Below are 142628 nucleotides of genomic sequence, written 5' to 3'. Positions count from 1 at the left end.
CCAAAGGAAACAAAGTCAGCTTGTGGAAAGGGGGAATCCCCTTCCTCCACCTCTGAGCTGCCAGAGCCAAGAAAGCACAACCAGTGGGCTCCACTGGCGTGGGCCCCTATTGCCTCCCCCCACCCAAGAGGTCAGGGCCTTCCCCTCCCCCCACAAGAGGTCAGGGCCTTCCCCTCCCTCCCCAAGAGGTCAGGGCCTTCCCCTTCCCCCCCCCCAAGAGGTCAGGGCCTTCCCCTCCCTCCCCAAGAGGTCAGGGCCTTCCCCTTCCCCCCCCAAGAGGTCAGGGCCTTCCCCTCCCCCCAACAAGAGGTCAGGGCCTTCCCCTCCCCCCACCAAGAGGTCAGGGTCTTCTCCCCAACCAAGACACCCCCAGGGTTCTCTGCTTTCTCTGTTCCTGGTCTGAGATAAAAGTCGGGGGAAAGAAGATGAGAGAGGTGGGGGGTGGGGACCCCAGGATAAAGGTACATCTCCCAGGAAACCAAGCAGCGCCTGAACCCAGGGCTAGGGCCTTATCAGGCAGGGCTTGCAGGCAGCCCTGGGGCCTGCGGTGCAGGTACCTAACCACCAATACATAGAGCTGCCTCTGTGGCCCCTCCCCCCCAAGCCGCTCTTCCTCTGTGCAGGTGGGAGCCTCTTCTCGCTGGGGCCACGAGGCTGCACACCCTCTCCCCGCCCCCAGCTCACACTCATGGAGAGCCTGGGCTGTTCTCATGAGCCCATTCCACAGATCTGGGAGCTGGAGCCCAAAGAGGGATGTTCAGAGAATCCGAGAAGGAGGCTGAGGCAGGGCCAGAGGGCAGAACAAGGCCCTCCCAGCTCTGTCCTGTCTACGCCTCTCCCAAGTGGTCAGTCCCCTCCCTAGGGCCCTTTCAGAGAAGACCCTCCCCTCCTCCAGAAGGATCTGCCCCACTCCCAGGCATGCACCTACATGCAGCTTAAAGGTCTGCCTAGCCCCTAACACCCCCTAAACTCACTGGCGTCTCTGGGCAACCCTGAAATCAGTCAAGCAATAGGCATTTATTAGGCACCTACTGTGTGCTAGGCACTGGCCGATGAGTATTACTGTCTCCTTTTACATATGAGGACACTGAGGTTCATGAAGTGCACAGCACTGTGGGGTTCTGGGGCTCCCGAGATGACCAGTTTTGCCCCGAAGGGCCTCTGAGGTCATCCTGTCTAACTTCATCCTGATCTGAGAGAACGAAGACAAGCAGAGAGGCAAATGACTTGGCCAGGCTGTATGCGAAGGACCGGCACCATTTCCCAAAATGCTGCGAGATTTGCAAAGCCTTTTGTCATCCCCCCAGCTATACGTTCAGATGGTACAAATAACCCTCAGAGGAGGAGGGAGCCAGGAAGGAGGCTAAGCTGTGCTTGCCTTCCCAGGTAGGCAGCCCTCTAGAGGCTGACAGGGCTGGGGCCCATTGCCCAGAGACTGAGCACTTTCAGTAAGTCCTGTTTAATTAGAGAGAAATCCTGAGAGCTGAGCATCCATTGAAGGCAAAGGGAACTCAGGCCCCCACCATTCAGCTCACCTCCAGAGCTGAGGTTTATAGAGCACTAGTGGACATGGTTACCTTTGAGCTTCATAATCGCCCTGAGCAGGTGGCTGCTAATGTCACTCCCATTTTATAGATGGGAAAACTGAGTCTCAGGAAGGTGAACTACATGTCTTGAATTGGCCCATTCTTGACTATGGTTCAAGAACTGTGCTTGGGGGCAGCTAGGTGGTGCAGTGGATAGAGCACCGACCCTGGAGTCAGGAGTACCTGAGTTCAAATCTGGCCTCAGACACTTAATACACACTTACTAGCTGTGTGACCCTGGGCAAGTCACTTAACCCCAATTGCCTCACTAAAAAAAACAAAAAAGAACTGTGCTCACGGGGCCACACTACCCTCCCCAGCAGGCAGAGGGACAGCTGGCTCCTCATATACCTTTCCAGAGCAAAGGGCTCTGTAAGCCCATCACCCACCCTTCCTGTAGTCTGATGGCCCCTGGAAAATCGAGACCATTAACAAAAAATTCACCAGAAGGCCTAGGAAAACAGTGGAGTTTGTCAGGAGACCTGGGTTTGGATCACTCACCAGCTCGGTGGGCATGGACGGGTACATCACAGCTTAAGGCCTGGGCTTTCTTACCTGTAGGGTCTGCGGGACCCTCCTTGGATGCCCCCCCCAAGAGCTGCTGTGATAGAAGCGCTTTGTGAACATTCGTCTGCTGTATAAATGGGGACAACAGTCACCCGGGGGTTGTAGCATATCCTAGGGGTTATTAACAGGACAGTGATAGATGCCCAGGCTCAGTGGCTTTAAGAGTATGATTCCTGCCAGATGGCTGCTACGGAATGACTCGGAGCTCCCGGTAGGCAGCGCAGAGAGCCAGGCCTGGAGTCAGGAAGACCTGAGTTCAAATCTAACCTCAGAAACATACTAGCCATGTGACCCTGGACAAGTCACTTCACCTCTGCCTGCCTCAGTTTCCTCAGCTGTAAGATGGGAATAATATTGACACCTAGCTCCAATAAGATCCTATGTGTAAAGAGTTTTGAAAGCCAAGTTATTACTATTTACTGTGCCCAGACCCCCTTGACAAAACTCCCAAGCTGAGGGAGCTCAGCGGCCAGCTTTTTCTTCTTTCCAAGTTGGCTCAGAGACCCCTAGATCTAATAGGGACCTTGGGGGGCACTGACTCTGAACCCCTTTACAGCTGAGGAAACTGAGGCCCGCAGACCACACGGGCAGTAAGTGGCGGTGGAGCACAGTGCCTCAGTGAGACTGGACTGGTTTCTTCTGTCAAAGCCTCCATCCTCCACCCCCAGCCTCTTACCCTGCAGGCCCCTTGGTAACTAGGGGAATGAGCCTCAGGATAGACATTCCAGGAACTCCTCTGAGAAGCTGACCTTCCCACCCTTGCAGAGATCTCTCCCAAGGACCCGAGCCAAGGCAAAGGGAGGAGGTCAGAGGGCCTGGGACAGGGGTTGCATTTGCCTTCTGAGATAAAGGCGCCCCCCTGGGGTATGGGGGGCGGAGGGGGAGGGGAGAGCACAGCGAAGTCTCCATGGGGCACAGACTAGACTTCCTCTCTGCGAATGTGTGGAGATTACAGTCGGTAGAGGCTGCAGTGGCAGTCTGAGGCCCAGGGGCCCGGAGATAAGAGGTGTTTAGGGTTTGCTTTGGGGGGGGGGGTCCTCTGTCCTTTCTGCCCTTCCCTTCCTTGCTGTGGATCAGGTGATGGGCCGGGCAGCTGGGACCTGATTGCCCATGAAAACACCATCTCCTCACCTGAGAGCTCCTTCATGGGTCTGGGCCAGTCCAAGGTCCTGACCACCAAGTATCTTAGGGAAGCTTTAAAAGGACCCTTCAGAGCCCAGATGGCTGCATCTCTGTTGGCCAAAGTCTCCTTTTTTTTTTTTTTTTGGTTTGTTTTTTTGGTAAGGCAATTGGGGTTAAGTGACTTGCCCAGGGTCACTCAGCTAGTAAGTGTTAAGTGTCTGAGGCCAGACTTGAACTCAGGTCCTCCTGAATCCAGGGCCAGTGCTCTATCCACTGCACCACCTAGCTGCCCCCAAAGTCTCCTTTCTTAAGGCCACTCTCATGCTTTCTGGGCTCCCAGTCAATGGAAAGCAGAAACCTCGCAGCTACTTCATATCCTGTTCTTGAAGCCCCCGGGGCTGGGGGTCTCACTCATACAACAGGCCTTGGGCTGTCGGCAGGTAGACCTAGACAGGGTTTCCAAACACTGTCGACCTGACCTTTGCTGCCTCAGATCTGCACGGTGGGAGGTCTTCTTGACCCGCCTCAGTCCTGTCCATTGCCAGCCACAGAAATCCCAAACAGAAGCTGGTACAAAGCAGGTAGGCGGCTCCCAGGTGAAGCCAGAAAGCGACAACTGGGAACAAGCAAGGGGCCTTGCAGAGACCCATGGGGTAAACTGAGGAAGAAGAAGGTGGCAGCTTAAAAAGAAAAAGGCCATCCCTGGAGGGGCCCTGGGGTCTCCCTCAAGGAGAGCTGGACCCAGACCGAAGGGCTGAGGAAGCAGCCTCCACGCCCCAGGGCCCAGCAGGCAGCAGCGGCCATTTCTTGGGAGGAGACAGCTTGGAGAGCTGAGCCTCAGGTCCTGGAGTAGGAGGGTAAAGCCCCCCAGAATGTGAGGAGCTCTCTTTGAGATACCCAAGAAGAGCCGGGCCTTGGAACAGGATGGGGGAGGACCAGGCCATCCACAGGGACTCTTCCCTGGGACGCAGGCCAGCCTCTGAGCAGGTTCGGCTCTGTCAGAGGTCAGCTTAAAGGCCGCTCAACCCAACGGAGACAGGCCTTCCCTTTGGCCCCTCCAGGCCCCACAGCCTCTGTGGCCAGGGAACGCTTCCAGAAGACTCGAGGTCCCACACAGGACATTCCAACCTGAACGACCTGCTGGCTGGTTCCCAGGCCCCAGGCTCTGTCCCTTTTGCACAGGCCTGGAAGCCACACTCCCTTTTCCCTCTGAGCCAGCTGGAAGGTTCAGCTCAGGTGCTGCCGCCTCCAGAAAGGCTTCCCGGATCCCCTCGGCATGACTTCTCTTCTTGGCTCCAGTTAGCTCCAGAATGTCCCACATTCCCCTTAACCCTGCCCTGAGGCGGGGCTGCTTTGAACCTCCTGCACCAGGCCCAGCGCCTTGGACACTGGGGGTGCATCCACATGCACGTTGTCTATCCTTAAACACTGCCCCCCCAGACTGGCAGTGAAGCCACCATGCCCGCTCTTGTAGGGGCAGATAGCTCCCTGGAGGCCTCTGGGCCAGGCGCAGGCAGCCAGGGTGCACCCAACCTTTTCATCCTCAGTCCTAGCCTCCAGCCAGGCTGTCTGGTCTGGCGTTCTCAGAATAAGGCCTTGCCCCTAGTCCCCCCAGGAATCCCTTTGCGGAGGCCCCTTCCCTTGAGAGATGTCGAGGGTGGAGTCCCGGGTTGCCTCGAGGGCTTGACTTGGGGTGGGTTTGACCCCTCCCCCCACTTTGTGACCCTCTCTAAATCTAGGCTCCCTCATCTCTAAAACACCCCCATATCAGAGGGCTGCTTGGCGGTTGGGGCGGGGTGGGGGGTAGAAGGGACAGTGGAGCAGAGCCAAGCTTTGGATTCAGAGGACCCAGGTTTAAATTCTGACCTCCGGCCACGGTGTCCTCTGTCAAATGAGGCAGCTGGACTCATTGTCCCCCAGGCCTCTGAAGGTCTAGAAACGTGTCATCTCTAGTTATTTCTCCGGCCTGTTTCTTGGGGGGGGGGCTCGATTCTCAGAAGTAGCTTCCTCCTCCTCTCCCCTGCCCCCACAGAAGTCAGCAGTCCAACCACATGAACGGCCAGTCAGACACCCACGCTGTCAATTAATTTTAAAAACTGTGATGGACCTTAAAGAAAAAACAAATTCCGGCACCCCCCTCCGAACCCCATCTCGATGTCTCCAAATTCTCTTCCGGTGTTATGTAAAAAATGTTTTCATGCAGAGAGAACTGGTGGGAACTCTGGAGTTATTTTTAAAACTAGAACACTCTCTCTGACTGTAATTCGGCATCACAGTATGTCAGAAGAAGTGTATGAACAGGAAATGGGAAGCCGTGCTCGGAGCCTGATAACGTTTTCTAATGTAAGACATATGGTGCTGCTTCTTGGCTGAGGAGAGCAAAAATGCCTATATTTGTCTTTACCCAACTCCCACTAGAAGAACTTAGGAGGCTTCTGGAGCGTTGGCTCATTTGGCTCATTGGAGAGGCCTGGTTCTGAGGGAGATGGCCCAGGGGCAGCTCTGAACACAGAGATGGGGCTCATGTCTGGGGCTGGGATCTGGCTGGCCCTGAGAGTCTGTGCTGGGGGTCCATACAACAGGCCTGCCCCACTCTGCGCTGGCTGGCTGGGAGGACCCCTCGTTCCATCACAAGGCATTCCTTCAGAGGGAAGGTTAATCTTTGAGGTCTGGGACAGTCCAGAGACACTAAGAATTCTGCCCTTTCAGAAAGCTCAGCGGTGCCAGTATTGAAGTCCTCATTTCTGTTGTGAAAAATAGGGGCTCTGGAAGGGGGCAGGTCTTTTAGGGAAAGGCCTGATTTGTGTGGTCCGGATGCTACTGACCCGAAAAGGGAAAGTGTCCGGTTCGCTCAAAGAGAAGGGGATGATGCTTAATTTCCACGAAGTGGCTGCTTTCTGAGGGCCACTGAATTGAAGTGACAGCCAGCAGTCCGTCCACTGGGGGGAAGGGCAGCAAGGTTTCTATCTCTCCTCTTGCTAAGAAAACCTGAGACTTCCGGAAAGCAAGGACCTAACACCCCGAGCTTCTGGCTCTTTCAAACCGAATGCCCTGAGCATAGGTAAGCAAATACAAAGGACTTGGGAAGCCTATCAGCATCAGGCCTCACCCGACTTGCAGGGCCATGGGCTACTTACTCATCTTTGTCTCCCCCCCTGCAGCTCTGGGGAGGGACTCAAAGATGGCTGGCAGCCGGCCCTTAAGTCTCCTGGGCCTCCCTCTTTTGCTCAGGCATGCTCAGGTCTCTTCTAGATCTCAAACTGTGATTCTTTAGTTCCTATCAACTGCTTCCTTAAGTTCCCTACCATTGTATGGACCTGTAAGAGATAAGGCTATCAGAATGAGTCCCGACATTGAGTCCTTCCCCAGGGAAAGTTCTTCAGCTAATCATTCATGGAATTTAGGGAATTTGATAATAGCCATCCCCGCCCTGGGTCAAAGAGCTGGAGACCTCAACTATGACTCCCCCCAACCTCTCAGTAAGGCATTCTTATTTCCAGAACTTTCATGGACATTTCTCTAGATGAGTCTCAGAAGTTGGGCACTGGCCTAATATTTCACTCAGTCAATAACCACTCTGGACAATAGCTCTGGACCGTGGAGAAATAGACAAGAAGGCCAGCTTGAATTTGAGAAGGAAGGTGCAATTATCTTTGGAGAAGATGAGCTTTGAAAATGCCTGGGCCACTGATGTAGAGCGAAGTGAGCAGAAGCAAGAGGACTTTGTGCACACAGACAACCATATTGTTGGATGAAGAGCTGGGAATGACTTAGCTCTTCTCAGCCATACAATACAATGATCCAAGACAATCCCAAAGGACTCATGATGAAGCAGACTATCCACCTCCAGAGAAAGAACTGATATTGATTGAACTGACTGAAGCCTGCTACTTTTCACTTTCTTTCATTTTTTTCTTGTCTTCAAGTTTTCTTGTACAAATTGTTTTCCATAATTGCACATGTATAACCTATATCAGATTGCTTACTGCCTCAGGGATGGGGAAGAGAGCTAGGAAAGGAGGGATAGAATTTGGAACTCAAAACTATATATAAAAATGCTTATTATTTTTAAAAAATTAATAAATAAAATTATACATAAAACCTCAAAAAGAAAGAAAGAAAGAAAGAAAATGCCTTTGCTAATGGTAGCTCTGCTCAGTGGTCTCAGAGAATCTGGCTTTAACAGTGGCATCCCTTCCCCTCATTGTTCTAAATAGATTAATTGGAGTCTGGTCTTAAATCAGGCAGAACCAGGAAGGAATAAAAACAAAAAGCATTGCTTTAAAGTGCTGACTATGTGCTAAGCACTGTGCTAAGTGCCAGAGACAAATAGAAAAAAACTCATCTTTTTGCTTGCCCTCTAACTGGGGGTCACCACATGTGTTGCACAACAAGGGGGCACAGTAGTAGAGGAGGGATCCTTCAGTGCACCAGTAGGTCAGACCAATAGCACTAGGAGTCGGGAGGGCATGGGGCAGGGCAGGCAGTAAGGCCTGGTGGTCTTCCTTCTCACCAGAAGGCTGATATGATAGGTGGTGACTCCTAGTTGTCTGACTCCTGCAAACAGCCTGCCAGTGGGGTCTGGGCTGGGAGGGGGAGTGACTGTGGGAGGGCAAAGGAGAGGCTGCCGCTCTTGACACGTCTTCCTACCCGACTTTGCCTTGGGATCTAAGAGGCCCCAGATGCTCCCAGTGAGGTCCTAGTATTTGGAAACCTTTTTAGGTCAAAAAGCTTGTCCTAGAGCATTTCAGAAGATCGTTTTCTCTTTCTGGGGATGTTCTCTGAGAACTCAAAAATAGAACCAGTATTTCAGAGTCAAATGGGGCCTCAGTGGGCAGCTGATCCTACCCACCACCCACGGCTCCTCCAGTGGCCCCTTCCCCCTTGCAGTTTTCTTTTGCAGTTTGTGTCCCCCCATTTATAGTGGAAGTTCTGTGAGGGCAGGGACTGTCTTTCTGCTGGTATTAGAGTCCCCAGCACAGTGCCAGGCACAAAGCAAGCACTGACTGACTGATGCCTGAAGCTCTCCGGTAAGGGCATCTCACTGGTTCTCACAACCACCTATCACACTGGAGGGCAGCTCTCAGGGTTAGGGCATTTTTCCTGCTCTCAAGCCTACATTTTCCTTTCTGAGGCTCTCCTTCATGGCTCCTGGCTCTGTCCTCTGAGCCCAAGGGGCCACGAGGTAAATGTGTCTTCCACTTGATAGACCGTTAAGGATTCTGGAGACGGTTCATGAATCTTTTCTTCCCTGGGCTATAGGTCCCTGGTTCTTTGTTGTTGTTGTTGTTGTTTTTCAGGGCAATGAGGGTTAAGTGATTTTCCCAGGGTCACACAGCTAGTAAGTGTCAATTGTCTAAGGTCGAATTTGAACTCAGGTCCTCCTGAATCCAAGGCCGGTGCTTTATCCACTCACTGTGTCACCTAGCTGCCCTGTCCCTGGTTCTTTTAAGCCATCATCCTATGACATTCACATGAGGCAGCCCATTGGTCTTCCTCATAAGCCTCCTGTGGATGTCTGCCAGATCATGGGGGCCTTCCCCTCCAGGTAGGATGGGGCCAGCCCTGGGTGTGATGTCACCTCCTTCCTCCCAGCAGCTCTGTTGAGACCACGTGGGAAGTTTGGGGGCCTACCCAACCACCCTCCCATTTCCTACTGAGCCTTCTGATCACTAAACCCTTTCTTCGAGCTGTCTGAGTCAGACACCTGCTTCCTCTTATTTTCATGAAGCTGATTCCTTGAATCCAAGTGTAAGCCTTTACATTTGTCCCTCATGAATTTAATCTTATTGGATTTAGCTCAATGTTCCAGCCTCTTGAGATGTCCTCAGATCCTGTCGGCCACCTGCTGAGCTGGCATAATAATAATAATAATAATAATAATAATAATAACAACAACAAAAACAACAACAACAATGGTTAACATTTGTGTAGCACCTACTGTGTGCCCAGCACTGCGCCAAGAACTGGGAATGCAGTGATCACAGGAAGAGCCAGTCTCTGCACTCAAGGAACTTGGGGGAAGACAGCCCATATGGGAGAAAGGGAGCTTTAGTTTGGGGGGTACCAGGGATGGTGAATTGACACACCTTTGCAATGGTGCTATCCATTCCATTACTGCCCCCAACCCAGAGCAAGAGGTGGTAAAGGGAAGGAATGGGGCATAGGGAGGATGAGATGAGATGGAGGGCGGAGCATGGAGTCAGCAGTGCCTACCTGAAGTAAGCATAAAGTGGACTGAAATATCCCAGAGCCGTCAGTTCCAAGGACCCTTGGGAGTGCACATGCCTGCAGCCCCTCCCCCAGTCCCCCTAATGGATGCCCTTCCCAAGGTCACCAGGTGGGACTCACTCTCTTGCCCACTTAAAAAGGCACAGCTTCGTGCATACCCTTTGACCCAGCAATACCACTATTAGGTGTTTTCTCCAAAGAGATCATAAAAGAGGGAAAAGGACCCACACATATAAAAATATTTATAGCTGCTCTTTTTGTGGTGGAGAGGAATTGGAAATGGAGGGGTTGCCCATCAACTGGGGAATGGCTGGACAAGTTGTGGTATTTGAATGTAATGGAATTCTATTGTGCTGTAAGAAATGATGAGCGGGCAGATTTCAGAGAAACCTTGAAGGACTTGAATGAACTGATGATAATGAGTGAGATGAGCAGAACCAGGAGAACATTGTACACAGTATCAATAACATTGTGTGTTGACCAACTGTGATAGACTTGACTCTTCTCAGCAATACAATGATGGTCTAAAATAGTTCCAAAGGACTCATGATGGAAAATGCTCTCCAAATCCAGAAAAAAAAAAGAACTGTTGAATCTGTTTTGTTTTGTTTTTTGGTGAGGCAATTGGGGTTAAGTGACTTGCCCAGGGTCACACAGCTAGTAAGTGTCAAGTGGCTGAGGTCGGATTTGAACTCAGGTCCTCCTGAATCTAGGGCCCGTGCTCTATCCACTGTGCCACCTAGCTGCCCCAAGAACTGTTGAATCTGGATGCAGATCAAACCATACTATTTCTATTGTTTTTGGTGTTGTTCTTTTCTTTTTTGAGCTTTTTCCTTTTTGCTCTAATTCTTCTCTCATACCATGACTAATGCAGAAATATGTTTAATGTGATTGTGCATATATAACCTATATCAGATTACTTGCTGCCTTGGGGAGGGGGAGGGAGGGGAGAGAGGGAGAAAAATTTGAAAATAGAAATCTTATAAAAACAAATGTTGAAAATTATCTCTACATGTAACTGGAAAATAATAAAATATTTATATGGGAAAAAAAGGCGCACCTTCTCCCACCTTTGCAGATCTTACCTGCTTCCCTGTGGCCCTGCCCACACAGACAGTGGGACTCCTGCCCTCCTCCTCAGAAAGTCAGTCTTAGGAGGCATTCATTCCTAGGGAAAGGTTCATGTCCCTGCCTCCTTGCTTTCTTCATTTGCTCACAGTTCTTTGGACTTTCATGCTCTCTTCCAACTTTAAAATGCCATAATCCAAAAAAGAAATCTCACTCAAGGATAGTGAGCAGAGCCTGAAAGATTGGACAAGCTGGGGGGCGGGGCGGGGGGGGGGGGGGGGAAGGACCACATGCTGGATGAAGAGGTTGGAACTGAAGCTCTGTCTTTTGGCAGCTCGACCTGGCTACCCAATGCAAGGAAACGGTGACCCAATTAATACTCTGGAATTAACATCCCTCTTTGGATATTTTAACAATACACTGGGAGAACAGGCCAATTCTAAACTTAGAATGTTAGATGTGCAGCTAACCATTGAACTGAGGGCTCCCAAGACTCTGGGCCCATCAAAGCCAGGTTTAATCCTGAGAGAGGGAGCAGGAGGGTGGGGGGAGAAGGGGAGAAAGGGAGAGGGGGAAGAGAAGATAAGGAAGAAGGGGAGAGCAACAGAAAGGGGGTAATGGAGAGAAGGCAAGGAAGAGAGGGAGGCCGAAAGGATTTTCTAGCTGCTTCTACTCTTATTGACCCTCCTTCCTTCTCCAAGAAGACCCAGGACATCAAGAGGGGGCGGCTTGACTTGTGAGTGAATTAGATTTCAGTGAGGCAGAGCTACACAAAACCACCAGCCTCACCCTCTCCTCCTGGGTCATCAGTGGGGGAACCTTGGCCTCTGGTCTTTGCCAGGACTCAGTTTGTCTGAGGCAACACCCATTCAATGATTAAGGGCTGGGTGACTATTGAGACCAAACCATGGGCCAGAGAGGCTTGGGCTGGCACCTATTATTGGCCATTTAATGAAAGCCATAAAGTTAACTGGATGCCTCATGCCCCAGTCATTCTGGCTCTCACTGATCATCTGACCCAAGGGCTGCCGGTCCAGTGGCTGGCATCCTCTGTGGACCCATTGTCTCCCTGCAGTACCGGGCAGTTCAATTTCCTGTTATGATCCTGGGGGGGGGCAGGCTCCTCTAAGACTTGATGTTCCCAGCCCAGGAAGGAGGCTCCGGAAGGCCTCCATCTTCCTGGGGGGCCCTTTTCCATATGCAGCCTCTGTGATGGTGGTCTGGCTCAATTATTCCACAAAGGTGTCAGCTCAGTCACTGATAAGGGCCTCACATGGAGAAGACCAACAACTAAATAACATTCACATCAGGGCAGCAGTGAATTGGAAGCTGGAGTCAGGAGCCTTGGGTTCAAATCCTGCCTCAGACACTGACTTCTCTCCTGTTTCCTCTGTGTCAAACAAGAATGATGACACCTTCCCCTCTACCTTTGGGAGCTGGTATGAGGAAAGCCTGGGAGACTCTGCTGGAGCTGCTCTTTGCCCCTCTTCATCAGAACCATGATTTCTGCACAGGGAAGAGTGAACCTGCTGAGTCTCATTATTCCTTTTCAGCCCTTCGGAGTCTCAGGAAACAGCTGGAGGTTCCGTGACCTGTCCAGGGTCCTACAGGCAGCTCAGCAGGGGGCCAGTCTTCCTGGCTTTCTATCCACCAGTACAGAGAAGGCTGTCATCCCAGGCCCTGGGCTCAGTCCCTGCCACCATTAGCATAGAAAAAAAGGCAGATCAGAGAGGGGCAGGCCCCAGGCCGCAGCAGTTCTGCTCCTTTGAATTCATGGCTGGTTCTGTGGTTGCCCTGGCCCAAAACTTCAGCCCTGAGGCTGGTGCTGGCAGGCCATGGCTAGGGCTTCCGGCCTGGCAGAGCCTGGGTTCAGGAGGTAGCCCAGGCCAGGATGTGGCACCAGAGAAAGCCTCTCTGAAGCCCTTTCATTAATCATCACAGTGATCTACCACCAGTCTCCCCATTTCTTTCCAAGAGGCTGCAGGATGCAAGTTTGGATGGGAATGTGATGAGAGTGTAAGAGGCAAAATGGTGCATTGGTATGGCTTTCATCATGAAATTATCTTTAAAATGATTCTAAGCGATCCATTAATTAGTTGTGGGTAAGTAGAGCTGGCATTTGTAGGAGTTCTTGGGAGGGAGTCGCTTCGAACCCAAGGCACGATGAGGGATGAGGGTGGAGGGAGTCCCATGAGCTTTCCAGACAGGAGGCTGGTGAGGCACACACCTGGGGAGCCCAGAGGTGGCATCTGGAAGGGGGGCTCTCCCTGCCTGAGCCCTACAGGGTCCCCCCACCCTCCCTCCTTGGCCAGGTAGTGCCCTCCCAGTTGTATCTGTCATTTCTATTTTCATTCCTTCTGTTTTCCCAGTTCCATGACTTGCCTTCTCCATCCTGGTTCCCCAGCTTATCGGGCAATAACATGCCAGCTCTGAAGTGCAGAAACAGTTGCTTTTTGTTGCCTTCCCCACCCCCAGCCCCAGCTCCGAGCCTGGCACAGGGTAAGAGCTTCACTGGCATTTGGTGAATGGAATTTTCCTATTCTTCCCAATCCTCCCTGTCCCTCAAGCCCAAGGGATCCACACTCCATTCCTCCCCCCCCTCCCCCAGGCAATCCTCAGGCTGGGCTGGCTGCTTCACAGGATGCAGGGACAGTGAAGGGATGAATTCGTGGCAGCCACTCTGAGATTCAAAGCCACCTCTGCTCTCCCCTCTTTTCCTGCCCGCTCTGTCACCACCTAAGTGGAAAGAGGATGCACAAGGCTGGGGCTCTGAGCCCATAGCATCACCATCCTGGCCAGCACTACTTAGTAGGACAGCACAGGGCAGGGGTGGGGAATACAAGTATCTGCCCCGAAGGACTAGACCAGAGACAGCTAGGTGGTTCAGTGATTAGAGTGCTACACCTGCAATCAGGAAGACCTGAGCTCAAATCTGACCTCAGGGATTTGTTAACTGTGGGACCCTGGGCAAGTCACCTTAGTGTTGCCTGCCTCAGTTTCTTCCTCTGTAAAAAATGAAGATAATAATACCTAACTCTCCCGCCCCCAGGGTTGTGAGGATCAAATGAGTTTTATTTGTAAAGTGCCTAGCACATAGTAGGTACTTCCTTCCATTCTAGCAACTGGTTTTCCATCTTCTTCTTTTGTTTGTTTTTTTTAGCATTTAAATACATTTTTAATTGGCTAAGCATCTTACACATATTACCTTATTTCATCCTCACAAGGTAGGTACCATGATTATTCCCATTTTAGAGATGTGGAAAAGGAGGCATAGAGGGCTCAAGTGACTCCTCCAGAGTCACATAGTTAAGTGAGCAGGATTAGAACTTAGGTCTTAGGGGTGGCTAGGTGGCTCGGTGGATAAAGCACCAGCCCTAGATTCAGGAGGACCTGAGTTCAAATCCGACCTCAGACACTTGACACTTACCAGCTGTGTAACCCTGGGCAAGTCAGTTAACCCCCATTGCCCTGCCAAAAAAAAAAAAAAAGAACTCAGGTCTTCCTTACTTTGGGTCTAGTAATCTATCCAATACACCACCTGGCTGACCTGCAATTTCCTGAGACTGGTTTTCCTTCTTAATTGGTCCTCACCAGAGCCCTGGGAGGGAAGCACTGTGATCTTCAAACCCTTTCAGGGATGAGGAGCCTGAGATTAAAAGAGTGGTTTGGGGTCATTTCGCCAACAAGCGCCTGAAGCAAGATTCAACTCCAGCTCTTACTGGCCCCACAGTGAGGGACTAGGTTGCTGCCCACTGCACTGCCCTGCCCTTGTGGGAAGACATGCCCAGAGAAGGAGGAGGCACAGAAGGAAGGCCCACAGCCGGGAAAACCCCAGAGAGCCTCACTCAGCTTCTCCCTAGGAGCCTCAGGTCTGCTCCTGGTCTGCAGGAGGAGCCAGCAGCACCTTTTCCTTGGTCCAGGATGGAGCCTGCAGTGTTCCTGTCATGCCCAGCTCAGCTCACCCTCCAGCCTGCGACACCTCCTCTGCTGCCTGGGCCATCTCCAGCCATCTAGACTTTGGTCCCATCAAGACATCCTCCTCTTCCTCTTGCTGCTGCTGCTCCTCTTCCTCCTCCCCCTCTTCCTCCTCTTCCTCTTCTTCCTCCTCCCCCTCTTCCTCTTCTTCTCCTCTTCCCCCTCCTCCTCCATCCTTCTGTTCACATGGGGAGTCCTACCCTTACATGTGGGTGCTCTGTCCAAAGGAATATATTTTTTTCATTTCTTATATTTTTGGTTGCTTATATTTTATAAGATATCTTGGGGCTTAGAAGCTAATTTCCTTTTTATTTTATTATTTTCTCAAAAAGTTGGGACAATTGCCTTTTTGCCTTCTGCAGTTTTCATTTATGATTCCTTGAAATATAAGCCTGAAATAAAAGGCTTTGAGAAAGCCCATTGTGATTCAAATGGAGCTACTTGACTAGTCTTTAAACCCAAATCACTCAGGCTCTCACTGATTGGCCAGTAATAGGTGCCAACCCAAGCCTCTTTGGCTCATGGTTTGGGTTTGAGTGGCTCAGAGTGAGTTTAAGTAGCAATGGTTTCTTGTTCTGGTCAGAGACTCTGGGGTTCTTCCCCTCCCCGACTGATTCTCTTGTGATGCAAACTAGGCCATCTTTGGTCTCAATTCTTACCCAGCCATTGGGTAAGAATTGAATGGGTGTTGCCTCAGACAAACTGAGTCCTGGGAAAGCCCTGAGTGTAAAAAGGCCAAGGTCCCCCACTGCATCCTGGGCCATGGCCAGTCATCTGGACTTTTTTCTTGCTACTCAACACTGGACTCTGATGACCCTGGAGGACAGTGAGACTGATGACTTTGTGTAGCTCTGCCTCACTTAAATCTAATTCACTCACAAGTCAAGACATCACTCTTTTTGAGAAACAAAGAGGAACAACAACAATCTTCCCTCCCCCTTCCTTTCTCCCCTTCTCCCCCTTCCCCTCTCTCTCCCCTCCTTTCTCCCTTCTCTCTTCTCTCCCTTGCCCTCCTCCTCCTTCTCCCTTCCCTCTCCCTCTTCCATTCCCTAATGGGTCCTAGAACATTTGATCCTGGGCCATGCAGCTCCTCCTCGGACAAGGCAAACTCTCACAGGTTCTCCCTTTTTAGGCTCATTTCTTCTGGGCCAGATGAGGGGCCCTCCCTTGTTGGACAGGTGCTGCCTTTGTCCCTTCCTCCTTTCAGTCAGTATGGAGTCCCTGCCCCACCCCCACCCACCTGGCAGATCAAGGAAGGCAGAATCCCTCTCATGTCCTGCCCAGGTCAGACCCTGCCTAGGACCTCAGTTTCCATGTTTGGACTTGATGTCAGGAAAAACTTCCTAACCAAGAGAACCATCCCAAAGAGCATGGGGACACGTGGGGAGGTAGTGGGACCCCCTTCACTGGGAGTCTTGAGCAAAGACAAAATAATGTGGAGCATGGGAATAAAGTGCTGGACCTGGATTCAAATCCTACCTTCCTTACATCCTAGCTATGTGACCCTGGGCCAGTCACTCTTATGTCTCAGTTCCTGCATGGGTAAAATGGAGATCACCTCCTCAAAGGGCTGTCGTTGTTGTTAGTTTTTCTTTGTCCTTCATTCTCAAAGAGGACAACATCAGGAGGTGATGTCATGACTTGCAATGAATTGGATTTAGGTGAGCAGGGCTGTGCAGTCATGGGCCTCACTCTCTCTTCCAACCTCTAGGGCCATCCAGTGACAAGATATAGATCAGGACGACTGGAGATGGTCCTGGATGTTTGAGGCAATCAGGGTCAAGTGACTTGTCCAGGGTCACGCAGCTGGTACATGTCAAGTGTCTGAGGCTGGATTTGAACTTAGGTCCTCCTGACTCCAGGGCTGGTGCTTTGTTCACTTAGCTGGAAGAATAAAGAATAATCTCACGGGGCTGTCATGAAGATCAAGCACAAAACATGGGTTATTATTAGCGTAATTATGCTGCTGGGGGTGGATTTGATGACCTTCTCAGCAGTTCCTTTCAAGTCTGAGAGTCTGAGTCTTCTGTTCTGGGGCTTCTCTAATTCTCCTGAGTCACTGTGGGAGGAGGGTAAAGCAAGGATATCCCAGGCAAAGCTGGTGAAGAAGAGCCAGATTTGATCTTGTTCTGTAGGCTCAGTCAAGGGGCCCCTTGGGGCAGATGAGGTCTTGGGCCATCCATGCTATTTTCTGTGTGTGTGTGTGTGTGTGTGTGTGTGTGTGTGTGTGTGTGAGTGTGACACAAATAGGGTTAAGTGACTTGCCCGGGGTCACACAGCTAGTAACTGTCAAGTGTCTAAGGCTGGATTTGAACTCAGGTACTCCTGACTCCAGGGCTGGTGCTCTATCCACTGTGTCACCTAGCTGGCCCCATCCATGCTAACTAAAGAAGGCCCAGAGACAAGGGCACGTAGCCCTATCCGTCACAGGGGAGCTGAGGTCCTCATGTTCATTAGGGCCATATTGTCAAAGAGCTTCTCTCCCCAGGGGTCATTTCACCAGGGGCCAGGGCCCAGGGCCCAGGGCCCAGGGCTCCTGTGGAGTCTGTCTATGGAGCCAAGAATCCAGTAGTGAGAGCTACACAAAGTCATCAGCCAACAAGTGAGTCTTGATTGAGAGCCTACTATGCACCAGGTGCGGTGCATGAAACACACCCTACAGGCAGAGTTTGTTCTAATGGAGGAGCTGGCCACACATAGACTGACATCTACAGCAGGGATGTCAAGAGAATGAATAATAGATATATGCATACAGGCCTACACAAAGTATCAGTCAATAAGCATGAAATGAACCAAACTTAATTAAGCACCTTCTATGTGCCAGGCCTTGTGCTAAGCCTGGGGAGATGGTTCCAGCTATTAACCAGAAGGTGTAGGGTGGGAGAGAGGCAGGGGCAAGAAAGAGATGCTTTGCAGGGGGTGGCCCAGCCAGCAAAAAGTTGCAGAGACTGGAGATGAGCCTTGCTCCTGAGAGACAGAGGCAAGGCCACCCTAGAGTGAGAGGGGGCAAGGCTGGCAAGATAGACTGGGGCCATGTCAGGAGGGATTGAAAAGCGGGAGGGTTTTACATTTTATCCTAGAGACAACAGTCACATGGCTGACTGGACCAGCCTGGGCAGAGACAATGCACACACTCACAGCTGCCAGACAGACCCAGGCCCACCATGATTGGGCCTCACAGCCACAGTGACCAAAGGTCAGGAGAGAAGCAGGAAAGCCAAGGGGCAGAGAAAAAGGCCATGAATCTAGGGTCGTCCCCTTTACCCCCCCCCAATCCTCTCAAGCCAGGCAGAGCCACCGACACGAGCACCCAACTGAACCATTGAGTGGCCAAGCAGCTGTTGAAGCTGGAAGGTCATGATGTCTCCTAATCTCTAGGAATGCAGTCCCAAAGGATTTATTTGCAGGCTCTTTTCAGAGTGGCAGAGAAGCTAACACAGAGGATCCCCCTTCAAAAGTGTGCAATCAGCTTCCAAACTAGTCCTCAGTGGGGTGAGCTGGGAGTCCTGAGCCTCTCTGGCAGAGCAATTTGGAACCATGCCCAGAGGACAGTCAAACCGTGTGCACCCTTTGATCCAGCAATATCACGGCTAGGTCTGTATCCCAAAGAGATGTGAAAAAAGGGAAAAGGACCCACATGGACAAAAATACTTACAGCAGCCCTTTTTGTGGTGGCAAAGCATTGGAAACTGAGGGGATGCCCATCAACTGGGGAATGAATGGCTGAACAAGTTGTGGAATAGGAATGTAACAGGATACTATTGCACTACAAGAAATGACAAGGGGGTGGATTTCAGAAAAACCTGGAAAGACCTAAGTGGACTGATGCTGAGTGAAGTGAGCAGAACCAGGAGAACATTGGACACAGTAACAGCAACATTGTGCTACGCTCAGCTGGAATGACTTAGCTCTTCTCAGCAATACAATGACTCATGACAATTCCAAAAGACTCATAATGGAAAATGCCCTCTACCTCCAGAGAAAGAACTAATGGGCTCTGAATGCAGATCGAGGCATGTTATTTTCTCTTTATTTTGGGGGGGTCTCAGGTAAAAGGTAAAAGGCCCTGAAGCTGGGAAGACCTGGATTCAAATCCTGCTTCTGGCACAGAGGGCAAGTCACTTAGTCCCACCCTGGGCCTGAAGGGTTTGAACTTGAGAGCCTCTGAGGTCCCTTCTAGCTCCAGGTCCATGAGGCTGGATGCCCATTATCCTCTTGTTAGCCACCTGTCACAGGCCCTGAACCTTTGCAACAGCCTCAGGTTTGATCCCCACCAGCTTTGCTTCCTTCTCAGAATTCAGGGTCATTTGGAGGCCTGGCCTTAGTGGGGGTAGACACCTTATGGGAGTACCTTGCCCCCCCCCCTCCAGGCAGGGAAGAAGTGAATGGGATTCAGATGCTCTAAGACAGCCAGGAGTGAGGGCTGGGGATCATAATTGGAAATTATAAGATACTATTTAAAGAAATCAAAGAAAGTCTCTCCTCTTACTGCTCCACAAAGAGCAGCTTCAGGTAAAAGGCTTGTTAAGGGCTAAAATTCTAGCTAGTCTGTCTAAAATATCTAATGAGTGGTCGCCAATCAATTACAAGCTTTAGCAAGAGTTAGACTTTTAAGCATTTATTAAGGAGAATAAGAATTTGGTAAAGAGAGAAAGGCCTAGATTCCTATCTATTAAAGGGAGAGCACATTTCTAGCTCCCTTCTCCGCCAGCGTCCTCAGGAAAGAGCCCTAGAGTCAGCGCCAGTCTCTTCCTTCCTCCTCCCACTAGTCTGCGTCACTTCCTCCCCGCCAAAGAAAAGACTCCTGGTCTTGCCCTCAAAGACCTTCGCTTCATGGGCAGAACTCTTCTACAGTAAGTATCCAGCAGGTGGCGTCATTCCAATCGTTACAGGCTCAAGCTTCATTCCCTCCAGGGGAGCAAAGATTGTCTGGAGAGTGCATAAGGCTTTCTATAACATGTAAAGATATTTTTGAGTTCCAAGTTTTTCTCCCCCACTCCCTTCTCTCTTCCTCCCAAAGCCAGCCAGCAATCTGATAGAGGTTATACGTTACAATCATGCTAAACATATTTCCACATGAGTCACGTTGTAACAGAAGAATCAGAACAAAAGGGGAAACCCCTGCAAGACAGGATAAACACCCACAACAACAAAAGTGACCATCGTCTGCTTCGGCCTGCATTCGGCCTGCATTCGGCCTGCATTCGGTCTGCATTCGGTCTGCATTCGGTCTGCATTCGGCGTTCATAGTTCTTTCTCTGAATGTGGACGGCATTTTCCACCATGAGTCTTTTGGCATTATCTTGGATCATTGGATTACTGAGAAGAGCCAAGTCTGTCACAGTTGATCATCACACAATGTTGCTGTTACTGTGTACAATGTGCTCCTGGTTCTGCTCCCTTCACTCAGCATCAGTCCACTTAAGTCTTTCCAGGTTTTTCTGAAATCTGTCTGCTCATCATTTCTTAAAGCACAATAGTATTCCATTGCATAATGAGCATTTATTAAATGTCTACTATGTGCTAGGTACTGTGCTAAGTACTTAGAACCTTCTCACACAAAGGTGGAAATAATCGATAACAGAAACCAGCTACGAAAGCCAGAAGCCTGTGTTTGAATTTTTATGAGGATCAAAGGTTTAAGGGGGAGAAGGTTTCCAACCTGGGTGGGGGAGGGAAGACCTTTGGGCAGATTGCCTGTCTGTTTACAGAAAGCCCTCTGAGAAAGCTTAGCAGGGGGCCATGATTAATTCAATCCAATCTCATTCAACCGAGATTCCTTAAGGGCTATTCTACACAAGGCATTGTGCTAGACTGGGGATAACTTTGTGATCTGTCCATGTGAGCAGACCCTTTGTATATGCTCCCCAGTCCCATTCCTCTTGTCCATGGCCACCCATGTATCCTGCATAAGGGGTCCACCCAATGCACTGGAGGCCTCTCCTCTCTGAGTTTTGTTCAGTCCATTTTACTCATTCTTTTGTTCTTGATAACACAGTCATTTCCTGCCACACTTCTCCCACATTCCCAGGGAGCTTTTCCTTGTGACAGGCAGACTTAATTAAGCCAGACCCTCACCAGTCCCCCAGGGACTTTGCCTGACCACATGGGCAGCATTCCAGCTCTGAGGCCCCTAACTTTTCCAAGGAAAGGAGGGATGGACATTTCTCTTCTTGTCTCCTTGGGCAAGGGAGGCTATTCTACTCTTTTTTTTTTTTTTTTGCGGGGCAAGGGGGGTTAAGTGACTTGCCCAGGGTCACACAGCTAGTAAGTGTCAAGTGTCTGAGGCCGAATTTGAACTCAGGTCCTCCTGAATCCAGGGCCAGTGCTTTATGCACTGTGCCACCTAGCTGCCCCAAGGCTATTCTATTCTAACGACTGGAGAGGGCTTTGGTTTTCTGGTTTTCCTTGTGTGTGTCATTCTCCCTGGGACTGCATTGGTCACTGCATCCCTTTGCAGATGTCTCACCTTGCCATGTCTCAAAGTGCCCCTCAGAGCTCTCTTGACATCGGATGAGCACTGAGTGAGCACACATCCTCAGCATTCACCACTTCTCCAGAAGGCCTCAGTTGGCATGTGCCAGCACCCTTCAGCTGACCTGTGACTTTATTTTGTTGGGAAATTGGTGCTCTGTGCTTCCCGGCCATATAAGCTAGGCATAAAAAGAAGGAAAATGATTGACCTCCCCATATGCTCCTAGGAAATTTATCACCCAGCAGGTGAGAAATGAGGAGGAGGCAGAAAATGACCTCTCTCTCTCTCTGGCTCTAGTTACTAACCATCTCCAAAGTTTTGGGCGGGCATGGAGCTTCTAGATTCTCGTGAAGTGCTTTCTGTGAGCCTGGATGAGCTGAGCTGGACAGAGTCTTCATTTTCCTCAGCAAACAGTGAGTGAGTGTGCAGTGTGCGTGTGTGTGTGCCTCTCACAGAGATGGGATCTTGGGACCAGCTCCTCAAAGCCCCTTTCTTTGCACAGCTGCATTACACCCCAGTACACTGCAGTGTCAGTACTCCACGGTGCCCGTAAGGATGCCACAACAATGCACAGAAACAAGAGAGCCTTCTTCCCTGGCACAGTCACTAGGCTGTCAGTGGCTGCTGGTGGTGCTCATGGATTTTTCCCCTAATCTCAAAATCACTTGTTGACAAGTGCTCTGAATGGTTCTGACAGAGACGCTGGGGTAGTGGTGGGAGGGCAAACAATACTATTTGTGAGAAATGGTTTGGTTTTCTGGGAGGCATAAATTCAGTCCAGCCTCCCAGAGGAACAAGGACTTCCATAGGTACGGGGACCTCCTGGAGGAGATGATCATGACCCATCAGCATCAGTGTCCCCTTCTCTCAGTGAGACGAGTCTCAGGGATTCAAGGGGTTATGTGACATGTGGAAGTAATGTGTCAAGGGCAGCGCTTGAAACCCAGGACTTATTGAGTCCAATGCCATCCACAATGTCATGAAGCCTCTCATCAATAGGTCAATGAATATGACTGTGCCCTGTGGTTGTGCCCCGACTGATGACATTCTCGGGGTTCTATATATGGGTGAAAGCTCTAATGTGTACTGTGATCAAAGTGGGGGAAGGGAACAGTCATCTCGTTGTCTACACTCTATGGGGCAGTTGTGCTGGGACACACACACACACACACAGAGGACTTATATTGTCTCCCCCATTAGACTGAGCTCCCCAGGACCCTTCCTTTTCTGCAGCCTCCCCTACCTGAGCAGTCAGAATCAGATTTCTGACCTGTTTAGTTGCCCAGAGTTTTAGTAATACAGATCCCTAATAGGGTAATCAAAGCTCCCAGTAAGCAGGAAAATCACCAATTCCTTGAGGCTGGGCAGGAGCCCCAAGAGAACTGGAGCATGCAGAGGGAACACCAACAGAAAAGCCTTCAGCGTCTTCTGAAAGTCTGGGATCCAGAAGCAGCCATTGTTAGAGATGGAAAGGACTAGCCTACCTCTGCTACAAGGTGGCCTAGGACTCTGGAGGGTTATTGGAGAACCCTTTTGATTGATAAGGAAGAATTTGTCACCTACTGTAGGTTAGTGGAAAGAGCCCTGCACTAGAAATCAGCAGGGTCTACACCATGTCACAGTCTGGGCTTTGCCAGTTCTCTCAGCTGTAGGACAAGTAGCCTCCTTGCTCTTCTTGAAATGTCTGTGGGAGTGTGGCAATCCCCAGGGAGGGCGAGATACACATCTGCCCAGAGTTCTCATGCTCCTTATAACTATAATATTCCATTCCATTCCCATACCGTGGGTTGTTTCTTTAAAATGCATTACCTTGCTAAAGGGTAGTTCCTTTGTTTCCTGTTCTTTGTTAGCCCAAAGAAGGATCTCCTGGTATCCACCAGACCTTCCAGGCTGGCTTTGTCTTCCCATGGTTGGTTCAATCGAACACTAGGCTCCCATTTTTATTTGCTTTTGGTTCTTTTTATTTAGTCTGCTCCTCTGTTCTACTTTTCTATTTTATTTTATTTTATTTTTTTTTTAGGCAATTGGGGTTAAGTGACTTGCCCAGGGTCACACAGCTAGTGTCAACTGTCTAAGGCCAAATTTGAACTCAGGTCCTCCTGAATCCAGGGCCGGTGCTCTACCCACTGTGCCACCCAGCTGTCCCCTATTTTATTTTTTTTAGCCAACCAGCACTACATGGGGTTGATGGCTACTATTTGATAAGGTCATTTGATGTCCCGTAGCAATGCATTTTTAGAATGACATCTTTTACTCCATTTTTCCTTTTAATTCGTTGTTGTTGCAACCTACCTCCCCACCCCCATGTGCTTCTTCATTGCCCTTGGGGGGTACTTCATCATTATTTTTGTTTGAAATCTTGAAAACCCCCCAACGGGAAGAGAAGCTCAGTGATAAGCAACCCTCTGACTGAGTGGGTCATGGTCATTAGGAGACTCTCAGACCAAAGGGCTAAAAGCCTGTGTGGGACGGTCACATCCAAGATGTCCTTTCTTAAACTTGCTCTGGTGTTTAAGGACCTGCCTGAATCAGGTGCTCTCCATAGAGAACAGTCTAAGGGCAGACTCCAGCCAGGCTTCTCTTGGTCATCGATCCCCAGTGAGGACAGGAACACGAGCTACTCTGTTAATGGCCACTCAGTATCTGGCTGGGCCAGGCTCCATAGCCTTGGGGCAACCGTCTCTCATAAACCAAAGATTTTTGCACGCAGGTTCAGTCTGGATGCATCTGTTTCCTGTCTGAGCTCCCTGCTTTCCTGGGCATGGATGCTCCGTAGACGGGGTTAGGAAAAGGCCCCTATGGGTCATGGGCCTGTTGAAGGCAGGTTGGCACATGGTAGTCAGGCAGAGCGTCTGCTGTTAGAAATGTGCCAGGCTGAAGTCAGCTCGTTTGGTTTGGTTCGTCAATACATCCTCTCTGACTTAAGCTCGGTTCGATTTCCTTGCAATTGGTTTTTGGGCTGGAGGCAGGGAGAATTGCTGCCAAGATCAATATATTGCCTGGTTAATGAAGGCTGATGACTCCACCCTAAACCCTGTTCCCATTTCCCATCCTGCCCATTTCTGATTCAGCTCTGGTAGCGCTCCAAAGCGTTGGCAGCTGTGGCCTTGTTACCTCATCCTCAATACTCCCCCGCACACGGCAGGGTTTTTTCCTACCAGGGCATAAAGAGGTGTTTGTCCTGACCATGAGGTCGTGACAGAGAGTGGCTGATTTTAGGCTGAGGGAATCTTTAGGTGTGGACCTCAAGGCCAGTGATGGACTGACCCATTGCTCTCCCTACCCACCCTACACCCCCTAGAGGATGAGAGCAGAGTGTTCACCAAAGGCCATTCATTCATTCATTCATTCATTCATTCATTCATTCATTCTTCATGGCTTTGGTGCCGATTGTTATTTTGGTCTGTGTCTTTCAGAAATTAGCCTTTGCTGGTCAAAATTCCGGCACTTCAGAAGCAGGGTGTTATTGATTAGGGGCCTATCTCCCCACTTGCTTTGACCCCCTGGAGTCATTCAACCTTCAGGGCATCTCTCTGTCTCTTTGGAGCTCAGGCCACATTGACCTTCCTAGAGCCTGTCTCATTCAAAAAGCTTCAGTGGACTCTCAATGTCTCTGCAATAGATACTTCTCAATTTCATGTTGAAGGCCCTATACTTTTGGCTCTTAGCTCTCTTTCAAGACTGATTTAATCACTTTTCTTCCCCTAACCTATTCTATATTCCGGCACAACTGTTTTACTTGTTGTCTGTAGCTGGTGTTGAATCTCCTGCCTCCAGGCCTGTGATCAAGCTGTTCCCCATGCCTGATAGTCCTTACCTCTGTCTCTCAGGATCCTTGCCTTCTCCTTTAAGGTTTAATTCTACGGCCATTTCCTAGTTGGATCCTTTCCTGATTCCCCCCCCCCCCCCCCAGCCCTTACACCTCTGCCTACCCTTTTATTTTTGCCCTTATATGGTAAATACTTGGTTCTCTTTTTGCTGTGGTTGAGTACTTAGAAAACTGCAAGGCCCTTGAGGGCAGGGACTGTTTTCCTCTTGTCTTTGTCTTCCCAGAACCACGCCTAGGACCTGGGCACAGCTGAGGGAAAGGAGAAGAGGTCAGGTGCTAGGACAGAGGTGAGGGCCCATGATTAGCTGGTTAATCAGGAGCAGGGCTAGCCTGGACAAAGGCTCCCTCCTCAGCCCTCTGGGGGAGGGGGCAGATGCCTCATGTCGCTTAGAATTAAGCACCATTGTGGCACCCCCTGACTCAGTCTGCAGGGCCCTCCTCACAGCCCCTTAGGCTTTGTAAACCAGGGGCTGCAGGGGGGTCAATGAGCTGACGCTTTCTCTTGACCTTCTGCTGCAGCATGGGAGACGATGTGAGCCACGGCTTCTCAGGGCTGGCACCGCCCCAAGGAGGCAGAGGGGGAGGTCACTGGCAGGTTGGGTAGGTCTTGGAAGCTGTGGTTTTATCTATGGGGATAACGTGAGCCCCGCTGTGCAGGGCAGAGGCCGGGACGGCTTCTGTCGATGCTCCCTCACCCCCGGTGGGTCAGGAGGGACAGGCCCTGGGCCTCTTGGTCCCCCTATTGGTGTAGCCCAAAGGCTTACTGAGAGTTTCCCCTTACCTCCGAGTCCTGGGGCAGCATGGACTTCTGCAAGGTTCCTGCCGTGTTTGGGGAGGAAGGCAGTTTTCTTCCACTCAGGTCTTAGTGGGGTTCCCTCAGCAGCCTAAGCTTGACTGGAGGAGGGACAAGCCAACCTCCAGGGCTGTGAAAGTGAGCCGGGCCTCAGTTTGGTTCAGACCTCAGAATAAATGACACTTTCAAGTGTCATGGGGAAAACTGGCTGCCCCTACGCCTGTGGTCCCGGCAGCTTGCCTCCAAGGGCAGCAATGGAAAGAGCTGGCTCTTCCCAAAAGCATAAAGTTTAGGGGCAGCTAGGGGGAGCAGTGGATAGAGCACTGGCCCTGGAGTCAGGAGGACCTGAGTTCAAATTTGGCCTCAGACACTTGACACTTATTATCTGTGTGACCCTAGGCAAGTCCCTTAACCCTCACAAAAAACCCACAAAAAACCAAAACAAACTCTCTCAGGAGGCATGTCACAGAGCAGGCTTCCTCTATATGTCTGCGGATTCTAGAAGCATAAAGTTTAGAGCTGTGAGGGGCCTTAGAACCTGCCAGCCCATCCCTTTCATTGCACTGACAAGGAAGCTGAGGCTCAGAGTGGCTTGGGCCGATGTTGCTCAGCTAGGACCTTTTGGAGACAGGATTTGAACCCAGGCCCATTGAGACAAAAAGTCCCTGCAGCCTCAGGTCCAGACAGGCCTTTCTGGGCTCATGGCCATCCCCTTTCCAGATCCTAATGGATGCTTGATGTGACCAGACATACCTGTTTGCAAAGAAGACATTTCCCTCTTAGTTCTTGGGGTCCTTGGCCTGGCCTTATGGCTCAGAGTTCTCATGACTGCTAAAATGACCTTCCTGGAGGTCTTTGTGGGTCCTGCTTCCTTCCCCTTCTTTACCCAAGTTCATTCAGGGCTTCCAAGTTCCTCTGGATCCCTCATATTCTTTGTCTCTTGTGGTACACTAATATTCCTTCCTATTTCTAATTAGTTTGGCCACTCCCCAGCAGGAGGCCATCCGTTTGGGTTCCGGGTTTTCTTTGTATGAGCTCTTTTCCCCTCTCTTTCTTCTGTCTTCTTCCATCACCGGCTATGAGCCCAGTAGTGGTAACTCTGGGCCAAAGGGTCCACACAGTTTAGTGGCTTGTCTTTGAGAAGCTGAATGAGTGCTTTTTCATTCATTTAACTCAGAATGCCTGGGCCAGTGCAGAGCTCTTGGGGAAAATCACCCAAGAAAGCAGAATGCATCTGCTGGGCTCTAGCAGTCTGGTAGGGGTCTGTGGCTAGTGACTCTGTGTGTGTGTGCATGTGTGTATGTGAGTGTGTGTACATGTGTGAGAAGTGTGTGGGAGAAAGTGGCTCAGGGTCCTGAGGCTGTCCTAGTGGGCACGCTCAGCCAGGATGCTGGTTTAGTTGCCTTTCCCTGAACTTGACTTTGCAAGTGCTCCTTCTGCCCACCCTCCATGTCTTCGATCTGCCCCCTTCTTGCCTTTGTCTCTCGAGGATCAATTCAAGCGCCACTGCCAGTGGGACAATGGGAAGTCTTCTCAGAGCTCTCCTTCCTCCCTACACCTGTCTGTCTCAACAACATACTGCTCCAGTAGAATGGAAAATCCTCCAGGGCGGGGCTGTTTGCCATCTGGTCTTTGCATCCCCAGCATCTAGCCCCGTGCTGCTGCTGCTGCTCCTCCAGATTTCTAGTTCCAAATTTTTCTTCCATCTTCCCTCCCTTCCCTCCCCCCTCTCCAAGACAGAAAGCAATCCGAAAGAGGTTCTATATGTACAATCACATTAAACATATTTCTGCATTAGTCATGTTGTAAAAGAAGAATCAGAGCACAAGGGAAAAACCTCAAAAACCAAAACCAAAACAACAAAAGTAGAAACAGTCCAGTTCAATCTGCATTCAGAATCCACAGTTCTTTTTCTGGATGTGGAGAGCGTTTTCCATCAGGAGTCCCTTGGAAGTATCTTGGGTCATTGCATTGCTGAGAAGAGCCAAGTCCATCAGTTGATCATCACACAATGTTGTTGATACTGTGGACAATGTTCTCCTGGTTCTTCTCATCACAGGAAGTACTTCTTGATGCCTGTTGGCCTGCTTTGTGTTGGGAGATACATGCTGGACACATGTCACCAGAGAGGGGGGTATCTGGAGGTGGAAGAAGCCAGGATGGGAAGGCAAGATTCCTGCCCTTAGGGGCCAATTTGGACCTTGCTCTTACAGCCCACCTTTGGCCCAGGCTGGATCTGCTATAAGATGGACATGGGGTTGTGATTTCCTAAGGATGGCAGAAAAATCCTTCTACCAAAGCAGAGGGGCACCTTCTGTGGAACTTATTCCCTGCCTCCCCCAAGCTTTTACAAGGGGATATTTACTGCAAAGACAGAGACAAATACAAACATTTTCTCCAATCCTGGGGGCAGTGGGCTCCACCTTCACATGGCTGCTCCAAGGCATTCACCTCACCTGTTCTCTGATTCATGTGGCATACCTGGGATCAAGCTACCCTCACGCCCTCTTGGCTGCCTTTGATCCACTTCTCTGCTGGGTTGAGCCGGTGCTTAAGGACTTTTATCCTTACTGGGCTCAGTTGTCTGCAAAATCTGGCAAAGCCTCCTACTCCCAGACCTCTGGAGGTTTGTCCTCCTAACCTTTCAAAACTCTAAAGGTCACAGCTTAGTCCCATACCTAAAGGTAGGAAGCAATGGATACAAGAGACAAAAAACAGCCATGCCAGGGATGTGGCCACATGCCAACAGCTTGGGTAGGGAGATAAAAGCCCAAGGCCTTTTTCTCCCTCCTGCCAGGAGGCTCATAGCATTCTTCACTCAAGCAGAAGGGAAGGTGCTGCTGCTAGAGTGTGCAGAGTGAAACCCTATGCTCAGGGGGCATCAGAGTTGGGACTGGAACCCAGGCCCTCCTGGCTTTTTCTACTCTACCCACCTGCCCCGATTATGACTTATTTATACCCAACAGGAGGAAGAAGTGGGCTGGATTATGGTCAGGACATGGGGCAGGGGCTTCCCTGGCACCCAACCTCATCTGTTTTCCTGTGGATGCTATAGGTGATGGCAGACCATGGCCCCCAAAGGACCAAACCTGTGGGCATTGGAGAGAGGCCCAGTGGCCTACAGAAGACATTCTCCCAAGAAGACACCATCAGTGGCATGGATGACGGGGAAAGGAAGTGAGGGCTGATGCCCCTGTGTCCAGGAAATATGAACACACCTGAAGGAAGGCCTTTAGTCTGTCTGCTTGGCAGAGTAGGGCAAGAACTAGAAGTCCTCAGGAAGAGGCAGAGGTGGAAGTCTGACCTGCCCAGGGTGGTGGTGGAGGGAGGGCCCCTTGGAGGAGGAGGAGGGTGGCTCAGCCAAGGTGGGCTTCAGAGGCATTTCCAGCATTCTCTAAGAATATTCCACAGCAATGGGATTGGGGATAACATGACAATAAGCTGTTATCTGCTCCCACCCATAACTCCCTTCTCTTGGACCAGATGCACAAAGGGGGAAATCAATCAGAGGATCGCCCCAGGGAAAGAATGTCCTCACTGTGGCAGACCAGCTAAACCCTTTCCCACCCACCCTGAGTTTCTGTATCCATGGCAACTTCAGAGCTGACGTCTTTGGACACAGCAGCAAACCAAGGAGGGACTTAACAAGAACATGCCAAGTTTTTCTTTTTGTATTGGAATCCTCAGGGCTCAGCACATAGGAGACGCCTATCATAAATACCTGGAACCGAATATCCTGTGATTCAATCTTGGTTTCGTTTCAGCCAATTTATTTATTTAAAAAAACCCCATAAACTTAAGAAGCTCAATTAATATGAATACTCCAATAAAGACTAAATTCCAAGTAAGACCATCACATGGAAGCCATTTGCATTTTAGTGAAAGGATCAAACTCCAACAATTCGATTGCCCGCACCTGCAACCGGAGTTTTTTTCCAAACATGTCCTCAGCTTTGTTGCTAGAGGTCTGTGCCCTGTTCACCTCACTCTTGACCCTGGAGCATCATCTTTCGCAGCTATTTTCTTTGTCGATCCAATCACTTATTTCATACATTCATTTGAAAAAAGTCCGAGTTCCACTTCTCTGCCTCCTTCTCGACCCTCGCCCGGCACAACTGGGTCCCCATATCTGTGAGATGTCATCTGCACGCCTTGGGTCCTCTTCCCTTCGTGTTTAAGGCCCCAGAGTAGTTAAGGACGTTTAGAAAAGGAAGCCGTGATCCCAAAGACCCCGGGGGCTTCAGCAAGAGCAGGTCGACAGGACCCTGCATGGAGCTGGCAGGGGCCTCCGCTCCCCTTACAGATGAGGACACTGAGGCCCCCAGGAGGCTCATTTCCCTTTGTAGGAGAATGCCGAGAAAGGGCATTTTTGTGGGAAAGGTCAATAGGGACGACCGTCGGGACGCGACCCTTGGGATACAAAGACAATCAGATGACAAGTCCTGCACAGGAGCCTTGGGCAGCCTGGGGGTCAATGCTGGGAAGGCCACGGACGCGCTGGACCCGCTGGCGTGGGCAGAGGGGCAGAAGCATGGGCAGATAATGTGTGTGGAGGGCACGGGTTTAGGGGGCACACGCCCAGAGGCTCGTCTGGTGCCAGGGCAGCACCGGGGGCAGCAGGAGGCGGGGGGGAGTCACAGAGAGGTAGACGGAGGCTGCGCGTCCGGGGGCGCTTCCCCAGCCCGAGGGAGGCCCCTCACGGGGGGTGGGGGGCTGAGGAGCCTTGTTCATGCATGGGTCGGTGCAGCTGGACCTCCCAACTCTGAGATTTGGGGGTTGTGTCCGGACGAGGGCTCGGAGGCAGGGGACCCGGTTCCCCAATCTGTAAGATGGCTGGTGACCTCGGCGGTGTCCAGCGCGGACACTGAGCCAGCCACGGGGCGGGGGTCCGAGGAGGAAGCCCCCGGGCACAGGCTGGAGCACGCCGCGGCTCAGGGACAAGCCGGCCTCGGCGCCCTCTCCCCAGTCCGGGGAGCAGCGCCCTCCGCGGTCCCAGGCTCGACGCCAGAGCTTGCGCCAATGGCGTAAGGAGCCCCAACCGCAGGCTGGGCCCTGCGCCGCCTCCCCTTACGCCAAGTGCGTGCCGGGGCGCTCACGCCCTCTGGCTCCGCCCCGTTACACCAAGATCGAAGGGAGGCACTTACGTAGTGCCTGCCCTGCGCCGCCTCCCCTTACGCCAAGTGCGTGCGCGGCCTCTGCCGCCCTTCACTACGCTCGTTGCGTAGGAAGCCACTGGTCTAGTCTCAGCCCCGCATTCCCTTCCCTTCCGCCAATTGCGTACCCAGGCTCTAAAGCTGTTGGAGACGTTCAAGCCGTGGACCGGACGTGCCTTTTAGGCGGCCATCTTTGGTATGGGCAGGAACCGCACCCTCTCGCCTTCCCTGACCAGGCCGTGAACTCCAGGAGGAATCCCAAGAACTTCAGCCGCTTCAGAAGAGCTCAGTAGTTATGATCAGCGTGCACTGAGGAAGCTCTCCGGGAGGTTCGGGTCATGAGGGACCCCCGAGGCCTCCCGTCTGCCAGGCTGCAAGATGGCCGCCGAGGGCCGGTTGCGCCTCGGCCGGGTCGACTCCGGGGGCGGGGGCGTTGTCTGATACTCTCGCGAGAGCGGTCCGGGCGCCCCGCTTCGAGGGCGGGGGCGCCTGCGTCGCGGGCGGGGCGGGGCGCGGGAGGCGGAGGGGTTGGAACGGCGTACGTAGGCGCCGTGGCGCGGCGCGAGACTACGCTGCGTCAGCGGCGCAGGCGGCGTTGGAGAATCGGCGGGCGGGCGGGCGGCCTCGCCGGGGGAGGGGATGTCGGTCAGTGAGCGAGCTGCTGAGGAGAGGAGCGGCGGCGGCTGCGGCGGCGGCGCCATGGGTGAGTCTCTGCCCCGGCCCGGCCCGGCGGGGCCTCCGGGGCTCGGGGGCGGCGGGGGCGGCGGCCGTGGGGGCGGCTGCGGGGCCGGGGGCGGGGGGCGGGCGGGCGGGCCGGGGGCGGGGGCGGCCGTGACAGTTTGAAGGGAGTCCGAGGAGGCGGCGGCGGCGGCAGGCCCGGGCTGGGCCGGGCCGGGCCGGGCCGGGGCCGGGGAGCGCGACGGGGCTCGGCCGGGCCTGCAGGAAATGGGGCGGGGGCCGGGCCTCCGCGGCTCGCTCCCGCTCGCATCCACCCGCAGGCCCCCGCGCGGGCCCTGCCCCGCTCCGCGCCTCAGTTTCCTTCTCCGCCCCGCAGCGGGGCGCCTCCCGGGGGCGGCCGCGGCGGCCCAGGCTGGGGGCGACGGGCGCCCTCGCAGCTCTTGAACCCTCGGTCGGCCGCTGTTGGCCCCGCGCTCCCCAGTCGGGGCCCACGGGAGTTCGGGGGGGCAGACCCCCACCCCCTCCGGGGGCCAGACCAGGCCTGGGTCCCAGATAGAAGAGAAGGGGGTGGGGTGAGTGGGGGTGGGGAGGGGAGGGCAGGAAACCGGCTTTGATCCCACCCAGCTGTTGCCCGGCTGGGGAGGGAGGGGGCCGTGAGGTCCATGTGGGAGGAAGCCCCGGCCCCGGGGTGGGGGGGGGGTGGGAGGGGGCTGCCCCGTGCAGATCCGATGGAAAATGGATCTCAAATAATGGGAGCTCGGGGTCAGCCCTGACCTAGTTTGGGCGCTTGGGAAGCGGGTTTTGGAAATCAAAACATGCTTGTCGTTTTTCTGATAAAAAAACCCAAAGTGCTTGTGGGCAGATGGAGCAGGTAATGGTGGCCAGGCGTATTTTACGACCAGATAAGGCAGATCCCAGTTTTACAAAGGGCTTTTTGTCCCGTGTTGTTTCTGACTTTAAAATGCACGTGTCGTGAATGATAGGTTCCTGGGTCGAGATACAAATCTCTTTGAAGCCCTGTGGAAGTTTGCCTCCAACAAAGTCCTTTCGCAGTAATGTCAGTAATTTCATTATGGTGGACCAATAGTTGTTCCTTGTTCCTGTTTTAGATCATTCCATTCACGAATACAAAGTTTACATGAGGGAGTGTTCTTCCAGGAGTTGGGGGTAGGTGGGATGGGTGGGGAACAGAATAGGAGAAGAGAGGAAGCATTTCTTTCCCTTTTTTTTTTTTTGTGAGGCAATTGGGGTTAAGTGACTTGCCCAGGGTCACACAGCTAGTAAGTGTCAAGTGTCTGAAGCAGGATTTGAACTTGGGTCCTCCTGAATCCAGGGCCGGTGCTTTATCTACTGCACCACCTAGCTGCCCCCGGAAGCATTTCTACAGTGCCTATGTGCCAGGCATTGTGCTAGAATTAATTACAAAGATTAACTTACTTGGTCCTCACAACAACATTGTGAGGTAGGTGCTCTTATGATCCTTTTTTTGCAGTTGAGGAAACTGAGGCAAATGATAGTTAAGTGATTTCCCCAAGGTCACACAGCTAGTAAGTGTCAGATTTGAACTTCTTGACTCCAGGCCCCAGCTCTCTCTGTCCACTGTTCCAAGAGCTGCTTTACTGGCCTTTAATTTGCTATGTGAGTTTGGATGAGGTAGGGTCTTTGGGAGGGAATCAGGAAAAGCATGCGGTATAACTGGGCTTTAAAGGATACATGGAAATTCAGTGGAGAAGGGCAGTCCTAGAGTACCTCAGACATTAAAGCAGAACAGTCAGAGATACAAGGCATGTCCAAGCAGTGGTGAATAATAGAACAGTGTCACAGCCGCTTGGGGGGGGTGTCTCAAAATCTAATACAGACCCTAATTGAACTGTAAGTGATCATCCTAGCAGGGGCAAACCATTGACCTCCTAAGACGGCACAGTTCTACTTGTTTTTCCTTACACTGAGCCTAGATTTGTCTCTACAACTTTCTCTTGGACCTGATTCTTCCCTCAGGAACCAAGCAGGAAAAAACCCTTCCCTGTGACAGCTCTTAAAACTAGAGCTGTGTCCTCCCCGTGTCTTTTTCCAGCTAAATGAGCCTTGTTCTTTCACCTAATTCTGCAGACCATCTCTTCTTGCTGTCCTGATGAGCAGAGGTTCTTCATGGACCCCTTGGGCATTCATTCTGGGGAAGCCCCGAGATCCTTTCTCAGAACAGTTATTTTTTAATGTGTTAAATTCATAATATTACAAAAGAAACCAATACAGGCTTCAGAATATTTACAAAGCACATTGAGGGGACCCCAGCTTAAGAGCCCCTGTTGTAGGTGGTGTTCTCGGTTCAAAAATTTCCTTCCATTTCCTTTCATTTATTGAGCACGTACCCATGTGCTGGGAACTCAGGAAAAAACCACACTCCTCTTCAAAGAGCTTACCCTCTCCATCCCTCTTCCTGAAATGTACACGGTCAAGCACCAAACACATTTTCTAACAACTTTCTATTTTAAAGGACAATGTTCATAAATATAACCTACACGGTGACGTGGAAAATTTAAATTGTTTTTGGTTGAATATTGGGATAGTAAAATGTTTCGTTTGTAGTTATGTGTATGGTTTGCCATTTCCATGAAAGAAAAGCCCATCTTTTTAACATCCTTCCTTTTCCTGGGGCATTGCATGGCCCACAAGTCATGGAATACCACGGTCTGAAGAATTAATTAGGGTTGTTCAGAGGACCAAGAAAAGAGGTATGTGGTGGGCACATGCAGGCTATGCAGTCTTGGTAACAAAAAAGGGAGCAGATTAGCTTGTATATCCTGGTGTGGAGATCTGGTGGAAAGTGCCTTGTGAAAGGATTGATGGATAGGAAGGCCCAGAGGAGAATCGGATGTGCTAGCAGGCATCTATCTGCAGGATGCCAGGGAGGACTCATCCCACGGCCAAGTACTGATTTGCCAGAGAATAAGCACATTGATATGTTGGGAAACAGTTGAGATGTTTACCTTGAGGCGCTTGGACTCTTGGTTCCAGCAGAGATAGGCTTCCCCATTGCATGTTGGGGATTGGATCGGATGGATCCTCCTTCTGGAGATGTCATGTCTCATTTCTGTTTCAGATAACCCATGGGGAGCCTCTCTCCCTCTGGCTATCACCAGCCAGCCCTTGTTAAACACCTATGAGCCAGGCACTGTGCTGAGCCCTGGATGGGAAGGAAGGCATAAGGAAGGGCCCTGCCTTAAGGTAGCTTGCAGTCTAATGGGGGAGACAAGCCTGCAGCTCTGTGTAAAAGAGTTACAGAAACACTCTGCTAATGTCTCATTGGCTCCTCAAGGCAACTCGAGGAGATAGGTGCTATTGTGGAGGAAAGTGAGGAAGACAGGTTAAATGACTCGTCTGAGGCAGGATCTGAACCTGTGTCTTCCTACTTCAGGCCTAACTGTCTTATCTACTGTGCTGCCTCAGTGAGGGGTGGGGTTTGGAAGGAACTGGAGGGAGGACTGGGGAGGCCTCTTGCTTTGGGGCTGAGTTAAGCTTTACAGGAAACCAGGAGGCCAAAGGGGAGGGAGGGAGGGAGTGGCAGTGGCAGTGAAAATGGCCCATCTTGGGGGAGGGACAGCCAGAAGGACAATGTCCCCAGATTGCAGGGTGTGGAGAAGGGAACAAGTGCAGAGGAGATTGGGAGGGTAGGGAGGGCCTGAAAAGCCAGAGGATTTTGTGTTTGATCCTCCACTTAATAGGGAGCCCCTGGAGTTTACTGACTCGTGCCCGGGTACACTAGTCTTCCTGCCTCTAGCTTTGACTCTCATTCAACACCAGCTGCCAGAGATGCCTTTTGCTTCAAATTGCCCATAAAGTCCAAGCACTTTATTTGTCATGCCAGGCCCTCCCTGCTCTGTCCGTGACCTTTATGTTGTCTTCTTGCCTTAGAAGACCTAGACCAGGCCAAATACTGCACCCCTCCCCAGACTGTATGTGTGTGTGTCCCCCCCACCCCCCATGCCTTTTGTGGAGCTGTCAGTGCCATTCTCTGCCTTGAAGTGCTCTCCCCATTAGACAGAACCTGTTCATCCTTCACAGCCCAGTGCCAGGCTCTTCCTGTTCCTTCCGGGGTGCCCATCTGTTGGACACTTAGAGCACCTGATGTTGCTTCACTTTTCTTCCTGACTGGGCTGTGCCATTTTTGTACAGCCCCGTGCATGTACCGGGCTCCAGATCAACATTTGTCCACTGACAGAGTGTTTGCGGTGCTGGTGGACAGCCAGTTGTCTGTCTTAGTACATGCTGCCTTGAATTCAGCCCACGAGCTATTGTCAATAGCACTTCCCTTGGATCATGATGCCTATTCCTTAGTTTTGCTGATTTTTAGATTATTTCAATCTTGTTATATCTACCCCCCCTCCCCTGGCAATGAGGGTTAAGTGACTTGGCCAGGGTCACACAGCTAGTAAGTGTCAAGTGTGTGAGACCAGATTAGAACTCAGGTCCTCCTGACTCCAGGGCCGGTGCTCTATCCACTGCGCCACCTAGCTGCCCCCCCAATATCTTTTAACGTGTTCAATAGTATATGACGATCTCTGGAGTTCTCATTTGTTCTATCTTTAATCAACTGTAGTTTTGTTTGTTTTTTTCTCTTTACCAGATTCTCAAAATGATCATATCCTTTATTCAACAGGAAAAAAAAATCGGCAAAGGTTTCTTCTACCTCATTTCTAGTCGTATGTGAACAGACTCTTCCACTGAAATGCTGCTTTATTTGCTAGGAAGCTGAGTTCTCTTGAAGGCTTTGTCAGGAGGGCACAAGTGCTGGCTGGTCCTCCCAAGTTTGAACCCATTTACGTCTGGAGAGAAGGTGTCATTTTGTGTGTGTAGTCTGAAGCTCAGCTAGCTGAGAAGTCAAGAGAGGCATTGTACTTAACCTGGTTGCCTGCATGCATTTTGGTGGATTTTTCAGGCACACTAACTCTTGAAGACATAGATAGGCTAGTAGAAGGGCTGTGGGATCTGTTATTGGAGGAAGTAGCCACAGTAACAACATTAGAGATGATTAAAATGCAGCCACATGGTGTAGTGCCTTGAGAGCCCGCCTCAGACAAGGCCCCTCTCTGACCTAGATCAGTCCCAGGCACATCCGTGTAGCTCTTCCTGTTAGAATATGAACAGCACCTGCCTGAGTTTTAAAGTAGGTGTTTCACAACCACTTTTCCATTTATTTCATTTCTTCTCTAAAGTTCTAAGGTATGGAGAATGTGCTTGTTTTTCAAATGAACTGACTAGTGGAGTCCCTATCCCTAAAGCACTGAAGAATGAACCAAAGCCTGTTGGCTGTCATCCTGGTTTTGAGGTCTCATTTAAATCCCTTTCTTTACATTTTGGGTTTTGAAACAGTAAGGGTAGTTTGTGTGAGGCAGCCAGTCAGTGTGGGGGAATAGATAGGAAGCTGTGCTCATAGGCAGGAAGGCTTGAGTGCGACTCCTACTGCTAGCACCTGTTGGCTTTGGGACCCTGGGCCAGATTAGGTTCCTGCTTTTCTGAAGAGGTCGGTGATTTGCATTGGTATAAGGAATTTCCCCGTTAGGAATTCTGTATACCAATGAAATCATAGGTCTGGAGAAGAGAAATGTTAATATTTTAAAAGAAAGTTAAGGTTTATATGGAATATTTATATATTAGCATTTAAAAATAATAGCTAATTTAACTAGCTATTTAAAATAAAGTGGTTATTACTAAGCCATCATGAATTTGTCAAAGACTAGGTCATGAATTTCATTTCCATTTTTGATATCTCTTAGGCTTGTAGATTGGGGAATACTGAAGAGAGTGACCTGGGCTTTAACCAGACTTATTGGCAGTACTGTGATCCTTTTGGGGTTAGACCAGAGGTATCAAAATATATGGCCTGCCAGCCACAACGCTCCTAAGTGCAGCAGGACCATATTAAAATATAATTAAGGGGGGCAGCTAGGTGGCGCAGTGGGCAGAGCACTGGCCCTGGAGTCGGGAGGACCTGAGTTCAAATGTGAACTCAGACACTTGACATTTACTAGCTGTGTGACCCTGAGCAAGTCACTTAACCCCAATTGCCTCACCAAAAAAACAAAAAATAGAAAATTAAAAAAAAAGAAAAAAATATAATTAGGAAATATTTGACAGGATTAATACAAATAAAATAGAATGTAGATAATGTTAATATGTGTTTTTCTAAGCATGCAGCCTATCCTTATGTATTGTTTCTATTAGAGTTTGACTCCACTGGGTTAGATGATAGCAGCATTCATCAGCCAGATTGGAGCTGTCCAGGGGAGCATCTCAAGGACCATCATCTGCTGCTGCTGTTCAGTACTTGATATCAATGACTGAAGGCATAGAGGACAGATCGATTACGTTTTCAGATGACAGCAAGCTGGAAAGGGGGGTGGTGGTGGCCAGCACATCAGATGGCAGGATCCCCAGATTTCTTCAGGTTAGAAAGATGAGTCCAGTAGGATGACATGTACAGGAGGAAGGGGTTATGTCTAGACCACATTTCAGTATGAGTCAGTGAAGGTCTAATGGCACCACGAAAGCTGACCCAGAATCTCTATTTGTTGTAGAGGAAGAGGCACCCAGAATGAAGGAAGCGTTAGTCTTGTTATCCTCTGCCTGGCTCTTTCACTTCTGGACCCCATATTTATGGGGGACACTCAACTAGATTCCTTCAAAGAAGGCCATGCAGGGTGGGGAGAGGACTGGAGAAGTGCCACATGAGCATGAGCTGAGGGAGCTACCTCAGCAGGTATTTCTTCTTTTAACTGTTCTCTCTTTTTTCAATTAACAAGCATTTCTGGGGCAGCTAGGTGGTGCAGTGGATAAAGTGCTGGCCTTGGATTCAGGAGTACCTGAGTTCAAATCCAGCCTCAGACACTTGACAGTTACTAGCTGTGTGACCCTGGGCAAGTCACTTAACCCTCATTGCCCTCCAGAAAAAACAAAAAACAAAACCAAAAAAACCCCAAGCATTTCTTTTCTCTCCTACTTCCCTCACCAGACTGGTAAAACGATGCAAAACAAAACCCTTGAAGGGACTGAATGGGTGAAGGAATAAAGCATTGGTGAAGTGCTTTCTTTGTGCAAAGTCCTGGTCTAACAGGTAGCAAAGCCACACAGTCCCTCTCTCCAGGAGCTCCTATTCTAATGGGGACCAAAATGTGTGCAAGGTTTCAGCTGCAAGTCCAGTGGAAAGGTCCCATGGTTCTTTTGAGTGCAGGGGGAGAACAGATGGCCAAGCCTCTTCTTTCATGTCATTTCCACTGGTAAAGCCATGCCAGGATCTGTTGTGGAACTATTTGACACGACCAAGGACTTAGTGACTTTAATTTCTGGGGCTTCATAGATCTGACTGCTTACATGTCTTGCATTAGCAGTCCCCAGACTACATCTCTACAGATGGTAGCTTCCTTTGAAGATAGCTGTGGGCACTTGGCCTGGAAACCTAGCTATTCCCAAGGCTCTTGGGTCTAGGCTCCTGGGTTGTTTCCATCAGGGTCTGAGGAGAGGGGGAGGTGATGGTCAAGATGGTGCTGGTGGTTTGAGTGGGCTGGCACATGCTGCTTCCTGTCAGCCTCAGCTTGCTTTGCTGTTTAGCTGGGCTGGCCTGCCTATCCTGTGAGTGGTATTGTTGGATCAAAGGGTGTGTACAGTGGTGACTTTGGGGGGAGGGGAGGGCATAGTTTTCAATTGTTTTCCATAATAGTTAGACTAATTCACATTTCCACCAACATTACAGTAGTAGTGTGCCCATTTTCCTTCCATTTGTATCCTCTTACAGTTGTCTAGTGGGTGTGAAGTGGAACCTTAAACTTGTTTTAATATGCATTTCTCTAATCATTAGTGATTTGGAACACTTTTTTCACGTGGCTGTCTATAGCTTGGATTTTTGAAAATCGCTTGTTCATGCCCTTTGACCATTTATCAATTGGAGAATGGCTCTTATTATACATTTGAATTAATTCCTTACAGAAATATGCACAGACACACAAATTTGTGTATATAAAATGAGATCTTTATCAGAGAAATTTGCCATAGGCATTCCCTGCTCCCCCCATACCAACAGTTTCTCTGTTTAAGCTGTATTGATTTTGTTTTTGAAAAAACTTTTTAATTCTATTCAGTCAGAATTTCCCATCTTCTCTAATCCTTTGGTCATGAACTCATCCCCATCTACAAGTGCTGCAAAAGGAAATGTATATGATCTTTTATCTGTAACATCTATTTGGATTTTATCTTGATAAATGATATGAGCTGTGGCTCTAAACCTAATTTCTCTCAGACTTCTTTCTAGTTTTCTATTGGTGGATATTTGACCTTGGTGATGGTAAGTTTTAAAAGGCTGTTGTGTAGAAGAGGGATTAAGTTTGTTCTGTTTTGTCCTAGAAGATAGAACTAGGAGCAACATATGCAAGTTTTGAGGCAGATTATAGCTTGATGTTAGTGAAGAAAAACTGCTTAGCGATTTAATGCCATCCAGAGGCTGGGATGAGTTGGCTTGGGAAGTAAGCTCTTGGTCACTGGAGGAAGGATTTAATAACAACAACCGCAACTAGAAAACATTTACTGAGCCCCGTCTGAAGCATTGACAGAAGCAAGGTCTTTGCTTAACAGGGATATTAAAAGGGTGATTCTCTTGAGGTTCCTTCCTTTAGTGATTTTTGGAGTAATATAAAATATATTTCCTGTAATCTTCAGAGAACATCAAAAGTTATACTTTGAATTTAGCCTGAAACTTAAAATATTCATATTTTAATTCAAATCACTTCATTCCCATTGTTATATATTGTGGCTTTGGCAAAATCAAACGAAAGCCTATCAGTTAATTTTTTTTTTTTGAGGGGGCAATGAGGGTTAAGTGACTTGCCCAGGGTCACACAGCTAGTGTCAAAGTGTCTGAGGCCGGATTTGAACTCAGGTCCTCCTGACTCCAGGGCCGGTGCTCTATCCACTGCGCCACCTTGCTGCCCCCCTCAGTTAGTTTTTTTGTTTGTTTTTTTGTTTTTTTAGTGAGGCAATTGGGGTTAAGTGACTTGCCCAGGGTCACACAGCTAGTAAGTGTTAAGTGTCTGAGGCCGGATTTGAACTCAGGTCCTCCTGACTCCAGGGCTGGTGCTCTATCCACTGCGCCACCTTGCTGCTCCCCTCAGTTAGTTTTTAAAAGTATAAACTTAACAACCCATCAAAAACAAGAGTCAGAACCTTAGCTAAACCACTACCTTTTAACAAGGGGGAGCTAAAGGAATGAACAAATGCTGGCAAATAAATGAGCCTGTCAAAATTAGGTGCCTTCTAACTCTTATCTCTGATCCTTTGAATTTTGAATGTCTTGTATAAGTCTTTGGATAAGTCCACAATTGGAAAAGGGCTAGACATGTGGTCAGGCTATGGTATTTAACAGCAAGTATTCATCAGACATTGGGTGCATGCTAGGCACTGTGCTAGGCCTTGGGCATACAGAGATCCAATGAATTTGCTCCTACTCTACCCAAATTCATTATCTGCTGTAATTCAAATGCCTTCATGCTGTTCTCTTTAGTTTGCCCTGTATGTAGCATGTTCACATGTGGTTGTTTGCTTGTTGTCTCCCCCATTAAACTTAAATGTGAGCTCCTTGGGAATGGGAACTGGTTTTGCTTTGTATCTCTAGCACTTTTTGTATCATCGCACCATAAGACTGACCTACCCTCTAGGGACTTACATTTTGTTGGGAAGAAACAACATGTACACAGGTAAGTAACCAGAAAATATGTGTATGCTAAGTAATTTGTGGGGGGGAAGAACTAAATCTTACATGAAGGGTAGTTTAACGATAGACCGGAGATTCTTGAGGACACATTGGAAGGGTAAGTAAGAGTGGAATTGGAACTGTTATTTGGATAGATGTGAGGCAGTGCATGGCATGGTCAGGTGGTTAGGGAAGGGAGCTTTGACATCGGTAGCTCACAGTTCACCTGCAGGGATTTCTTTTTTTTAAATATTAAAAGTGAGTATGGGGGGCAGCTAGGTGGCGCAGTGGATAGAGCACCGGCCCTGGAGTCAGGAGGACCTGAGTTCAAATCCGACCTCAGATACTTAACACTTACTGGCTGTGTGACCCTGGGCAAGTCACTTAACCCCAATTGCCTCACTTAAAAAAAATTTTTTAAAAAGTGAGTATGTATTCTCTGCTTTAAGAAAAGCAAAAGCTGGGGGGCAGCTAGGTGGCGCAGTGGATAGAGCACCGGCCCTGGAGTCAGGAGTACCTGAGTTCAAATCCGGCCTCAGATACTTAACACTTACTGGCTGTGTGACCCTGGGCAAGTCACTTAACCCCAATTGCCTCACTTAAAAAAAATTTTAAAAAAAGTGAGTATGTATTCTCTGCTTTAAGAAAAGCAAAAGCTGGGGGGCAGCTAGGTGGCACAGTGGATAGAGCACTGGCCCTGGATTCAGGAGGACCTGAGTTCAAATCCAGCCTCAGACACTTAACACTTACTAGTTGTGTGACCCTGGGCAAGTCACTTAACCCTGTTTGCTTTAGTTTGCTCATCTGTAAAATGAGCTGGAAAAGGAAATGGCAAACCATGCCAGTATCTTTGCCCAGGAAACCCCAAATGGGGTCATGAAGAGTTGGTCAGGAATGAATGAAAACAACATTGGGTGAGGGCCCCTCCCCAGGTCTAGCCTTTGTAATGACTGTGTTGCCCCTGGCCTTATTTCTTCTTCCTCCTCCTTCCCTGTGTGTCTGTCATCTCAGAAGGACAGACTGTGAGCTCCTGGGGCCATCCTGAAGGAATTTGGAACCAGAGAAGCTGGCTGGGGTCATCCCAGCTCTGCTACTTGGACCACCCTGGGCCTCAGCTGCTTAAAATGAGGGAGCTGACCAGGCTGCCTTCTGTCTTCAGAAGGCCCCTGCATGTCTAAATCTTGGGTCTGTGACTTTCAGGTGGCATGATAACTAATGCTCAGGACTGAGAGGCAGCAGGACTCTTGTCTGACATCTACTGGCTGTGTCACCCTGGGTGAATCTCTATTCCAATCCTAGATCATGTCTGACAGGCACTGAAAAATTGTGAAGTGCAATGTAAGCAGAGTGTTTCACTTTCACCTAAACCACCAGCTAGTTCAGGAAATGAATGCTTCATCATGAATGAAAATGGCATTCTGCTCTAAGTAAACTGTAGTGTAAATCTGCCTTGGGGGGGGGGGGGCTGGATGTGCAGCTTGGAGAAACTGGGGGGAAAAGTGAGGGAAGCCTGGTAAACCAGAGTGAAAAGAGGAATACTGCTGCTCTGGAGAGGCGCGGCAATCATACAGAGGGAAGGGACTTTGGAAGCCATATGGTGAGAGCTGAGCTCTACCTCCCCTCAAACTATGTAGTATCAGCATTGCTAGAATGTTGCTTTTGGAAAATTTCTTCCGTTTGCATTTCAAAGCAGTAACTGTCAAAGGAATTTTTATTTTAAACTTAAACATTTAAAATGGAGTTGGGCTGAAAAACCAAGAATAAATGTGGCCCTTTGGCCCTTTCTTAACTTCCGTCTATCACTTGGCTTCGTTCCAGAAGACTTTGCATTCCTATACAGCTTGCCTCCCATGTCCATTGTGGTGTGAGGTGTAACAATGTATCCAACTGTTCTTGGCACCTGTGACTGATATCCTATGACTGGGCATTATAAAGTAACAATATTTGCCTAGGCCCTTCCTCCACTTACTCTACTCTTCAGTCTCAGTAGTGGAATCGTTGGGTCAAATGATGGAGGACTTGGTTTTGTAACAACTTGTAGCACTAGCTGTTTTAGACTAAGAAGCACCTTTGCGGGCCCTCTTTGCTTGCATAATCACTTATATAATGGGAGGCTCCTAAGCCTTTTCTTTCCAACAACTCCTGAAATAAGTGATACAGATGATTCAGACAGATAGCTCACACGTTTAAAATTTGAGAAGAAATTCTTCATTTGGTGGCTTGGTTTCTTCTATTACAGATCGGTTTGGGGCATATTTAGCATTTTAAGCTCAGGAAATAGTTGAAGCAGCACCATAATAACCATTTAAAATAAAACTGATGGGGAGGGGGAAATTGCAGCCTTCGTCCTTGCTCTTCACAGAACGGAAGTCTAGAGAGCTCAAAATACATCAGTTCATTTAGTCACGAGTGCTTTGTAGACAAGGACTGTGCCTAGCATAGTGAGAAAACTGATACCCAGAAAGATCGGTTCATTTTTTAAATTGATTTTTGTATAATGAAATATTTATAATTATATGTAAAATATTTTAAATCTGAATTTATTTGTTATAAAAAGTGTTTTATAAGTATGTTCATGTAATTCCTGGGTTTGCCTAGACAGGTATACTGTCTCCAGTTATTTTAAATAGGATACCTCTATTATCTCTTCTTGCAGGGATCTTGGTGGTATTCGAAATGCTTATGATTTATGTGAGTTTATTTTATATCCTGTTACTTTGGTAAAATTATTTTTTCAACTAACTTTTTGGATGAATCTCTAGGATTTCCAAGTATATCAACATATCATCTGCAAAAAGATTTATTACCTCATTGCCCATTCTGATTCCTTCTATTTCTTTTCTTTTCTTTTTCTTTTTTTTGAGGCAATTGGGATTAAGTGACTTGCCCAGGGTCACACAGCTAGTAAGTGTTAAGTGTCTGAGGTCAGATTTGAACTCAGGTCCTCCTGACTCCAGGGCCGGTGCTCTATCCACTGCACCACCTAGCTGCCCCCTTCTATTTCTTTTTCTTTTCTTTTCTTTTCTTTTTTTTTTTAGTGAGGCAATTGTGGTTAAGTGACTTGCCCAGGGTCACACAGCTAGTAAGTGTTAAGTGTCTGAGGCCGGATTTGAACTCAGGTACTCCTGACTCCAGGGCCGGTGCTTTATCCACTGCGCCACCTAGCTGCCCCCCCCCTTCTATTTCTTTTTATTCTCTTACTGCCACTGCTAGCATTTCTAGGACAGTGTTGGATAATAGGACGGACATCCTTGTTTCACTCCTGATCTTATTGTGAAGGCTTCTACCTTATCCCCCTTATAAGTCAAGCTTGATGATGGTTTTGGGGAAATGCTTCTTTTTCATTTAAAGGAAAATCCATTTGTGGATCCATGTTTTCAAGTGTTTTTTAATAGGAATTAGTGTATTTTTTCAAAAGTTTTTTTTCTGCATCCACTGATAGAACCATGATTTTTGTTACTTTTGTCCTTAATATAATCAATTCCCTTGATAGTTTCCTTATGTTAAACCAGCTCTGCATTCCGTGGTCACAATGTATAATCTTTGCGGTGTGTTGTCATATGGTCTCTCAGATAATATTTATGACAACTTTTCGTATTCTAGCAAAGTTTGAACTGTATATAGCATTTGACTCAGCAATGCCACTATTAGGTCTGTTTCCCAAGGTGATCGGGGAAAAAAGGACAAGAACCTATATGTTCTAAACTATGTATAGCAGCTTTCTTTGTGGTGACAAAGACCCGGAAATTGAGGGGATGCTCCTCATTTGGGGAACAGCTAAACAAGTTGTGGCATATGATGGTGACGAAATCCAGCTGTGCTGTAAGATGAACAGGCTGATTTCGGAAAAACGTGGAATGACTTGCATGAAATAATGAAGAGTGAAATGAGCAGAATTAAGAGAACGTCGTATACAGTCACTCAATATGTTCAAAGAACAACTGTGAACGACTAAGTTATTTTGATTATTATAAATACTCAAACCAACAACATAGGACCTATGAGGGAAAATGCTATCCACCTCCAGAGAAAGACCTGATAAATAGTCCTTCAGTCAGTCATCTGTCTGTTCGTCTGTCCATCCATCCAGTCTGTCTGTCTCTCTCAAATGGTGCCTTTCTCTAGGGAAGGAGGAAGACAGTTCAGAACTTAAAAAAATATTACTGCATAGAAATCTTGAAATTCCTATATCTGCTCAAGGAGTCCTGATTCCATTCCTCCTGTATGCTGTGAGATGAGATGGGCCTGTGATTTCATTGGTATAGAAAATTCCTAACAAAGAAGCCCCTTCTCTGTAACGTAAAGTCTTAGAGAGTTAGGGTTAGGGTGGAATTGGATTGGGGCACCAAGATGATGTGATTTGCCCATAGTCACTTAGCCAGTGTGTAGACAGAGCAGGTCTTTAGCCCGAGTAGCCTCATTCTCTAGCCTTTCCTAATCCTGTTGTTCTCTCTCTCTTCATAACTTGCTTGCTGAAACTAGTCTCCAGTGTTACCATTGATCTTTTAGTTGCCATATCTAATGGCCTTTTCTCCTCCTTTGGCTTTCTTGACCTCTGCAGCCTTTGACACTATTGGTCACCCTCTTCTTGATCTTCTTCTTCTTCTTTTTTTTTTGCAGGGCAATAGGGCTTATGTGACTTGCCCAGGGTCACACAGCTAGTAAGTGTCAAGTGTCTGAGGCCGGATTTGAACTCAGGTACACCTGAATCCAGGACCGGTGCTTTATCCACTCTACCACCTAGCTGCCCCCTTGATGATATTCTTCTTCTTTTTTTGTGGGGCAGTTAGGGTTAAGTGACTTGCCCAAGGTCACATAGCTAGTGTCAAGTGTCTGAGGCCGGATCTGAACTCAGGTTTTCCTGAATCCAGGGCCGGTGCTTTATCCTGTGCCACCTAGCTGCCCGATATCCTTCTAAGGTTTCCTAATACTGTTCTCTTCTGGTTCTCCTGCTTTCTCTTCTGAATTTTCTTTCTCAATCCCCTTTGTTGTATCTTCATCCATATCTTCAGTCTGTGGTAGGTGGTGCCCAACCCTCAGTACTGGGCACTCTTTTTAATCTCTGTATTGTCTTACCTATGCACTCTAAACTCTTAATCTAGCAGGAACCTCTCTCCTGACTTCCAGTCTTGCTTCTCCAACCCAGACTGGGTGTCCCATAGGTGTCCAAAGCCAAACTTTCTCCTCCAAACTTCTGTATTACTATCAAGGGCATCACTGCCCTCCCAGTCAGCCAGGCTTGGAGTGTAGGAGCCATGCTTGACTTTCATCTTTCCCTACAACTTCTCTCCTCACCCCATAACTAATCAGTTGCTAAGTCCTGTTGATTCTACCCTTGAAATCTTTCATTTGGCCGTCTCCCCTCTGGCACAGGTGCTGGTACAGGCCTGCATCACCACACACCCCAGCTATTGGAATAGCCTGTTGGTTGGTGTACCTGCATCAGTTCTCTCCCCACACCAAGCTGTCTTCCATTTACCTTTCATATTGATCTTCTTAAAATGCTGGCTTAGCCATTTTGTGGTTGTTGAGTTGTTTTAGTCCTGTCCGTGACCCCATGTGGGGTTTTCCTGACAAAGATACTAAAATAGTTTACCATTTCCTTCTCCAGTTCATTTTGCTGATGAGAAACTGAAGAAAACAGGGTTAAGTGACTTCCTCAGGGTCACACAGCTAGTAAGCACCTGAGGTCAGATCTGAACTCAGGAAGGTAAGACTTCTTGACTCTAGGCCTGGCACTCTATCCACTGTGCCACTTGGCTGCCCTAGGTCTAACCAGATCAGCTACCTATTCAGTACTCTCCAGTAATTCCTTGTTAACCTCCAGGATCAAATACAGAATTGTATTTGGTTTTTAAACCCTTTATAACTTGGCCTCTCCCTACCTTTCCAAAGTTCTCACTCCTGATCCCATTCCACATACTCTGAAATCAAGTGACAATGGCTTCCTTGCTGTTCCTCGCACAAGAAACTCCGTCTTCCGACTCCCCAGCATTTTTGCTAGCTGATCCTCATGCCTGAAATGCTATCCCTCCTCCTCTCTGTCCCTGCCTTCCTCCAATTCCTAGATAAAACCTCACCTTTTACAGCTTTGCCCAAGCTTTAATTCTAGCACTTTCCTTCAGTTGATGTCTTGTTTGTATGCATGTAGTTGTTTGCGTTTTGTTTCCCTCTTTAGATTATGAACTTCTTGAGGGTAGTGACTTTTTTTTGGTATTCCCAGCACTTAGCACAACGCCTAGTACATAGTAGGTGCTTAATACATTTTTTTTTATTTTATTGTTTGTTTTTTTGGTTAGGCAATTGGGGTTAAGTGACTTGCCCAGGGTCACACAGCCAGTAAGTGTTAAGTGTCTGAGGCCGGATCCGAACTCAGGTACTCCTGACTCCAGGGCCGGTGCTCTATCCACTGCGCCATCTAGCTGCCCCTGCTTAATACATTTTTGTTGACTTTGAGACCTTTATCCCTTCTGACTTCCCTTTCTCCCTCCTCCTCTCATCTTGACTCTACTGTAGTTAGTCATTTTGGCCCCCCACTGCCTTCTGCTCTGGACCCTTTGGTCCTGGCCTGTCCCAGTTCCTCCTTCGCCAAAACCTAATCCTAGATCATTCCCACTGTCCGCCTGCCTGTAGTGCTGGACTATGCTGGAGTAAATGACGTACGTCTATTATAAATTCATGTTCTCACCGAAACCCTCTCGACATCAAGGTAGTCCTTTTACTTCTCTCTGATTTCCTGTCCCCCTTGGGACAGTTCCAAGTCTTCTCACCTCCTACGAGGTTCCCCTCAGCCCTCTCAGCTGAAGACCCCATCTCATCCCACTTTGCTGATGAGAGAGATCATTAGCCATGAGCTCCCTCCTTCCATGTCTACATTGCTGAAGCTTGTTGTTCAGTTGCTTCAATTGTGTCAGACTATTTGTGATCCCATTTTCTTGGCAAAAACCCTGGAGTGGTTTGCCATTTCCTTCTCCACTAACTGTTTCCCTTGAATCACACCCTACACTTTCTTCCATCCTGTGACAGTGAGGTGACCCATCTCCTCACTAAGGCCCGGCTCTCTCTCTGCAGGTACCCTTAGTCTCATCCTGGCTTCCTCAGAGTATTGCTCCCTCCATTGCAACACCTCTCCATGTAAACTTCAGTCATTTCCTAGTTGTTGTTCCTTACCTGCTCCCTACAGTTATGTACAAATGCCCTTATCCTTAAGAAACTATCACTAGTTCACTCTCATTTTGTATTGAATTCTCAGCCATACTTGGAGGAAAACTCTCCTTTTACTCTTCTGCTTTTTGAAATCTAGTTTCCAACCTTGTAACTCACTTGATTCTGCTCTTTCCAAAGTGAGCACTGTTGGAATTGTTGAGGCTGTTAACCCTTTCTCTCCAGTCTCATTGCTTTTGACCTCTCTGTAACTTTTTTTGTGTGTGTGGGGCAGTGGGAGTTAAGTGACTTGCCCAGGGTCACACAGCTAGTAAGTGTCAGGTGTCTGAGGCCGGATTTGAACTCAGGTCCTCCTGAATCCAGGGCTGGTGCTTTATCCACTGAGTCACCTAGCTGCCCCCTCTCTCTGTAACTTTTTTCTTTTCTTTTTTTTTTTTTTGTTCGCTGTAACTTTTAATGCTCTTACTGTATTCCTTAACATTTGTTTAGTTTTTCATGATATTCTTCAGTCTTAGTTCTCCTCCTATCTGTTTGACAACTTCCCATTTTCCCTTGCTGGATCATTCATGTCATAACCCCCTAACTTTGGGTGTATTCTGAAGCTCAGTCCTCTAGGTCAGAGGTGTCTAACCTGAAATCAGTTAGTTGCAAGCTGCATTCAGGGACAGAAACCCACTTGTCTGGCCAGATTCAGATTACAGTGTAATTGGGTAATTTTTTAAGATTTTTTTTTTTTTTTTTGGTGAGGCAGTTGGGGTTAAGTGACTTGCCCAGGGTCACACAGCTAGTGAGTGTCAAGGGTCTGAGGCTGTATTTGAACTCTGGTCCTTCTGAATCCAGGGCCAGTGCTCTATCGACTGCGCCACCTAGCTGCCCCAATTGGGTAATTTTTTAACAAAATAAAATGTAAAAACAACACAACACAGATAATGCTGATTTGTGATTTTTAAAAAGTCATTATGCAGCCCACAGGGTTCTTCGTTTTTGAGTTTGATAACATTGCTCTTCATACTGTCTGGGTGACCTGATTGACTCTTATCTCTGTAGATAATTCCCCAGATTTATAAATCCATTTGGTCCTGCCTCCCCAGCTACCTATTGGACATTTCGAACAGGATGTTCCAGAAGCATCCCAAAGTCAGCATGGCCAAAACACTCTGCTCTCTACTTATGCTGCCTGACTTCTTTATTTCTGTTGAGGAACAGCACTTTCTTAACAACAGTCTGTCAGGTTTGCAGCCTAGGTGATACTCTAGATTCCTCACCCGCTCTTGCCCCACATATCTGATTCCTTGCTGACTCTCGTAGCTCTGACCATGTCAAACCCTGGCTCCTTATCACCTCCAGCATCAAATACAAAACGCTGTTTGGTCACTCCGAACCCTTAAGAACCTAAACCTTCCTCCTCAATAAAACAAGACCCTCCATCTCTCAGCTCCAGATGTTGTCTCTGACTTCCCCCATGCCCGAAGCACTCTGTCCTCTGCTGATTGCTGGCTTCCTTTAAATTCCAATTAAAACCCCATCTTCTACAAGAAACTTTTCCTAACTCCTCTTGATTATAGTGTCTTCCCTCTTATATTCCCTGTTTTTAATGCATTATATGATTTGCTCAAACATATGTTTGCTTTTTGTCTTTGTCTTAGATTATGAGCTTCTTGAGGGCAGGGACTGCCTTTTGCCCCCCAGCCCTGCAGTTTAGCACAGCGCCTGGCCCAGAATAGGCATTTAGTCATTGCGTATTGACTCACCGACTTCTGCTTCTTGCACCTGCCCCACCTTCACTGTGGCCTTTTCCCCTCTCCTGTGGACTGCTGGGTTAGCTTCCTGCTAGAGCTCCCTGTCTCAGGTTTCTTTCTAGTCCTTTCTCCTCCTTCCCAGAACTGCTAAAGTGATTTTTCTTAATTAAAGGTTTGATGGTCATATTACTATCTTACTGAGTAAACTCTGCCGACTTCTTTAGGTGACCAAGCTGCGGTCTTCACCCGGGACCCTCACGTTCCCACTGTTGTTGCATGGGCCCTTGCCCATGCCTAAGAAGCATTTTCTCGTCACCTCCAGCATGGGGAGGAAGATGGATATGGCTTAATGTGCATTGATGTTTTCTCCCTCGGTTTCTTAAGTCTATAGACAAGCAGCGAAGCCATAAATCAGCCCCTGAATCGCAGTGTGGAAAGACTCTCACTGGACTCTCGTTTGTTCTAGCACATCCCTGCCTCCACCTCTTGGAGCAGTTTCAAATGATGGGGAGTAATGCAGAGATAAAAGTGGAAGGGGCCTGCTCTCAACATGTTTGCACAATCCCATAACCTCCAAAATGGAAAGCATGGTGATTAGAGAAAGGGCATTGCTGGCGAAGGCTTCCTGTCATGGTGGCCCTTGAAGGAAACTGATGATTCCAGAAAACAGTCCCTGCCCTCAAGGGACCCCGTTTGATGGGGGAGACGACATGCAAACACCTCTGTATGAGCAAAATGTATAGAGCATATATTGGGGGCAGTCTCAGGACAGGAAGCAGAGATGAGGAAGGAGAGTGTCCAGTTAAGGCATCCAGGAAAAATGCCCAGTCTGCAAATGGAGGGTCTTTTTCATGAACATCCCGGAAACCCATGCCACTGGACTGCAGAATATATGGAGGAGAGGAAGGTAGAAAAGGACCGGACAGGTTAGGTAGGAGGGCCAGGCGATGAAGGGCTTTGAATGCCAAGCACAGCATAGTCTATTTGATCCGGCAGGCACTGGAGTTTACTAACTCTAGGGGGTGATAGGAGCCAGAATCAGAATTAGAGTGGGGAGAGACACCAATCCACAGCTGTGCGGTGTTGAGGGGCCTATATGGATGGGTTCAGAAGGAAAAAAAGGGACCATGTTGGAGAGATTAGGAAAAGAATGTAGAAACAACAGGACTTGGTAATGAATTGGATGTGGCAGTGGGGATATGAGGGAGGGTGAAGGATGGTACCCTAGTTTGCAAGCCTGTGTGACAAGGAGGCTGTTGCTGGTGCCCTGGAGGGTAAAAGAGCAGTTAGGAAGGGGAGAGCTGAGGTTTTAGTCCCAGAATTGCTGTATTGGAGGAAGAACATTGTAGGCATAGCGTGAAGTTTGACAGAATGCTAGAAATTGGGAAGGCAACCAATGGAAAGGTGACAAGAGGAATTTAAACTTGTTTAGTCCTTATTCTCCACCTTGCTCACCTAGCCTGGTTAAACCAAAAAAAAAATGTCTCTGCCCTTTCATATTCCTTTGAATGTTCGTTGAAAATTGAAACAGTGCATGACCTGTTTAAATGGGGGTTCAGTAACCTTCCCTGGCTCCTAACTCTGTTTCTTTTTGTGGGTGGCACAATTCTTCCCCTTACAGAATTGTATAATTGGAGAGTTTGAAGGGACCTCAGCAGGCATCTCATGAGCAACCTGTACCCAAAAGGGGCCCTGCCTTTTAACATCCCTGCCAGTCACCCAGTCACCTTCCTCACCCCACCCTGGACTGACAGTTGTTGATCTTATTCCCTTTTCTCCCCTTACCACACAGCTACCACCCTATTTCAGGCCCTCAGTACCTCTTTTCCCTGAGAGCTGTAACAACCTCCTAATTGGTTTCCCTGCCTCCATATTTTCCTCTCCAATGTAGCCCACACAGCCGCCAAAGCAATATTCTTTTTTTTAAAATAATAAACGTTTTTATTTAAAGTTTTGAGTTCCAAATTCTCTCTCCTTCCCCCCTTCCCTCCCCCCTCCCTGAGGCAGTAAGCAATCAGATATAGGCAATTATGCAATTATGTGAAACATTACCATATTAGTCATTTTGTATAAGAAGACTCAAATAAAAGAAAGATGAAAGAAAGTAAAAAATAGCATGCTTCAGTCTGTGTTCTATCAATATCATTTGGAGGTGGGTAGTATGCTTCATTAGTCCTTTGTAATTATCTTTACATCACTGTATTGCTGAGAATAGTTGTCATTCACAGTTTTTTATCAAACAATATTAATATTGCTGTGTCTGTGCACAGTGTTCTCCTGGTTCTGCTCACTTCACTACATGTCAGTTCATAAAAGTCTTTCCAGGCCTTTCTGAAATCATCCTGCTTGTCATTTCTTATAGCACAATAATATTCCATCACCATCATATATCACAGTTTATTTAGCCATTCCCCAATGGATGGGTATTCCTTTGCCAGTATTCTTATACTATAGGCCTTACCGTGGCCTTCCTGTGTTCATGAAGCTTCAGTGGCTTTCTGTTGCCTGTAGGAGAAAAGACTAACCTTTCTTTTTGTGGCATTTTGAAGCTTTTTTACAATTTGGTTCAAACCTCTCTTTCCACATTCTGCTCTTTTATGTCATGGTAGAACTGACCTCCTTGTTCTTCTCCATACAAAGCATCCCATCTTCTACCTCTTTCTCAGTGGCACTGCTTAGGTGCTGCCTCCTGTATGAAGCCTTTTCCTGATGTCTGATACGCTGTGGTCAGAGAGAACTTAACATGCTAACTTTGGTAGCTAATAGAGGGAGGAATGGAGAAGAGAAAGACCAGGTAATGGTAAGAGCACCTGATCTAGGGTTGTGGCTAGTTGAGTAGAGAGAGAGAGAGAGCTAGTGAAGTTTGGAGGAGTGGGAGATTTCTGGGAAAAGATGTTTTGCACAGGCCTGGGGTTCCTTTAAGTGGAGCTGTCCAGCAAGCATCTTGTGTGTATTTAGGAAAGAAATAAGAATTGGAGATCTAGCTCTTTCTGTCTCTCTTATTTATGTAAATTTTAAAACATTAATTATACATAGATTATCTGTATACACGACACATGTCATATGCAACGTGTATATATATCATGTGCACATATGTTTAGAAATGACATGACTCAGCTTTGTTCACCAGTCAAGATGGCACTAAGAGAGAAGAGGATGCAGGGGGCATGAAGCAAAGGAGATTGAGAAGGAATGATTGGGCAGATAGGAAAACCAGGAGAAGCTAAAGTAGACGAGAGGATTTTAGAGGATGGGATACTCTTTTGTCCATAGCAAGAAAAAGTCAAGAAGAATAAGGAACCAGGAAAAAGCCATCAGAATGAATGTTTTGATAACCTAGGAGAGAAGTTTTAGTGGTGGTGTTCAAATCCAAACTGAAAAGAATTGAAAAAGTGGAGGTAGACAAAAAACTCCAACCCAATAAAATGGTTAATTTGATTTAAAAAAGTGAAGCAGAAAACCCAATTAGTGGTATCAAAGATGAAAAGGGTGAATACACAACCAGTGAAGATGGAATTGAAGTCATTATTAGGGGCTATTTTGCCCAGTTACATTTTTTAAAGCTTGGCATCCATGGGCCTCCATCCTCTGTCTCCAATCTTGTCTCCTATTATTCCCTAAAATTAGTCTTCTAGTGGCAGCTCCATTGTCTGCTTACTGTCTCCAAATACAGCCTTTGCCTTTCTACCTCTTTTGTGACATCAAAACCCACCTCCCCAAATCCTGCCCGGTTAAAATCCAACTTCTAAATGACTTTCTTGGTCCATCCTAGCCCACAAGAGTCTAATCCTTCTCAGAATACCTGTAGAATTTGGGTTGGGTTTGGTTGCAGGACAGTGGGGAAAAGGTTTTGAAATTGAGATCTGGTAAGTTAGAGGATCAAGAAGTTCCATATTATTAAACTTTGGATTCATGTTTTCAAGAACTAGAGGTGAACGAAAAAGATTGTGGTGTAGTGTTACTCAGAGGGCACTGTATACTTAAGATCTTCAATATTGGCTTTAAGGATATGTATTTTATTTTGTTTTGTTTTTTTGGTGAGGCAGTTGGGGTTAAGTGACTTGCCTAGGGTCATAGCTAGTGTTGAGTGTCTGAGGCTGGATTTGAACTCAGGTCTTCCTGACTCCAGGACTGGTGCTCTATCCACTCTGCCACCTAGCTGCCCCTAAGGATATGTATTTTAGAAGAGAAAGTTCAGACAAGAAAGCACATTTAAAAACACTGTAAAAGATTTGGGACTAAAAAGCGCATGAAACATTTAAGGCACCCATAAGATAATTACAATGACAAAACACTTTAAAAAGAAATAAAGAATGATTAAATAGCTGGAAGGCTATTCAGTGGGTATGTTTGGGTTGTACCAATGTAATAAAAATGATCCTGAACTCACTTCATATCTTTAGGGTTAAATAGAATAATCACATTTCCCCCTAGATTTCTCCTCTGTATCCAGCTTTGGGCCTTTTTTCCTTTTTTTTTCTTTTGCAGAGCAATGACTTTCCCAGGGTCACACTGCTAGTAAGTGTCAAGTGTCTGAGGGCAGATTTGAACTCAGGTTCTCTTGAATCCAGGGCTAGTGTTTTATCCACTTTTCTATTTCCTAGCTGCCCTGGCCTTTTTCTCAAGCCCATATCTACTTAAATTACCTACACAGTTCCTTTTCTTGTTCAGTTTATACCATTTCCTTTTCTAGCACAATCTTTCCCCACAAAAGGGGTTCCAGCACTTCTCTGGCTCTCTTGAAGCCTTTGTTAGCATGGCAGGACCTGGCATAGCTTGTACCCCAGTAGTGTAGCCTTCACATACCCAGACTTTCTTCAAGGAGGCTGACTTAATAGCACATTTATGCAATCCTTTGTGGGCTAGAAAGCATCTTCCAGAAGGCTATCTGGTGAAATAGCAGTGGAAGGCTTCTAGTTTTACACATGAAGGAAACTGAGTCAAGGGACTGTCAGTGACCCACAGGAATGGAACTTGAACTCAGATCTTCTGCCCCTAAGTTTACTACGCTCTCCATTATGCCAGTGGAGCCCTTAGACTAGAACATGATTTCCCTTCAGTGAAGATTATTCATGGGCAGGACAATTTGGAGCTTTCTATAGGAAACTTTTTAGAAAGATGGATCCACTTGACAGGAGCAGGTTTTAACTTGGTTTTTTAAAAGAAATTTAGTTGAAATATATTGATATGAAATTATGCTGCTAAGGAGTATGGAGATAGGAATAAAACTAAAAGCATCATCTCAGAATAATAGCTAGAAACAGAGACTGGATTCAGGAGAAATCAGCAGGCTTCAAAGTGGGGGGAAAAATCTTATTGCCTGAAAGGCCTTCCTTCTCAGAGAAATTTAATGGGAAAATAATTTTATAATCAAAGGTCAAACATCTAGATTTAGTTTTGGAAAATAACAATGAGAGTAAACATACAGTAGTACTTCTGTGTTGCCTTGACACATGATAGGGACTTAATAAATGTTTGTTGAATTGAATTGAAAAGTTGGCCAAATCTTTCTAGGGCAAGAATACCCTCTCCTTTTCTCAACTGGGAGGGGGAGGGAAAGAGCTTTCACAATAAGCATGAACTCAGTCTCAATGAAATTACTCAGGGCACGATGTCATTTTAATGTTGTAACATGTTGGTGCTCTTGGGAGACTGAATCTAGATACTTAAAAAGGCAGATCATATTGAAAATATTTGAAAAATGTAAATGGTGACATTCTCCAACTTTTCTTCTAGGCTATATGTGAGAGGAATTTATATGTCAGCAAGTGTCAGTTATGCCTGTGTTTAAGACCAGCTTTTAGTATGGAAATGAAGTTGAAAGTAATAAAATATAGACGTTTCAGTGCCTCTCTTGTACAGTCTTAGATACAGTCGTTTTACATAATCTTACAGGTCATGGTGCTTGGAATGTCATTGGGTCTAGGAATGCAGTGATCAAAAATTGGCCCTCAGCTCCTTCAGGAGTTTGTTTTACTTGGGGCTTGGGGAGAGAGGAGATGGATATGTCATGTCAATAGAGGGAAGGTAACTGGGATGCAAAGAGCATGGAAAATGGGGAGAATTGGGAAGAGCTTTCTTAAGGCATTCCAGAGCTGAGTAGTCTGAGACACAGATAGGAGATGGGAGGATGGGCATTCCAGGTATGAGGGACACATGGGAGAGATGGCACGCCGAGTTTGGGAAACACCCAATAGGCCATTTGGGCTGCAACAGAGAATGCAAGAAGGGGAGTAATGTGATATAAGCCTGGAATTTACAGAATTTTAGAACTGGAAAGAATGTCAGTAGCCATCTTGTCCAGCCCATGCATGCCTGAAAGACAAAATCTCCCCTTTCTCTCTCTCTCTCTCTCACTCACACACACACACACACACACACACACACACACACACACACACACACACAGAATTTCGATTTGATCCAAGAGCTAATATGGGTGGTGAGCCATGGGCCAGAGGTGTGCTTTGGCAGCTCTGGAAGATAGATTCATTAAGGAAAGAGCATTCCATATGTGCTTAGTATGTAGAAAGCACTATGCTCTGGTGCTAGGGATGCAAGGCAAGACAGAGCCCTGCCCTCAAGGAGCTCATAGTCTAAATGGGGGAATGAATAGAAGAGAAAAGATGGATCCAGGGCGGTGAACTGGAGAACAAATGGATGTTACTGAGTTTGTAGAGTATGCATTCTAGGTCTGAAGTATGAGGTAGCAGCCAGTCCAACTAATGTGGTCTGTCCTAAGCTGCAGGAGCAGAAATATATAGGTTGAAGAAGAGAGGGGATAGATAATTCCATGTTCCTCTATACAGTAGTACCCCATCTAGGTATTGTGGTCAGTTTGGGATGCCATGTTTTAGCAGCTTTACCCACAGCTAAGTTGGTGCATGCCAGAAGATATTGATGAGGATGGAGAGAGAAGGACCTGGGGCTGCTTAGTGGGGAGAACAGAAGGGAGAAGATGGCTATTGAGGGGAGCCAAATATTTGAAGCACTAGTGTGGTGAAGAGGGATCCATGTTGTTCTCTTTGGCCTGAGGTATAGGGTTTCCGAGGTAGTGAATAGACGTTGGAGAGGCACAGTTAGGATTAAAGTATGAGAACAATTCCTTAAGTTTGGAACTTTTCTAAAACTGAAATGTGCTGCCTTGGAGAGGAGTGAGTGGGCTCCTCTTCGTTGAAGTTCTTTAAGTAGAAGGGAGTGTTGGTCATGTATAGCTGGACTTGATATTCTGTGAGAGAAGGGAGATGATGTTGGTATATCTGTCAGCAAGCAGTTTTTTTTTAAGTTTTCAACATTTGTTTATATCAGATTTCCAATTTCAAATTTTTCTCCCCCCCTCCCCTAGACAGCAGGTAATCTGATATAGGTTATATATACATAATAAAATTAAACATATTTCTGCATTAGTCATGTTATAAGAGAAGAATCAGAGCAAAAAGGAAAAAACCTCAAAACAGCACCAAAACCAAAAGAAATAGTATGGTCCAATCAGCATCCATATTCCACAGTTCCTCCCCCCCCCCCCCCCCATTTGGAGAGCCTTTTCCATCATGAGTCCTTTGGAACTTTCTTGTACCGTTGGATTGGTGAGAAGAATCTAGTCTTTCATAATTGATCAACACACAATGTTGATGATACTGTGTACAATGTTCTGGTTCTGCTCATCTCACTCATCATCAGACCGTCCAGGTTTCTCTGAACTCCTCCTGCTCATCGTTTCTTACAGCACAATAGAATTCCATTACATTCATATACCACAACTTGTTCAGCCATTCCCCAGTTGGTGGACATCCCCTCAATTTCCAATTCCTTGTCAGCAAGCATTTTAATAGATTCGATTAATATTTTTTAACGTAATAAATGCTGGTTAACATCACCTAATTCCCCCCCCCCATATTTCTTCCTTTCCCTTCTTAACAGAGCCAACCCTTAAACAGTTTTTTTTAAATAGAAAAAGTAAAAAAGAAGGAAAAAATTACAGTAAAACTCATCAATACGTTGAAAAAAATGTGACATACTATGCAGTGGTTCCCACCTGTGGGAGAGCACCTCTCCCAACTCCCACTAATCTGTGCGAGTAAGGGGGGGGGTCTTGTCCGATTTCTTTGTTGGGCCAAACTTCAACTTATTAATTCAATTTATTAAGTGAGTGCCAAGTGCTGGAGATTCATAGTGCTTCAAAGCAGCACTGACCTCAAGGAGCTTACATTTGAATGGGCAAAAACCAGCCTTCACTAAAGTAGCTATGGCATTGCGATATGGCCATAACCTGGGTGACCCTGGGCAAGTCACTGAATTTCTCCTTATCTTGTCAGCTCTAAGGGATTTGTACTAGGTGGTCTTTCTAGCTCAAAATCAACTGACGCTATGAGATGGCTGACTTGAGTCTTGTTTGTGAAGTCATCATTGTTTGGCCTTCTCAACAAAGTAGCAAGTGAGGTCATCTTCTGTGAGGTGGGGGGGGTGGGGCAGAGTTGGAGCCTTAAAAATTCAGAGCTGCTTGAAGCAAATCAGTCTGAAAAAGGAAATTAACCTGAAGTGGTGAAGACCTCAGTTGAGGTGAGTCTGTTTTTGTGGGTGGATTCAGCAAAACATCCAGCTGGCTAAGGATTAGCAGGGCGGGGGAGGCACCTGATAATGTTTATTGATCGATCTCACTCACAAAATTACTATATTTCTCACATCCATGGGAGCACTTGTTAAAATTTACATGGTCATGAATCCATGAGCTTTCACATGCTCTGAAGTCTCAACTTGTTGATGTCAGAAATTGAGGTCACCTGGAATGAGTTTGTTTTGTCTTTAGATGTAGAAAAGGTGTTTATGGTGTGTATGGGGGGAGAGATTGATTGATTGATTGATTTTTCTTGTGGCTAGAATGCATGAGACTCCCACACCTGTAGTACAGTTCTTTTTTCATTTAAAAAAAAAAAGACCTTTCTAACTCCTACCTCCTGACACATTATGTGGCATATGGGTGGTGAAAGAGCCCTGTTCAACCCATTTTATGTGCTGGTCATCTTGGGGAAAAAATTCTGTTCTTTGTGGAGAATATACTGCTTTGATCCAGTTACTGTTTGCAGTGTTCTTCATAAACCACAAAAATGTACCGTGCATCTTTGTGGATCTTGCTTTCTCCCTCCTTAGTGGACAAAGGGCAGCACAGTAAGTAGGCACAAGGGGATACATTGTAGATCCTGAAGACTTTGTAACATTCTGGGTGTTTTCTGCTGTCTGTATGCTTGGGCATAGATCTGGAAGGCTTATTGCATCTGACCTATTTGAACTTTAGTAATATGCCTTTATATATGTTTATGTGCATAAGCACATGCATGTATACATATATGTATATATACCCATGCATACCCATGCATGTATTTTGTTTTTTTTTTTTTTGGTGAGGCAATTGGGGTTGAGTGACTTGCCCAGGGTCACACAGTCTGAGGCCAGATTTGAACTCAGGTCCTCCTGAATTGAGGGCCAGCACTTTATCCACTGTGCCACCTAGCTGCCCCATGCATGTATATATAAATAGAATAAAATTGAATTGTAGTATTTTAAAATGACCATCATTCCTTTGGGGGTGGGTACTTTGACCACCAACAAATTCCCTGCCTGTCCATATCTTAGTAGATCAGCCTTCCTGAGTTGCTAAGCCAGTCTGAAATTTTATCTCCTCATGGCCAGTTGGATAGTCTCCAAGGTCAAATTTCATTAATAAACATTTATCAAATACCTCCTGTTGCCAAATGCTCAGCATAGAAAAAGAGGCAAAAGACAATTCCTGCCCTCAAGGAACATGCAAGTAGTGGCAGTGTAGAAGGAGAGTAAAGGGGGGTGTTCAAGGCATGTAAAGGTAATTTTGAATTATGGGATTCAGAGGTAAAAATGGACAAGCCTTGGCAGCAGATTGGATATAGGGTTGGGGAGTGAGAAATGACACTCAGATTTTGAGGCTGAGGGACTGGGAGGATGGTATGGTGGTTGTACCCTTGACAACAATGATAGAGAATTTTGGAAGGTGGGGGAGGTTTGAGTGGGGAGAAGTGACTTCAGTTTTGGACAGGGTGAGGTTAAGATGTCTGTGGGACAGCTGCAGTTCAAGGTGTTCAAGAGGTAACTAGAGATGTGACACCCCCCCCAACAGAGAAGTTAGGGCTGATAAGAGTCATCAGCATAAAGACAGGATGGCAATTGCTTAACCACACAAATACAGTAAAACATTTTTGTTAATTGTTGTTGAGTCATTTTAATCATGTCTGACACCCCATTTGGGGTTTGGGGTTGTGATGAAATAGAGGACCTGAGTTCAAATTTGGCCTCAGACACTTAACACTTAACTAGCTGTGTGATCCTGGGCAAGTCACTTAACCCCAATTGCCTCAGGGTCAGCTAGGTGGCATAGAGCACCAGCCCTGGAGTCAGATGGGATTTAGCAGATACTCAAGGACCCACCTGGAGATTAATCTAGACTGATTGAATCAAGTGAGAGTGATTGACTGCTGATTAGCCTACTTCAAGTTAACTGGACTGTAATCACACCTGGCTAGCCCTTAAGAAGGTATTGTTCTCAAGAAGCTAGACTGTGAACTCAACTTGAGAACACCTTCAAAACTAATGGATTTAGATGATGCCAACCAATCAGCTTGAAGCAGTGTGTAAGGACCGCCTCTGTTCCAGACCTATAAAAAGCTTCCACAGTCAGCTTTTGAGGGAGTTTCTGATTAAAGCAGGCTCGTGGAGGAGGACTTGAGGAAGAACCCAACCAGGCTGGAACTCTAGGCTAGATAGGCTTTTTCTTAACTTTCTGAACTCCTTGTGAATACCTGTATGCTTTAATAAATGTTTAATGCCCAAAGACTGGTGCTGAAGCTTCTATTTAGATTTTAAACATCACAGGATTAAGTGACTTGCTGAGGGTCACACAGCTAATAAGTGCCTGTGACTGGATTTGAACCCAGCTACTCTACAATAAAACATGTTAATTTGTGGTTTTCCTGGTCAAAATGTCTTTGTATAATGGTAGCATATAGTGTATAGAAGCCTTGTCAGATAGCCAGGGACATGGGTTTCCATTCTGCCTCCAACCATGCTGGCCCAGCATTCCCTGAACGTCTATCAGTGAAAGCACAAATCCAGTTCTTATCCCTATATTGACAGTACTGTTATATTAAAGGAATATGATTGCCCACCTAATATAAGAAAGTTGTAGCTCGCCCCCCATTTTTATTAGATATGCATGATTGACTGAAATGAGTTTGTTTTTATTATTTTAACTTCTTTTGTTTTATACCTCAGGACTGCCTTTTATTATTTTCTTAATTCTGTTACTATTCTTTTCATAAACTGCCTTCAATTTTGTTTACTTTTGTCTTCACTATTCTGGGTTCCTAACTCCCATTATCTTTTCCCATTCATGATTTTAGCCAGTTTCTGGATTTCTCTGATCCCATGGAGTCTAATCCAGTGATTATAAAATAATGTTGTTCTGGGATTCTTTATTTGTCTGGGGCCAGCTAAGGTGTTAGTAACTACTACTTGTATGTTCCATGAGCTTAAAATGTGTACTGTAACTTCATATGCCTTTCCATCCATTCCCCTACTTCCCTTCACCATGAGAGCAGTGAAAAAGTAGGGTAGCTACTCATAATTTTAAAAGAAAAAAGGTTTGGGTCCCCTGTAAATATGTAAACATTTTTCTCTACCAGAGTTCGAAGATAAATGAAAATTAGTGTTTTATGCTTTTGTGGACAGTGAAGTATTAAGATGCCTTGTTTGACAAAAGTGTGGTTTATTTTTGTAATTCACTGAAATAAATGAGTTTAAGTGATTTGTTCTTTACATGTAAGTAACTTTCATTTTTTCCCCCCTTTGCTTTGTTCCATTGGATCACACTTCTTGGCCTGACTTTGCAACATACCATTCTTGGAATTCCTCATTTTACCATGCCTTTGTGGAAATACTACATTGATACTTGGAACACTGAAATGATGGAAATATATTCTTTACAAAGTAGCTGTGAGTATCCTATGTGACTTTTTTAGTCCTAGAAACAAAATGTTTTCACCTTTTCCAACTTAAGTCATAAATTAAAAAGTAAAATTGTTTGAAAATGGAGCTAAGGAAAAATTTTAAATGCAGTTTCATGTTCTTTACATAATAGGCATGCACCATAACTGTTGATACTGATTTTCTTTTTCTTTTTTGTTTTTGGCAGGGCAATGAGGGTTACGTGACTTGCCTAGCGTCACACAGCTAGTTAAGTGTCAAGTGTCTGAGGCCGGATTTGAACTCAGGTACTCCAGAATCCAAGGCCAGTGCTCTATCCACTGCGCCACTTAGCTGCGGCTGATATTGATTGTCGAACGAAATTATGATACAGACTATTCAACAGCCAAAAAGAGAGAGAATTGGGGGCACCTAGGTGGTGAAGGTGGATAAAGCACCAGCCCTTGGATTCAGGAGGACCTGAGTTCAGATTCAGATTCAGACACTTGGCACTTACTAGTTGTGTGACCCTGGGCAAGTCACTTATTAACCTTCATTGCCTTGCCCCCCCAAAAATAGGTAAAAAGAGAGAGCGCATTTTAGAATTGATATTTAAAGTTGACTGGAGAAAAAAAATTAGATATAAATCTTCTTAATGAATTTTGCAAGGAAAAAAAAGGGCCTTTACAGCAACAAAAGGAAGGTGGTGATGGGTTTGAAGTTAGAAGTCACAGATTTGGGGGCAGCTAGGTGGCGCAGTGGATAAAGTGCCGGCCCTGGATTCAGGAGTACCTGAGTTCAAATCCGGCTTCAGACACTTGTCACTTACTAGCTGTGTGACCCTGGGCAAGTCACTTAACCCCCATTGCCCTGCCAAAAAAAAAAAAAAGTCACAGGTTTATCCTACCCAGGATTGTTATCCTGGAATATAACAAGGAGTTTTTAAAGGCCCCCATTGACATTGAACTTTTAGGATGAAAATATAGTTAAGGTTTTCTCATTAGAGAAGTATGCCAATAAGTTGGGTCAGATGTAGTCAGTCGTAGGACTAAAAGCTAACCAGTGTGATGTCATTTTAAGCCTCCAGGATGAAAAATTTATCACTGATGGCTAAGTGAAAGATCACATTTATTTTTATAATCCTTTAGGAGTATTCAAATTCTACTTTGAAGCACCCACTTGAGATGATTGAAGATTTTTTAACAAGTTGAGATAAAATTGGCTTTGCAACTTGGTTAAATTTGATTTCCCTGAAGATGACGGCAACAGAACCTTCCGAAACATCAGACTGAAGTCATTGTCCCAGCATAGCTGCTCACCAGGGTTGCTAACTTGACATTGGCTGTAAAAAGCTGCACAATTTTATGAGAAACAATTGTTAAGAATTCAGTGCTTTGATTTCCCTTTATGACTAGGGTAAATTTCAAGAAAAGTACCCTGTGGGGAACGAGCCATTGTGAGCCAAGTGACTGGATAATTAAAGGGACAGAAAAATTATTCTAAACGGATTAAAATTTTGTGAACAATTTTAGCAGCGTGCTTTTTGTTCAGTCAAAATCTTACTGTTACTAACTTTCAGGGCTTGTCAGGTGAAATCATTGGTCTGAGATAAGTTTCTTTAATCTTATTGTCATCCTATCCCCCACCCCCATCCTCAGGTGTTTATACTTAATTACTTAATGCTGTAATATTTCAAATGAGCTTTCTGAAATTCAATTCATCCTGGCTGTTGGTGCTATTTTCGAATAAGTGCTTTTTTTTTAACCTCCACCATTTGATATGAAAAGCTGGTGTGATTTGCTGTGAATGATTTGCCATATAATTTTCAAAAATAGTTGTAAGGAAGGGAATTAGGAATTTATAGCATTACATTTTTTTAAGTGACGAATTTTATTCCCTTTCTTTTAAAAAAACCCAACAAAACCAACAAACAGCAACAGAAGAACCTTGAAGGCTACGTGGGATTTGCGAATCTCCCAAATCAAGTATACAGAAAATCTGTGAAGAGAGGGTTTGAATTCACGCTTATGGTAGTAGGTAAGGTGTTTTTTTTGTCCCTTAAAAGTAAGCTCTGTGCTTCTCTTACTTTTTAAGCTATTCAGCTTAGACTAAATATGTATAAACATCTCCTCCACAGTATTCCCTCTAATGCTTAAAAGGGAAGCTTCCTAGTAGAGAACTGTATCAGTGAGGAGGGGGAAAAGGTAACTAGATGGTGAAAGAATTGACTGTTCAGAACCCATGGGCATCCCAAGGGTCAGGTCATGAATGGATAAGACACTTGCACTACCCCAGAGGATCGCCCAAGATTCATCTGAGCCCCCTCTGGCCAGCAGGGGTAGTAGCGGTCTGTCCTTGGAGCTGTTCACTGTGTGTACTCAAACCTTTGGGGTCCCATTTTATCTCCGCTGGGGCATGGCGGCTCACTAGTCTGGGCTGACAGTCCTGACTCCATACATCATATTGGTAGATGTCCCCAGCAGAAAGTGAGCAGTAAAGGCCATCAGTGGATATGCCAGTGGGCATTGGGTGCTAAGGGGTCTGGTTTGAGGGTCTGTCTAGAGCAGAAGGTGGCTGGCAGACCACAGCTGTGAAGCCAAGGAGGGAGGGTTCTCAGCCTCTTCTCTTTCCTTTCTTCATGAACTTCTCAGTTGTAGTCTGGGAAGGAACAAGTTCAGAAAAGACCAGAGCACCTTCACTAGAATAATTTTCTAATGTAGTCTGTCATGGACACAGGGTTTTGTTTGGCATGTTCTTGACAGTGAAAATTGTTTAAAAGAGGCATAGAGGTATAACACTCAGGAGAGCTGGCCAACCAGCACCATCCTCAGGTGGTGTCTTGAGGCTGAGGACGCCCATCTGGGGCGTGCCACTCTTGGTATGGAGGATGGGGTGCCCCTCTTCTGGACTGCTCCCATCATGCCACTGGCCTGTCTTCTCTTTCATAGAATTCTTTTTTTTTTTTTTGGTGAGGCAGTTGGGATTAAGTGACTTGCCTAGGGTCACACAGCTAGTAAGTGTTAAGTGTCTGAGGCTGGATTTGAACTCAGGTCTTCCTGACTCCAGGGCCTGCGCTTTATCCACTGCGCCACCTAGCTGCCCCTTCATAGAATTCTTTGACAAGCTCCTTCTTCTAAAAATGGACATTTAAAACATGAAGCACTGCCACTCTAATAAAATTATATTGGGTTCATCATAGGAGTGCTTAAGAAAATCATTTAAATGGCTCTTGGGAAGTTGTTCATTTAGTTTGAATATGTTTCAGGGTAGGGAAGGGAAGGGAGCACACATTTATGTAGCACTTCCTCTTTGCCAGGGACTGTGCTAAGCACCTAATAAATACTTTCTCACTGGATCCTCACAACAGGCCTGGGAGGTGGGGGCTCTTGATTATCCCTCATTTACAGTTGAGGAAACTGAGGCTCAGAGAAGTCAAGAGGTTTGTCCAGAGTTACCCAACTAGTAAGTGTCTAAGGTGGGGTCTGAACTCTGGTCTTCCTGCCTCCAGCCCCTACCTCTCTGCAGTGTGGCACACCCCCCCTTGGCACACCTCACTTCATATTCATGGAGGTTAACTGACTTGGCCTTATAAATGTCAGAGGTGGAATGTGAACTTAGGTCTTTCTGACTTGGTCCAGCATTTTATCCCCTGAGCCACACTGTCCCTTTGGAATCTGTAATAATAGGTCCCTTCCAGGGGCATCTTTTTTTTTTTTTTAAGTGAGGCAATTGGGGTTAAGTGACTTGCCCAGGGTCACACAGCTAGTAAGTATTAAGTGTCTGAGGCCAGATTTGAACCCAGGCACTCCTGACTCCAGGACCGGTGCTCTAGCCACTGCGCCACCTAGCTGCCCCTAGGGGCATCTTTCTAGAAAAGGGGATTGTAGTTGTTTGTAGAACAGTCGGGTGCTTAACCCAAAGTCACCTTCTGTAATTAGGCCCATTATCTTATCTTTTGATAAAAAAAAACAGGAGATGATTAGTACCGAGCCACATGCTTTCCCTTATTTGCTTGTTCACATCCAGCCTTCTCCTGGTCCTGGCTGATGAGAGAGGAACCTGCTGTGGAGAGGGGGGTGGGTGCTGAGGAAGTCGGCTATGAGGGCTTTTTTCTTAGATTCCAGGCTTCTGGGAGTCCCCCTTTCAAGCCCAATACAGTGTTTCATATTCCTTTCTGCCCCTTTGCAATCTGACCTCTCCCATCTTCTCCCTCTCCCCATTCAGGGCTGCCAAGCCTAGTTTGGGCCCTTGGATCCCTTTCTCCTGGACCTCCTGATTGGATGGTCTCTGGACATTCTGTCTCCCATCTCCCATTTATTTCTCTTTAAGTACCTACTGGAGCTTTCTAAGGGGAGAGGCCTGTCCCTTTCACTCCCTGATTAAAACAACAAATGACTTCTGCTTGCTTTAGGAGCAGCAGCTTGGCTGTGGAGCCCAGCACAACTGGGCTCTAGCATCCCTCCCCCATCCTAGGCTGCTTGTATACCCTTCTTTATCTATATGGGTTCTATCTTAGAGACAAATGACATACAGTGTCCTCAACTCTGTACCTCCGTGTGTACAGTAAAGTCCTTCCTCACCTCTTCTTCTTTTTTTTTATTTTTGGTGAGGCAATGCCCAGGGTCATACAGCTAGTAAGTGTGAAGTGTCTAAGGCTAGATTTGAACTCAGGTCCTCCTGAATCCAGGGCCGGTGCTCTATCCACTGTACCACCTAGCTGCCGCTGATATTGATTGTCAAACAATCATTACAATGTCCTCTTCTTAGACTCCTGTCTGCCCTGAAGCCTCTGCTCTAGGCCTGTTCTCTTATTGGGTATCCTTCCTGATCCCTTCTTTTGTTATGCTGATTTAGAGATGGATGCCTCTTTTTGTGGCACAGTGGACAGAGAGCTGGCCCAGGAATCTGGATCCTGCCTCAGATAGTAGGAGAGCACTGAAGGGACGTGATGATGAGGCCCTTGGGGGTGGGGGTGTGCAGGGTGATGCTTCTGTGTTTGGGCCTCACCTTGGCAACATTTGCTTCTGTTGGACTCTGGGCTAGGCTCATTTGTTACAGGGGAGGCTCACAGAAAATTATGATTTGGGGTCAGGGACTTGGGGCAAGTGACTTTAACCTCTGGGCCTCCATTCCCCATCTATTAAGTGTCCATTTAAATAAGAGAGATTTTTTCCTTGACATTTTCGTTGTAAAATATTTTGGTTTGAGATGAAAGCTGCTTATGCCTTTGTTTCCCTGGCTGTAGCCAATAAAGTAATAAGCTGAATAAATTCCTAATGTTTTCAGTAAAACTACATGTTTGAAAGATTGCTTTGGAGGAATGATTTGTACTTTTTAATGTAATAATTCTGTTAAGATAAAACAATTCACTCGTTTTTTTGAGTGAGCAAAAATTTTTACTCGCAATATAGAGAACAAAATAGACAGGAATTGTTTTTGACTATTTTCTGTGACTCATCTCTTAAACATGTTTATTGCTCAGTAATTTTAGTGGGTTATAATGTCTGCTTTTCCTATTTAAATTCAATTGTGACAACCCAATTACTAGGACAAAAATTCAGAGGTATTTATCTGAAATTGAACTTCTTTTCTGCTGGTTGTCAATACTAGTCATCTTCAGGCTAAAATTTTTAGAAAACAGCATGAGTGGTTACTTTGAAGCTATGCTTCAGTGAAAAGGTTGGCTCATCATTCTGGTAGCGGTTGGACAAATTCTTTGGTAACTCTAGCCTCAGTTGCTTTATTTGTAAAACGCTGAGATTGCTCATTCTCCTCTCTGAGGACTTTTGGCCCCTTTGAATATTTGGTGGTTCTAGGAAATGTCAGCATTACAAATACAAACTTGAAGGGTAAAAGCAGGCTTGGCCTTGTCCCCAAGGGACCTTCGATGTCCCATGTTCTGTAGACGAGAAATTGAATGGCAGAAAGTGTTGGTGAGCTTTCCTGATCAGCCCTCAGCTGGCTAGTGGTAGAAGGTAAGGTCCTAGGGGTGGGGGTGGGGGAGTGGAGGGCTCCTTACCAGCTGTGAGACTGCTAAGTTAACCTCTATTTGCCTAACTCAGAATGATGGTAGTGAGGATAAATGAAATAATATGTGTAGAGCAGTTAGCAACAGTGCCTGGCCACATAGTAGGCACTAGCTTACAGAAGTAATTGAATTTATGGGCCATGATGACATGAGCTAGTTAGAACAGAGGCAAAAGAGTGTCCAGAACAGAGCCTTGGGGGAATCACCACAGTTGGTAGGCATGACCTAGGTAAAGACCCCCAGCAGCCAGATAGGTGTGTAGGAAGGTCAGGAGAGAGCAGTGTCATGAAACCTTAGAAGGAAGAGGGTGGTGAAGTATTGAGGCTGCAGAAATGTCAGGGTGGATGAGGACTGAGAAAAGGCAATTAAGAGCCATCGGTGACATTGGAGAGCCCTTTCAGGGCAGCAGGCAGAACACAGAGAGGGGAGAGTAAGAGCAGAGGAAGTGGGGGTGCTCTGATTGCAGAGGATAGCCCAGAGGAGAGCTTGAAGGAGGTGGGCTAGGTCAGAGGAGAAGTTTTTAAAAAATAATAAACACTTTTATTTATAGCTTTGACTTCCAAACTTATCCCTCCTTCCCTTCCTGAGGCAGTAAGCAATCAGATGTGGGTTATACATGTACAATTATGTAAAACATTACCAGATTAGTTATTTTGTACAGGAATACTTGAATAAAAGAAAAAAAAGAAAGAAAGTGAAAAACAGGATGTTCAGTCTGTGTTCAGTCAATATCAGTTCTTTGGAGGTAGGTACTATGTTTCTTCATTAGTTCTTTGGGGAATGTCTTGGATCATTGTATTGCTGAGAATAGCTAAGTCTTTCGCAGTTCATCAAACAATATTGCTGTCTCTGTGAACAACATTCTCTTGGTTCTGCTCACTTCACTAGACATCAGTTCATACAAGTCTTTCCAGGCCTTTCTGAAATCATCCTGCTTGTTATTTCTTACTGAACAATAATATTTCATCACCATCATATACCACAGCTTGTTTAGCCATTCCCCAGTGGATGGGCATCCCTTTGATTTCTAATTCTTAGCCTCTACAAAGAGAGCTGCTATTAATATTTTTGTACAAATGGGTCTTTTTCTCTTTTGGGGGATGTCTTTGGGATATAAACCTTGCAGTGGATCAAAGGGGGTGCACAGTTCTAGAGCCCTTTGGGCCCAGTTCCAAATTGCAGAGGAGGATTTTTTGTAGATGGAGGAGAGACACACATGTGTTTGCTAGTAATGGAAGCCATTAGATACGGGAAAACTGAAGAGAAGAGAGTGGGTTGATATACCAGAGGGCAGTGTATCTGAGAAGATGGGATGGGACTGGGTCATTTGCATTTAGAGGGGATACAGTGGCGAGGAGAAAGCCCACCACCTCTTCAGGTGTGATTTGAGGTGGAGGAGGTAACGGTGAAAATCCATGTTGGCTGTCTCTTCGGAGGTTCTTGAACAGCCTTATTGCTGTTGTGTCTTTCAGTTGATCTTGAATAATTTTGTTTGAAGAGAGCCTTTAGGAGGCAGTTTCTCCTTCTTTTCATTCACATGCATTTCCATAATCTGCAAACTCTGCCCAGTCTTGCTCTGGTCTTCATTCCATCTTTTGGCGTCCTTTATTCACTAGGCCTGGGCTGGCCCCCTTGATGGCAGTGCCTTCCCTTGGGCTTAGCCAGTGTCTGTCTGATCAAGTCGTTTTCTTGTTTCCTCCATTGGGATGGGAACTCCTGGAGGGCAGATGCCCATCTATTAGTGTCCCTAGTGCTTAGCAGAGTTCCTGATGCAGTGTTTGTTTAAGAAGTATCTGTCGATTGGGTTGCTGAATATTGTTTTCAGTAGACCCTGATGTTCCTTAACCATTGGCTTTATCCATACCCTTTTAAGAAAAATGAATATGGTTCGAGATGTTTTCTGCACCTTTGATAACTTTTCTTCAAGTGCCTTGTGAATTGATTGGAGGCTGAATGGTATAGTGGATAGAGAGCATGTGTATTCAGATAATGACTCAAGGCAAATCATGTGATTTCTTCATTCTGAGGTCCCTTCTGGCTTGAAATCTATGCCTTGGTGATCTAGTGCACCCTCCCATTTGTGGGCTGCCCCACAGATCTCTCATACATCTAGCTGCTTTTCCTGTTGCTTTTCTGTCTTCCTTCTAAGAGTATCTAGACATCATGGGTGGCAACTGCACTCTCATTGATGTTACAAAGTGGACAAACCTTTTGGAGCCTTTTAAACCATGTGACTTCTTGGTTGTCTTCCCCTGAATTTCATTTTCTCTGCTTTTGTGATGACTTGGTTTATTTGCTTGTTTAGATTTCATTTTCTTTGCCACTGCTTCTTCTGATTCTAACTTGTGAGATCTTGTAAATGAGTTTGTCTTCCACACGGGCATTTCTCTTGGCCAGCATCTCTCAGTTTGACACGTTTGTGAAATGGGTTCTGACTGTAGGAACTTTGTGAGCTCTTTTCGTTTCCTCATTATATTCTGACTAAATACCAGCCCGGGTCAGCATTTCAGGGGCCCCTTGAGACCTTGTTCCACTTCATTTGGAGCCCTAGACTTTTTTACTTCCTTGCCAAATGCCTCTCACTCCACCCTACCTCCCGGCTTTTCAAAAGAAGCTCTTTCTATTAGAGTGGAAGTTTCTTGAGGGTAGGGACTGTCTTGCTTGTTTTTATATTCCCAGGACTTAGCACAGGGACACTTAACGGTCCCTTTCCCCCCCTCTCCTTTTTTGCATCAAATGCTTATCATGGATACTGCCATATGAGAAGACCAGTCGTCCTGTGCCACCTCCTTTCTTTGCTTTTCCAGCAAGTACCTGTCAGCCAGCCTTCCTTCCTTGAGCCACCTCCTTTCTTTGCTTTTCCAGCAAGTACCTGTCAGCCAGCCTTCCTTCCTTGAGCTGTCAAGAATGTCAAGATCATTGGGCTTTATTTGGCTCCTGTAGCAGTACGTCCACTGTATGCCACACAAACTCACATTTAGAGCCCCAACAGACAAGTTTATAGATCTAGGTCTTAAAACTGGAATTTTTAGCACCCTCTCCACCCCCTTTGTATTTATCCAAACAAGTGAATACCTGTCATCTCGAGGGAATGCGGCATCAGGCAAGTCCTGGCTGAGGAAGGAGCTCCTGACCTGTCCTTTGCAGGATCTGAAGGATCCTAAAAAGCTGCCTTTGGGAGGGGATTGCCCCCAAAACATTGCAGGGCATGGGGTGCCCCACTTGTGCAAAGGCACCATGGCATGCCATGGCATGTACCAAAGACGGAATAACCTGAGGGAGCAGCTGGGCACAGGGTTAGCAAAAAAGGAGGGACGGTCTTGACCACGTCTGCGGGCCCCCCTCCCCTCGCCCCCTCGCTGCCGCCCCATGGTTCTCCAGATCTGCGTAATGGAACGCTGCTCTCTAATTGAGGGGGTGCTCATGGTGCTTTTTATTTCATGCATCTGCCTCAGATGTGAGGCCTCTGACAGGATCTCATTGTATATATAAGCAGTTTAGGTGCATGTTTGTGTCGTGTGATAGTAAAGTGACTAACACTTTTTGTTTTCTTGTAGGAGAATCTGGATTGGGGAAGTCAACATTAATCAACTCATTATTCCTAACAGACTTGTATTCTTCAGAGTACCCAGGTCCCTCACATAGAATTAAAAAGACCGTACAGGTATGCCCATTTGTTGTTTGGATTGTTTTACTTTGGATTTGATTTATCTGGAAAGCTAGAAACTGTTGTCACAGAGAAAGGTTTGATTTCTGATGTTCAAGGAGCACATTCTTATATACCTGCTAAGGTTGCTTCCTGGGCAGAATGAGGTGAGTCTCTTAATTTATGTCTAACCAAATAATTGAACGTCTGATGCCTTCTGGACTCTATTTTCTCCTAGACAATTCCCTCAGAATTGATAGTAAGTTGTAGTCAAAACTCTTTCATAGAAATTTGAAAGGCATTTTCAGTGTTGTGCCTCAACTGGAAATATTGCCTTCATTTCATAATGACATCGATTCATTCTGGTTAGCTCCAGTTGATCTTGGGCTAGAACCTCATTTATTAGTGATCCAGTGACTTAGCATATCGAATGCTGTGTAATGACTAAAAAACATTGCCCATGGAGGGAAACAGAATTGTCTTTTTTCCTGCATAGCAGGGATTCTCTTAGCTTTGGTTGTTTTTTTGGTTTTTAATATTTGATTAACAATTTCTTTTTTTTAAACTAATATTGTTTTCATAAACTTATGTGCCTAGCACATAGTGGGCTTTTATTCATCTATCTATCTATTTTTAAGTAGTAAACGTTTTATTTATAGTTTTGACTTCAATTTTTATCCCTCTCTCCCCTCCCACCTCTGTTAGGTGGTAAGCAATCAGATCGGGGTTATCCATGTGCAATTATGTAAAACATTTCCAGATTAGTAATTTTGTACAGGAAAACTTGGATAAAAGGAAAAATGAAAGAAAGTGAAAATAGCATGTTTGTGTTCCATCAATATCAGTTCTTTCTTTGGAGGTGGATAGTATGTTTCATCCATAGTCCTTCGGGATCATTGTATTGCTGAGAATAGCTAAGTCACTCACAGTTAGTTCTTCATCAAACAGTATTATTGTCCTGGTTCTGTTCTTCACTGTACATCAGTTTATATAAATCTTTCCAGGCCTTTCTGAAATCATCTTGCTTGTCATTTCTTAGAGCGCAATAATATTCCTTCATAGCCTTTTCAATATAATTGGTTCCAATTGTTGTCTTGTGAATTTTTTTATTCATTTAAAAGCATTCTGAGAAAGGTTATGTGGGTTTCATCTGCCTACCAGAGGGACATTTTGAATTGTCACAGAATTGCACCGATATCCAGTGACTTATGTTGGTTTATGAACTTGGGAAATGCCCAGATGCATTCACTAGGCAAATATTTCTTTCATAGAGTGATTTGGGGGTTTTCTTAAGGTTTGAATTAGTTCTGTTTCCTCTCAGGCAAGTAAAGCTGTTGGCTTTCCCTTCCATTTTGCTATTACCTGGTAAAAAGTGTTACCTTCTCATCAGAATTAGAGCTTGATCTTAAATGTTTCACACAGGATTTTCACCCAAAAATTGTCTTTGTTTTTTGTGATGAAAAGGGATCTTGTTAGATGGGATATGGATTGGACACATCAATAGGTAGGGAGATAGGCGATATACTTTTATTCTCAATGAGATTAGAATCCCTCCTTTTCCTGTCTTTCCATGTCCTTTCCTCCTTGACATTCCCTTCTCCCCTAAGATTGTAGAGATTCCCAGACTAAGGGACTCAAAAGCCACCTGGTCTAACCCATATTTGAATGAGAAACCGGCAAAGTTCTCACTCAGCTTTTGCTGGAAGATATACCTGAATAGCTCTGATTTTCGAGGTAGTTTTTCTTTAAAATCAAGCCACATCTTTTGCTCCTTGGCCACCTCCCACCCATTGCTCCCAGTCCTCTTTTCTGGAACCAAGAACAACAAGCTGCCCTTGGTCAAAAACATTGTTAATGGGGAGAATTGCTGAGAGAGACATTAAACCAGGAAGCTCAGCTGATAAGAACAACACTTTGTGTATTCTAGTGTTGTTTTCTGCAGACCAGACTATTGCCTCATCTCTTGTGTAGAGCAACATTTGAGGGGGCTTATTGTTTCAGAGCCAAAAGTTCTGAGGTCAAGACTTCAAGAACTTTCTCTTTTAGCAATAAATAGAACTTCCTAATTCAGAAGTGTGTGATTTGGTCTGTCCTCTTCCTAAGACAGGTTTCAGCTCCTTTTTGCCTTTGTCATTGGGAACTGGTGAGGTCAGAAATTTCATCTTCCTTTTGCTCAGTTTAGTGTGATCTCGGAAAATGTGGTTTGAAACTGAGTCACAGAGAGTGGACAGAACCTTTCTTGGTCTGTCCTGGAAGCATTTTAGGGAGAGAGAACCTGCTTCTTGTGCTCTTTGAGAAGCCATGGTCTCTTCCTTGCCATGATGAGGCATCAGATAAGGATGCTAATGGAGGAATAAATGATATCACAATAGGGAAGGACCTGAGGCAGAGGCCACATATGCAGGGCAAGTCACCATCACCTCCTGGACCCCCAGCTCCCCTCAGAGCCTGATGGACACAGCCCAGGACCCTGAGCCCGACAGCGTTGGGAAGAACCAGGCTTCCAGCCCAGGGCCCTTAGCCATTGTCCCGGCAAGCCACTCTTGGGGAGGTGCAGCCTGGGCTCTGCTCCTGCAGGTGGCCCGGAAAAGGAAGCCAGAGCTAGTCACCATTCTCCCAGGCCCTCTCCAGTGGCTCCTCATCAGGAACTACTATGACTTACCAGTGGGGAATGAGCCCCTGCTCTGCTGCTGCCCCCTCAGGACCCCCGGACCTTTCCCTCTGTCCTGCAGCCGAGACCTTCGCCGGGTGTTGTCTCCCCCATTAGAGTGAGAGCAGGGCCTGTTTGTGCTCCCAGTGCTGAGCCCCGGGCTCTGGCGAGTAAGAGTTTTGGTAAATTATTTATTCATTCAAGTAGGAAATGAGGAGAGCTCTTTAGTTTATTTTTTAGTAGTGACCAGGATGTGCTGAAAGATGGTTGTCTTGTTCCTTTTGGCCTCTAGGAGTGTTTATGACATGCATCACACCCCAGGGGTTAGCACGCTTTCTTCATTCACCCTGAAAGGGCCCCTTCATCCAAGGGCAGTGGGAGTAGGAAGGTAGGACTTGGGGTTGTTGTGGTCACCATTGCAGCCATGCTTACTAAGAGTTATTCCATGAGGGTGAAGGCTTCTTGTTGGGAGCATGTCAGTCTCTCCATTTTCCAGCTGAAACAGCCCCTTCCCATTGAAAGACTGACCAGATTAAGTGATTGGCTCCTGCTTTGAAGTGCACTGGGCTCCTCCGTCCCACTGTTACTGCCCAGTGACTTTGCCCATAAATGTCGTCCTCCACTTAGCATCTCTGGTCCAGGTTCCTCTGAAAGGCTTGCCTGCTCTTTCTTTTTCTTTTCAAGTCTTTTGATCTGAAAGAGGGGATAAAGGAAACTGCCGGCTGCCAGGTCCAGGTCCCGGAGCAGCATGGGTTTGAGTTCGTGGGCAGGTAGCCAACATGGCATTTTCTCAAAGCCATTGCAAGCTGCCGTTACTGGCCACATTCAAAGACTCATGTTGAAAATAACACAAACATTTTTCTATTGTACCTAAAAATTATAAAGTGTTTCAAGTAGGAAATTATATGGCAGATCTTCAGATTTCTAGAAGATGTTTTCAAACCCTGTTTTTGCCAATGGAATATTTTCTTGTCTTATTACTTTTGGATGTATGCATTTATTGACAAACTATATGAAGGTAAGCTGCCATCTGTTAGTGCTGTGCCCATTCTGTCTTAGGTATGAACTAGGGAGTGTGTGGAACGGAACAATACACGCAGACAGGAAAAGCAGATTATGGTGTTCTTTAAATGCTAAGCATTTTAACTGGAACTTCTGAAGCAGCTGAGGAGGACAATGGCTAAGAGTCAGGAAGACCTGAGTTCAAATTCTGCCTGAGTCTTACTACCTTTGTGATTCTGGGCAAGTCACTTAGCTTCTGTTTGCCTCTGTTTCTTCAACTGTGAAATGGGGATAATAATAATAATAGCACCTCTACCCCCCACGGTGATTGTGAAGATCAAATGAGCTATTTGTAATGCACTTAGCACAGTGCCTGGCATTTATTTAGTAAGTCCTTGTTAGCTGCTGTTATTGTTACCATATTGGTATTTTGCAGACTGTATATAAAATTGAGTCATTTTTGGTCTTAAACTCAACAATATTATTGAAGCAGTGTTTTAAAAAATGAGTCTCAATCAGCATATAAAGGTTATGAAGACTCTAGTCCAGGAGACCAGAATATTGGTTTCAGCAAACTAAATTATATAAATATTCAAATGGAACTTCAGTCATATTTATTTTTCAGAAAAGTTAAGATTCTGACTATTCCTTGTTGCTTGCTAAAGGACGAGATTATGCATTTAATCTTGGAGGACTTGGGGTGGTGCCAAAAAATATTCTAACATGACCCCCTGCAGTAAAGTGCATGGGAAAATGGCCATTTGGAAGAGATTTCTTACAAGTTTGAAATTCCTGCACTTGAACCAATTTGTTTTCCATGAATCCCATGAGAATATTTGGAAAACCAGATGATAGGGTACGGTTGGACTCTGAATGACATGGGTTTACAGTTTGCTTTTCTGGCTCTCCTCCAGCTGTTATGAGCATTCGGGATTTGACCATGTATGGACACACAGTTCTGTAAACTATAAATAAAAAACACCCCGTCTAAATAGACCACTTGAAGAATCTTACGTGTCAGGCAGCCCTAGGGGTTGTGTCTCTTTCCAGAGTTGAACTGGATCTGGAGTAGTGTCTGATAAGAGTGGCATAGCCCATGGTGAGGCTGCAGTTCTGGGTATGGCCACTGTGTGCTCTGCTGCCAAGGGAAGTGAACTCTGACCAAAGACTGAGATCTTCTTCAGAGAATGTGTTCAGTGCCGGGGGTGGGGGGGGGGGGGGGTGGGGGGGGTGGGGGTGGATAGGATGGGTCCTAGTCGACCGGTCTGGCTAAGTGAAATGTAATGACATTGTCGTTTTCTTTGCTACTGTTTCTAACCAGTTTTCCAGGAATTCAGTTGTAATTAAGGCAGCATCAATCAGTTACTGTATGGTAGAGAAAGGGACTGGACGTGGCTGTCCCGGAAGTGACATCCCCCCCCAACGGGTCTTTGTTATCAGTTTGGTTATTTGTCCCTTGTGGTTTTTGTAAAGGCAGGGTGCATGGTGGGAAGAAGCTTGCTACTTTGGATTCTAGACCGAGGTGTTCACCACTGATCTAGGGATCTTTCCTGGACATAGAAGCTGTCTTCCCCAGGGAGGCTGGGGATGTGGTTAAAAAGCTAACAGTTGGACTGAATTTTGCTGAGGGCCAGAGATGAGGCTTAGTTAACCACCATCCCAGATAAGGATGTTATTGTTAGTTGGAAAGGCTAACTCTGAGAGTTTTCTATAGAATTGGGGTTACCCGCTACCAGGGGAGCACGGCTAGGGCCGTGGCTTCAGTTGTGGTCACAAAAAGCAGCCACGCGTGAACTTGAAATAAATTAAATTAACCATAAGTTTACTATCCTGTTCCCCCAAAACCCCAAAATACCTTTTAAAAACAGGTAAATATCCTAACTGATCAAAATTAAATTTCTGGGACAGGAGGCAGCTCGGTGGCACAGTGGATAGAGCACCAGCCCTGGAGTCAGGAGGACCTGAGTTCAAATCTGGCCTCAGATACTTAACACTTACCAGCTGTGTGACCCCGGGCAAGTCACTTAACCCCGATTGCCGCACTTAAAAAAAAAAAATTCTGGGACAGCTAGGTAGCACAGTGGATAATAAAGCACCAGCCCTGGATTCAGGAGGACCTGACTTCAAAAATTCAGCCTCAGACACTTGACACTTACTAGCTGTGTGACCCTGGGCAAGTCACTTAACCCGCATTGCCCCCCCCCCCCCCCAAGATTAAATTTAATTTTAGAGCAAGATTTAAGGAAATAAGATATTTGTTTTGTATTTCAAACTCATCATGCCTAGAACTGAATTCATTCTTTTCCCCTAAACATAATCTTCTGTCCCCCAGCCTTCCTGTTACTGTAGAGGACAATAGCACCCTCAGGCTCCACCTCCAGGAGTCACCCTGGGCCCCTTTTTCTTTGAGACATCCCCCAGATCCAATGTGCTGCATCTCTCCTCTGACGCTGCAGCCCCCCCCCCCCCCCCCCCCGCCCGTACAGGCCCTTTTCACACCCCTGCTGGGGGGCTGCTTGCCTCTGGTCTTTCCCCACTCCAGTCCATCCTCAGCCCCCAAAGTATTCTTTCTACCACGTCACCTTCCCTACTCAGTATACGCCAGTGCCTTCTAGAAGCAAATGCAAAATGCTCACTTTAGCATTCAGAGCCCTTCATAATCTTGCCCTCTCCAACCTCTTCAGTTTTCTTTTCTTTTCCTTTTTTTAAAAATTAATTTTATTTGTTTGTTGTTTTTTCTTTTTGCAGGGCAATGAGGGTTAAGTGACTTGCCCAGGGTCACACAGCTAGTAAGTGTCAAGTGTCTGAGGCTGGATTTGAACTCGGGTCCTCCTGAATCCAGGGCTAGTGCTTTATCCACTGTGCTGCCTAACTGCCCCTCTCCTAAGTTTTCTTAAACCTCCTTCCCCAACACAGGCTTTTCAATCCAGGGAGCCTGGTCTCCTGGCTGTTTCATGAACTAGGCCTTCCATCTCTCTGCTCTAGGCACTCTCTCTGGCTATCCCCCATACCTTGAACCTTCTCCCTCAGCTCTGCCTACTGACGTACAGGAAGCCTTCTCCAACCCCTCTTAATTCCAGAGCCTTCCCTCTGTAAATTATCTCCTATTGATCCTGTACCTAGCTTGCTTTGTGTAAGTGTTTACATGTTGTCTCTTCCTCCATTCGATGGTATGCTGCTTAAGAATGGGGATCAGAATTGTCTCTTTCCACCTTTTGGGTCCCCAGCCCTTGAGCACACAGACACTTGGGTGAAATTAGCCTTCTTTTTGCTTGTCTTTATCTGTCACTTACAGTCTCTCACATTTCGGAGGCCCTTGACTTTTTGCAGACTTTATTCATGTTAGGTCATCCCAGGGCTGGAGAGGCCTTGTTGTGTAACGAGGTCCCAGGAGCTGCTTGGAGAGGACGGTGGCTTTCCTTGCTTGTTCCACACACAGTCCTGACTTAGTGGAGGCTCAGAGGGAGTGCTTTTACCCCTGGTCTCCAGCTAATGAATGGCAGATCCGATCCTCAAACCCATGTCTTCCTCTTTTGTCAGTTAGGCCAAAAAGCTTAAAACAGATGATTCAAGTGGCGCAGTGGACAGGCCAGTAGGCCTGGAGTCAGGAAGACCCTAGGGCAAATCACTTCTTCTGTTTGCCATAGTTTAGAGCTGCCTCCAGGGTCGTGAGGATCAAATGAGATAACAATTATAAAGCACTTTGCACATAGTAGGAGTTGTAGAAATGCTAGCCATGGCCATGGAGCCCATGGTGATAGAACCTTCCAGTTGGAGAAAGAACCTGACTGTTGTGGTGCCTGAATCATTATCTCACATTAGGTGGTGCTTTTCCCTTAGTGAATTCCTTGGCAGCAACACAAGCCTAGGCATAAGATAGACCTATCAGCTGGGAAGGAAGTAGGAATCAAATCTCAGCTTATACCAGAAAGTGGTTTTCTAAAACCAACTTTTGGTAGAAAAAAAGAATCATTATCTTCTCCCCTACCCCCTGCTAAGGCCACAGGGCCCACAGTGTTAGAGCTGGCACTCCTCTAGCCCCAAGTTTAGTGCTCTTTCTTCCTGTAGACCCCATTTTGTTGGTGATTGGCAGATTTCCCTTGGGGCCCAGAGAGGAAGGAGGGTGAGTGACTTGTTCAGGGTGTCAAAGGTGGGGCCTGGGAGGCTGCCTCTATCTGTAGCCAGGGATTGGGCTCTGTTGCACTACTGGTTACTCATTGTGACACCTACAGGTCAGGTTACATATCTCCTCTCTGTGCAGTTCAGTGATGGTTGGGTTTGGCTCAGAGGAGATGGGAGGCAGTGTCAGGGAGGCCGGAGCAAGGAAGGAGCAGTTTCTTTCAAGACACATGATTTCAAAGCACATTTGAATCGCCTTTGCCAAGGTTTTGCTGGACCAAATGTCCTTTGATCCCTTGGGATTTCAGTGACCATACTGATGCATTTCCAGGGGCAGAGAGAGCCAGGGCCCAGTGTGCATATACACTGGGCTAACCAAAGAAGAGCAGCAATTCATGGGATTGCAGAACTTTCCAAGATTGTGAGCATCTTGGGGAGCGAGTGAATCTGGAGTGAGTCCAACCAGGAAGATTTAGGGGCATGTACGCTACTCGGTTTTCTCATCTATACAATGGAAATGAAAGGAAGTGAGGGACAGAACTGGAAAGGAACAGAGAAAGCCCTGCTTCTCATACTTGAGTTGTGTGTGACCCTGGGCAGGTCACTTCACTTGTCACTATCCTAGGTAACTAGATAACTTGTAGGTAGGAAGGAGTGAGTCCTCACTTGGTGTTAACTACACGGATGGTCTCCCCAGACCCCAAGGATAATGTCTGCTACTTCATGTGATCATTGGGAGGAAAAGAACATTGTAACCTCTAAAATACTAAATACATAATGGCCGAACGAACTTTTGGATTGTGGTGGATCTTGGAAGGATCCATTTGTCAAATACAAGAAGAATCCTAATAGGAGACTCTGTTAAGATCTTAGGTATGGGGGCAGCTAGGTGGCGCGGTGGATAAAGCGCTGGCCTTGGATTCAGGGTGACCTGAGTTCAAATCCAGCCTCAGACACATGACACTTAACTAGCTGTGAGTGACCCTGGGCAAGTCATTTAACCCTTATTGCCCTGCAAAAAAAAAGATCATCTTAGGTATGTTGTAGTCCAAATCTGGCCCCAGATCCAGAGAGCTCTTTCCTTCTTGCATTTCTGGCAGACGGTCACCTTGCTGTTTGAATTGCTCCAGGCGTGGCCACTCACTGCCCCAGGAATAGCCTGGTCCATTATTCAGCAGTTGGACATAAAGGGACAGACAGGACCAGCCCTTGTTTGGTGACTTTTCCTTGTTCTTGGCAGCTTTTCTTTACTGGTTTTGCTTCTGCCTGCTCTCAAAAGCCCCACAGTACACATTGACTTACATCTTTGTTCTAACCAACAGTGATTGACTCTGCATTAATCTTTAAACTATTGAATCTTTCAGGTGGAACAAGCCAAAGTTTTAATCAAAGAAGGTGGTGTTCAGTTATTGCTCACAATAGTGGATACTCCCGGATTTGGTGATGCAGTGGACAATAGTAATTGGTAAGAGAGCTCTTTGTCACTTGAGTCCCTGGTCCATGCATTTGTAGGCATCTAAGAAACTTATTTTCACCCTTTTTATTCTGTATGGCTTTTTTCCTTTTGTGTCATGCACTGCTGTTTACCTTTCAGTCACAGTTTAGCTTTACCATCCCCTCAGGCTACTATCATCTCTCTCTTCTTTTCTCAGCAGAAAAATTGTCTCTGCTTCTTGTCACTCACCTTTTAACCTCTTGGTTCCATTTTCTGACTCCACTGACTGTTTCCAGAGTTACCAAATGCTCCTTTAATTACCAGATTGAATAGCTTTTTCTCGCTTCTTCTCCTTCACCTCTGTGCACCAGTTGACATTGTTGACCACGCTCTCTGGATAAGCTTCTTCTTCCTTTGGTGCATCATTCTCTTTATACTGTTCCCTAATTATGGCAGTCCCCCAACGCTGTGTCCTGGGCCCACTTTTCTCCCTCCATTCTCTCACTTGGTGACATCAGCACCCATGAGTTTAATTTATCATGTCTGTGCAGACGATTCTCCTTTATACACAACAGACTTCATCTCTTTCCTGAATTCCAGTCTTCTGAACTTTCCGTTTTGCTAATGCCATTACATTTTATTCCACAATCCAAATTTAAAGACCATGGTTCCTCCTCCTGCTCCATCATTCCCACCCTTCTCGTTAGGTGCCTCATCCTGGCCTTTGAGTTTCCATAGTGTTCCCCTAGGACATTGCTCTCCTTGTCTACTCTGACTCTTCCCCCACATGACCATCAAAGTGCCTTTCCTAAAGTGAAAATTTTCACCTACTTAGAAGCATTTATTAAGCACCTTCTATGTGGCAGGTGCTTCCACTGGCTCCTTATTACCACCAGGATCAAATGTAGCTCTTCCCAATCTACTTCATTCTTCCTTTTCTGCTGGCACATGGTGTTCCACTGATGTATGCTTCTTCAACAATGAACATGTCTCCCTGGCATGTCATCCTCTTATTCCAGCCCCATTTCCTGGCCTTCATTACCTCACCTCATCTCCACTGGCTCCCTCTGAAGCCACCAGCGCCTTCCAAGGGCCCTCTGCAGTGCTGGCTCCATAGGCAACCAACCAGTTTTCATCTTCAGCCTTTTCCTTCTCACTATCCAGATATCTGGCTCCCTCATGTTGGCCCAATCTCTGTCGCCTCCCTCTCTAGCATGAGCTGTACTTTGACTCCTTCCCACCATTCACTGATCTCACTGGGGGAGCTTGACTACTCCTTGCTTCTCCTTGCCACTTCCAAGTTCCTGCTTTGCCACTTCAGCTTCACAACCTCTCCACGTTTGAGATTCTTTCAATTCGTATCTGCCACCCAATCAACATTTTGTTTGCTCTAGTCTCCCAACTTCCAGGGACCTTCCCTTCCTTCATCAGTGAGTTCATTGGCTCAGTCTGTCATACCTAACACACACCATATTGCTACTCCCTCGAATACCCTTACCTCCCAGTTCCTCAAATGCTCACATGACCTACTGCACCTTCTCCCCACCTCGGTTATACACAGAAAAAGTCCTACCCTTGATCTTGCCATTGCCCACAAGTTGTCCACTTCCCCATTCACGAACTCTGAAATTCCCTTATCTGATCAGTTTATTATTTTTCTACTTCTCCCTCTGCCTTACAACCCCCAAAAATTGTTCTCTCTTTTTCCCCTTTTTGTTGTTGTTGTTCTTCTGTACCATGCTCTCCCTCAGGTTCTTAGCTAGGCCACCACCTCTGAACTGGCCAATACACCGTCTTCTTCTCTCAAGTGCCTCCTCGTCGTCTCCAGTCTTTGCTGCCAAGCCTCATCCTCGATTCCCACTCTCCACTGCCTTTTACTACTACTCATGTTTTGCTGATTGAGGCCAGAGAAAACCATGGAACTGTGCTCACTGGGCCCACTACCGCATCCTTGGATGGCCTGGCTCACTTGCCGCAGCGGTTCTTCCAAGACACTTCCAAATCTCCCATGGCTCACAGTCCCTAGCCTGTCCTCCAGAACCTGAAAAATGGAGGCCATTGCTCGAGCGCCCTCTCTTCATCCTCCATCACCAGAGGCCTTCTGCCAGTCACTCTCTTCTCCTTTACCTGCTGTCTTGTATGAAGAGGTCTCTCCCCACTTAAGTGCATCCTCCAGGGAGCTGTCAGTGATCTTAAAACTAACACTCCTCCTTCCTTTCTCCATGCCTCCCTCCCTCCCCCACTACTCCAGGTTTAAATAGAAAATCCTTTGTTTCCCCCCTTTCCACCCTTTCTGCCTTCTTACACCTTACTCTTCAAGCCAGTGACCCCTGCCTTCTGGCTGTTCCAGGAACAAGACCCTCCATCTTTGGGCTCTGGGCATTTTCTTTGGCCCTCTCTCATGCCTGAAATGCTATCCCTCCTCAGCTCTCTGACAGCTGACCTCCCTGGCTTCTTTTATTTCCAACTAAAATCCAGCCTTCTACAGAGAGTCTTTCCCAACTTTTCTTAATTCCAGATTCTTTCCTCTGTTCATTCTTCTCTATTTATCCTGCACATACAGAGCCTGTTTGTGCATATTTGTTTGCTCGCTAGATTGCAAGCCCCTTGAGGACAGGGTTTTCTTTGCATGCCCCTCGCTTGACACAGTGCTTAATAAATGCTGATTGACTCCCTGGCTGTTAAATCGAGAATTTAGTTTTGTGTTTTTCTGTACTCAGAGTAATTGCATACTCTTTTCTACTTAATGGAGGAAAGAGGACATCAGCTATACATATATATATCTCCACATACATATGCTTAGATATGCAGTAGAAATAGAACGTGTTCTCATGGTTTTCTTTTTCTTTTGGCATTCTTCAGTTGGCAGCCAGTTATTGACTACATTGACAGTAAATTCGAGGATTATCTGAATGCAGAATCTCGGGTGAACAGACGGCAGATGCCAGACAACAGGGTGCAGTGTTGTTTGTACTTCATTGCCCCTTCGGGACATGGGTTAGTACCTCGATCCTTCTGCATGTTGTTTTTTCGTTGTCTTTGTGGGTTTCTGAGTGTTTTAGCTGGCTTGTGAGTCTGCTTGGATAATGCTTCCCTAAGTCACTATTTCTGATAAGACTTGAGTCAGATCTGCTCAGTACACAATGTGGCCATATTCTCAGGGTAATTGTCTTTCTGATGCTGAGGGAATGAATATTTTATTTTGCTCCATTAAATGTTGGTCTTTTGGCATATCCCTTTGTGCCTCAAATTACACAATGGAATTAAAAAAAATTCTCAAATCAAAATGGCACTGGATAGAAATAAATGGGAGTGCTCTGAGGAGATAGAGAGGTGGCACAGAATCTCTCTTTAAGCTCTCTGATGTGGATTCTGAGGCTAGATTCTACTGCCCTGTGGGAAACTCCAGATTTGGTTGTTTGAATTGGAAATGACTTCCTGTAACAGGAGGGAGGCAGAAAGAGCACCTGACTCTTGACGCATCTATTTTATATTTATTGAGATTAATCTGCATTTAAGAGCAAAGCAGATGGAGTTGCTTTTTCTCCCTACATGCCATTTTCCACACCACTCTCCAGGAGGTGAAATCTCTCTATAGTTAGTACTGTGTGATATTATTGCATTTTCTGAAAATACCATGAAAAGCACAGAATTAGCATTACCGTCAGCACTCAGTATGTCAGATTTCCCTAAAATGCCTCAGTGGCTCCAGAACAGTTGATAGCGTAAGCAATGACAATTCAAGAAATTAATTTGAACACTTCTGAATGTCTTGAATATGATTTAGATCAGATTCAGTGTTGCTGACCACCGGCATTCTGCTACTTTGGATTCAGTGAAAGGAAGTGATAACCACCCAGTTGTATATAGTGCAGCAGGTTTGATCTCTGTTCTGAACATTTCTGTCCATGGATAAACCATTGTAGGTGAGAAGAGGGTGAGAGCCCAGGCCAGGCATGGTCATGGCACTTGAGCTGTGCTGGCCATTTCCTCCATCATCCACCTCGTTGGCCACTGTTAGCAGGGAAGATGTAGTTGTCAGCTTTGAGTTTTGTGAGCTTAGGTGAAGCTTGACCAATTATGAATGCCCTTTTCCTACTCCCCATCACTATATCAGCCTACAACAATGACAGCAATAATCATAAGAGGGCAGGGATAGGGACTAAGTATTTATAGAGCACCTACTGTGTGTCCCAGGTACTGGGTTAAGTGCTTTACAAATATTATCTCATTTAATCTTTTTAACTACCCTGCAGGGTTGGTATTATGATCCCTGGTTTACATTTGGGAAAACTGAGGCAGATGGGTGAAATGACCTGCCCAGGATAATCTAGCTAGGCCAGATTTGAACTTGGGTCCTCCTGCCTCCAAGCCCTGAGTGAGCTCTGCGTCCTGTGGTGCCCCAGCGTGATGATGATGATGGTGGTGGTGGTGGTGGTGGTGGTGGTGGTGGTGGTGGTGGTGGAGGCTTGCCTGCACTTGTTCACATGCTGCTGTTAGCAGCTGGACTGTGCTTCCTGGAAGTCCAGCTAGGCAGTCACCGAGTGTACCAGCCGACTTGTGCCCTCCTTCTGTCCTGAGAATAGCAAGTGAGGTTGTTTCTGCTCCTGAGGCCTCTCTAGCCTTTTGCACATCTCAGGCTTCTTTCTGAGCCTCTCATGTCTCAGGGAGCATCATGTGGTAGTTGCTAGGGGCATGGACAGACTCAGGTTGCATCATGTGTCTGTCCCCCCCTCTGTCTGAGCAAATGCTTGAGAAAGCCATGCAGTCACACTGATGGCTGTGTCTTGCAGCCTCAAGCCACTGGACATCGAGTTTATGAAGCGCTTGCACGACAAGGTGAACGTCATCCCCCTCATCGCCAAAGCGGACACGCTGACCCCAGAGGAGTGCCAGCAGTTTAAGAAGCAGGTACGTGTTTGTGGGGAAGGGAGAGTTGGGTCTGCTCAGGGCTGGCATGTCCGTATCCTGCTGAGCTCTCCTCCCCTCCCATGTCCCCAGCTCCCATCAGGTGGGCCGACTCTGCCTCCATTCCCCAGGCCTTAAATGCTTTACCTGCTGGGCAGCTTTCTTTCTGTATCCCCCTGATTCTATTGCCCACACAGGTGTGTGCGTCTCATCTTAGGACATGGGGAATTCTCCTGGAGAGAGAGCAGGGACAGACTTGTGTTGCTTTTTGGCCCAGGACCTGGCACCATAAGAAAGATATGCTGGCTCATGGCTGCCTTCACTTGCCCCCTTAAGTTTTAGGGGTCTGCTCCAACTCCTTTTTTGGGTACAAAACAGCTCTCCCTGTTTATCTTTTTTATTCGAAGGTGCCCTAACCACTTTGGTCCATGTCTCCTTGGTTACACTAGTGGCTGTTTCCTTAGAGAGTTGGGTGCCTTTTCTTGCTTTTTTTTTTTTTTTTCTTCTCTCATTTTCTTTCCAAAGGCAATTCCTTACCCCCCACCCCACCATGGCAGTAAGAACTGAGAACAAGATAAACCTCCTTTATTGTTGGTGCTAAGCCAAGCCAGCTTCTCTGGCCACTCGCTTTTGAAGTCCCTGCTTAGCTGTGAGCTAAGCTGGAAGATTTATGCTCTCACCAAGGCTTCCTCTTAAATGCTTTATCATTTTTATTTTATAGTTTTGACTTCCAATTTGTATCCCTCCTCCCTGAGGCAGTAAAGAAATCAGATACAGGTTATCCATGCACGAGTATGTAAAACATTACCATATTAGTCATTTTGTATATGAAAACCTGAATGAAATAAATGAAAGAAAATGACAGTGGGCTTCAGTCTGTTCTGTCCGTATCAGCTCTCTGGAGGTGGCTCAGATGCTTCATCGTTGGTCCTTCGGGATTATCTCGGATCCTTGTAGTGTCGAGAATGGTTGGCATCACAGTTCTTCAACAAAATTGAGCAGCTTTTATTGTTGCCACTTTTTTGCAGCCCCCACATTGTTACACAGCCTCATAGGGGTTTGAGATCCACAGTGTAAGAAGCTTTAGTCTAAAATAGAACCCATTTGAAAGAATTGTTGGGGGGGGGGGTGTGCTATCATCCTATTTAACTGGTGGAGAAGCCAAGGGTCAGATGAGTAAAACCACTTGTTTATTATGGATACACTATTTAGAGGCATAGCTCACACCGAACCCTTTAAATTGTTTGTTATGCAGAATTTTGTTATAAAGCGCATTATTAGGTTATAATCCCATTTTAAAATAATTGCCTATTAGTACAGTGATGGGCATTTGATGACAAGCATTTACAAAAAATAATAGACTCCAGGAAATGTTCTTGGAGTATCAGCCCTCATTTGCCCAGGATGCCTCAATATTGTGGATACTCCTTCATCTTTCAGTAGGCGGTGGTTGTTGAGTCATTTCAGTCACGTCCGACTCTTTGTGGTCCTTTTTGGGGTTTCTTGGTAGATACTAGAGTGATTTGCCATTTCCTTCTCCAGCTCATTTTACAGATGAAGAAACTGAGGCAAACAGGATTAAGTGACTTGCCCAGGGTCACACAGCTAGGAAGTGTCTGAGGCCAAATTTGAGCTCAGGTCTTCCTGATTCTTGGTGCTCTATCTTGTGCCACCTAGCTGTTTTCACATAGGAGACACTTATACATGGACATACACAGAGTAGACCCTTTTAAATGCATTGTTGACTGGGTTTGTCTTATGTTGTTTTATTCTGTTTTATTCATTTCAATTTGTTTTAGATAATGAAAGAAATTCAGGAGCATAAAATTAAAATATATGAATTTCCAGAAACAGATGATGAAGAAGAAAATAAGCTTGTTAAAAAGATAAAGGTAAGACACTCCTAGTATATAGATTGAAATATGTTAGGGCCCTCGGAAAAAAAATCTACGTTAAGTGTTTTTTCTGTCAAAAGATTTGGATTTCTCTTTTTCAACCGATTGTTCAGAAATTTTCAGGGAGGGGCAGACTGTTCTCTGAAAACTAAGTCTTTGACTAAGAACTGGTTAAAGGGGGAAAATCCTTTTAGTGTTAAAGTGTTATGTTTTGTCATTGAGTTTGGTTGGGGGTTTTTTGTATGTGTGTGTAGTTTTTGTTTGTTTCATTTTTATAGTGTTTTTCTTTTCTTTTTGTTTTGTTCTATTTTTTGTTTTTGTGGGGCAATGGGGGTTAAGTGACTTGCCCAGGGTCACACAGCTAGTAAGTGTCAAGTGTCTGAGACCGGATTTGAACTCAGGTACTACTGAATCCAGGGCCGGTGCTTTATCCACTGCGCCACCTAGCTGCCCCCGTTTTTCTTTTCTTTAAAAAAAAAAATAAGTATTTTTTCCTTAATGGTATTTTTTTTTTCAGTTACATGTAAGGATAGTTTTCAATATTAATTTTTTTTTGTTTTGGGGTTTTTTTTGGTTGTTGTTTTTTGGGTGAGGCAGTTGGGGTTAAGTGACTTGCCCAGGGTCACACAGCTAGTGTCAAGTGTCTGAGGCCAAATTTGAACTCAGGTCCTCCTGAATCCAGGGCCAGTGCTCTATCCACTACGCCACCTAGCTGCCCCTCAATATTCATTTTTATAAGATTTTTAGTTCTAAATTTTTCTCCTTCGCCCCCGCCCCCCCCCCCCCCAAGACAGCAAGCAATCTGATATAGGTTACATATGTATAGTCACATTAAATATATAGTGTTTTTCTTAAAGCGCAAAAGGGGCTATAGAGATGGTCACAAGGTGAGCATTTTTGGACCTCCTTCACCGAAGCTTGACATGCAGAACAGGTGCCTGTATTTCTGACGCTTCTGGTTTCTTTCTCTCTTAAGCTCTGGGGACTTTGATTCTAAAAGCTTCATGGTCCTGTAGCTTCTTCCCATTCCTGCTTTTGGGGGCATGTTTGAGAACATGCCACAGTGACTGCATTTCAATGTTAGGTGCTCAGTGCATGGTGGAACAGCAGCTCTTGGCGCCCTGCTCTCTGAGCATCTTGGGGAGCTGGCTAGTGGTAAGCAAGGAAGATGGGCTGAGGCCGCAGTGATCCTCAAAGCCACTGAAATTTGGAAAAGCTGCCCTCATGGCTCAGGGTGGGCCCAAACCTTGAGCCAAGTAGGCACCATCTATCCCTCCCCCTGGCATTGCCTGGGCTCCCGAGCCAGGCCTGGAGGAAGCAAATTGATATCAGATAAGCAAGGCCAAAAGGTAATGTATGAGCAAGCTGCCACAACCTTGGGCCATGTCCCACCTTAGTGTGGTTTAATTTCATCATTTGATCATGCTTCAGTTTACTGAACTGCTGGTTGAAGAAAAGAATTGTGTAAATAGAAACCAGTCACGGTGGAATTACTATTGTTGGTCATATTTTTGGCTCATTTAGTGCTGTGAAAACCAGATGTGTTTAGAGAAGACTCCTCCAATGATAGTTTTTGTCAGCTGTTGTTTTTAGGTGATTTGCCCCTACCTACCCTGGGTGCTGGGGGCTAGCCAAGGTGTCTGCTGTCCAAGCCCCAGGGTGCAGTGTCCCTCTCATTACTGTGCAGTAGTAATTTTTCACATTGTATTCTAGCTACCCATTGTGTCGTTTAAAAGTTACTTACTTATATACACCAGTTTGGGGTAAGCATATTATTAATTTATTCATATTATACCAATAAAGGATTGACCACGTGTTTCCACGTGTAACTTCTCAAGGTCTCAGGCTGAGTGGTAGAGAAAGCAAGGAGAGAGCTTCAGATGCCAGTTAGTGAAGCAGAAGAAAAGCCCACAAGAGATCCATGTGGTTTCCCAGAGAGACAGAGACTCTGTGGTCCCAGAAAGCCAAGGGAGCCAGTGAAAATGTGACAGAGACCATGTGGTCTCAAAGAACCAAGGGAGACCCAGAAGACGCCCCAGAAGCCCTTGCAAGAGTTTCTATCTATCCTCTTTTGATTGAGGCGGGTCATTATACATTGATCACTGATTGAGGCAGGTCATTATACATCAAACAAATCTAATTGGTTAGCATCATTCATCTCTTTTGGGTGATATGACTTGAAGGTGATCTATATTAAAATGAACTCTAGAGATGACATCAGGGAAAAGAATGCAAAAAAAAACCCTCACGAAGGTTGCTCTAGACAAAGGTCATTAGCTAGTTGTGGTTTAATCCCATCACCCCTAGACAGAACATCTCCATTCTTTTTTTTCCTTGGGTGTGTCCCAGATGAGATTTGATGAAGTTTGGGGGTTGGGGGGAAGGATTGATCCCTGGGTTCCCCCCGCAAAATAGATTATTAATAATTTCTTACATCATCAAGACCATTGCAAATACTTCTTAAAGAGGACTTTCACAGAGCCCTTCCCATTAAGGAATGTAATTTTCGTATTCTGTGGGTAGCAGAAATGTATTTGAATAGTCCTTTTTTGTCTTACAGGACCGTTTACCTCTTGCTGTGGTTGGTAGTAATACTATCATTGAAGTTAATGGCAAAAGGGTCCGAGGAAGGCAGTATCCTTGGGGTGTTGCAGAAGGTAAGGTTTTGGTCACTTTTTTCTTATTCATACAGGTTTCTCCTATCTCAGGTGCCCATGTACCCTGTCCTGTTCTTAATACAGAAGCAGAGGATAATGTGTCCTGGATGAGGTTGTAATATAATTGAAAAAATAATTCCCTGTGCAAGTGAAGTTTGGGGGGGGGTGGTTGGGAGAGGGGCAGAGAGACTTAATATGCTGACATTTCATTAGCTTTTGGATTACTTGTTTTGATTCTCTTGAGATGGTGCTGTTTAGTAATTTGTGAAAAGCCCTATGGTGCCACTAGGAGCCAGGAAGATCTGGGCTCACATCCCATCTCTGCCACTTCTTAGTTTTGTGACCATGGACAAGGCACTCAGGATACCTGTTGTACTTCCAGGATTGTTGTGAGGCTCCACTGAAAATGTGGTTTTGTTCAGTCATATCTGACTCTGTGACCACCCACCCCATTTGTTCTTTTTTTGTAATTACATGTAAATATAATTTTCAGCATTTTTGTAAGATACTGAGTTCCATATTTTTCTCCCTCCCTCCCTTCCTTCCCCGCTCCCTAAGACAGCAAGCAGTCTAATATAGGTTATGCAGTTTGTTAAACATATTTCCACATTAGTCATGCTGTGAAAGAAAAATCAGAACAAAAGGGGAAAACCACGAGAAAGAAAACAAAAAAGGTGAAAATAGTATGCCTCAATCTGTATTCAGACTCCACAGTACTTTTCCTGGGTGCAGAGATGTACATGTAGAGAACATTTTCCATCGTGAGTCTTTTGGAATTGTTTCAGATCATTGCATTGTTAAGAGCCAAGTCCATCATAGTTAATCATTGTACAATGTTGCTGTTACTGTGTTCAATGTTCTCCTGGTTCTGCTCACTTCACTCAGCATCAGTCCACTTAAGTCTTAGCAGGTTTTTCTGAAATCCACCTGCTCATCATTTCTTACAGCACAATAGTATTCAGTAACATTCCTATACTTGTTCAGCCATTCTCCAGTAGATGGGCCTCCCCTCAATTTCTAATTCTTTGCCACCACAAAAAGAGCTGCTATAATAAATGTTTTTGTACATGGGGGCCCTTTTCCTTTTTTATAATCTCTTTTTGATATAGACCTAGTAGTGGTATAGTGGTATTCCTGGGTCAAAGGGTATGCGCAGCCCAGTAGCCCTTTGGGCGTGTTCCAAAATGTTCTCTGGAATGGTTGGATTAGTTCACAACTACCAACAATGCATTAGTGTTCCAGTTTTCCCACACCTCCAACATTTATCATTTTCCTTTTCTGTCATATTAGCCACTCTGATAGGTGTGAGGGGGTAGTAGCTCACAGTTGTTTTGATTGGCATTTCTCTGATCAATAGCGATTTAGAGCATTTTTTCATGTGACTATGTATAGCTTTAGTTTCTTCATCTGAAAACTGCCTGTTCACATACTTTGATCATTTATCAATTGGGGAATGACTTGTATTCTTATTAATTTGACTCATTTCTCTATATATTTGAGAAATGAGGGCTTTATCAGAGACCCTGGCTGTAAAAATTATTTCCCAGCTTCCTACTTACTTTCTTTTTTCTCTGCTTTCCTTAAATTTGGTTGGTTGTATTTGGAAATTTGGTTGTGTTAGGGGTTTTTATGTGCCAAAGCTTCTTAATTTAATGTAATCAAAATGATTGATTTTGCATTTCATAATATTTCTATCTCTTCTTTGGTCATTAATTCTCTCTTGCTCCATAGATCTGACAAGTAAACTCTTCCTTGCTCTCCTAATTGCTCTCCCATCTTGACCACATCTTGGTGTATACTGTGTGAGATGTTGGTCTGTGCCTAGTTTCTTCCATGCTGCTTTCTGGTTTTCCGGTAGTTCTTGTCAAATGGCGAGTTCTTATCCCAGAAGCTAGAGTCTTGGGGTTACCGCAGGAGAATGCTGAGTCCTTTATTACTGTGTCTTGTGTCCCTGACCACTTCCACTGATCTACCGCTCCCCATTTGGAGATTTCTAGGCAACAATCCTGGAGTCATTGGCCATTTTCTTCATCTCATTTTACAGATGAGGAAAACAGAGGCAAATAAGTTGAAGTGACTTGCCTGGGGTCACACAGCTAGCCGGGGAATGAGGCTGGATTTGAACTGGGGCAGAGGAGTTTTCCTGATTCCAAGCCCAGTGTTCTCTGCACTCTGGCGCCACCTAGCGGCCCTGACCTTAAAAGAGAGCTGAGAGGACATTGTGCAGCAGTGCTGCGAGTCACCCATGAGGCAGCTCGATCTTTTTTTTTTCTCCTCCTGTTCCACGTCTGATCATGATGGCTCACTCCACTTCTTGTCTGTCCAAAAGCCGTTGGCAGCTGTGTCACGTCCTGGCTCCACAGTGTTAAAGGCTAAAATTCTAGCTCGTCTGTCTAAAATATCCAATGAGTGGTCGCCAATGAATTAGAAGCTTTAGCAAGAGTTAGACTTTTAAGCATTTATTAAGGAGAAGAAGAATTTGGTAAAGAGAGAGAGAAAGGCCTACATTCCTCTATCTATTAAAGGGAGAGAGCATTCCTAACTCCGCTCTCCGCCAGAGTCCCCAGGAAAGAGCCCGAGTCAGAGCGCGGGGCTCCCCCTTCCTCCTCCCACCAGCAAACGTCACTTCCTGACGCCAAAGAAAAGACTCCTGGTCTTGCCCTCAGAGACGTTCACCTCATGGTGGAGCTTTTCTACAGTAAGTCTCCAGCAGGTGGCGTCATTCCAATCGTTACAACAGGCTGCTGTGGGTCTTCATGACCTTCCAGAGCTTCAGACGATCTCGTGTATCTCTCAGTACTGCCCATGGATTGCCTGCTCCAAGTCCAGCCATAGACAACACAGTCACTGCTCTCCCCACCTTTTCATTTTTCTCCTCCTCATCCCATCAAAATAAGCACTTACTTTTCCTTCAGAGTCCTGTTGAGATTCTAGCACTCAGTGAATTCTTTCTTGCTCATTCTCACACATACACATATCCTTTTCCTTTCTGATCTCAGTCTAACCTTTGCTATTGATTCTGGCCTTGAAAAATAGTCTGTACTTCTTTAGTGAACAAATGCCTTGTATCCTAGATGGAGTTTGGAAATCTCCTTGTTTTTAAAGACTGTTTGTTATCCTTGCAGGTCCCTTATAGCAATATGCTCTGGCCTGAGCACTGGCTTTTGTCTTGTTAAAGTATAAGGGAGACCTATCTTGATTGAAGGAGGGCCTCTAAGGCTATATTTTGGCACATCAGATCTGAAACTTTTTGAAAGTCAGTAAACACGGCCTCAGACACTTAATACTTACTAGCTGTGTGACCCTGGGCAAGTCACTTAACCCTGATTGTGTTGCCCCCAAAATAAAAAAAAAAATCCAAACTCAAGAAACAACACGTTTATTATTTCTCTATGTTCAGAGCATTGTGGTAGGCTCTTGAAGCATCATCGATATTGATGCCTGATGATGATAAAATAATTACACAGTGAATTAAGGTTTGCTTCCCACCAAGGTTCTGTCTAGGGTGAGTACTCACTCTAACCTTTACTCCGTGATCTTACCTACTCCAACGAGTTCAGTCGGATTAATCCAAGTCTTCACTGTCTCCAGCCACCTGCTGCACAATTGCACCTGAATGCCCCAAGGAGAGAGACTTTTTCGATTGGCCTTTAAAACCACCTGCCACCCGCCTCCCACTTAACTCTTCAGGTTTACTTCATTCCCTGCACGTTTTCTGGCTGTTCTGTAGGGCTTGGATCCATATAAAACAGCAGCCAGAAAAAACGTATGTCTGTGTTTTGCTTCTTGAGTCTCAAGATGTGATGGCAAGTCATGGTCAAGTATTTATTCTAGAAAAGACTGAGGGAACTGTCAATTCGGTAATGAAGCAGTGGGGTGATAGAGGAGCCAGGGATGGAGTAGAGTGGGTTATCAGCCTGCCTTCTGACATGGTTGGAGCACTCCTGGCAGATTCTGTTCAGATCCAGGTGTGGCATTTTAGGAAGACCAATCTGCAGATGGGGGATCGCAGTAGAGAAGGACATGGGTGGGAACCATGACTTAGGAGGACTTGCAGAAGGACCTGGGCAGTGTAGGCTGAGGGCAGATGGCATGGCTGCATCCCAGTATTTGGAGGCTTAGTAACAGTGGCTGGAAATCACAAAGAAACCACTCTAGGCTTGCTCAAGGATTCAGTGGGTTTAAGAGTGGAATTGGTTGTTTTGAGGTGGTAGAGTTCTCCACATTAGAGGCTGGATTTGGGGGTGGGGGGAGGGCCCGTAAGGAGGACTCTTCTTCAGGTTTGGGATGGACCAGATTCCTCTGGGGTCCCTTCTCATTCTGAGAATCATGTCCTCTCTGAGAGACCTGAAATTCTCTGCCAGGCATTTTCTTCCCAGCTTTCGCCTCCTGTCATTGCCACTTAGATTGTTCATTGGTTTGGTGCAATAATAACAGGGTCCAAATGGGGTGATTCACCAGCGTATCTGTCCTCTGTCGGAAGATCTGGTAGAGCTGAATTTTATATCAAGCTCTTCTCATTTCTCACTGAGGAATTGATGCCGCTCATCCATCCTACTTTACAGATCAGCTTCACCCCTAAGTAATAGTACTTTTGATGCTATGCCTTTCTCCTTTCAAAGTGATTGACTATTTGCTTTGGATCTAGTGGGGGGGGGTTAGCTGTTTTGGTGATGGCTATCATGGCTCTATTAAACTTTCTAATAAATAGAGCATCTTTTGCCCATTTTTGATTTTTCTGACTTGTCAGATGCCAGGAGTTACCTATCCATTTAAGTCAGCTTCATTTAAAAAAAAATTTTTTTTTTTTAATTCAGCGTCATTTTAAAAACGGATGTATTCAATGTTGATATCCATCAGTTTCTTGCTTCCCTCTTTAGGAAAGTATTTAATGATGCTCACTGATGAGTATTTGATCCCTAGTTTATTGTCTGTAGACATGGCTTTCTGCATAATTTCATCATCTTCCCTTGTATGGTCTCTTCTTGGCCTGGAAGTTACTGAGTAACAAAGTACACTGTTAGCTCTGTTTGGAGGGTCTTCTCAAGCTTTCTCTGTTCTGCTGCCCTTTCATGGTGGGTGCTCCCTTTCCTTGGATCTTTGGGAATAGCATGAAGTGAGATGACCCCTGACAATCTCTGCCCACTCCTTGGCTTGTGAACCGGGGCCCCTGTGCCTATTGACTCATTGGTTGTGGGGCCTGCACAGGTCTGGTCTGGTTCCTTTCATCTTGTATCATCTTATTGATCATGAGATGAGATGACGGCTGCATTTGAATAGGAAGAACAGTTACATTTGTCTTTGTCAATGGCCTTAGTCTCTGCAGATGCAGAACTAGAAAGGAGATGCCCAGAGCTCAAAGCCTTTGTGTGGGGGAGGGACCTACTTTTCTGGAGCTTTTGGAAAACCTCTGTGTTACGGCAGGGGCGCCCCTCAGGATGATGCTCTGCCTTATTCTTGTAACGCGGTAGGGTGCAAGGGCACAGCCTCAGGCTATCACTGCCACATTCCTGGGGGTGGGGCAAAAAGATGGTCACAGAAGGAGATGAGTGTGCATGCTACGGAAGTGGGGGGCTGACCTGTCTGGAGTGGGGAGAATGGATTTGGTGGAATGGGGGGGTGTCGCGTGGAGATTGGGCTCTGCTCCTTGGCTTAGCAATTGAAGCATCTCCAAAAAGAACAAAACCAGATCTTGGGAAGAGGCATCACCCTCGGCCATGTCCTAGCGAACGTTCTTTCTGGTCAAATACGGCCCCAGTGTGGGGTTGGGGAAAAGCACATTAGGGCAACAGGCACTGGTCACGTGAGGTTTCATTACTAATAGTGGAGATTCGTCCTGATGGACGTGCACATGTTGTGACTCGGCCCCTGAGGAGGCTCTGGCTCTGATTAAACCTGCTGTGGCCTCCTGGGTGCTGGAGTCTGGTGTAACCGGTGCCATCACATCTAAATGTACACGGTCACAGAAGAGTCAGTGCAGTTCCCAAGGTGAAAGATATCTTCAGAGCCCTCAAGTTGGGAGCTTAGAACTGCAGGGGGTCCTTAGTATAAAAAATGGATGTGAGCCCTTGTACTTTTGATAGGGAGATATTGTGAGGCATTGTTGGGAAAGCTTAGCATTCCTGAATGAATTTAACTTGGCATGTTCTTTGTTTTTCCTGCAGTTGAAAATGGTGATCATTGTGATTTCACAATTCTAAGAAACATGTTGATAAGGTAAGTGTGAGCAATAACATGGAGTTTAAACAGATTTATTCAAGTAGCTGGAAAGGCCTAAAGGGTTGACTTCTCCAAATATCAACTGTATTAAAAATGGGGGTGGGTGGGGCAGCTAGGTGGCGCAGTAGATAAAGCGCCAGCCCTGCATTCAGGAGTACCTAAGTTCAAATCCAGCCTCAGACACTTGACACTTACTAGTTGTGTGACCCTGGGCAAGTCACTTAACCCCCATAAAAAAAGGGGGGGGGTGGTGTTCATGGCGTTGTACTGTTAATTAGCGTATATTAGTTATACAGAAAAGTTGATTTCAGCCCCAAGAAGCTCAGTTTCATTTTGACAGGAAAAAGTAGCCAGTGAAAGAGTAAATAAATGGGTGATGTGGAGGGGGGCAGCTTAGTGACGCAGTGGATAAAGCACCGGCCCTGAATTCAGGAGGACCTGAGTTCAAATGTGGCCCCAGACACTTAACACTTACTAGCTGTATGACCCTGGGCAAGTCACTTAACCCTCATTGCCCCGCACCAAAAAAAAAAAGGGTGACGTGACCATTGGGTGAGAGCCAGTGGTGTTGCTGGTTGTGACATTTGACATTTGTCCTTCGTCTGAGACTTCCTTCCATGGGTGCTGTAGAGCCCCTTACGCCCTTTGGCCAACATTCTGCTGAGGAACCCTTCAGAGCTCAGCTGGGCTAATCAGAGGAGAATGCTGAAAAGCCCAGTAGATTCTTTTGGAGACAGAGCCTTGGCTCACATGCTACCTTGAGGGCCAAGGCCTGGACCAGACAGCATCTCAGTTTTCCAGCTTCAATCTTGGTCCTGTGGGAGGCGCTCTCCCAACAATCAGAAAAGGTCATGCCTCACAATCCTGGTTATCAGGGTATATAGAGAAGTGTACATGGGACATGGAACAAGGCCCCCAACATTCCCCTCCATGATAGAGAACGTGTCATAAGAAAGAGAGCTGCTATGTCTCTGCTGAAGCCTTCCACGCAGCTCCTGCTGCACCCATTTCACCCAGGCCCAGAGTACTGTGGGGTTTCTGCAAGCTTTTGTTATTCCTTGACCGTTAGAAGGCTTCAGCCCAGCCGTAGATGGAGGGTGCTTCTTGTTGGGACCGCCCACCCACTGAGTTGGACCATTGGTGCATCTCTTGACTGTGCATGGCAGAGGGACACTGAGCCCAGAATTGAAGAGCAGGGCAACCATGGATTGGATTGGATGGGACTGGAGGAACTATTTCTTAGCCTTTTCCGTTTTCCTGAGCTGAGAGCCTGGAGCTAGGACGACTTTATCTTATCCTAGGCGTATGTTTTGGTTTTTTTTATTTTTTTTAGTGAGGCAATTGGGGTTAAGTGACTTGCGCAGGGTCACAGGGCTAGTAAGTGTTAAGTACTTGTCTGAGGCTGGATTTGAACTCAGGTCCTCCCGACTCCAGGGCCGGTGCTCCATCCACTGCGCCACCTAGCTGCCCCATCCTAGGAGTATTGAGAGAAGGGGAGTCGCATACAGATAGATGTCCCTGTCTTCCTAGAAGACTTCCTCTAGGGGTCCCCCTAGTGGGCTGGGGCCCTCCTCACATTGTGTGCCTGCCTCCCAGTGTCATCCTGCTGTTCATCCCCTATACCCCCATCTCACTGTAGGACCTGCCCAAACTACAGTGATATCCATCCTTTAAGCTAGTTTTCTTTATCTTTTTTCTTTTTTTTTTTTTTCCCTTTGTGGGGCAATGAGGGTTAAGTGACTTGCCCAGGGTCACACAGCTAGTAAGTGTCAAGTATCTGAGGCTAGATTTGAACTCAGGTCCTCCTGAATCCAAGGGCCGGTGCTCTATCCACTGCACCACCTAGCTGCCCCCTAAGCTGTTTCTCTGGCATAATTCTTTGGTCCGATTTGACAGACAGCTCCCAGACGTTGTGCTTCTCTACCTTGCCCATTGTGTGACTCGGCTTTCATTGTCCCGATTCCAGGATCTACATTTCTATGCCCCCACCGAAGGATTCTTCAAAAGATGGGCCTTTGCTTCCAGGAGAAGCCTAGGGTCCTTAAAAGCACTTTCCCCAAAGGGGGAGATAAGTCTTGTGAGGCAGGGCTGTGTGATCCTGGGCAAGTCACTTAACCCCGATTGCCTCACCCCCCAAAAAACTTGGTCAAACTCAGGCTTCTGAAATTCACTATTTCCTGGTGGTAGTGGAATAGTTTGGGAAAATATTGCTCCTTTATGGTTGGGCCCACCCAGAGCACACTCAACGCAAGGGGCTTCTGTGAAGGATCATCTCTTAAAGGGCAGGTGAAATTCTCTGTAGTCTTCAAGAGTGGTGGTTAGGGGGCAGCCAGGTGGCACAATGAATAGAGCAGCGGCCCTGGAGTCAGGAGAACCTGAGTTCAAATCCGGTCTCAGACACTTGACACTTAACTAGCTGTGTGACCCTGGGCAAGTCACTTAACCCCAACTGCCTCACCAAAAAAAAAAAAAGAGTGGTGGTTGGGAAGTTTTGTCCTGCGGACATTTTTTAAGGTGATCTTTGTCGTGACAGAACCCACATGCAGGACCTGAAGGACGTGACTAACAACGTGCACTATGAGAACTACAGGAGCCGGAAGCTGGCGGCCGTGACGTACAACGGTGTGGACAACAACAAAAACAAAGGGCAGCTGACCAAGTGAGCGGGGCCGGGCGGGGGGGGGGGGGTACAGCCTGGGCCAAGCCTTCCTTTCCAGCCAGAATGCCAGTGCTTCCTTTATCGGCACAGGAGCTTGGGACGACTATTCCTCCCAAGGTTTGATTCCATTACTTGCTGTGTGATTGTGGGAGAGTGAAGTTTTTTCTGCTGAAATTGTCCAGGCTTCTCTTCACTGGCGGCTGTCCTACACCGTGCATTTCAGAAAGCCCTTCCCTGGTAGTTCTTTGCCTTTTCAATTCTGGTTGGATAAGTTCATTCGACTTCACTGAGTCCTGGGCCTTTTATAATTGACAGTACCCTTTGGAGGAAAATGACTTGGCCAAAGTCTCCTAGTTAGGAGGTAGCCAGAGCAGGATCTAGCTCCACCCCTGCCATGCACTCCTCCTGGTGCCCTGCAGCTGCATTCTGACTTGGCCTGGCAGCTTGCCTGGCTGCCGATGGAGCCCAGCTTCTGCATGTCTGAATAACTCTCCGCCTTCGAGAGGGGAACATGAGCATAGGGCTTGCCTGTGCTTTTTGTCTGTGATCTCCCGAAGGAGAACAAGGGGTTGTATGACCAGTGACTTGCAATCCACCCCCAATCTCCATCCTTCCTGTTGCTTTCCCTGTCTGTTCTTCCTTGGCAGGAGAGTTGGCACGGTTACTTGGATGTCTTAGGTGGCCCTCCCTGGTGACCCCCAGGAAATCCCTTCTAAGCTGGGCCTCACTCAGCTGTCAAATGACTGATGATAGCCCAAGGTCCTCTCCTCTTTAGGATTCTATGGTTTTTGTAACTTGATCAAAAAGCATTATTAGGGCAGCTAGGTGGCACAGTGGATAAAGCCCTGGCCCTGAATTCAGGAGGACCTGAGTGTTCAAATGTGACCTCAGACATTTGACACTTGCTAGCTGTGTGACCCTGGGCAAGTCACTTAAAATCCTCATTGCCCTGCAAAAAAAACCCCCCAAAATAAACAAAACAAAAAAGCATTATTAGCCTCACAGTTAATTTCTAAGTAGAATTGATGATAAATTAGCATAAATAGCAACACTGGCCTTGCTAACTGTTGGTGACTATTTGGGGAGGGGGGGCAATGAGGGTTAAGTGACTTGCCCAGGGTCACAAAGCTAGTAAGTGTCAAGTGTCTGAGGCCAGATTTGAACTCAGGTCCTCCTGAATCCAGGGCCAGTGCTTTATTTTATCCACTGCACCACCTAGCTGCCCTCAGGAGTATGTTGGTGACTATTAAACCAGTTTGGGACTCCTATGGAAATCCCATGATAAATGCATTCTTTTCAGAATTCACAAAATTGAATTATTTTATGCTTGTTGCATTTGCTTCTTAAGTTTGTAAAATATGCTGTCCAAACCACTAATTAAACTTCTCTCTCCATTATTACTGACGATCTGTTCATCTGTCCATCCGGTGCCCATCCTTCTTGACCTCTCTGCAACACTGCATGAGCCGACAGTGGACATTTTCTCCTTAGCTTTTTATTCAGTGTTTTTGTTCACCCCTGAGCTGTCTGACCTCATCTCCTTTGTCTTTCTCCTGGTCCCTTTCCCTCAGTTTCTTGTCTTTTTCACTGAATTACGATCTCCTGGGACAGGAACCCTCTCCCTCTCCCTCTCCCTCCCTGTTCTTCGCCCTCCCTTCCGACTTCACCTGGACATTCCACAGGTATCCCAAGCTCCCGTTACCTATTCACCTAAAGGCTCTCCTTTTTCTTACATCCTTATTTCTTTGCAGGCCACTGGCACCTTCCAGTCCCCTTCCCCCACCCCCCTATTAATAGTGACTAGATCCTAGCCTCAAATGGGGATGGACAGGGTACCTTGGAACCACCAAGCCCAACCCCCTTTGACTTTACTGTTGAACCCCAGCCCTCTGACTCCAGAGCCAGGGACTATGCCTTGTACTGAGGATGCAGAGACAGAATGGACATGCGCCCCTTCCCTCAGGGAGCTTTCATTCAGCTAGAAGAAGGGAAGAGCATGAGCAGCTGTAGGCGCCACGTTTGAGCTGAGCCTTGATAACAAAGGGAGCTCAGGGTTCCTAGGATTGGGAGGAGGGAAAGCCTGCCAGGCATGAGGCCTTGACTGCAAAGGCCTGGAGGGAGGAGTTGGCATGTCACATACAGCATGTTGGATCAGCCTCGAGGGACAGGTGTTGTCACATCTGGATTCTTCCTCTATAATGTCTCTTACTTATGTCCCTTTTTTCTCTGTTGTCAGCGTCCTTCTGATTCTAGCTTCCACCCACATGCCAGATTTCTACGGCAGTAGCTATTACAATAACTGTTCTCTGTGCTGAGTGTGCTACATTCTTGTCTCATTCAGTTCTTACCACAACCCTGGCAGGTGGGGGCTGCTGTTACCTTCACTTTAGAAACAAGGAAGCTGAGGCAGACAGAGGTGAAGTGACTTGCCCAGGGTCACCCAGCTAGTAAGTATTTGAGGTTGGATTTGAGCTCGGGTCTTCCTGCCTTCAGGTGCTGAGCTCTGTGCCCGGTAGAGCCCCCCCCCCCCCCCCCCCCCCGTCAACCTCACTGTGGGATTTTAACCGAGACGTGTTCTAGGTGTTGGAAGATGGCTCGTCTTGTGATAGTGCCGGCCAGGAGACCAGTGTTGCTGGGCCAGAAAGGGGGCCGAGCTAGGGAGGAGTGCTCTCCTGGCTGTAAGGAGCCCTGAGCAGGGCATGCCCAGTGGCACGGTGAGCCCTGTGCTTTGTGGCCGAGGGGAGGTCTAAGTCAAGCGCCTCCCCCTCCAAGGGAAAGCATTCACTGTGTGATCGTTGTGATCTCATAGGATCCTCACAGCAAGCCTGGCAGGTAGCTGCTGGCAGCCCTATTTTAAGTTGAAGAAGCAGGCAAAAAGAGGTGAAGTGACTTGCTCAAGGTCAAACAGCCATTAAGTATCTGAAGACGAATTTGAATTTAGATCTTCCTGGTTTCAGGCCTAGTGTTCTGTCTGCTGTGTGACCAGCTGTTTTTGGTGCCTCTACAGGATTTTCCAAGTGTCCTCACCCCCTTTATATCAAGCTGTGTAGCTTTTATCTCCTGATTCTTTGTTTTGTTGATACACCAGAAGAAAGAACTCCAAAGTGAGCATAATTTAAAACTCACTTTTCCCCCTTGACCTTCAGTTTCAGGGAATCCTCCCCACCCCTCACCCCCCCAGTTTTCCAACATGGCTTGTGCATGGTGCCTACAAGTGGGGGTTGGGTGAGTGTCTGATACGCTAAGACATTGCCGTTCTGAAATGTCTGCATGTTAGTTACATCAGGAGCTAAGGATTTTTACAAGGCAAATAAACTTTGATTATTTTTGAATACTTAAAATATGCATGTGTAATAGGTACCAAACTCCGGGCAAGCTTTCTTAGAACCTCGTGTTGTGTAGTCATTTATTGAATGAAATCGAGAAATGACCTAATGATTTTTGGTTTTGGTTAGATATGAACAGCCTCTTGGGTTTGCCTTAAATTGTTGCTTTCAGTGTCTGTGGTTTACTTTGAGCATGCTAAGTCTCTGTGTTTTTTGTTCTTTTAGATTTGACACAATTGAAGGCATGTAAGTGGTCATTTACATTTTTCCAGACTTAAGCAGTTTATTTTTTAATGTTTAGGTATAGAAATGAACAGAGACCTGAGAGAATTGGCAGTTTTGATTGCAGCAGCAGCATAAAAAGTTCTCTGAGCCCTGTCACTTTTCACTCCAGAGCTAGCGACCAAGAACTTTAAACATAAGGACCAATCTTCTGGAGCCCATGGCGTCTTTTCTGGGGCTGGGGGGGTATCACAGTTTAGTGGGGGAAGACTCTATAGTTCCCCCCTTTTGTATCTGAGCATCTTCAGGGGCAGCTTGTCCAGACACAACAACACAATTGAGTGAATATTGGTTGAGTACATAGAGTAGGAAGGGCGCGAGGACACAATGCCATGGATTGCAGATTTCCAGATTCAAAGGTTTTCCTACAAAGCCAGGCCCAAGCGCTTTACAAATGGGATTCTCAAATGTCAAGTAACAATTTCCATGAGACGGACTCTTGGCTAGAAACCTGGGAAAATATTTGTCCTGTGTTTGTAAATTGACTCTCCTCCCTAAGGGGTTTTTGGAAAGACATCATTATAAACAGGGAAACATGTCCATCTTTTTCCAGAAGGGTTTTATCTGGACCCCTGTTTCTTGGACCTAACTGCCTTTACCACCCATTTCAGGAGGGCGTCTTCCTCATAGAAGCTGGTGCACATAAACGTACCTGTTCACGCGCAGATCCCTTGGGAATGATTGTAGGAGGACAAACCAGTCCAGACTCATTTTCATGATGAGGTCCCATTGCAGGAGTTGGAACAGCCTTGATTTTTAAGTGGTCGTTTTTGTGCCCTTTTAGCCTCCCAGGAGTCCACCCAGTGTCTGCTTCTTCCCTCTGTCCCATTACCTTGCTGGGCCTTTGCTTTGCCCTTGTCCTCGAGGTGGCGCTGTCCCCTTCTTCAGTGCACCCCTTTGTGACCTCTTAGGAGCCCAGAGTACCAAGCTTCCATGGTGGAAGCCCAAGGGAAGGGCAGGCCAAATAAACTTCCTTATGCTTCTGACCACACTTGTAGGTGTTACCTTCCATGTTGTGCTCCTGTTGTGGGTCACCAAAGAGCCTTTGTTAGGACACTTAGAAATCCCTCCCTAAGGATATTGTTTAAAAAAAAAAAGTCATGAAAAAGAGGGACAGAGACAGAGACAGGGAGAGGGGAGAGAGGGGTTCAACCCAGAGGATGTCATGCGGGCACTGGCCCAGCTCTGGGTGTTGGTTTCCTGAGCATCAGAATTGACTCCACTCAGGCCAAGCTCCTCCAGTTTAGCAGAGAGCTCACAGCCCTGGGTAGGAGCATTGTTTTAGAATGGGAAAAGGGTCACTTACAATTTCATTAAATTTCAGTGTGTTCCCCTCTGCCTCCCCCAAAGAGAAACCATAACACTTTTAATCCAGTCCAACTTTTCCCAAATGACTTCCCCGCAAACGACCTTTGGAACATCCTCATCTCTTCCAGTGCTTTGCTTGTCCTCCCTTTAACACAGAGGCCATCTTGATGCTGCCACGCTTTATGTTGAAGCCCTATCGGGCTTTTTATACTGAAATGACAGGAAGTGTTTTTGGAGGTTCCAGACAAACCAAACCACATTAGGGAAGCTTTTTGACCCTGGATAAGCTTTCAAAATAGAAAGTCTTTGCATGTTTATTGTCATTGTGCATTGAGGTAATGGTAGGGCAATTTCAAGAAGACAGAGACGTTGCTAAACTTGCTTCCAAAAGCCAGAAGGAGACTGAGCCTTTGTTTTGGCCACCTGACTTGTGCCTTTTGTACTGGAGATCACGTCTTCCCCTAGTTAATGAGCCAAACTCTGGTTTTGTCACGCTGGCAGGAGCCCGTTGGCACAAATGGAGGAAGAAAGAAGGGAGCACGTGGCGAAGATGAAGAAAATGGAGATGGAGATGGAGCAGGTGTTTGAGATGAAGGTCAAAGAAAAGGTGCAGAAGCTGAAAGACTCGGAAGCCGAGGTATTCTCCCTAAAGTACCACCAACTCATTTTGGGCAATGAGGAGCATTTCAGTGACCAGCAGCCAAGAGTTTATAAGCTTCATTTGAATTACTAGTTTTAATCTCTTCCAATAAACTTTTTACCAAAGACAACAGTTCTGAGTTTCTTTCTACTCCTGCCCTGCCCAATGACAAAGCCCAAGGGGTTCTTAAGGAGGGTGGAGCCAGAGGCCATCCCCAGCCTGGCAGGAATTGCTGTCAAGATCTAAGAAGTAGCTGCCGTTCTCCCCATGTAGTGCTTGTTTAAAGAGGCAAACTCTAAAGGCCATTCGTGACCAAACTACCCTGGCTCATGAGGCTGTTCAGACTGAGGGCAGACACAGGAGGGGCCTTCAGGGGCACCTGCCACCCCTTCCTCCCCATCTGGGAGGGAAGGGCCCAGCCTCACTCCTTCATGGCGCATGTTTTGCAGGGCGTCAGCGTGGGAGGGAAAAGGAAGCCCGAGCCGCCCATTAAGCCTGCCCTATAGCCCTCAGATGGCCCAACAGGCAGTGCCCAAAGAGCAACTGAGCAGGGTAGTTTTACTGGTTCTTTGTAAACATAGGGGCACTCGAGGGCTAAGGTCAAATCTGAACTAGGGTTCAGCTGTGAGCCCAGCCTCTGGCTAGGGGGTTGTATTTCTCCTCCTGGGTTTGCTGTCAGGCATAGGGAGACCCCTGGGGCTGGGCACCACCTCCCTTGGGTAAAATGGATCTGTCTCCCATTAGGAATGTTTTCTATGACTTCCATTTGTGGTTTTTAGGCGGGGGTTATAATTTTCAGTTGTCGCCTTATCTGATTTTTTCAATTTGGGGCTTTTTCTTTTGTAATTTAGCTCCAGCGGCGTCATGAGCAAATGAAGAAGAACCTAGAGGCACAGCACAAGGAATTAGAGGAAAAACGGCGTCAGTTTGAGGATGACAAAGCCAACTGGGAAGCTCAGCAGCGTATTTTGGAACAACAGAATTCTTCCAGGTGACTAAAGCTCGTGATGGAGGAAGCTTCTTGTGGGCTGATCCTTTTGAGCAGCTTTGGAAAGCTTGAGTGGGATTTGGTGTCTGGAGTGTGGGGTTTCTATACCTTTGGTAACCAAAGGCCCGAAAGGTGCTTTCTGAAGTTGAATAGCCTTGTCTTCTAGAGGACAGAAGTCCACCAGGAAAACCAGCACCCAAGGCAGACAGCAGTCTCAGCTTGGGACAGGAAATCTTGAGCACCCACAGTGGTTCCTGTCTTCTTAGAATGGAGGGAGGGAGGGGATAGGACGTATCCTTAGGAGACTGGGAGGGAAACTGCAGTCAGAGTGTTGACTCTGCCACTTGGGACCCTTATCCTGGGGCAAGGGCTTTGGGGGTCCCATGGGAAAAAGCACGGAGCCTGCATTTGAATTGACTTTAAATATGCTGGGTGGGAGTTTTGCAGTAAGGGAGGCCCAGAGAAGCCCCTGTGTGGGCCAGAGGGAGGAGGAGTAGAGGGATGGATGCTTGCATGGGTGGAAGGAGGGCAGGCTGGAGCAGAGTCTTCATAGGTCAGTGGAGGCCATGGGGCACAGCCCAGTACCATTGTCAGAAGCCCAACAGCCGGGAGTCCTGGGCAAGTCCAGGACTGTGGGGCTCTTATTTCTGCTGCTCACCATACTTGGTAACCTTGGCAGCATCCTGAGGCCTTAAGGGTGGGAGACTTGGCCAAGAATGTTCCCAACTGGTACATAGACTTTACCTCCTGCTTGTTTCTTGAATGAGCCAGTGTTAGTGACCAGCAGCTGAGCAGAACTTAGCCTGTGTGTCTGGTTTAGGGGATCAGTGTTGATCTTGGACACTTTCTTTTTCCTTTTCTAGAACTTTGGAAAAGAACAAGAAGAAAGGAAAGATCTTTTAAACCCATTATTGACCACCAGTTATGTATTAGTTGCCAATATGCCAGCCTGGACGTCAGTGTTTGTTGGATCCGTTTGACCAATTTTGCACCATTTGTATCCATAATGATGGATTTAACAGCATGACAAATTTTTTGTTGTTGTTGTTGGAAATTAAGATGCCTTGAATTGCATAGCGGTGTCATGTACTTAGAAGGAAACATCTCTAAGTACCTTTCCAATTTTTCTTTTCCTTTTTTTTTTTTAAACAGATGTCTTCACTTTACTGCAAGAGAACATTTTACTGTTGTACAATCATGTTCTGGTGGTTTGATTGTTTACAGGATATTCCAAAATAAAAGGACTCTGGAAGGTTTGCGTGGAGGAAAATCGCCATACTCTGATACAAACTATGCTTCTCTTTCTCTCACTCCCTCTCCCTCTCTTCTCTCTTCTCTCTTCGAATTCTCCGCAGATGAGAGACCGTGACCTAGTCTAACACAGCTGACCCTCTTTTTTGACACTTCCATTGTTTAAAAATACACATGGAAAAAACAACCCTATAAGCTTCCAGTGCACCTAAAGCTTTTTTTATAACAGCCCTTTCTTGTTTGGGATTCTTTAAATATATGCTCTTCTCAATTTAGTGACTTCTTTAGCCAGAAGACTCTCATTACTGCTTCATTTTTGTAATAACATTTAAATTTAGATATTTTCCGTATATTGGCCCTGCTAAAATAGAATATAGCGTCTTTCATATGGTAGGAACCAGTGAGTAAAACTTTCCTTTAACTCCCTTTTTACACTTTATGGTAAGTAGCAGGAAAAATGCATTAATAGGTCATTTCTAGACAAAAATGTGGAGTTAACTACCAACTTGTTTCTACCTGTGTGCAGCCTCTTCTTTATTTTACTAGAAATGGGAATCATGGCCTTTTGAAGAGAAAAAAGTCACCATTCTGCATTTAGCTGTATTCATATATTGCATTTCTGTATTTTTTGTTTGTATTGTAAAAAGTCACATAATAAACAATGTTGTGATGTAACAGTTTGGTCTGAAGTGTTTCACAACTTAATAATCAAGGAGCATTGATCACCTAGGGTTGAGGCTGACAGAGTCACCCAGCTCATTACCGATAGCCACTGCTTACCCCAGGCTTTATTTTGTGTATATATATATATATATACATTTGACTCGTTTTCAGGTAGCCTCCAAGTTGCTCTTCTGCTTCAAGGAGAGAAACCTTTTATTTCCTTGCCATTGACTTATCCACAGTGCTTTCTTTGAAGACAATTACCAATTCAGATTCAATATATTCCCATATTCCTAGAGCATCAATTTTAACTATCTTTTTAAAAAGCAAAATGTTACTGATTTCCATTTATTCCTGCTAAGCTTATTTTTCATATCATAAGCTGTCATCTTGTTTTATCTCTGGATATTGGGGAGGTTGTTTTTGGTGGGTTTGTCTTGACATCCCCTCCTTTTGTTGGGATCAGTTATTCAAGGGGAGATGAGTAAAAAGATGGATTCAGGGTAATCTCCAAAGTAGCAGATGGCCATTTCTCAGACCCTGGGCACTCAGTGCCCCTGCCTTTTTTTTGTTTTGTTTTGTTTTGTGGGGCAATGGGGGTTGAGTGACTTGCCCAGGGTCACACAGCTAGTAAATGTCAAGTGTCTGAGGCCGGATTTGAACTCAGGTCCTCCTGAATCCAGGGCTGGTGCAGTGGATAACTCCGCCACCTAGCTGCCATGCGGCCCCCCCCCCCCCCCCCCCCCCCCCCCGCTTGTTCAGAGGCATGTAGAGAAAACAGAATTATTTCAATGAAGGCCAAGCTTCACTTTAGAAACTCATTTGACTGTTGGGTGCTTTTTAAGCAGTAAAATCTCACCTACATTACCTTTGAACACAGAATTCAGGAACACAGTTTTAGTGAAACAAAACAAAAGTTCACTTTCCTGTGATACTTTAAAGGTTAGAAATTGCCGTTGCCTTCCCAACATTATTCTGAAATTGGTAATGCAGGTAAGGACTAACTGTCTCATAAATGAAGAGACTGAAGTTCAGGATGTAATTAAGGTCATATTGCTGGGAGATGTCATGGCCAGAAAGCTAACTCATCTCAGTGCTTCGTGCCACACCACTGTGATAACAGCAGACTTTTATATCCATTTGATAGCATAATTAAAAAGAAAGTGGCTTGGAGGGAAAGCAGCTAGGTGGCACAGTGGATGAAGCACCAGCCCTGGATTCAAGAGGACCTGAGTTCAAATCTGGCCTCAGGCACTTGACACTAGCTGTGTGGCCCTGGGCAAGTCACTTAACCCCCATTGCCCCACCAAAAAAAAATAAAGTGGCTTGGGAAAATCCCTTCTGCCCCTGTCCACGTACACACCAAGACATTCCAGTGGCCAAGTCCATTTCACAGCAAGACTTGTCCTTTGTAAAGCTGGTGTATCTCCAGTAGCTGAGGGGAAGAGCTGAAGTTTCAGAAGAGAATGGACTGTTCTGAACTTGAACTTGATTGGCCGTGGGGAAGTTTTGAAGGAGTTGAGTAAGCACCTACAAGCTGTTAAGGCTATGTGCTAGGTGCTGGTGATACAAAGTGATAAAGCCACCTCTTCTCCTGGGGGGATGAAGCATTACATCAGTCCATATGAAATACCCTAGTACCAGGTTTCGTTCGGGTGCCAAGTGGACACAGCTAAGGGACTCGGGCTTCTCACACAGGTGGCGGCGATGAGGAGGGGGTTCCATTCCAGGTGTGTTTGGCTGGACCATAGAGTGCGTCAAGGCAAGTGTTCCCTTGTGTGAAGGAGGTGCTGGTTGGGTTGGGTTGGGTTTTACTGTGTAGGGTGCTGTGGTGTGACCTGTGCTTTAGCCACTGTGCAAAGTAGAGAAGGGGAGAGGCTCCCTTCCTTTGGAAGGCCCGCTTTCCCGATCTCTCCTGGACAGATTGCCTCGTCTCTTGGCTATGCTTTCTGTGTGTGTCAGCCTGCCCGCTTCCTGAGAGCTTTTGGTGCTTGGCATGGAGCCACTGCTTGACTGTAGGTGGGAGGACGGGAGGTCCGTGCTGCCCTGGACAGAAATAAGGAAACAGGACAAGGGGGGTTTAGAAGAAGCGAGACACTGAGGACTCCATCACCTCAGGTACCAGGTCAGCTCTACTCAGCAAAGGGTGTTTATGCCCTTCTGCTATGCCGTTATTTAAATAGCTCAATTGTCCTAAAGAATTGGCACCTGTCCAGCCGCCTAGTCCAGGGTAGTGCCCTCCTCCAGGGCAGAAGCTCCTTGTTGTTGTACCCTTCTGGAAGCAGGGGCTTGGTAGTTTTTAATGGAATAGGATCATCTCTGACAGCTCATGATTCATGCCCCCATGCTTTCTTTTTTTTTCGGATGAGGCAATTGGGGTTAAGTGACTTGTCCAAGGTCACACAGCTAGTGTGAAGCATCTGAGGCCGGATTTGAACTCAGGTCCTCTTGACTCTAGGGCCGGTGCTCTATTCACTGCACCACCTAGTGGCCCCGCCCCCATGCTTTCTTAAGGCTCTATCAGCCCATCGGAAAACCAGTGCTGAGTGTGCCAGGACCCCTTCCTTCACCTCTGACACTTACTGGATCCCCAAGGGTCAGCTTGGGATGAGCAAGCACCCTGGACGTCTTCTCTAGCCATTGCATTTCTGCTGTTCCCCTTGAGCTGTAAGGCTCCAGAGTGTTAAGATCTGAACAAGCATGGGGATGACCTTATACCCAATGCAGGATCCCCATTTCCTGGAGGATTGACCTTTGACCGGGAGCTGATTAAAAGAACAGCCCACAGGGGCTCTTGAAGGGACCCCAGTAAGTGCTTAGGGATGAAGAGAGAATCCTTGTGTTACTTTCCCCAGGAGAAATCCAGCCCTGAGTGAGGCCTGTTTGTCGCCAGGCTCTGGCCCCTTTTCTTTGGAGTCAGAGATTCCCAGGGCACTCCTGGAGGTTGCAGGGTTCAGAGGCCACTAAGTTGCCTGCTGCTCTGGCAGGTAGTAAGTAGCCCCTTGGCACGGTGCCTTAGTTCCTTCATCTAGGAAATGAGAGGACGGGCCCAGCCACCCACCAGATCCGAGCGTCTGTGAAAGAAAACATTGATCACCTATGTGCAGGACAGCACAGGGGATCCTGCCACAACTGGGGCAGACTGGGGCTCAGGCAACTAAGTTGTGTGCAAGTAGACGGCGTTGCTGGTGCTGGGGCTTAAGTCCCCCTTTAGAAGTCTTGGGGCGGGGCAGCTAGGTGGCGCAGTGGATAAAGCACTGGTCTTGGATTCAGGAGGACCTGAATTCAAATCCAGCCTCAGACACTTGACACTAGCTGTGTGACCCTGGGCAAGTCACTTAACCCTCATTGCCCGGCAAAAAAAACAAAAAAGTCTACAGGGGGGCTGGTTTCTGATTGGTGCAGATGGCTGCTGGGGCCCTTCCCACAGGAACCACACGTGCTTTGGAGAAGGGCGTCACTCCCAGGAAGGCTCACCTTTGCTGGAAGGCACAGCCCAGGCCTGCTTCCAGCTGAGCTAGTGCCTCATGATGCTCTTCTAGGGAGGTAGTTCTGCTAAATGAGGTGTGTGTGTTGTCCTCCTTGGAGCTGGGGGTGCCCTGTGCATCAGAAGAACTCACTGGGGTGGGAAGGACAAATAAATCATTTTCACGTGTGTCAGCGTTTTCAGCCATCAGCACCCCAAGTAAAATGGGGGGTCACACTTCTGGAACGACTGGCGATGTTCCTTTGGGATGTGCAGGGAGTGTGCAGCCGACTTGTCCATCTTATTTCCAGTCTAAGAGGCCAGGCTGATTGGATCAGCCCAGCGACCTGCTCTCCGGAGGAGTGAGACGTGCTCCTGGGGCTGGGCTCCCAAGGCCTTCTCCAGCGCTCCATCTGGGATCCCTGGGACCTGCGTGGCCCTGCAGAGACAGTCTGCCATCTGCCATGGGGAACAAGAGGAGCAGAATTGGTTCCCATGATTTTTGACTAAGCCCAAGGGCATTCCAAGCTGTGTCTCTTCCCAGCTGAAAAGGGGTCCTGGCTCTATTTCCTCTGCTCAAAGCCTACAAAACGTGGAGAAGAATGAAATACTTTTGCTTCCCATGGGGTTCCAAGCCCAGTCCGGGGCCGAGGGAGAGCCCAGTGAAAGAAGACTTTGTTCTGAGCCCCGCTGTGGGAGGGAAGCCTCACACCCCGCTGGAGACACAGGGTCTTCTGTTCCGAGCCTGGCTTTGGTGCCTGCACGTCGGCCGCTGATTCTGGACTCCGGCTAAGCAGGGCGTTTGGGGGCTGTGCTTAAACCTTCTTCCTGATGGGCGCCTAAATGGCAGAGACCATGCCATCTTTGGCGTGAGCATGGTTCTACTTGGGAGTCTGGTTCTGTGGCTCAGCCAATAGGTGAGGTCAAAGAAGGGGGACTTCTGAGACTTGGGTGTCGAGTGACCTCCTGCCAGGTGAGAGTCATTCCCTTGAGTCCACTGCTTTTGGACAGTAGGCTGGAGGCCTGGCCCCAGAGCCCCCTGGAGCCCCAGGCCTCTCTACAGGATCCCCCAGCACCTGTCACCGGCTCAGGGTGTGGCGCTGAGGGACTGAAGGAGGCATTTCTAGCGGCCTGCCAGACGTGGTCTGCTGTCCTAGGCCCAGGCCAGGCCCTGTCTTCAGTCGCATGTGTTCCTTTCTGAGTGCTGGCTTCCTGGTCTGTGGAATCAGGACAACACCAGTCTCCTCTCCCTCCCTGTGTTGTTTCAGGACAGACACTTGAGAGCCAAAGTGGACTCAGAAGGGACATGACACTAAGCAGCTGGGGTGTGGGTGAGGGGCGGGCTCCCCCTCTTCAGGCCTGTGTTCCTCTCCTCAGAGACTCCATAGCCTGGAGGGCCACCAATGCTATGTCACTCAACAGACATCCCAACAGGGAGAGTGAGCCTTGCCTTTGGTCCAAGGGAGCTGTATACTGAGCCTGGGCAGTGGGAGCCGCAAAGGGAACCGAGCCAGGCAGATGCAGGGCTGAGACTTGACCAGAGCCGCCCGGACCCCAAGTTTGCTCTTCTGTCCCCTCAAGGAAATCTCTCCAGATCTCAGTGCTGAGGCTTACGGCTGATGGGGGCTACGCGGAGGCACCTCCAGAGATGACCTTCTGGGGGCGGCTAGGGGGCGCAGTGGGTAAAGCACCGGCCCTGGATTCAGGAGTACCTGAGTTCAAATCCAGCCTCAGACACTTGACACTTACTAGCTGTGTGACCCTGGGCAAGTCACTTAACCCCCATTGCCCCGCAAAAAACCAAAACAGATGACCTTCTTTGAGCCTCGCACAGCATCTCCATTCTGCAGTTGAGAAGACTGAGGCTGGGAACCTGCCAGCAGCACGGCTGAAGGCTGGATTTGGGGGGGCCTTGGAGAGCATCTGGGCCGATGTGTTGTGAGCCTCGGCGCTCGGTCCTCCATCATGGCTGGCACCCTTCTGGTGGGGCGGGGGAAGCCACCATCTCCAGAGGCATTTGTCGCTAACCCTCAGCAGAGGACTTTGCAGGGAGATTGCTGCCGAGTTGTTTTCCCTGCCTGGAATCAGCCCTGAATTTGCTTCTTCCTCCTCGTTCTGTGCGGCCCCTTGTTGGCGCCTGTGGATGTGCAGAGGGTGCCGCCCCTGTGCCCTCGCCTGGCTGGGCAGCTCCTCAGGGTGAGCCGTTCCCCTCCTGGCGCTGCAGCCACTTTGATCTCTCCCATTGCCCCTTATGGGAGGGGGGGGGGCAGCAGGAGTCTTTCCAGCTCGCCCTGGATCCGAGGCCCGGGGGCCCTGGGCAGATTTACTCCCACACGGAGTTGGGGAGTGGGGTCAGTGCTCTTTGGGGGTTCACAGCCCAGGGGAAGGTGGCAACGGGGGCGGGAGGAGCCAAGAGGCAGATGAAAGGCGAGCAATGGATGGGGTTGCCCAAGCTCCAGGGGTTCCCGGATTTCAGTGCGAGCAGCAGCCCCACCTGGTGGGCCTTCGCAGAAGGCCGGGATGCTGGGAGCTGTGCACACCCAGTCAGGAGGCGTCGGAAGGTGGCAGCATTTCCCAGCCCAGCAGGCAGTCTCCTTGTCTGGGCTGCTCACCTTTGAACGCATTTCTGGGATCACTCTCCTGGGGGGAGGAGTATCCCACCCCTCCCATCCTGAGACTCTAAGCCGGGGAGGGCCCTGCTCAGGGGCCGCCTGGGCCAGGCCACATTAGAAGAAAAGTTCCCTCTGGGCCAGCCCTGGCCAGGGCCCCCCAGCCCGAGTTTGGAAATTCCTGGTGAGGGGGAGGCTTTAGGAAATGCCTCTCTGCACTCTCCCCCCGCCCAGGCTCCCCATTGCTCCTGCTTCTGCCCTCTGGGGCCAAGTAGAGCCAACCCATTCCTCATCCCAGCTAATTGTCCCTTGGAAGACCACTGGGCCTGCCCTGGGTCTCCCCCAGGCTCCACAAGCCTCGCTCCTTCCCTCTCTCCCCACACGGCCCAAAGCAAAGCAGCGCTCTATTATCTGCATGGTGAGGTGGGAGCCTCTGCCTGAGCCCCCACCTCGAGGCCACAGCCTCCATTGGCAGCAGCTGTTTGTCCCGCTCAGGCCCGAGCTCCGGGGCTGCTTCCGTGTGAGGAGGCTCTCCCTGGAACTCCGCACTCTTGAGCACCTCCACCGGAGCCACACCTGCTCCTGGACAAATTTCCCTTCATCCAGGACCTGTGTCTTTAGCCTCATTCTCAGGGACTCCTGGAAATCTGGCTTCCCCAGAAGGCATTGCAGCCCACCCCCCACCGCAAATGCAGGAGGCCACTGTCCTTATTTGGGGCCACTCCCAGCCCCTCCCTCTTCTGCCCTCAGCGGGCAGCCTCTCTCCTTCCTTTGGATCCTCCCAGTCCGAGTCCAGCCGACACACTCCCTCCCTTCCTCGGGCATCCAGGCCCCAAGACCTGCCTGTACACCTGGGGGGGGGCGGGGGGGGGGCGGGGGGGGGTTCGCCGAGCACTCCGTCTCCTCAAGCAGGTCATGAATAGGACATTCAAAGTGTTGCATGGAGCTCAGGGCCTAGTAAGGACGACCTTTGAGCAGCCCGCAGTCTCCCTGGCACCGCCAGCTGCGCAGTAACTATGGGGCGGCCAAGGCGCAGGGGCCCCCCAAACTCTCCTCCCCGCTCTCTCCCCCACCCCAGGCTGCCGGGGTCGCCCCTGCTTTGGCCTGGCTTTCTTCCTTTCCTGATGTTGGCCATACATTGTGTCTTCTGACCTTGAATCCCTGACTCTTCCAGCTGCCTTCTTCGAACCTGCTCCAGCCCCACTGAAGGCCACTGGGAGAAGTCCCTCCACTCTGCTGCCAGCATCCGTGCCAAGCTGATGCCACATGACCCGAGGCGGCCCCCGTGGCTGCGCAATCCTTTATTCTTCCTGCTTGACTGCTTGACATTTCTCACGCCTCTGTGGCCTCACCCCGAGTCCCTTCATCATGAGCTTCCTCTTCTCCCCTGTTGTCACCCCGGCATCCCACTACATCGTCCCCGTTCTGTCCTCCACGGTTCTAGCCGCCTCCTTACCGAGGCCAATCCTCCCATCCTGTCTTCTGTCACTCTCCTCCCATCTTCAATCTCCCCCGGGAACATGCCCACGTCTCTTCCACGCTTAAGACAAAGCTCAAGTGGACCCTGCCTCAAGCCATCATCCTGGAGCTTTTTTCCTTTTTCACAGTCAAGCTGCGAGGTCCTGGCATCTACAGTCATTGCCATCCCTTCCTCACCATGGACTGTCCCAGTTTTTGCCGAAACAGCTCTCACCAAGGTCGCCAACAAATCTCTCAACTCCATGTCCTTTTCTCAATCTTCATCCTTCTTGATCAGCTAGGTGGCGCCAGAGTGCATAGAATGCCAGGCCTAGAGTCAGGAGACCTGAGTTCAAGTGTGGTCTCTGCTGGACCTTTCAGAGACTTCTTCCATGAAGGGTGTGCTCTGTGACCGTCCTGCTCTTTCTCCTCTTCTGATCTCTGTCCCGATGGATCAGACTCTCGTCTCTGCATGGATGATTTCCAAGTCCACCTGCCTGACCCTCAGCACCCTCCTGGACTCTTCTCACGCCTTCTCTGCCTGGGTATCCTGCAGGCACCTTGAGTCTCCCTCACCCTCCCAACTTCTATTTCCACCGGGTGCCCCACAGGTCACCCCGGCAGGCTCCCAACCTCGGAGTCGTCCTCCATTCTTCATGCCTCCCCGCCCACGTCCATCCAGCTGAAATATCTCCCACCTAACTTGCCCAACATTTCTCATCCTCTCCTCTCTGCTTGAGCGGTAGGTAGTTCAGGCCTTTATCTCACCCTCCCACGTGGTCTCCCTGTCTCTGATCCATCAATAAGCACAGTGACATAGCCACGGGCCTCCTCCTCACCTCAAGATAACAGACCCGGAGCAGCTAGATGGCACAGTGGATAGAGCACCGGCCCTGGAGTCAGGAGTACCTGAGTTCAAATCCGGCCTCAGACACTTAACACTTACTAGCTGTGTGACCCTAGGCAAGTCACTTAAACCCAATTGCCTCACTAAAAAAAAAAAAAAAAAAAAAGATAACACAGACCCTTCCTCTTGCCCTTTAAAGATTCTCCCCCCCCACCCCACCCCGTGGCCAGCTACATTCCCTCTGCATTTCTCTTCAAAGGCTACGTTCTAGCCTGGGTGGCCTATGGGCTGAGGGCCCAATCCAGTGCCATCTGTGCTCAGTGCACACCTCGGTGCACACCTCGGTGCACACCTCCATACACACCTCTGTACAGACCTGCTACCAAGACATCCTTCATGCCTCCTCTGCCTCAGAATCCAGAGTTCCTTCAGGGCCAGCTTGGTAGAACTTGGACTCTCTCAGAGCAGGGGAGCAAGGTGGGTGGCAAGCTGTCCTCACTACCTTTAGAACTGCCTTGTGGTTGTGCCCGAGCTGGTGTCTGGGCTCTGGAGCCGTGGACAAGTCCGCATAATCACTCAGGATCTGGGCAGCTCCTCATCCTGGGCTCCCCAAAGCCCCAGGACCTTGCCTGGTGCTTGGCATCTAGTAGGCACCTAATAGATGCTGATTGGGGATTGAGTAATGGACTCCAGTCTGGAGGCCCAGGCAGGGGGCAGTGCCATGAAGAGAGAGCATCCAACCCACTTTGGCAGGAGCTCTGGGACCCTGGGCAGCTGCCCTGAACTAGGGCTCCCAACCAGCCCTGCTCTGACTTTCATCCCAAGCCACCTCAGCTCTCCTGCTTTCCCTCCAAAGAGGAGACCCCCAGCCCCGAAGCCAAAGCAGCTCTTTTCTGACCCCTCTCAGGCCAAGCCTGGACTGTGGCCTCCAGGGCCCCAAACCCCTCCTTCCCTCCAGGAACTTGGAGTCCAGCTTTGGGTGGAGCACAGTGGTTGCAAACCGAGTTCTGGAGTCAGGGGACCCAGTTCCATTCCCAATGTGGTGACCTCCTCCCTGGCAAGTCCGGGGTTCTTGCCCTCTCTGGGCCTCAGTGGCTTCATCTGTAAAATGAAGGGACTGTCCTAGAAAGCCTTTCAGGTCCCTTCCAGCTCTGGGTCTACGAATCATCGATCCACAAGCATTAGGTGCTTACTGTATACCAGACACACTGTGGGAGGTAGCTTATATCATAATGGTGGGCCCACAAATCAAGCACCTCCTCCAGGAAGCCTGTCCTGATCCCCTCAACGCCAGGACCTTCGCCTGATTTGTCCTTCTCCTCAGACTGGAAGCTCCGGAGCCCAGGGATCGCTTCCTGCACCTGCACCCGGGGCGCCCTGGGGCCAGGGCCTGACCTCTCCTCTCCACAGCGCCATCATGCAGCCTGACTTCTCTACAGAGTTCCCAGGAAGATGACTGAGCCTATGCAGGGGAAAGAGGCGCAGAGTGGGCGAGTCCAGCCCCTTTACTTTCCAAAGGAGGAAGCACTGCTAGGTAGAGGCAAAGGCAAGATTCGAACCCTGGTCTACTGAGGCCTGATCAAGGGCTCCTTCCCCTCAAGTAAGTCATGAATAGGACATTCAAAGTGGTGCATAGAGCTCGGGGCCTAGTAAGGAAGACCTGAGTTCAAATGCTGCCTCAGACCTTTCCCAGCTGGGTGACCCTGGACAAGTCACTTCACCTCTGTCTGCCTCAGATTCGTCATCTATAAGATGGGAATAAGGCACCTCTCTCCAGGGTGGCTGAAGACCAAGTGAGGCCACACCTATGAGTGCCTGGCGCACAGTAGGTGCTACATACATGTTAACTCTCATCACTCCTGGCTCTGAACAGACGAACCCCGATGTCTCCATTATCCAGAAGATTTGGTTAACCAGAAGTAGCCGTGCCCTAATCATGCTGGATAACGGAGCTCCTGGGAGGTGTGAGGCAGAGTCTGCTTGGGTTTGTGACCATTGGGTGAGAAGGAGTGAGGGGAGAGGAGACCTGCTCCTTCCCTTGTCCTGGGCTGACCGTGATTCCTGTGTCCTGGGCCGGGCAGCTGTCCCTGGGCCTCTGTGTTTCATTCAGGTTCTCTGGTTCTGGGGGAAAAAAGAAAGAAGAAAAGATCATTTTCCATGGGACCAGAGAAAGCACTGGGGTGGGCCTGGGAGAAGCTCCAGGCAGGTCGCTGTTCTGTTAACTTGCCCTGGGCACATGCCAGGATTGGGCTTGGGCAGCGGGGGCCAGGCCAGAGCAGAGCTTGGCAGGAAGGCTCTCAGGGGAGAGGAGGGGATCCTGAGCCAGGGTCCCAGGGGGACTTGGGGACTCCAGGCTCCATACATATGGGACAGGGAAACATTTCGAGTCTTCTGCCTAAGCAAACACTGGGCGGGCGGGCAGGCGGCCTCAGAGGGCCTGGCTCTTATTGAGTCAGGGGGAGGAAGGAGAGGGGTGTTCAGGGATTTTCTATTATTCTTTTTGTTTTCCTCAAAAGACACAATTTCCCTGCCTTCTCAAGCAGTTGGCTCAGTGCCTGTGAGAAGAGGGAAGGGGCCACTCTGGCTTCCCAGAGCCTTGGTGGCTGCTGGCCAGCAGTGAGGAGACCCCTCAGCAGCCAATGGGAGAAGTACTGGCTGGGGGCACTGACGCCTGGGAGGGGCACCAGAGACTGACCCACTTGGTAGATGACAAAGTGGGGTCTCTTTGCTATGCTCCTTTGGCAGCTTAACAACTCATGTGTGTGTGTGTGGATTACAGTGAGAGAGAAGAAGGGGGGAAGGGAGAAAAAGGAGAGAGAATGGAAGTGTGTGTGTTTAAGATACAGAGAGGATCAAAGTGAGAGAAAAAAACAAGGGAGGGAAAGGAGGAAAGAATGAAAGTGAGTGTGTATGAGAGAAAGAGAGAGCCAGAAAATCAAAGAGAGAATAAAAGAGGGGGAGGGAGGAGGGAGAATGAAAGTGGGGGAAGGGGGTCTTAGCCACAGAGTTTCCTTTGTGGAAAAAGACCCCACCCCCCTTGCTTGGAGAACTGGATTCTGGGTAAGAAATGGAAGATGAATGCTCCTTCCATGGTGAAATGGAAGATCTTGAGAAGTCCTGGTTTTTCTCAAAGTAGAGCTTATCTCACTGACCCCAGGGGATGGCCGCCCCCTCCTCCCACCCCCAACACCTTCCCTCTGGAATCGCTCTTCAGCTTCCTTGGATATCTCTTGTCTGTGGTTACAGTTTCTTGCTTATTGCATCCTGCTGGATTTGATTGTAGGACTGAACAACAATAGACTGTTAGTAGAGGGAGTTTCCCTGTTGGGGAGCTTCCCAAACAAATGAAATCAAAGTCCAGTTCCTCTCAAAGTCCTCTCCTTCGTTATGTACCTTAAGTTCGATGTGGGGCTTTGGGCAATTTAAAAAAGAGTATGGTTTCAAGCAATGGGAACCACTGTATTTCCCTTTTAAACTAAACGATTACTCCCTGAGCAGGTAAAGGTGATCTTTTGCCTCATTTCTTACCTAGCCTTAATCATTGAATGGGTGTTGCCTCAGACAAACTGAGACCTGGAAAGACCTTGGTGTAAAAAGGACAAGGTCTCCCACTGTATCTGGGCCATCTCTAGTCATCCTGACCCATGTCTTGCCACTAGATCCAGATGGATCCAGAGGATAGAGTGAGACTGATGACTCACTTCAATTCACTCGCTGGTCAAGACATCGCCCTCCAGATGTCATTGGTCCTCTTTGAGAATGAAGGACAAGGGCAGCTGGGGGGTGCAGTGGATAGAGCACCAGCCTTGGAGTCAGGAGGACCTGAGTTCAAATCCAGCCTCAGACATTTGACTCGTACTAGCTGGGCGACCCTGGGCAAGTCACTTAACCCTCATTGTCCCACAAAAAAAAAAAAGAGAGAGAGAGAGAGAATGAAGGACAAACAACAATATTGTCTCCTGCTGTTAGGCTGTGAACTCCCTGAGGGCAGGAGCCAGGTTTCTGCCTTACTATGTATCCCCAGGGCTTAACACAGTGCTTATTAACTGGCTGACTGGCTGACCCCATCTTTCAAGCACTGTCCAAACCTTGGCTATGCTCTCCACCTCCTCCAGACCTCACTGACCATCCTCTTCTCTCACTTTCTCCAGCTGGCTTGGACAGTGGGCACCTAATGCTTTCCTTATGAATGTGTCTTGTCTTTTGTCTCCTCAGCTATATTGGAACCTTTCCTAATCCAATTCAATAAGCAGTTATTCAATCAGTCAATCAACAAGCATTATTAAGCACCTACTATGTGCCAAGCTTTGGGCTAAGCCCCGGAGATACAAAGCCAAAACCAAACCAAACTCCAGTCCCTGCCCTTGAGGATCTCACAGTCTAATGGGGGAGACAACAAGTGGATAACTACGTACAAATAAGTCATACACAGGATCCACTGGAAATCATCCCAGAGGGAAAGCACAGAGATTAAGGAGAACTGGGAAAGGCATCAAGGGAAGGTGCCTTTCAGTTCTAAGAAACCGGAGACAATCCAGATGGCAAGAACATGAGAGTAAAGACTGGGGAATCTGCCAAATGAGAGGAGGTATGGGGCACTAGGAGAATTGCCCTTGGAGAAGGGAAGATTCAAGTGGCTCTTGACGGCTGACTACAAGCTATAGAAAGATTCATGGCACCACAGACTGCAAGCTAGAAGGGACCTTACTTAGCTGGCGACTCCATTCTTCCCTTTGAAAAATTAGTGATTTGTTTTCTAGAATTCTTTTCTTTTCACATTTGGAATTCTAAATTCCTGCCCTCCCTCCCAGCTCTCTCTTACCCCAAGAAAGCAAGAGTATGATAGGTTTGAAATCATACAGAACATTTTCATTTCAGCCTTATCACCACCAACAAAAAAAGTGAGTAAATCCTACTTCACTTTGCACTCAGAGTTCTCTCTGGAGGTAACATTTTTTCATCACCAGTCCTTTGGAATTTTCATGGATCATTGTATGGATCAGAGTAGTGTGAGAAAATAATGTGATTTGGCAGATACTCAAAGGCTCATCTGGAGATTAATCTAAACTGAATGAATTAAGTGAGAGTGATTGACTGTTGATTAGCCTACTTCAAATCCATTAAATTGTAACCACACCTGGCTAGCCCTTAAGAAGGTATGTTCTCAGAAGCTAAGGACTTTGAACTCAACTTGAGACCACTTTCAAGTCCAGTGAACCAATGGATTTGGATGACGCTAACCAATCACCTTGAAGCAGTGTGTAAGGACTGCCTGTGCTCCAGACCTATAAAAAGCTTCCACACTCAGTCTGGGGGTGGGGGGAGTTCATGGTTGAAGCAAGCTCGTAGCAGAGGACTTGAGGAAGAACCAGACCAGGCTGGAACTCTAGGCTAGATAGGCCTTTTCTTAATTCCATGTGTTCTTTTTTTTTTTAATACCTAGTATACTTTAATAAATGCTTAATGCCCAAAGACTGGTGCTAAAGCTTCTAATTTAAGATGACCACACAATAAATTTTAAATGTCACAGTAGCCAAGTCTTTTATAGTTAATCACTGTTACAACATTGTTGTTACTGTGCACAATGAGCTGCTAGTTCTTCTCACTTCGCTTTACATCAGTCCATATAGGTCTTGCCAGCTTTTGTTTTTTTCTGACACTTCCTCCTTCATCATTTCTCATAGCACAAGAATACATCATCACAAGCATATGCCACAACTTGTTCAACCATTCCCCAACTGATGAGCATCCGCTCTCTTATCCCCTTCCCCTGTTATTTCTCTATTGGGTAAGACAGATTCCTAGTGAGTGTATGTATGTGTGTGTGTGTGTGTGTGTGTATGTACATATATATTCTTCCCTCTCTGAACCAATTCCATTGAGACTGAGGTTCAAGCACTGCCCCCTCCCTTCCACTATAAAAGCTTTTCCTTGCAAGCCTCTTATATGTGAGAAAAAATTCCCCATTCTACCTCCCCCTTTCATCTTCTCCCTGTGCATCCCTCTTTCTCAATCCTTCTTTTTTTTGGGAATATTACCCCAACATAATTGACTCACACTTATGCCCTCTATGGAAGCTCTTCCTAACTGCCCAAATAATTATAAAGTTCTTAAAGTTACATGTATCATTTTCCCATATAAGAATGCAAAGAGTTTAACTTTATTGAGTCTCATATATACTATTTCATGTTTAGCTTTTTATGCTTCTCTTGGGTCTTGTGTTTGAATGTCAGATTTTCTACTCAGCTCTGTATTTTCACCAAGAATGCTTGCAAGTCCTCTATTTCATTGAATATCCATTTTCCCCCTGAAGGGAAGTTTTGCTGGGTAGTTTGTTCTCTTTTTTTAAATCATAAAAGTATTTCATTATTTTCCAGTTACATGTAAAGATAGTTTTCAACATTTGTTTTTATAATATTTCTAGTTTCACATTTTTCTCCCTCCCTCCCCTCCCTCCCCAAGACAGCAAGTAATCTGATATAGATTATATATGTACAATCACATTAAACACATTTCTGCATTAGTCTTACTCTGAAAGAAGAATCAGAGCAAAAAGGAAAAATCTCAAAAAAGAAAAACAACAATAGAAATAGTTGGTTCAGTCTGCATCCATATTCCACAGTTCTTTTTTGTTTTTCTGGATTTGGACAGTATTTTCAATCATGAGTCCTTTGGAACTATCTTGGACCATTGTTTTGCTGAGAAGAATCAAGTCTATCACAATTGATCAGCACATAATGTTGATGATACTGTGTGCAATATTCTCCTGGTTCTGCTCATCTCACTCATCATCAGTTCATGCAAGTCTTTCCAGGTTTCTCTGAAATCTGCCTGCTCATCGTTTCTTCTACCTCTCTAACTTTATCTTCAAAGACCTTTTTGAGCACTTCTATGGCCTGAGATCAATTCATATTTTTCTTGGAAGCTTTAGATATAGGGGCCCTGATGTTGACATCTTTCTCTGAGGGTGAACCTCAATCTTCCTTGTCACTGAAGAAACTTTCTATGGTCCTCACCTTTCTCTTTCTGCTCATCTTGCCTTTCTTTTACTTGACTTTTAACTCCTTAAAGTGGGGCACTGTTTCCAAGCTGCAGTATCCCAAGCTTCAGAAGTCCCAGGTGGTATTATTTAAGGAGGATCAGGTTCTTCACTTACCTGGCTTGCTCCCTGGTCTGTAGATGACCCCAGACCAACTTGCTCCAGCCTGTGCCCCTCCCCCACCTGGGCCACTGCTACTGGAGCCTACCTCCTGGTTCTCAGCAGGGGTGAAAAACCCAAGTTCTGCCTTAGCACCAGCATAGACCCCTGTAGTCTCTCCCCTGCCCAGGGCTCAGCCCTCTCCTCAGACTGTGAGCTTAGTTCCAGATGACACTGGTGCTTCAGCTGATTCAGAGGCTCTGGGGGTCTCCTTCTCTGGTGAGGCCTTCTTGGGACTGGATCTGTGTCAGGGTGACTGTGGGGTTGGGCTCGATTCCTGTCTCAGCGCAGCAACTCCCTCCTTCTGACCTTCCAAGCTGTTCTTGGTTAGAAGATGATTTCAGCACATTCTTCTGTGGGTTTTGCTGCTCTAGGCCTTATCCTATGGCATTATTTTTATGTTTTTTGGAGTGATTGTGTCATGAGTTCGAGAGCTCACTCCAGACCAAAAATTTTCTGCTCATCATTTCTTACAGCACAATAGTATTCCATTACATTCATATACCACAACTTGTTCAGCCATTCCCCAATTGATGGATAACCCCCCAATTTCCAATTCCTTGCCACCACAAAAAGAGCAGTTATAAATATTTTGGTAGTTTGTTCTTGGTTGTAATTCTAGCTCCTTTGCATTCTAGAATAACATATTCTAAGCTCTCTGATCTGTTAACATGGAAACTGTTAAAACTTGTGTAATCCTGACTGTGTCTCCAGGATGTTTGGATTATTTCTTTCTGACTTGCAATATTTTCTCCCTGACCTAGGAGCTCTGGAATTTGGCTATAATGTTCCTGGGAGTTTTCATTTGGGAATCTCTTTCAGGAGGTGATCAGTGGATTCTTTCAATATCTATTCTACCTTCCAGATCTAGGATATCAGGGTAGTTTTCCTTTATAATTTATTGGGATAAAATGTTTAGGCTGTTTTGTTTTGTTTTTGTTTTTTTTTACGGGACAATGGGGGTTAAGTGACTTGCCCAGGGTCACACAGCTAGTAAGTGTTAAGCGTCTGAGGCCGGATTTGAACTCAGGTCCTCCTGATTCCAGGACTGGTGCTTTATCCACTGCGCCACCTAGCTATCCCCTAGGCTGTTTTTAAAATAATGGCTTTCAGGTGGTTCAATAATCCATCCTAACCCTTCCTCCCAATATATTTTTATTTATTTCATTAAATATTTTTCATTACATGTAAAATTATTTTTAACATTCATTTTTATAAAATTTTGATTTCCGAATTCTCTCCCTTCCTTCCTCCCTCCCCTTCCTCCTTCTTGAGAACGCAAGCAATTTGATATTAATTATGCATGTGAAGTCATGCAAAATATAATTCCATATTAGCCACATTGCAAAAGAAAACACAGGGGAAAAAACAAGAAAATAAAGTTAAAAAGTATGCTTTAACTTAACACTTACTAGCTGTGTGACCCTGGGCAAGTCACTTAACCCCAATTGCCCCACAAAAAAAAAAAGTATGCTTCAGTCTGCACTCAGATTCCATCAGTTCTTTCTCTGGAGGTGGATAAAACTTTTCATCTTAAGTCCTTCAGAACTATTTTGGATCATTGCATTTATCAGAGTAGTCAAGTCTTTCATAGTTGATCATTGTACAATATTGCTGTTATTGTGTTCTCTTGGTTCTGCTTACTCCATTTTGCATCTGTTCATGTAACTCTTCCCATTTTTTTCTGAAATGATCCTGGTCACCATTTTTTTTTTTTTTTTTTAGTGAGGCAATTGGGGTTAAGTGACTTGCCCAGGGTCACACAGCTAGTAAGTGTTAAGTGTCTGAGGCCGGATTTGAACTCAGGTCCTCCTGACTCCAGGGCTGGTGCTCTATCCACTGCGCCACCTAGCTGCCCCTGGTCACCATTTCTTATAGCACAATAGTATTATATCAGGAATATATGCCACAACTTGTTCAGCCATCCCCAAACTGATGAACATTCCCTCGACTTCCAATTCTTTGCCACCACAAAAAAAGCTGCTACAAATATTTTTGTACACTTGGGTCTTTTTCCTTTTTCTTTGATCTCTTTGGGGGAAAGACCTAGTAGTGTCTAGCAGCAGTAGTAGCTGTGGTAAAGGGCGTGTACAATTTTATAGCCTCTTGGGCATAGTTCCAAATTGTTCTTTAGAATGGTTGGATCTGTTTACAACGCCAATAATGCTTAAATTATCTCTCTTTGATCTATTTTCCAGGTCAGTTGTTTTTTTTTCTGATGAGATATTTCACATTTTTTCCCTATTTTTTCATTCTTTTGACTTTGTTTCTTGATGTCTCGTGGAGTCATTAGTTTCCACTTGCCCAATTTTAATTTTTTTTTTGGTATTTTTTTTCTTGCGGGGCAATGAGGGTTAAGTGATTTGCCCAGAGTCACACAGCTAGTAAGTGTCAAGTGTCTGAGGCTGGATTTGAACTTAGGTCCTCCTGAATCCAAGGCTAGTGCTTTATTCACTGTGCCACCTAGCTGTCCCCACCCAATTTTAATTTTGTTTTTTGTTTTTTGGTTTTTTGGTTAGGCAATTGGGGTTAAGTGACTTGCCCAGGGTCACACAGTAAGTAAGTGTTAAGTGTCTGAGGCCAGATTTGAACTCAGGTACTCCTGACTCCAGGGCCGGTGCTCTATCCACTGCACCATCTAGCTGCCCCCCAATTTTAATTTTAAAAAAATGTTTTTCCAATTCTAATTTTAAAGGAATTATTTTCTTCAGTGAACTTTTGTACCTCTTTTTCTATTTGGTTAATTTTAAAGGAATTCTTTTCTTCAGTATTTTTTAATGTCTCTACCAACCTGTAAATTTTATTTCCATAATTTTCTTGTATCACTTTCATTTCTTTCCCCAGTTTCCCCTCTACAACTCTTATGTCTTTCTTTAACTCTTTTTTTTTTGGGGGGGGCAGGGCAATGAGGGTTAAATGACTTGCCCAGCATCACACAGCTAGTTAAGTGTCAAGTGTCTGAGGCTGGATTTGAACTCAGGTCCTCCTGAATCCAAGGCCAGTGCTTTATCCACTGTGCCACCTAGCTGCCCCCCTTTCTTTAACTCTTCCAGGAATCCTTACTGGCCTTGGGTTCAATTAGCATTTTTCTTTGAGACTTGACTTAAAACTGTTTTCACATTGTTGTCTTCTTCTACGTTTATGTCTTGGACTTCCCTGCCACCATAGTTACATTTTTATCATCAAGTCCCTTTGATGCTGTCGTTTGCTCATTTCCCCAACCCATTTTTTCACTTTAAGCTTTGACTTAAAGTTGAGCTCTTTTTACCTGGAAGTGGGGAAGCACTATGCAAAGCTTCATGCTTTTTAGTGCTGCTGTTTTCAGAGCAAGTTCTGGGGGTCTGCAAGTTTTCAGTGATTCCAAGGTGGTGTGAGCTGGGAAAGTCATTGTTCTCCTGCTCTGTGCTCTGATCTTTACCCAGGAAAGCCCCTATTCCCCTGCAGCCACAAGTACTAGTGCTCTTTTTGGCCTTAGATCTGTGACCAGGTTCCGTGCTCCCCATAACCAGTTACAAGTGATCCTCTCTGATTTGCAACTGTGACCCAGAACTACATATCAGTTCCAGCTGCCCCAGTGCCAGCAAAGGGTCCCCTGTGATCTCTTTCTGACCAGTTGTCCAACCCTCTTATACTCTCTGGGCTGAGAACTCTCAAAGCTGCTGTTGCCAGTATTGAGACCACCTCCAAAGCCCATGTCTGGTATGACCCCCATGTATGCTCCAGGCTCGCTCCCCATGTCACAGACCTTTCTTACAACCTCCTAAGTTGTCTTAGGCTGGGACAATGTCTCATTCTTGCCTTTCTTTGGTGTTGCTGCTTCAGAATTTGATTTGAGGAGTTATCTTAAAGTTGTTTGGAGTGGAATGTTGGGAGAGTTCAGCTGTGTTGCTGCCTGTACGATGCCATCTTGTCTCTGCTCCTACTGCACAACCTTCCCTTTTAACAGATGAGGACACTGAGGGCCAGAGAGGTTAGCTGATTTGCCCATCACACAGGTAGTAATCATCAGAAGTGAGATTGGAACCCAGATCTCTGGCCAAAGAACCAGGGCTCTTTCCAAGCTGCCTCCTGTCACAGGGTAGAGGCTTCCACCTTGCTCTGACTGACCCCAGAGGTCAGAATGAGTTGCAATGAGTGAACATTGCTGAGAGGGAGGTTTTGGTTGGATAGGATGTGTGGGATGGATGGGTTTCCTCAGAAGGCGCTGGCTCCTTATCACAGGAGGTCTTTGGGCAGATGTGGGGTGACCACTTGCTGTGGAGGAGGTTCCTATCAGTCACAGGTTGTGCTGTGTCCGTGCGCGGTGCTCCCCGGAAACCCCGAGAGTCGGTTATTTCATGAGCTTCCAGTGGCAGAGCTGCTGCACTGGGAGCACCTGGGGCTGATGACTGCTCTTCTCTTGGCGGATGTGTGGTCAGCGCGGCCCTGGTGGGAGTTCAGCATCCAGGTCCCTACTTGGTGGACAGCATTAATGCAGGGCCTAAGCTCACGGGCTGGGTGCCCACCAACGCAAAGCACCTGGATACTGCTCCGCCAAAGCAGCCCAGAACAGCATGGAGGGCTATGTTCTGTCATGCTTTTGCATCACGTAGTTAAAGGAACCTAGGCTGGTGGTCAGGAGGCCTGAGGGAGACTGGGTCCTGCCGGGACCTTGCTGTGGTACTTGTTCCATTGCAGCCTTGGCATTTGCCCTGTCTTCTTTACAGGATAAAATGTCATCACATGCGTGATTTCACTCCAGAAGGATCCTGGGACTTGAGAAGGCCAGTCAATCAATTAATGAGCATATGGGGAGAAGAGGGTGTAGAAAAGACCCTGGAGGAGAGAGTGTTCAGGAGGAGAGCGTGGTTCAGTGTCCGATACAAAATACAGCTGAAAAGGAGGAGGACTGAGAAAAGAACACTGGTAACCATGGAGAGGGCACTCTGAGGAGACGGCACCCTGATGGGGTGGGGGGGGGGAGAGGAGAGATCTGAGTTCGAATCCTGTCTCTGTTGCTCATGTCTTGAGTGTCCGTCTGTGCCTTGTTTCCAGGAAAAGAGTCACTTCTGTTTCAAATTTCTCCAGCTGATGAGAACCAGTGTTAGCAGAGGGCAGGGAGCCTGGAAGAATCAGGAATCCCATCTCTGAACAGCTGGAGTCCTCCTTGGCTCCTCTGAAAGGGACTGGCTTCTGTCCAAGGCCAGGGAGGGAGCAGAGTTCACAGAACACAATCACAGGATGGACACTGTGTTCTTGGCAACGCTGCATCTGGGGCAAACAAGCCTGAAGAAGCGGGCTGGGCCAAGCCCACCGGCCGGCAGGGACCCGAGTGCCCCCTGCAGGAGGGGGCCAGGGAGTTTCTGGCTCTGCCAGAGTAGGGTGGGGGGGTTGTTCTGAAGCAGTGTCCACCCACAAGCTGGGTTTCAGGCCAGAAAACTGGCCTTGGGCACTCCCACATTCTGAGTGTACCCCCCCAAGGGGGGATATTTCAGTGAGAGGAGTCAAGAAAGAGAAAATGCTGTGAGCTGCCCCCCCCAATCAGAGTTTTAAGATGTGGGTGAAAGAAGGTACAAGGTCATGTCTCAAGGCCTTGAAGAGGAAAGGCAGAAGGTCAGAGACACCACCAGCTCCCCAGGGGAGGAGAAGCCATGGCTCTGCTTGTCCTTGGTGAGCCCACCAGCTTCTGAGCCCCTCAGGGGCCTTCAGGGCTGTCTGTCTCCCAGATCTCTGGTGCTAACACCAGCTCAAAGGCAGGTTTCCCACATGAAAGGGGCCTGGGCCAACTGGGCCCTGATTTGCCTGTCCATTAGTAAGAGGCTGCTCTTGCCAATTCCCCTCCATTTGTCTAGTGATATGGGCTGGACTGGGATGGGGCTGTGGGGAACCTGGGACTACTGAAGTCCCCTGCCATAAGGGACTTAGGCTTCTTTGGCCCCAAAGTTCAGTGAGATGGCCAGTGGCTGGGGCAGCTAGGTGGTGCAGTGGATAGAGCACTGGCCCTGGAGTCAGGAGGACCTGAGTTCAAATCTGGCCTCAGACACTTAACACTTACTAGCTGTGTGACCCGGGACAAGTCACTTAACCCTAATTGCCTCACTAAAAAAATAAAAAAGAAAGAAAGAAAGAAAAAAGAAGTGGCCAATGGCCAACACCCAGAGTCTAGGCATTTCAGAGTTAGGATATGGCCTTCTGGTCTACCCCATCCATCTTCGACCACAAAGCCCATTTCACTGCACTTGACACCATACGACCATGGTCCAATTCTGCTGGATTTACTGGGGTTCATCTCCCCTCTCCCCATGTCCTTTGTGCCCCAAATTACCCAGGCTCTATCTTGTGTCTATGTGTATGTGCCCTTAGTGTACATGCCTTTACCCCCACCCCACCCCCCGCAAGATAATAAGAGGGTGGAGCCCATACCACTTTTGTCTTTGTACCTAGCACAAAGCTAGATCAGATAGACAGCAGGTGCTTAAGAAGGGTAAGGTCTCTCCCTCAGATTTCCCAATACCTACCCCCAGCCATTCCTGAAATGTCATGCGTGCTCTAGGTAGGTTCTAGAGTGTTCTGTAGGGGGTTTAATCCCAGTAGGTATCTCTTGTACCAGAGCATCTTGACACAGGTGAAATCTGACTAGTCAATCAGTCAATAAACATTGATTAAGCTCCTACTATGGGCCAGCCACTAAGTACTGGGCTACAAAGAGACAAACAACAGTCTGCCCTCAAGGGGCTCAGGATCTCACTGGTGAGACAACATGCAAACAAATATAGACAAGCCAGCTCTATACAGAACAGATAGGAAATAGTTACTAGAGGATGGGCAGAGCTAAAAAGAGTTGGGAAAGGCTTCCTGCAGAACCCAGGATCTTAGCTGGGGCTTAAAAGGAAGCCAGGGAAAGCAGTAGGCAGAGTTGAGAAGGGAGAGCTTTCCAGGAGAGGGGGCCATTTATGAAATGCCTACTATGTGCCAGGCACTGTGCTAAGCCCTGGGGACAAATAAGAGACAGGCTTTGCCCTCACAGAGCTTACCATTTAATGAAGCTGAAAGGGGAGGGGCCAGGGGGTAACCAGAGTGGGGCTGTGATGTTACATGGACTGAAAACCAATCAGAGCCAGTGCTAGAAAATGGAAAACTTGGAACATTCTGATCTGAGTCCTCTATAAAGGGAGGCTAGCCCTCCAATCTGAGGGGAGAGGCACCTGGGGGATCTGCAGGTGCTGAGTATCAAAATCTCAACAATTCCTAGCTGTGTGTCCCTGGGCAAGTCATTTCATTCTGTTTGCCTCAGTTTCCACATCTGTAAAATGAGCTGGAGAAGAAAATGGTGACTCACTCCAGTATTTTTGCCAAGAAAACCCCAAATGGGGTCAGGAAGAGTTGGACGCACAACTAAAAGACTGGACAACGAAAAATTTTTAAAATGGACTTAATCAGCATATTGAAGAAATTTCAGATGATCAGTTTATCCCCTAAAAAACATGATATTCCCTAGAGTGGAAGCCAAGCAGAGCTTGGGGTTGCCTGGAAGGTTGTGAGCACTCTAAAAAGGAAGAGTTTGGGAGGGGTTTAATTCACAGCCCTCTAATCTTCCAATCCAAGGGGAGAGGCAACTGAGTGGAAAAGGTATTGTGTCTCAAAATTAGATCCAGTGACACTAATTTAGACAAAAACTTGAGCAGAGTAGCAGGATATAAAATAAATTCACAAAACCAACAGAAGTTCAATACAGAGATAACAAGATCCAGGAGATAATAGAAATGTATCTCCCATTCAAAATGTATGAAATATCTGGGATCTACTGTTCTATGAAAGCATACTTAAGACATAAATACAACTATGAAATATTCTTTAAAGAAATAATTACTTAAACAATTACAAAGATATTTAGGGTTCATGGCCGAGGCATGGCAGCATAAAAAAAGATACCACCAAAATTAGTTTTCAGATTTGCTGAATTTATTTTTTCCTCTTTTTTAATTTGGCAGAGAGAAATAGACTGTAAAACTATCATAGTGGGAGACTTCAATATCCCCCTTTCATACCTAGGGAAACTGAACCAAAAAACAAAAAAGGGTAGCAGCTAAGTGGCATAGTGGATAAAGCACTGGCCCTGGATTCAGGAGGACCTAAGTTCAAATCTGGCCTCAGACACCTGACACTTACTAGTTGTGTGACCCTGGGTAAGTCACTTAACCCTCATTGCCCCGCAAGGAAAAAAAAAAAAGAAAAAAAGAAAAAGAAATTAAGAACTTGAATAGAATCAAAGAAGAGATTAACAAAATTGAGAGGAAAAAAACCTCACCAGTGAATTAATAAATAAAACTAGGAGCTGGTTTTATGGAAGAACCCCTCCCAACAACTTAATTGGTCAAACCATTAACTAACTTGATTTTTAAGAAAAGAAAATCAAATCACCAGTATAAAAAGTGAAGAAAATGAATTCACAATCAATGAAGAAACAAAAGAAATGATTAGAAATGATTTTGTCCAATTATATGCCAACAAACCTGAAAATTTAAATGAAATGGATGAATATTTACAAAAATATAAAATGCCCAGATTAACAGAACAGGAAATAAAAGACTTAGATAACCCATGCTCAGAAAAAGAAGTTGAGCAAGTCATAAGTGAACTTTGAAAGAAAAAAGCCCCAGGACCAGATGGACTTACATGTGAATCCTAGCAAACATTTAAAGAACAATTAATTCTAATATTATATAAACTCTTTGAAAAAATAGGAGGAGTCCTATCAAATTCCTTCTATAACAGAAATATGATCTTAAGATCTAAATCAGGAAGAGCAAAAACAGAGAAAGAAAACTGTAGAATATACCTAATCAATATTTTAAATTTTAAATAGAATGTTAGCAATGAGACTACAGCAACATATCTAAACAAAGATTATACACTATGACTGCCTAATTTATACCAGTATTGGACTGATTCAATATTAAAAAACCCACAATCATTATTGACCATATTAACATCAAAAATAACAAATATCACAGCATTATATGCATAGATACAGAAAAGACTTTTGAGAATATATAATATTCTTTTTTATTAAAAGCACTAGAAAACATAGGAATCAATGGAGCTGTCCTTAATATTAGAAGTAGTATATCTATATTAAACTAAGAACAAATGTTATCAGGGGCAGCTAGGTGGTGCAGTGGATAGAGCACTGGCCCTGGATTCAGGAGGACCTGAGTTCAAATCCGGTCTCAGACACTTAACAATTACTAGCTGTGTGACCCTGGGCAAGTCACTTGCCTTACCAAAAAAAGAGAAAAAAAAGAACAAATGTTATCTGTGATGAAGACAAACTAGAAGCCTTTCCAATAAGATAAGAAGGAATGCAAGGATGTCCATTATCACCATTATTAGTCAATATTGTACTAGAAGTGTTAGCCATAGTAATGGCAAGAAAAAGGAATTGAGGGATCAAGCATAGGCCAAAAGGAAACAAAAGTACCCCTGTTGGCAGGTGATTTGATGGTTTACTTAGAAAACACAAGAGAGTCAACTAAAAATGAATTGAAACAATGAACAATTTTAGCAAAATTGAAGTTTATAAAATAAACCCATGCAAACCATAAGAATGTCTATATATTACCAACAGAATCCAACAGAAAATAGGAAGAGAAATTCCATTTTAAATGACTATAGACAGTATAAAATACTTGAGAGTCAACTTGCCAAGACATACAGAGGAAGTATATGAACCCAATTACAAAACATTTTTCACAAAAATAAGATAACGAAATTTATCCCTTCCTGGATCACTGCCTTGTTGTGGTGAAGAAAGTTTCCTAACTCAGTGAAACTATGAGCTATGCTGTGCAGGGTTCCCCAAGACAGACAGGTCATAGTGGAGAGTTCAGACACAAGGTGATCCACCGGAAGAGGAAATGGCAAGTCACTCCAATATCTTTGCCAAGAAAAGCCCATGGACATTACTGAAATGACAAAGGAGATGACATGGAAGATGAGTTCCTCAGGTTGGAAGGTGTCCAAAACATTACTGAGGAAGAGTGGAGGACAACTGCAAGCAGCTCCAGGACTAATGAAGCTGCCAGGCTAAAGCCAAAAGGAAACTCAGCTGCAGATGCATTTGGTGACAAAAGGGAAGTCTGATACTGAACCTGGAATGGAAGATCCATGAACCAAAATAAGCTGGTGTAGTCAAACAGAAGATGGAAAAATTACACATTGACACCTTGGCTTTCAGTGAACTAAAATGGATGGGAATGGGTGAGTCTAATTCAGGTGATCATTACATATCGGACTGTGAGCAAGAATCCCCTAGAAGAAACAGAGGAGCCCTCCTAGTCAAGCGAAGGGTGAGAAAAGCAGTGCTGGGGTATAATCTCCAAAATAACCAAGTGATCCCTGTTCCAATTCAAGGCAAACTCTTTAGCATTACAGTAATGTAAGTCTACGCTCCGGACATTGATGCTGAAGATGCCAAAGTTGATCAGTTCTGTGAAGACCTACATCTTCTAGAAATAACACCAAAAAAAGATGTCACATTCATCATAGGGGATCAGAATGGTCAAGTAGGAAATCAAAAGATAATTGGAATAACAGGCAAGTTTGCCTTGGAGTACAAAATGAAGCAGGACAGAAACTAATAGAAGTTTGTCAAGATAACTCATGGGTCATAGCAAACACAACAACCCAAAAGGTGACTCTATACATATACATCACCAGAAGGTCAATATCAAAATCAGATTGCTTATATACCTTGCAGCCAAAGGTGGATATGCTCTAAACATTCAATTAAAACAAGACCTGGAGCTGACTACAGCTCAGATCATGAGCTTCTTATTGAAAAATTCAGACTTAAATTGAAGAAAGTAGGGAGAACCATCAGACTGTAGAAGTGTGACCTAAATAACACCCCTTGTGAATATGAATTAGAGATGATGAAAGGATTGAAGGGATTACATCTGGTAGTAATGACTGAAGAGCTATGAACAGAGGTTTGCAAAACTGTGCAGGAGGGACAGCTAGGTGGCACAGTGGATAGAGCACTGGCCCTGGATTCAGGATTGACACTTACTAGCTGTGTGACCCTGGGCAAGTCACTTAAGCCCAATTGCCTCACTAAAAAAACAAACAAACAAAACCACAAACTTGTGCAGGAGGCACCAACAAAAATATTCCAAAGAAAAAGAAGAGCAAGAAAGCAAAATGTATATCTAATGAGGCTTTACAAATAACTGAGGAAAGAAGGAAAATGAAAGGGAAAGGAGAAAGGGACAGATGTACCCAACTGAATGCAGAATTCCAGAGAATTGCAAGGAGAGATAAGGAGGTTTTCTTAAATGAGCAATGCAAAGAAATAGAAGAAAACAACAGAAAGGGAAAGACATCTTTAAGAAAATCAGAGATATAATGATAAAGTTTCAGGCAAAAATCAGCATGATAAAAGACAAAAATGGTAGAGATTTAACAAAAGCAGAAGAGATTAAGAAGAGGTAGCAAGAATACACAAAAGAACTATACAAGAAAGAAAGATCTTAACATCTCCAATAACCACAATGGTGTGGTTAATGATCTTGAGCCAGACATCCTGGAGAATGAAGTCACATGGGCCTTAGGAAGCTTTGCTAACAATCAGGCTGGAATTCTAGCTGGGATATTTAAAATCCTAAAAGATTAAAGTGCTGTACTCAATGTGCCAGCACATTTGGAAAACTCCACAGCGGCCACTGGATTGGAAAAGATCAGTTTACGTCCCAGTCCTAAAGAAGGGCAATGCCAAGAAATGTTCAAATTGCCCAACAATTGTATTCATTTCACATGCCGGCAAGGTTACACTTAAGAGTCTGCAAGCTGGGCTTCAGCAATAGGAGGATTACCAGAAGAGCGGGCTGGTTTTTGAAGAGGCAGAGGAACTAGAGACCAAATTGCCAATGTTTGTTGGATTGAGGAGAAAGCAAGGGAGTTCAGAAAAAACATCTACTTCTGTTTCACTGACTACACTAAAGCTTTTAACGGTGTGGATCACACCAAAATGTGGCAAGTCTTCAAAGAGATGGGAGGACCAAGTCATTTTGTCTCCCAAGGAGTCTGTATGTGGGCCAAGAAGCCACAGTTAGAACCGAACATGGACCAACTGACTGGTTTAAGATTGGGAAAGGAGTATGACAAGGCTATATATTGTACCTTTATTTATTAAACTTCTATGCAGTGTGTACCATGGGAAATGCCAGGCTGGAGGGATCCAAAGCTGGAATTAAGGTTGCCAGGAGAAATATCCACCCTCTCACATATGCAGAAAGTGAAGAGGAATGAAGAAGCCTCTTGATGATGGGGAAAGAAGGGACTGTAAAAGCCTGCCTGAAGCTTAATATAAAAACCCTAAGATCTTGGCATCTGCCCCCATCACTTCCTGGCAAATAGAGAGAAGAGAAATGGAAGCTGTGTTAGATTTTCTATTCTTGGGCTCAGAGATCCCTGCAGACAGTGACTGTGGCCATGAAAATAAAAGCAGCTTGCTCTTTGGGAGGAAAGCTCTGGCAAACCTGGACAGCAGACTAAGAAGCAGGGACATCACCTTGCTGACCAATGTCCGTCCAGTCCAAGCTGGGGTTTTCCCAGTAGCAATGTAAGCCTGTGAGAGCCAGACCCTAAGGAAAGCTGAGCGCTGCAGAATCGACACTTTTGAATCATGCTGGAGACTTGTGAGAGTCCCTTGGACAGTGAGGATCAAATCAGTCCACACTGAGAGAAATGCATTCAGGCTGTTCCCTGGAAGGGCAAATACTGAAGCTGAAACACTTTGGCCACATAATGAGGAGACAGGACTCACTGTAAAAGACCCAGGTGCTGGGAAAGATTGAAGGCAGAAAGAGAAGGGGACGGCAGAGGATGAGATGGATGGATGGTGTCATGGAAGCAATGAGTGGGAGCTTGAACAGACTATGGGAGATGGTGGAGGACCAAAGGGCTTGGTGGGCTGTGGTCCATGGGGTCAACAACAATAACCACCACAACAAAGATTTACAGCTGGACAGAAGCCTAGCAGTCTTTATTTATTTATTTATTTTGGCAAGGCAATTGAGATTAAATGATTTGCCAAGGGTCCCACAGCTAGTAAGTATGGAGTATCTAAGGCTGGATTTGCACTCAGGTCCTCCTGACTACGGGGCCAGTGCTCTACCCACCTAGCAGTCATCTTAATACAGTCTCCTCTTTTCATAGATTAGCAAACTATGGTCCAGATTGCAGGAGCAGTTTGCCTCAGTTCACCATGTGTATATTTGTCCATCATGTTGATTATAAAACAGGAAAAAAAGACTCCATAGAGTAAAGTGTCACCTCACAGACTTTCCTCTAACACAGTATGGGTCCTGTGCATGTTAAGACCACCCAACACTCCTCCATCGATGTGACCACAGAGATCACTTTGTCCTTTGACTCGGCGCATCAAGCAAGACATATGGTGTCCACTATCGTCATAGAGGATGTCCGGCACAGAGTCCAGGTTGAGGACGGATCCTCTGTAGGCTCATTCCTGCAGCAAATGTTTATCGAGCATCTACTATGTGCTAGGCACTGTCCTCTTTGACGCCTCCAAATGCTCCTGCTAGCAGATGACCTTGTGTGGACAGCAGCGAGCCTTAGGATACTCCAGGGCTAATGATGGAAAAAGCTGTGCTATGTGATTGCAGTGGAATGGTCTTGTGCCACAGGAAATGAGAAACAGGATGATCCCCGAAAAACCTGGAAAGACGAATGAACATCGATGTCTAGTGAAGTGAGCAGAGCTGGGAGGACATTGTGCGTAGTGACAGCAGGATTGTTCGATGAGCAATTGTGAATGACTTAACTACTCTCAGCAGTGCAATGATCCAAGACAATCCCAAGGAACTAATGAGGAAGCTTACTCTGCACCCCCATAGAAAGAACTGATAAAAAGAGCACTTGTGGACTCTACATATATAACCTGGTTGCAATCTTGTGGAGGGGGGAGGAAAGGGAGGGAGGGAGGGAGGGAGAAAAATTTGGAACTCTCAATCTTTTTTTTTTAATTAATAAAGTATTTTATTTTTTTTCCGTTACATGTAAAGATAGTTCTCAACTGGAACTCTAAATCTTATCAAAATGAATGTTGAAAAGTACCCTTACATGTAACTGGACAATAAAATAAATAAAGAGGATACTCCAGAGCTTCCTCAGTGAGAGTCGTGAGCACTCAGAAGAGGTTCACACAAGAGGATTCCAGAATGTCCAAGTCATAATGTATAGTATGATGGGCAGGAAATATATCCTGAAATGACCATTGCACATGGACAGTGGGCTGGGTTCAGCACAGAAGAGGAAGAACAGTGGTTCTAGTAAAGGATACCCTTGGGCAATTGCTCTCAATGCTCTCAGGGATCTCAGGGGACTCCCTGACCTAAAGGCTCATTTTTTCTGGCTACCAAGTCTTCCATGACTTGAAATTGTGGGTGACCCAAAGAATGATGGAAGGATGCCTGGGGGGCTCAGTCTTTGTGCTGCAGAGCGTCACCAGTGAGGTCATTCAAGAATCGTATAGCTGGAAAGGGTGGGTCGTTCAGTGTGAAGAGATTGGAGGACAGCCTCCTGGACACTGGGTGGTACCCTCATAGAGGACCGATGGGATGATATGAGAAGAGTCCAGGGATGCATTGTGGATCCCGATCGATGCAAGCAACATCTTTGTTCTCACATACAGTCCATGCCTGCAAGAGTCAGTCTATGGAAATCCAGACTGAGACTGTTGGTTTCATAGAAGAATCCATTCTGAGGCTTCCTTTGAAAGAGCAGACCCTGCGTGCACGGACCCTGACACGCTTCACACACAGCTCTCTATTTCCCCAAATGAAGTCTCCCTGCCAAGGCCCCACTTGCCCATCAGGAAGAACTCCAGGGAAAGCCATGCAGATGTCAGCCCTGCTTCCAGAAGAGGTTTTGGCCACATGAAAACCGAAATAGGACTGAGTCATATGGCCACTTATAAATCAACACCAGCCCCCAAACCCTTCATCTTGGCCTGGTTTACAAAAACAAATCTATTTACAGAGAATGGGATGTTTTTCTTTTTATTTTTTAAGCTCAGCTGCTAACTTTGACTCTAGTGGATCTGAGAACAGGAGGCGGAAGCTCAGAAAGCCAGGAGGAGAGTCACCCCGGGCCCACCACTAGCTTTGGGCCGCGGGTGACAATAACTGTAACCTGAAAGGCAGTGCGGCAAAGTCAATAGAGGGTTGATGGAACTGGGTTCAAGGCCTGATCCATTCTGTCTCTGTGACCCTGAGCAAGTCCCTCAGGCTTTCTGTGTCCCCACCACACTCCCTAAGAGAAGTTGCACTGCACCAGGTGGGAGTGGCTCTGGTGGAAGGCCTTCCCACAGCAGGGAGCTCCCTGGACCAATGACATCAAGGATCTTGATCCACAGTAACAGTAACAACAACAGCAAGGATCATTTCAGCATTCACTGTCCGTCAGGTTGCACTCTCAGGTTCCTGGACTCTGCTGAGGCAGGGATACTTTATGTTGGCTCCCTCTGAACAGGGGCCTAGCCTGCCACACCCATCTCCCCACGGCAGGCAGAAGACCCCAGGAATAGGGCTGGCACTCCCCACCTGCCTTACCGGGTAGAAACTGCCTTTTGGGTGGTTTTCAACATCTCCCTAGGACAGGAAATGCCCCGCATCCCACATGTGCCTTAAGCCAAATTGGGGACACCATCTCCACCCGAAGATCCGGTGACTTCTGGTCCTTGTCTTTCCCTTTCTGGAGGTGCAGTGATTTCTCTGCTTGGGGATCCCACTGAAACCAGCCATGTTTGTCGACACGACTGCGACAGGTACTCTCTTCAAGGAGCTTGCGTGGCTGCCGTGGGGGATACAGTGGGGTCACAGGTAAGTAAAGGCAAACAAGCTGGAGCAGTGGGAGGGCATCATTGTCTGTGAGGCCTGGCAGTGGGCAATGGAGCCCGTGTTCAGGAACATTGAGCGGGTTGGTTAGGTTGGATTGTAGAGACTGAGAAGGGCTGTCCTGGAAGAGTCACCCACAGTCAGATTGTGATGGGAGGAAATTCCAGAGAACCGTCTGGTCTATCTGAGAGGCACCCAGGAGGGACAGGAGTGTCTGAGCAATGAACTCAGGGAGGTTTTCCAGCAGCTGAATGGAGGAGGGTTGGAGGGGAGAGGCCCAAGGCATGGCAGCCAGTGAGGATGCTGTAGCCATGGTCCCGGTGAGAGATGACGAAGCCAGGACAGCTTTAATTTACTCCCCGACAGCTGAGCTGGTGCAAATGTCTGTGGGACGGACTGGGAATGTAGACAGCCACTGGGGAAGTCAAACGGCCTTGGCAGTGAATGAGGGAGAGCAGCAAGAGAGAGGGAAGAGGTGATGATAACACTCGGAGGCTGGAGACCTGGGTCCGGGCCGGGGGTGGGGGGATAGTGGGGCCCTCTGGGAGGGCTTTGGCTTAGCTTGGGGGCACCCCAGCTTTGCATCTAACCCTCCTGCTGAGCTGTCCCTGTGTGACAGGTGTCCCTCAGGGGGCACAGGGGCCTCCCCCCCCATCAGTAAACATAGCCTGGCCTCTGGGTGTCCTGGACTCCTCATCCCCCAGACAGTCCCAGGGGACGTGCCCAAATCAGGCTCATTCTGGGATTCTCTCCTGGGACGGCGGCCAGCGATGGAGCTTCTCACAAGAAGCGGGGCGGTCGGGAGGGCTCTGGACCACAGCACTTCCCGGAGCCTGACCTCAGGTCCCCGGGCTCCGGCTTCACTCCAGGCTCTGCTGTGTAGCCGCAGTTCATGGGCCCAGGGGCTGGACTTTGGCCCGGGCCTCTTCCTGGCCTCTGGTTCTTCCCATGGTTTGGTCCTAGATGTGGTGCCCCAAATCATGGGTCGTCCCTGACCTGTGAGTGGCTACTGACTCTCAGGTCGGGGAGCAATGTCGTCCAGGTTTGTGGACCCTGTTTGCTTTCCAGGACAGTGCCCCTGAGCATTCTCCATCCTCTCTCAGAGCCAAGGTCCCCGGTCCCCCTGGGCCTCTTCCTGAGGCTCAGCCCTGGGAAGGCGAGGTCACCCCCACCCACATTCAAGTGGTGCTGCTGAGTAAAAGAGCTTGTTCTCCCAGCTCAGAGCCAGGCTATTGACTGCTAGATCGAGTCACCTCATGGCCACCTGCCTCAGTTTCCTCAGCTGTCAAGTAGGGAGAATCATAGCACCCGCCTCCCAGGAGCATTGTGAGAGTCCACGGAGATATTCGCAGATTGCCTGGCACACAGTAAATTGGCATGCAATGTGTCTGTTTCCTTCCCTTCTCCACACTGTGTCCCCAGGGGAGCCCAGTTCCTTGGGATACTTGCCCCTTGGTCTGTGGCGGGAGAGGTTCCCCCACTCCACACCCCCCATTTATACAGGTGGGGGTCTAAAGTCCAGAAGGGCCTGGAGAAGGAAAGAGCCTCATGGAGTCCCTTTGAAGTGGGCCAAGGGCAGGGAGAGGTGGTCTTCTTAGACCCCCAGCCCAGTGTTGGAGGGGACTTCTGAGGCCCTGGGGTCCTCCTGCGAGTTAGTCCTGGCAAGAATGGGGGTGGGGCACGAGCTGCTTAAACGCTCACCCAGCAGCAACAGAACTAAGCTTTGAACCCAGGGCTTCTGACCCGCTCCCCCACCTCCCCATGCAGACCCTGTCTCCGCCTTCCACTGCCTGGCCTTGTTGTCTGACCCACACTGGGCGCTCAGGCTCTGGACAACAGCCCTGACAAGGACATTCAGGGTGGGGGCGCCTGTGCCCCCCATTCCTCTCTGGGCCAGAGACCCCCAGTTGGGAGGGACCTCATGGAGTCTCCTCCTCAAGCAGAAAAAAAAGTCCCTTCAGGACCGAATGCCCTGTAAGAGGAGGCTGCGCAGCTTTTGCCTGCTGACCCCCAGCACGGGGCACGGCTGCCTCCCGGGGCAGCCTCTGAGTCTCTCCCACATGTCCAGCCTATGTTGACCTGTTTGTTTTTCCTGTCCCCTGTGACCCAAAGGGACAACCCCGCCTCACCCCATGACATGACAGCTACTAACTTAATTAGCCAGTCTCATCCCTTTAGTTTCCATTTTCCATAAAGGCAGCCCCTGGTACAGACCCTCATCATGCGCCCCCCTCCCATAGCCACAGCTGCTGGGGGTGGGTCTGCCTGCCTCAGGTCTCTCACCAGCCAGCCCATCCCCCATCCAGCCACCACAGGGCTCTTCCTAAAGGGGGTGGCCCCAACCACGCCACCCCCTACTCAGTAAACCACCGTAGCTCCCTATGGCCTTCAGATCTGTTAAAGCTCATTGTACCTGGCCCCTTGTTACCTTTCCAGTGCCCTGCCTCCCCTCCACCAAGCCCGCGACACTGGCCCCTCAATCTCCTAACTCCAGACGTTTGCACTGGCCGGGCTATTCTCCCTCCTCATTTCTGCCTATTAGCTCAAGCCCCACCTTCTGAATGGAGGCTCTCCCGGCAGCCGCTCCTGCCACTTCTCATGTGGCCTTCTCTGCCAGAAGGAAACCAAGGGGCCTCTGTAGCATACCCCCAGGCTCCAGGCTGAGAGAGCAAGGATGCTTTGTTAGCACCAGAGGCTTCCCCAGCAAGGAGCAGCGGCCGTTGTCTCTGTTGTGGGGAGGTCTTTAAAGGAAAAAATACAGCCCTCCCACTGACTGGTTCAAAGGGCATGAATAGTAATGCTAATAACAGTTTATGCTTATGTGTTTACATGGTACATCCATAGTACACCCCACCAGCTTGGTATCTTTGGACAGACTCTGTGGGGTTTGTTGAAGTTGGTAATTCCCAGGAGTTCCACTAATCCATCCACCAATGCAGGTGGCCACCTGCTCTGTGAGTCATGGCCTTTTTACAAAGCTGCCTGGGATCCCAAGAGTGATTTGCCAATATGAGTCAAGGGAGGGACTTCAACCCAGGTCTTCCTATCTCATTCTCTATTCATGACCTCTTGGGGTTGGTATAACTTGAATTATCATCCCTATTTACACTGGAGAAAACTGAGGCTCAGTGATTTACCCAAGGTCACACAGCTACTAAGTGACACAGCCAGGAACTGAACACAGGTCTCTTCCCTGAATCCAAGTCCAAGGATGCAGGGATGGATTCTGGGAGGGACCCAGGTAACATGGCAGGAGCCTGTCTATCAAAGCAGATTGAGAAAGCCTGTGTATAAGAGATGAAAGCAGAGGCAGGTAATAGAGGGTGTAGATAGGCAAGGCTCAGCCTTCTGAGCCCCAAAGACCAGAGAGA

The 142628-nt window shown here is 47.0% G+C and overlaps 1 protein-coding gene across 4 annotated transcripts; it reads left to right on the top strand.

Moving 5' to 3' along the window:
- The first annotated feature begins 31359 nt into the window (after nucleotides 1-31359).
- Nucleotides 31360-107794, top strand: SEPTIN7 (septin 7). Of its 4 annotated transcripts, none has more exons than XM_043984782.1 (14): nucleotides 31360-31502; nucleotides 62130-62134; nucleotides 64039-64141; nucleotides 71690-71796; nucleotides 80914-81014; nucleotides 83847-83981; nucleotides 85778-85895; nucleotides 87692-87784; nucleotides 90348-90444; nucleotides 96609-96660; nucleotides 99197-99322; nucleotides 104740-104875; nucleotides 105730-105869; nucleotides 106730-107794. In XM_043984782.1, exons 1-14 carry the CDS (start codon nucleotides 31439-31441, stop codon nucleotides 106767-106769), a joined length of 1317 nt encoding a protein of 438 aa, XP_043840717.1. In that variant the 5' UTR covers nucleotides 31360-31438; the 3' UTR covers nucleotides 106770-107794. The 4 variants fall into 4 exon arrangements, with proteins under 4 accessions (XP_043840717.1, XP_043840728.1, XP_043840739.1 ...); XM_043984793.1 differs by lacking the exon at nucleotides 62130-62134 and adding an exon at nucleotides 32102-32103 and having other exon boundaries at nucleotides 31362-31502; XM_043984804.1 differs by lacking the exon at nucleotides 62130-62134 and adding an exon at nucleotides 33302-33303 and having other exon boundaries at nucleotides 31424-31502.
- The last annotated feature ends 34834 nt before the right edge of the window (nucleotides 107795-142628 follow it).

The sequence above is a fragment of the Dromiciops gliroides genome, chromosome 1, assembly GCF_019393635.1.
Source record: "Dromiciops gliroides isolate mDroGli1 chromosome 1, mDroGli1.pri, whole genome shotgun sequence".
NCBI classification, from domain to species: Eukaryota; Metazoa; Chordata; class Mammalia; order Microbiotheria; family Microbiotheriidae; genus Dromiciops; species Dromiciops gliroides.
This window is presented reverse-complemented; position numbering and strand designations above follow the sequence as displayed.

What these genes read in the sequence shown, in the direction of transcription:
- SEPTIN7 (XM_043984782.1), top strand. Translation starts at nt 31,439, where the DNA reads ATGTCGGTCAGTGAGCGAGCTGCTGAGGAGAGGAGCGGCGGCGGCTGC. An exon ending in GCAGTGGACAATAGTAATTG is followed by an intron (nt 81,015 to 83,846) that starts GTAAGAGAGCTC and finishes GGCATTCTTCAG; the next exon opens with TTGGCAGCCAGTTATTGACT. An exon ending in TCCTTGGGGTGTTGCAGAAG is followed by an intron (nt 90,445 to 96,608) that starts GTAAGGTTTTGG and finishes TTTTTCCTGCAG; the next exon opens with TTGAAAATGGTGATCATTGT.